Here is a 144,179-nt window from a genome sequence, read left to right on the forward strand (position 1 = left end):
GGTTTCATGGGCTAGTAAAAAACAATATTTAGTGTCCTTATCTACTGTTGAAGCTGAGTACATTGCTACTACTAGTAAATGCACTCAGGTAGTCTGGATGAAGCAAATATTGAAGGATATTAGAGTTATTTATGATGAGCCTACTGTCATATACTGTGATAATTCTAGTCCTATTAACATGTCAAAGAATCTGGTGCAAAATTCAAAGACTAAGCATGTGTCAATCAAATATCATTACTTGATCGTGCAAGTCAGTGAAGAGAAGGCGAGACTGGAGTATGTATCTACAAAGGAACAAATAACTAATATTTCAACTAAGCCTTTGGCTGTAGATACATTTGTCTACTTGAGAGACAAGTTAGGGGTATCCATCCCTCCTGATGAGAACTAGATGCATTGAGTTGCATCAATCCAATGGACTTCATAGTCTTATCCTTTTATCTAGATTGATGAGTCCGTGTTGCTCCTCTGGTGGAGTAGTCTGTGCTTTGGGGGGAGATATTCCTAAGATTCATGTTTCTATTTTGGGGAGTGAGTTTTGGTTTTTTGTTTTGAAATCTTTGGCATTGTTGTAAAAGGGAGAGAGAGATCATGTGAAAATTTGCTTTGTATGTCCTAATCTTATGGGGAGTTTGCTAGAGATATCTTCTTACTTTGCATTGACTATTTTCAACATTCATATGTTGCCATCAATGCCAAGGGGGAGATTGTTGGATAATATTGGTCATTGTTGCTGCTAGGATATGTTGTTGTCATTGATGTCAACATATTAATGTGTTTTGCTTTGGTGATTGCAGATTGGGAAGATCTTATGATTCGGTTTGTAGTGTTGTTTTACTGATCACTGTTTTGCAGAGTTCGGTATATCCTCTAATATATTCTAGTGTGATCATTGATGAATAATGATGAACTACTAAGGTCCTAACTAGTACTGAGAGGGGGGGTGAATCAGTACACACAAAAAACTGCTTCAACACTTTATCATATTAAAACGCAGCTAACTGGTTGTCTTCACTACTGTACTTAACCATAGCAATACCGATTAAACATAAATACTTCAGACAACATTCAATAGATCTCAAACCTTGATAAATACTTCACTGATATAATCATGCATGAGTTGTACCAATGATACCACAACCATTCAACAATGCATGCATATCTAACTTAATCAAAACCACTCAATCATCACATGAAAATCTCACAACCCATAACACACAGATTTTTCACATGGAAACCCAAATGGGAAAAACCACAGTGGGGATGAATACCCACAAGCTTGTTTGTGAACTCTTTTGAAGTCCGCTCTGTTAGGAGCCTAGTCCAGTTAAAGACTTTACAATAAAGGTTCTATTAGGAACCGATCCTATTAAGGATCACCCGGTTAAGGGATGGCTATATACCTTGTTAAAGGTTGAAACCCTGTTAAGAGTTACCTCGCTAGAGGATTTAAATAACTCAATAACCTTGAGCCACTTAGTTAGAGGATTTACAACAAAGTTTGTTAAAGCTACCCAGTCAAGGGATTTACCTTCTGTTGAAATGGTTAGAAGACAACAGGTAAAGCACTGATCTGATAACAACACTTCTTGTGAAGGCAAATCCTTTTCAGCTCCTCTTCTGCAATCACACTCTGCAGATTCCTCACTTTGGTTTGGCAAGTATCGAATCTCCAACACGTGGACATAAACACAACTTTTGCCAACCACTACAATAACAAAACTCATCGACCTTATAAACAACAACTAGGTCAGTAGCATAAACCCTAAACCCTAAATATTTCAAGTTTACACTTACAAGCGGTCCAATCTTGACTATCGATACACATTACATAGAATGAAACGATCTAAAACAGATCTCAAGACATTCTGCATCGTTCAATCTTCACCGCATCTGGAAATCAATAACCCATCACGCGCTCTTCACACACCGCTAAGAAAAATGCTCATTCCTGAGGTAGGCATTCAATGCATTCAATCTTCACGTGCAAGAACCACAAAGAAATCCTTCACATGCACACAACTAACGTGGAATCTCGATCCTTATCCTTATTCCTTAACTAACTGGTCACAAAACATCATTGGTTGCACCGCACAAGCCAAATCGCCAAACCGGTAACCCTAGAGCTGAGACTACCAACAGGTAGTCACACTTAGTGAACCCCTACACCAGTCCACTCCATTCTGGATGACCATAACCGCTTCTGATCTTCATACTGGTTCATACTAGTTCACCTACTTGAGCACTTATTGATATCAATGACAACATACATTATCCTTGCTTCATCACATGCCAACAATCTCCCCCTTTGACATTGATGGCAATACTCAGTGTATCATTGCTCAGTATCTGCACCATGCTCAATAACATTTACCGGTTGACATATACCAGTTCAACTTAAAAAGATCACCACCACCACCTAGACTGGTCAGTGTGCGCTTTGCACAATCACTTCTCACACTTGCATATTATCCTTCAAACATATATCTTCTCCCCCATATATCTTCATCATCAGATATCTTCTCCCCCTTTGATAGCAATGCCAAAGTGGAGGCACAAGCTTCTAGTCTCCACTATGTTACTCCCCCTATGGAGTAGCATCCTTCCACACATGAATCTTGTAAGATCTGACATGGTAGTACCTGATTGGAGCACTCAACTTTAATTTACTTCATGAAGGGGTAGAACCCCTAATTCACCTCTCAAATAGGTAAATGTAGTCTTCGGTAAGGGCTTAGTGAATATGTCTGCTAGCTGCTCCTTATTGGAAACATGTTCTAATACAACCTCTTTATTCTGAACCTTTTCTCTCAAGAAATGATACTTGAGCTCAATATGCTTGGTCCTAGCATGCAATACTGGATTTTTGGAAATATTTATTGCACTAGTATTATCACAGAAAATACTCACCGGTTCAGATATAGTCACTTTGAAGCCATTCAGTACATGCTTCATCCAGATTTCCTGAGTGCAGTTCATAAATGCTGCCACATACTCCACTTCAGTTGTAGACTGGGAAATATAGCTCTTCTTCTTTCTCATCCACGAAACTAATCTTCCACCAAGGAAGAACGCTCCACCAGTTGTGCTCTTCTGGTCATCCACATTACCTACCCAATCTGCATCGATAAACATTTTGAGATAAAATTCATCATTGTATGGATACCACAATCCATAATCAATTGTCCCTTTCAGGTATCTAAGAATCCTCTTTACCGCAACCAAGTGGGATTCTCTTCGACTCTTCTGAAAATGGGCCACTATGCCCACTGCATGAACAATATCCAGTATGTTGTGCACCACATAGTGCAACTTACCGATCATTGACCGGTACTCCTTCTCATCCACCAATCCTGTATCATCCTCCTTTGTTAGTTTGCAGCCGGTCACCATCAGTGTTCCAACTGGTTTGCTCTCCTCCAAGCCAAAGGTCTTCAACACCTCTTTGATATACTTGGACTGGGTAATAAAGATACCCTCTTTCATCTACTAAATCTATAGACCAATGAAAAACTTTATCTCTCCAATCAAAGACATCTCAAACTCCTTTTTCATCTCATCTCCAAATGCATGACTCATATCATCATCTCCACCAAAGATTATATCATCTACAAATACTTCACATATTAGAATCTAACAACCTTCAGATTTCATGTAGATGTTGTTGTCCTCACTTGTTCTCTCAAAAAGATAGGAGTGTAACCATTTGTACCATGCCCTTGGTGCCTATTTCAATCCATACAAGGCCTTGTGTAATCTACACACCATGTCACTATCTTATGACAAAGCAAACCCATCTGGTTGCTCAATATACACTTCTTCCTACAGAATTCCATTCAAGAAGGCAAACTTCACATCCATCTGGTATACCTTAAATCCCTTGAATGCTGCAAATGCAAGTAGCATTCAGATACCTTCCCGTCTAGCCACTGGGGCAAAGGTTTCTCCATAGTCTTCTCCTTCTTCCTGAGCATATCCCTTGCATACAAGTCTTGCCTTGTTCCTTAGCATTGTACCTTCTTCATTCAACTTATTCCTAAAGACCCATTTGGTACCTATGACATTCTTGTGTCCTAGTCTGGGTACCAAGGACCATGTTGCATTCTTCTCTATCTAGTCCAACTCCTCTTCCATTGCCTTTATCCAGTCTTCATCTGTAAGTGCCTCTCTAGCGGTCTTAGGCTCAAATTCTGAAATCATACAAGAATTTTCTTTCACCTTTCTCCTTGTAAGTATTCCTGCATCTTTATCCCCTATGATCTGCTTTAGATCATGATGCAATCTTGCATACCTAGGAATGACCGTAGCAGGTTCATCTTGCTTTTCCTCTTCTTTTTCTGCTTCATCTTCTTCTTCACCCACTGAAGCTTCTACCGGTACATAACCACTGAGGTCTTTGCAGTGTTTTTCACTTGTTTCTTTCTTAACCGGTTCCCAGAAGGCTAAACCCGGTTCATCTTTTGTTTGCTTGCTATCGGTTTCCTCAGGCTTCTCAAGGGATTCATCAACCCTGATATCGATACTCTCAACAATCTTCTGAGTCATGTTGTTGTAGCACTTGAGAGCTTTTCTTTTAGTGGAATATCCTAGAAATATTCATTCATCACACTTAGCATCAAACTTACTCAGGTGCTCACCTCTCCTGATATAGCATTTACTCCCAAACACTTTGAAATAACTCACATTGGGAGTTCTCTTGTTCCAGTACTCATAGGGGGTTTTGTCTTTACCTTTCTTAATGAGTACCTGGTTCATTGTATAGACTGCAGTGCTCACCACTTCTCTCCAAAATGTGTGAGCGACATTTCCTTGGATCAACATAGTTCTGGCCGCTTCAACCACAGTCATGTTGTTTCTTTTTGCTATGTTGTTCTGCTGTGGTGTCCTTGGGGTAGACAATTGCCTCTTAATCACGTTCTCCTCGCAGTACTTATTGAATTCATCAGAAGTGAATTTACCTCCCTAACCGCTCCTTAGGCATTTTATCCTTCTACCACTCTCCTTCTCCACCAATGCCCTAAAGGCTTTGAACTTTCCAAATGCCTCATATTTGTCTTTCAAGAATGTGACCCACATTATTCTTGAGCAATCATCGATAAGAATCATGAAGTACCGATCTCCCTAAATGCTTCTAGTTTTCATCAGACCACACAAATCGGTGTGCACTAGATCAAGTAAGTTCTCTGCGGAAAAAGACTTACCTTTGAATGTTGAGAAAGACGTCTTCCCAAGTTGGCATTCTCTGCACAAGGCATTCTCTGGTTTGTTCAGCAAAGGCAATCCTCTTACTGCCTTGATCTTACTAGCCTTAACAATATTGTCAAAATTTATATGACAAAGTCTCCTATGCCATATCCAACTGTCATCAAATTTCGCCATCAAGCACTAACTAATCTTGGCATTCAGCTGAAACAGGTTTCCTCTGGTCTGCTTACCAGTTGCAATAAGTTCACCACTCTTTCCAATTATTCTACAGACTCCACCTTTGAATTCTAGTATGAGTCCTTTGTCATTCAGTTGAGCAACACTCAAAAGATTATACTTAAGGCCTTCCACCTAGTAGACATCATTTGCACTGCTCTTTCCATTTGGTGAGATGGATCCTTTTCCTTTCACCATGCAAGGTGCATTGTTTCCAAACCGGACAACACCACCATCATATTCTTCAAGAGACGAAAACTTTCTCTGGTCACCGGTCATGTGGTGAGAACACCCACTATCAATGATCCACTCATTAGAGTTTTCAATATGTGAGACAAGGGATTTCTTGTCAGACAACTCTTCCTTGACAGCCACAAACACTATGTCCTCATTCTCTTCATCCTCAAATTCCTCATCGGTAACACCTCCATCCACTGCAACAAGATAATTTCTCCTACCTATTCCTTTATACTTCCTAAACCTCTCTGGTTTATCCTTATTGTCATTGTTAGGATAGTTAACAACTATATGTCCTATCTTATTGCAGGAAAAACACTTCAAAAGAGTCTTACCTTTGTATTTTCTGGTGCCTTTTGGAAGTCTCTTGGCAAGAAGAGATTCAAACTCCATAAGAATCTCCTCATCGTCCATATCTCTGCTTGGCCTAGATTCATAACTGGTACTGACCTCTTTTCCTTTCTTGGTCAGTGCAGAGGAAGCAGATGCTCTAAAGGCTGACTCGGTCTTCTGAACACTACCATCATAGCCATTCAATTCATATGTAGTTAACTTTGCAATAATAGAGTTTAAAGATACCTTGGTTTTGTCGATAGTCCTTAGCTCTTGAATAGTGGCAACCCCGATTGCATAGACCGGTAAAAGTGATCTCATAACTTTACTAACAACAGTGGCATCATCAATTGTTCCACCAGTGCTCTTGATCTCTCCAACTATTATCTTGATTCTTATGCCATACTATTGAATGGTCTCTCCTTCAACCATCCTCATATCTTCAAACTTTCCTCTAAGGCTTTCTTCCTTAGCCTGCTTGACATGTTCATCACCGCCATAAATGGATTCCAGTTTGTCCCATACTTCTTTTAGATTGTCCTTATCTTGTACATCAACGAACTCTACATCAAACAAGCTGCTAATAAGGGCTTCCATGACTTGCCCATTTTCTTGTATCTCTCTTTTCTGATCATCAGTTAGAGTGCCAAAGGGGATTACATAGGCATTCTCAACATATTTCCAGTGTTGTGCACCCAAACTCTTGATATATATCTTCATCTTGTCCTTTCATATTTTAAAGTTGACCCTGTTGAACTTAGGACCTTCCCTCTTCATCATTAAAACAAGATCTTTTGCCTCAAGCGGTTAAGATTATATCACCGAGGACCTGGATGTGCTCTGATACCAATTGATGAATAATGATGAACTAATAAGGTCCTAACCGGTACTGAGAGGGGGGGTGAATCAGTACACACAAAAAATTGCTTCAACACTTTATCATATTAAAACGGAGCTAACCAGTTGTCTTCACTACTGTACTTAACCATAGCAATACCGGTTAAACATAAATACTTCAGACAACATTCAGTAGATCTCAAACCTTGATAAATACTTCATTGATATAATCATGCATGAGTTGTACCAATGATACCACAACCATTCAACAATGCATGCATATCTAACTTAATCAAAACCACTCAATCATCACATGAAAATCTCACAACCCATAACACACAGATTTTTCACATGGAAACCCAAATGGGAAAAACCACGGTGGGGATGAATACCCACAAGCTTGTTTGTGAACTCTTTTGAAGTCCGCTCTGTTAGGAGCCTAGTCTAGTTAAAGACTTTACAATAAATGTTCTATTAGGAACCGATCCTATTAAGGATCACCCGATTAAGGGATGGCTATATACCTTGTTAAAGGTTGAAACCCTGTTAAGAGTTACCTCGCTAGAGGATTTAAATAACTCAATAACCTTGAGCCACCTGGTTAGAGGATTTACAACAAAGCATGTTAAAGCTACCCGGTCAAGGGATTTACCTTCTATTGAAATGGTTAGAAGACAACAAGTAAAGCACCGAATTGATAACAACACTTCTTGCTAAGGTAGATCCTTTTCAGTTCCTCTTCTGCAATCACACTCTATAGATTCCTCACTCTGGTTTGGCAAGTATCGAATCTCCAACACGTGGACATAAACACAACTTTTGCCAACCACTGCAATAACAAAACTCATCGACCTTATAGACAACAACTAGGTCGGTAGCATAAACCCTAAACTGTAAATATTTCAAGTTTACACTTACAAGCGGTCCAATCCTAACTGTCCAAACACATTACATAGAATGAAACGATCTAAAACAGATCTCAAGACATTCTACATCATCCAATCTTCACCGCATCTGGAAATCAATAACCCATCACGCGCTCTTCACACACTGCTAAGAAAAACGCTCATTCCCGAGGTAGGCATTCAATGCATTCAATCATGAAGCACAAGAACCACAAAGAAATCCTTCACGTGCACACAGCTTACGTGGAATCTCGATCCTTATCCTTATTCCTTAACTAACTGGTCACAAAACATCATCAGTTGTACCGCACAAGCCAAATCGCCAAACTGGTAACCCTAGAGCTGAGACTACCAACCAATAGTCACACTTAATGAACCCCAACACTGGTCCACTCCATTCTGGTTGACCATAACCGCTTCTGATCTTCATACTAGTTCATGTCAGTTCACCTGCTTGAGCACTTATTGACATCAATGACAACATATATTATCACCACTTCATCATATGCCAACAATCATATCTTGTGTTGAGATTTTGGGATACTACTTGGGATTGTCTTGTGTATCTTTAGTTCAGATGGATCATGATTTGGTGCTCCGAAATTCATCTTTCTTCATGATAGTTGCCGATTGGTTGTGTTCTTGAGCTTTCAGATGTTGACAGATGAAGATTTGATAAGTGGTATTGGTGCGATTGTTCCTGATGATTCTAATGTTCTTGTTGGTGTTTCCTAGTTGTGTCCTATTTGTTTTGGTGATCCATATTGATTGTTGTGCGAGTTTTTGATGGTTTATGTCAACCGATGATGATTTTCATGTTATGTCATTTTCCTGGTGGTGTAGCGTGTTGTGGTAGAGAGAGGTTTATGTGCAAACAAGATATTTATCCTTCGGTGTTGCGATTGAGGAGAGATTGGTGTTGCATAGAAGATATATGTGCTTAACCAAAACTGTAATCAGGCATTTGGAGATGCTATTCTTTCAGTTTAGTTCTTCCGGATTGTAGTCTGAATCTTGTTGTAAGTCGATGAGACTTCCCTGAGGGTTGTAGCCTTCCAGACCATTATCTTTTGAGCAGTGAGCTCTAGGCAGTGTGCCTGAATGTATGTGCATTCCCCATTGTAATATTTTTGCATACTACTACAGAGTATCATCTTACTGTGGGTAGGTTCCCACCGTGGTTTTTCCCTTAACTGGGTTTTCCACGTCAAAATCTTGGTGTTGTGTGTTGTGCTTTCAATTTTCTTATTTGATTTATTACTGCAGTTTATCAGATCTATCGTTGTAGTTAAATTTGTGAATTCGGTAAAGACTGATTCACCCCCCCCTGCGCCCCTCGCCTCCCCCTCTCTCTCTTCCCTCTTGGCTGTTGCTAACATACATGTTATTGTGTATATTTCTACTAAGTTTATGTAAGTGTTGTAATGATCTGTAAAATTTTTTGCATTATCCTCCTCCCAATATTAGTGAAGGAAGTTGTTCTGCTACTTAACTTCCTTACAAGTGGTATACGAGCTTGATCACCTTTGGTTTCAGTTGTGGGTTGTTGGGTTTTTTGAACTAATCCAGATTTGAGTGGGAGCTTGTGCAAAAGATACTTTTTGATTTTGTTGCAGGAATTTTTCAGATGGTAAGTTCATCAGGGAGAATAGAGGCAGAGAAATTTAATGGTAGTAATTTTGAGATGTGGAAGCTAAAGATGGAAGATTTGCTAATAGATCAAGATCTATGGGATGTTGTTGATGTGAATGTCTCAAGACCTGCAGATCCTACTATGGCTGCTCAGTATGATGTTATGGACTGAAAGCTAAGGGTCTAATTAGATTGTGCGTGGCAAACTCTGTTTTGATCAATGTCCACGAAGAAAACACTACAAAGAAGTTATCGACTAAGCTTGATGAGATGTATCAAACCAAATCTTTATTAAATAAGATTTTCTCGGGGAAGAAATTATATTCCTTGAAGATGGAAGAGGGTGGACGAATTGGAGATCACTTGGAAGAATTTCATATGTTGGTGGCTCAATTGATATCTATTGATGTTAAGATGGATGAAGAGGAGAAATGCCAGATCTTGCTTTGTTCTTTACTTGATTCGTGGGATTCTCTTGTTATGGCTATCAAAAGTACTTCTGTTGTTTTGAAGTCTGAAGATGTGGTGGGTTCCCTACTTGGTGAAGAGATGCAAAGGAAGGTATCTATTAGTTCAAAGGAAGCCCTAACTATTCGTGAAAGGCCTACGGAAAAAGGCAAGAAGAATGAGAAGTGCAATAAATCCAAATCCAAAGGGAGATCCAAATCTCCTGGAAAGTCCAAAGTCATCTGCTAGAATTGTGGTAAACCAAGACACATCCGCAAGGAATGCAAAGAAGAAAAGAATAAGAAAAAGAAGAAGTCGATTCTAAATCTGAGTCCGAGAAGGGAGATGGTGATGCATTCATTGCAATTTTGGTTACTCATGCAGGTAATGATGCATGGTTAATTGACTCAGGTGCATCTTTTCATATGACTTCCAATAAAGGTTGGTTTTATGAATATGAATAATTTAATGGAGTCAAGGTGTACTTGGGTGATGATCCACCTTTAGACATTGTTGGTTGAGGTAAGCTAGGATCTGGTTTACTGGTGGTAGAATAAAAAGGATTAGTGGTGTGCTGCATATCCTTGGTTTAAAATTAAATTTATTATTTGTGAGCAAACAGATAGATGCGGGTGTGTAGGTAGTGTAGCGTCGTAAATTGTACGCACTTGCTAGGGTGGTACAATTTCACACCTAGTTTAGCACCCGCCTTGGCGCATTTTGCATTTTGCATTACATTTCCCCTTTAGCACTTAATTAATTAAATTAATTAGGTCTAAGGTTCTATTTTATCATCTCCCATATCATAAAGTTGGGCCCTTTCATTAAAGTGTGCCTTTTTCATTTTATTCCTCCTATACATCATTTAATCAAAAACCCTAATTAGGTCCTATTTTGAACTTGGGGGCTTGATTTCGGGGGTCAAAACATCTCGAAATCACCTGTAACTTCGGGATTCTCTCTAAAATCATCATATCCGACGGCCCTAAAAATTTGGTGAAAAGTTGTCGGGACCATGGCGCCCGGAGAGGACCATGGCGCCCGGAGTGCACATGGTCCCAGACATTTTTCCTGAAATTTTAGGAGCGCGATCCAATCATAAAATAAAGCTTAACCCCAAGAAATTGGCAGGAGATTCAATCTCTAGGTCGGCCAAAAGTTGAAATTAAGACCTAGGGTTTCATATATAAGAGCTCTCTTTCTTCATTTGAAAGGATGGGATTTTTGGCTTTGAGGGACCTTCTATGCAGCGAAAGAGCAGATCTTTGAAGACTTCAACAACATTCAACATCCTTCTATCAAGCATTTATCAATTTCATTCATCCATTTAGGGCTTGGAAGACATTGAAGAACAATAGGAGATTACCGACTGAAGATTGGCTTGTCCTCCTCCCTTGAGGGTTGGGTATGATTTCATGTTGTTTTCATGTCTTTGCATAAGCTTCAATATATCCTTTATTCATGCTTTAGATTACTTTGCATCTTGATTTAGAGCATTTACATTATCATTTACAAGCAATTAGGGTTTACTTTCTAGGTTGCTCTAGTTTGCTTTCTTGCATTTAAGGACCTTGCACACACAATACATTTTACAATACAACTTGGCTATTCATGGAGGTGGAAATCACTGAAGTGGGGGTTTGACTAAGGCAAAACCCTATATAGCCGCCCAAACACCTTTTCAGATATAAGTGCAGGTTTCAGGACTCGGACGACGCCGCAAGTTACAGATCTGGAAGAAGCAGACGGAGACCAAACAACACACCAAATCTCAAAGCAAAAGACCAGGACAGGGGCGTGGGGCACCCTAGTCCTGCCAGGACAGGGGCGCTAGGCGCCCTGGTCCCTGGGACAGGGGCGCTGAGCGCCCTGCTCCTCCTGACAGACAACATTTCTGACAGTTTTCCAGAGTGCAAAACAACAGTTTCTGGAGCAGTTTCAGGGGCAGAATCAGGACAGTGGCGCCCGCGCCCCCGTCCCGAACATTTTCAGTCAGATTTTAACTTCGGGTACGCATTTGCATTCTTGTCTTGTCCTTGTGTTTACAGCTTTCCATAGTTTAAGTTCAATTCTGCAATCTTGTTATTAGTTCATACTTGCACTTTGGGGTTAGGAATTGAACTTGCATCATTTTATCTTTCAATTACAACAAAGGAATAGAAATCCTAATAGGTAGCCCGTGGCTCTCTCTCTTCCACAAAAAGAAGTAGCCAATTGTGTGATACCTCTAGGCTCTTTCGTATTCCACAAATGTGTGATTGAAAGTGAGATTAGGGCATGTTTGCTTAGTGTCACTTTTTCCCCCACATAGGTAGTCTTTTCTGATGTAGGATGTAAGATGATTAAGGGTGCTATCGTGATTGCTAGAGGTATCAAATTCGACACTCTGTATAAGCTATAGGCATACATTATTCAGTGTAATAGCACTACTATAAAAAGTAAATCTGTGGATACTTCGTCAGAAGATTTGAGGGTTTCACCTTTAGCAGATGGACATGGCTTTTGGGTACCTAAGGGTGCTCTTTCTTCTGAAGCAAATTTACCTATAGAGAAGACTATGTTATGGCACTAGAGACTTGGCCACATTAGATAAAAGGGTCTGAGGACCTTGAAAAATAAAAACCTTGTTGAAGGTTTGAATGATTGTAATATTGACTTTGATTTTTGTGAGCATTGCATTTATGGTAAATAAAACCGCGTTCAGTTTTACTCGAGTTCTCATAAATCTTGTGGTGTTTTGGATCTTATTCATTCTGATGTGTTTGGTCCCGTAGATGTTCCTTCCCTTGGAAAATCCACATATTATGTTTCATTTATTGAGGGTTTTAGTAGAAGGACATGGGTATACTTTCTAAAGAGTAAATTTGAAGTTTTTAGTCATTTTAAATAATTTAAATCAATGGTTGAGTTGTAGATTGGAAAGAAAAATAAATATTTGAGGACTGATAATGGCAGTAAATTTTTCTCTAATGATTTTGATAGATTCTATAAATATCGTGGTATTAACAGACAAAATACAACTCTGTATTATCCACAACAGAATAGAGTTGTAGAAAGAATGAACAGGACACTGATGGAGAAGGCTAGGAGTATGCTGAGTTGAGCTGGTCTAGAACAAAAGTTTTGGGCTGAAGTTGTTTCCACTGCTTGCTACCTGATTAACATGTCTCCTACATAAACTCTTGTTGATAAAACACCTATGGAAGCATGGTCAGGTCACAAGCCTTCATTGAGAGATCTGAGAGTGTTTGGTTGCGAGGCATATTCATATGTTCCAAAGGAGAGGCGAACAAAGTTGGAGAACAGGGTTGTGAAATGTATCTTCATTAGTTACAGTCATGGTGTGAAAGGATACAAGCTTAGGGACCCTGTTGCACAAAAGGTAATTCATAGTAGAAGTGTTATTTTTAGAGAAATTAAGTTTCCTTATGTTAAATTGCAACCATAACAGACTAAATAGAAAGATGTGATTTGATTTCCTTCTACACCTGAAAGAGTTGAATCGAGACCACTTGATAGGCAAGAACTTGAGGAGAGCTCACCCAACTCTGAATCTTCAAAAGAGGAGGAAGAACCTCCAACTCAACTTGTTCGAAGGTCTACAAGAGATAGACAACTACCTGAAAGGTATTCACCTAATGATTGGAGATGTATTTTTGTTTTGAATACTAATATGGATGAACCTAGATCTGTAGAAGAGGCATTAAGTGTGAATGACACAAAATCCTAGAAGATTGTTATGGAATGACAACTTTGAAAAAGAATAATACATGGGATCTTGTACCATTTCCTAAAGGACGGAAGCCTATTGGTTGAAAATGGGTGTTCAAGAAAAAGATTGGTTCAGATGGAAGAATTGAGAAGTATAAAGCAAGGTTGATTACAAAAGGCTACTCTCAGGTTGAGGGTGTTGATTATGGTGAAATATTTTCTCCTGTTGCAAAAAATGACATCCATTAGATTTTTGCTTTCTATTGTTGTTGCTTATGATTTAGAGGTTGAGCAAATGGATATGAAAATTGCTTTCCTTCATGGTGATTTGGAGGAGCATATTTATATGACACAGTCAGAGCACTATGTGGTGAAAGGGAAATGTATGATTTCAGAACTAAAGTCTCAGTTAGCTATTAAATTTGAAATGAAAGATCTTAGTGCAAGAAAGCACATTCTTGGGATGGAAATTAGAAGAGATAGAGTGAACAAAAAGCTATGGCTAGGCCAGAGTAAGTATGTGAATTCAATTTTATGGAGGTTTAACATGCAATATTGTAGACCATTATGTGTTCCTTTTGCATTTGGAATGAAATTATCTACTTCAGATTGTCCTACATCCCCATCAGGGAAGACACGAGCAGAGTGCCTTACCAGAGTGCAGTTTGAAGTTTGATGTATGTTATGGTCTATACCAGACCAGATATTTCCCAAGCAGTGGGAGTTCTTTCCAAATATATGTCTAATCCTAGTAGAGTTGATTGGGATGCAGTCAAAAGAGTCTTCAAATATTTGAGGGGTACCTCATAGTATTCTTTGTGTTATCATGGTAATTTGGTTGGAGACATGACTTACCTTGATATTCATGGTTATGTGGATTCAGACTAGGCAGGTGATATTGATAGCAGAAGATCCACCAGTGCATATGTTTACTTTATTTGGTGGCAATTAGTTGGATGAGTAAGCGACGGGTTGTGGTTGCTTTGTCCACTACTGAAGAAGAGCATATGACAGCTACTCATGCTTGTAAAGAAGCCATTTGGCTTAAGAGACTATGTTCAGATATTGGAATAAAATAAGGAACAATGACAATTTATTGCTACAGTCAGAGTACGATCTGCCTGTCTAAGAACCCAACATTTCATGCCCAGACCAAACATATTGATGTTCAGTATCATTTTGTCAGAGATATGGTTGAAGATGGAAAGGTGAAGTTGGTTAAGGTAAAAACTTTGATGAATATTGCAAATTCTTTAACTAAGGCAGTGAGAACAAAGAAGTTCAGATGGTGTTCATAGTCTATGGGCCTCATGACCCAAGCAATTGATTTATTGTGTTGACACTCCCTTTGCTCTTGCAAGGTGTTCGGAAAGCTGGAGAATGTTGGGAAAAAATGTGTCTCAACCTTGCATTTAAATGAGGTTACTATTTATAGTAAGTTTTTGTTTGAGTACGAAATGGTGTGAGATTATTCCTGAAGCTTCTAGTTGGCTAGATATGCATTCTGGTAAAGTTACGTTGCAAGATCACAACTAGTTTTGAAGATATTAATTTTTTTTTTAGGGGTCTAATGAAAGATTTAAATTTGATTTTGAGGACTTTAGAGACCCTGAAACGCCTTGAAAAGTGGGCATAAGTGGAATAGCATCTTATGAGGCAATAGAGCATTTCGCGAGCTTTTTGACGCTTCAAACAGTTCGTCAATAGGACACACGGTTCTCAAGTTATGGCCTCCTGAAGTTTGTACTCCTGAAATAGAAAATATAAAATGTATCAGACACATAAATGAGCTGTAAAGGGGAGGGACACGTGTTGATGCATTTTTTAACATGTCATAGGGAATCTAAAAGGGAGATAAGGTCGGCTACACCTTATTGGGTGGTTTTAGCCCATGGTTTTGTAATATCGTTTGACGATTTCTTGTATTGTATCTCCTATATATGAGGCGCGTGAGATAGAGGTTGTGAGTAGAGTCTTATGGTGATTGTATTACCTCTGAGTCTTTGATTAGTGATACTCCTACGAAGAGCTTGCTTTGCAAGTATATTTTAATCTATTATTGATTGTTGAATAATATATTGAGCTGCTTTTGGAGTGTGGGGTTTTTCTCTCGAAAGGGTTTTCCCCACGTAAATAATTGTGTTATGGTATGCATGTTATTGTGTTTATTTCTGTTAAGCTTCTGTAAGTGTTGTAATGATCTGTAAAAGTTTTTGCATTATCCTCCTCTCAAGATTAGTGTAGGAATTTGTTCTGCTACTTAACTTCCTTACACGCAATTGTAACTATAGGGGTAATCTTCAAACACAAAGACGAAAAAACCCTTTTCCACGATCAAAAATTTTAGAGGACCAAGAGGGGGGCGTCTTGGTCCCTGCACTTGGTCCTTGCTATTTTTGGTAGTTTTTGTAGGGCAGTTCTGAATCAACTCATATTACTTAGATCTAGGTGCATGACACAATCTCAAATTTACAACTCACTATGTTCTCAGATATGTCTTAATTTCTAGCATCTAGTCTTAATTCAACTAGTCAACTTACAAAAGAGGGTCAAACACATTCCATTTCAATCAATCTACTTAGTATTCAGTCCTAATTTGATTAGTGACTGAATCTAGTGGATTTCCCCCCCTCTTTTGAATGTAAAGACATCTCCCCATCTAAGCGAAAATAGGAGATTTGAGGATTTCTCCTTCTATGTTGCAAATTGCCAAGTCACCTAATTTTCCCCTTTACACTGGTAGGACATATGTATCTAGGAATTCAATATAATGCATTGAATGATTATCTTGCAATGATGCTTCAACTAAATAATCTTTTATTGCTTGGCTCTTGATGGCTCTTCTATCCATATATTGAATGTCAAACTCACTCAATATCATTACCCACTTTGCTAGTCTGCCTGTTAGAGTGGCCTTATTGAGTAGATATTTTAATGGATATATCTTTGCTATTAGCCTGATTGTTTGGGTTAACATATAGTATCACAACTTTTGAGATGCAAACACTACAACCAAACAAGCCCTTTCAATGAATGTGTAGTTAAGTTCATAACCACTCAATGTTCTGCTGATGTAGTAAATAACCCTTTCTTTGCATGTTGAATCTTTTTATGCTAGCAAAGCTCCCAAGGGTACCTCTGTTGCTGAGATGTATAAAAGAAGTGATTTTTTTGTTATTGGTAGCACCAATATAGGTGGATTCATCAAATATTGCTTTAACTGATCAAAGGCTTATTCACATTTTCCCTCCCATTTGAAAGGAACATTCTTGTGTATTAAATGAGTGAAAGGCAAACATTTGTCGCCCAGCTGTGCGATGAATCTTCTGATGGATTGTAGCCTTCCTTTTAGAAATTTTAATTGGCTAATGTTTCTAGGAGGTGGCGTCTCCATGATTTCTTGTAGTTTTGTTGGATCTACCTCAATGCCTTTTTCTAGTACTATATACCCTAGGAGTTTTGGATATAACCCCGAATACACACTTCTTTGGATTTAGTCGTACATTGAATTTTTCCAATCGCTGAAAGATTTTATTCTGGATCTTTAAATGTCCTTCCCTTGTTAATGATTTGGCTAGAAAGTCATCTACATAGTCCTCCATGAATGTGTGCATCATGTCATGGAAGATTATGGTCATGGCATGTTGATAGGTCGCTCCTACATTCTTCAAATCTGAAAGGCATGACATTCCACCAATAGGTACCCCATGGGCATGTAAAATCTATTTTGTCCTGGTTTTCAGGTGTTATTTTGATTTGATTGTAACTTGAGAAACCATCCATGAGTGATAACATGGCATATCCTATTGTTAAGTCCACAATTGTGTCTATCCTAGGTAAAGGAAAGTCATCCTTTGGACAAGATTTATTAAGGTCTCTAAAATCCATGCATATCTAAATGCTCTTGTCCAGTTTTAATACAGGTACAATGTTGGAAATCCATTTTGCATAGTCGATCGACTGAATGAATCCTACATCTAGTAGTATTTTCAATTCTTCTTTGACTAGAAGTGCTACATGTGGATGCATCTTTCTTAGCTTCTGCTTTATTGGCTTAGCTCTAGGAGCTATTGATAGGTGGTGCATGATTACATCTAGATCTATCCCTAGCATATCAACATATGACCAATCAAAATTTATTTGTTTCTCTTCGAAGAACTTTGTGAAGTTTGGTCTCTCCTAATCTGTTAATGATGTAGCTAGATGTATAGTCTTTGTTGTTTCTGCAGTGCTGATGTTTATTGATTGTGTTGGCTCAATAAATATTGATGATCTTTTTTGATAATGCTTAGGAAGAGTGTCATGTCTTTCATCCATCAATGCCTAAGAGAGATTTTCACCGTTGCATTTACTTTTTTATGATCTAACACTACCATTGTATGGTTTTCACCATTAGATCAATTTTTTGCTTGATTTGTTTTGCAGCTAAAAGACTTGGCACTCCCCTAGTTAAAAAGCTTCATTATGAAATCTGATGGTGGAACATGTTTCTGGATTCACTGAATAGAGGTGATGGACAATAGCATTGCCATCTTGGAAGGTGGGTATATTAAGCAGTCTTGTTTGTTCCCAGTTGATGAGTTCAAGATGTACCAATGGTAAGGAATCATCTGGTGAGTTAAAGTCTAAGGTAGTAAGGGTCATGATGGAAATATTGTCAAGGTTTGCGATAGCAAAATCAAGGTGTATGATATTACTCTCCTCGGGATCATCTATCTTGTTTTGAATCTGATCATCCTCACTAGAGTCATCGATGATTTGTGGTCCAAATTCAAATGGTCTAGACCCTAAGCTTTTTCCTTCATAGGGTATTGGTGCATTTGATTGTACCACAAAAACATCATTCTCTTCAAAAGATTCTTTAGATGATGAATACCATTCCCATTCATTGGAATCTGTTTCAAAACTAGCTTGTAATTTAAGAATTTGTTCATAAACCTTCTGAGTGGCTTCTTTAATGATCTCTTCTTTGTACCCTAGTCCTGGTTTGTCTCTTGTGTTGGATAAGGTAGGTTGTATTAGTTGTACAATACCTTCTTTTCATTTGTTAATAGGACCTTTTCCTTCACATCCCATCCTTTGCATGATCTTAAACCCATTTCCACATTGTTCTGTTGGTATCTTGATGCTTAAAGTTTCTTCTTTTGATTCCTCTTCATCCTTGTAGAGCTAGTGTAGGATGTCTTTATCATCGAATTCATCAACTAGAGTTCACACTTTAACAAATGCACCATCAAATAGTTTGATGGGATTTGAAGATTGTTGTTTAGATGTTGATGGTTGTCCATGGGATCTCAGTGAAATTGGTAGTTTTGATAGACATAAAGAATGTTCAAAAGAATATTCTCCTATACCCTTATCTTTTAGCTGAATATTTTTCTCAAAATCTATTGATGAAGAATTGAGTTGGGTTTCACTTCTCGATGAAGTAGAAGTGAGAGCTTCCTTGTTGTGTGGTACGAAGACATCTTGAACTGCCTTGAGATTATCGCAATACTGGAAGGGATTAGAATATGCCGAGATTGAGATTTCTTGTCCATTGTAGGGGAATTTCAAACATTGGTGGTAGGTAGATGGAACTGCTTACATTTCATGGATCCAAGGTCGACCCAAGAGTATGTTATAGGACAAGTCTATGTCCAAGACTTGGTAGATTGCATCTTTCTGAATTGGTCCCAATCTGATCGGCAATACCACTAATCCTTCTGAATATCTCTCTTCATCATCATAAGATTTGATGGTTATCTTTCTCTTAGGATCTATATTATTTTTTGAGAAACGTACTGCACAAATAATATTTAAAGTATATATATTTAGACCAACTCCTCCATCTATTAATACACGTTTGACCTGATGTTTACAGATTAAAACCTCAATATGGAGGGGAGTGCCATGCAGATGACTCAAGGAGATGTCATCGTTCTTGAAAAATGATAATCTGTGAGGCGCGATTAAATGACCCACCATGGCTTGGAATCGATCGACATCTGAATTGTTTGGTATTGTGGTGTCCACTAGAGCTATTTCTAGAATATCCTTATGCACAGGTGAGATTTTAAGAAGTTCAAGTATGGATATTTGTGCTGGCGTCTTTTGTAATTGGTCTACTAGGTTATATTGATTTGGAGGAATAGTAGATGTTTTAGATGTGTTTCATTTCAATAAAAACTTAGACTGCCCTCGTGTTGTTACATTTATCGATCTATATTCTTGTTTATCCTTGATTTTGATGACATTTACTTGGTTGTTAGATGTTGAAATGTGATTCATGATATTGTCATAAATGTAGTTCACTTTGCTTCCTTTGTTGTGCGATGAAGAGGGTTCTCCCTTTTCATAATTAGGAAGAGGATCTTTCAATGCTCCATGATCATCATTTGTTTTGTGTCCTTCCACCATTATGTCACCTCCGTCTATTAAGTCTTGAACTAGATGTTTTAATCGTTGGCATTAATTTGTTTTATGACCTTTGCTTCTATGAAAGTCACAATGATGTGCGTCATTCCACAATGTTCGATTGAATTTCGGTTCAAAATCTCATGTATTTGGAAACGTTATGAGTTTGTTTGCAAGGAGCTCTTTGAATGCTGATTCAAGTGACTACCCCAAAGGTGTAAATTTTCTTCAATATGGTGCAAGTGTTGGTTTAGATCTGTTGTTAGCTTGATTGATTTTGGGTGTAGTACCCAATAAGTTTAAGATTGATTATTGCGATTTTACGTTACGTGCATCAACTACACCATCATTAACAATGTTCTTGTTTCTTGTCCAAAATTTTGATTTATCATTGTTATTGTTGTTGTTGTAATTATTATAAAAGTTTGTTCCATCTTTAGAGAATTTCAATACTCCTCTTTTAACCAAGGCTTCCTCAATCTTGAGACCATTTTTTATTAAATTTTTGAAACTTGGCGTACATTGTAGTTGGAGTCTATATCTCATCTCGCTATTTAGATTATCGATAAAAATATCCATATTTTCTCTCTCAGGTACCGAACGAGAATATCTAGCAAATAATCGTCTCCATCTTTGTAAGAATGTAAGGAATGATTCGTGCCATTTTTTTGTTTTGTGTTACATAAGTTGAGCATAGTTATCTCATGTTGGATGTTGTATGAATATTGAGATACAAATTTGTATACCAGCTCTTTAAATGTTCTAATACCTAGTGTAAGTTTTGATAGCCATTCCATGGTTTGTCCGCCCAAACTTCTTGGAAACAACCTCATTAAATACGTCTCATTGTTTGCAAATTCCAAACTCATGGAGCAAAATTACCTTACATGGTCTTGTAGGTCAGTTTTGCCATTGTATTTGTCATATTTTGGAATTTCACAATTTGGTGGAAATGGTATCATGTTCAAATTCTGATCAAATGGATAGGGGAAAATGTCTTCCATGGAATATCTTTTGGTTGTTCCCCTTTGCATGTCTTGAATTTGTTGTTGAAGGATATGAATTTGTTGGGTTAAAGTGCTTAAGGGATTATTGTCATTAGTTCTTGCCTCAACTTTTGCTTTCTTAGGATCTTCTATTAGTTTGTTTATGTCGAAATTAGTAGATAGTTTAGCACCTTGACTTGCCAACATCATAAAGTATTTTTCTTAGTTAGTTTCTAGAACCTTTTCCATAAATTTATGGAATTTGGGGTCTTGTTAAGCCTCTTGAATTAGTTCATTAGTTATCTGCTCTAAATCCGTATCTTGATACTTGTGAAAAGGATTTTCCTCTCTTTTTGCCATGATAGGTGGAGTTTCTACCTCCTTTCCTTAAGTTTTAGTTTCTGAGATCTTGTCAAAATGGGCATGCAAGTGATTGAAATTGTTTTAAACTTTTGATCTTTGTTGTGAGTTCCAATTTAATATGAGATACCTAAGTAAAATAGGAAAGATCCTTCCTATTAATAAGACTAGGGTAATCTAATTTGCAGCTTTGTTTTGTGATAAACGATGACATATATTAATAAATGAAACCTTTCTAAAAATAAGAGCAATAATTGCACTTAATTTGTTTGATCTAAGTTCATATGAAATAATTGTACTTGCAATAACCTGATTTTTCCAAGTTTAAATTGATGTTTTGATGACAGATAAGCTCAACTTTGAAAAGGGTGTTTGAAAATGATTATGGTTTTCTAAGAAAATTTAAAATTTTCTCTTTGTCTAAGATGTTTTATAGTTAATAGGTTGATGCACTAAAAGAGATAGTTAATGCGCTAAAATATATGATCAATGTGTTGCTCTGTTCTACTTATGCGCTAGAATGTTCCCTGAATGCGCTAAACTGTCCTACAGATGCATTAAATTGGGACTAAATTTGACTATTCTAATTGTGTTGAAGGTTGAAAATTATGTTTGTCTAATGCGCTACTGTTGACATTGTATGCGCTATTGTATTACTCTGATGCATTAATATGTTTCCTCTATGCGCTAAAAAAAGTCTTGGATGTGCTATTAGATTGTGTGTATGTGCTATTGTTTTCTGTCAATGGTTTTATTGCTTTGTGACTAATTTTTTTGATAATTTGATTGTGTTTTTAGTGAAAAATCCAAGTGTTTAATGGACAATCTTCTAAAAAATGACTGAAAATACAATAACAAGTAATAAGACAACAATTTTGATTTGTTTCACCCTATGATCTAAACAATGAGTGTGTGTTCTAGGATCTTTTCAAATCCCCTTTGTTTTCATTGGTTTGAACAATAAAGACACATTAGTCAGATTCTTCTATTCTCAAGGGTCATTAATAATACCATAGCCCACATCTTGATACTCCTTTAGCTCAAACAACCATGCCACACCTAAGGGTGCGCCTGTTTTTTTTTTGTCTTTTTCCAGAAGTTGAACTGAAGAGAATTTCTTCTCAATTGGATCGTTTTCTTGGGAGCCATATGTGACAATTGATAAACAATAGTGTAAATAACACACCAATGAAACATTATATCAAATGATGTAATTAATAAGCAAATTAAGCAAACAATCCTTTAAAGAAGTTCCATTGTTCTCTATCTCTATGGATTCTTCAAGTCATGGTTTTGCTCTCAGATCATTGAGCACTTGATTTTCATAATGACAACCTAAAGAATGAGTGCTATGATAAAATGATCTATATGAGCTATGCAATTAAGATCTATATGAGAGTAATAATGCTAATACAATTGATGTGTGTGTGAGAGAGAGCTCTGATAATGAAGGAATGAGCCCTATTTATAGAGGAAAGGGGAAAATGAAGGATTGAGATTCAATTAATTTGAGGAAGGGTTAGGATTGCCTAAGGAAGTGGTGATCCTCCATCCATGTGCTCCCCTTCAAGCCAATCACATGTTGACAAGTGTCAACATGGGAAGGTTTGAGAGCAGAGGGACACATAATTAAATTCTTGAAGAGACATGATGGTTACCATGGATGGTTGGGTTAATGGATAAGTCTCTAACCGGGGGTCAAAGGTGGGTTAGGTTGGTGAAAGACCCATGTGGGTTAACTTGTGGAAGAGAAAAGGCTTTGAAGCCTTTGTAAGAGCCTTAAATGTTTTGAGAAGTAACTCTTCTCTAATCTCTTAGTTTAGGAATGTGCAAACACTTAGAGGGTTATTAGGCTAATGATAGGGGTTTAGTCATGATTAGGAGAAGGATTAGTGTGCAACTTTTATTTTCTAGAAAGTGCAAGTGGGTGAGGGATTTAGGAATTTTAAATAAATAAATATTTATTTAAATGTGAAGGGAATTTAATTAAACAAATATGATTTATTTATTTAATTAATTGTTTGAATTTGGTTAAGTGAATAAAATAAAATAAATTGAATAATTTATTTAATTAATAGAAGAAGAGGGTTGGGGTGAATTGATTAAATATTAATTTAATTAATAGTTGAAAAAGGAGAAATGATTAATTACATGTGATTTTAATTAATAGTTGAAAAAGGAGAAATGATTAATTAAATGCGAATTTAATTAATAGTTGGATGACTGATAATTAAACAAATATAAAATTCATTTAATCAAGTGGACATAAATAGGTGTCTACAGTACACCTCTCCAAAAGTATACAAAAGTAAAAGAAGCTATTGTTGGTACTTGAATGGAAATATATGTTGGAAAAAATATAAAAACGTCTAGAGAGGAGACCCCTAAAATAACAAAAAAGTATCTATTAATACATTCAAATCCATGTGTTGGTGAAAGTGAACTAGAGTTCAACATTATTGAACACGATTTAAGAACAATTAAATAAGTGTTTAAATGCCATAAAAATAGTGATGGAGACATACAAAAAACTTTAATTTATAGAATTACATGTCTTACAAGAAATATAATTACTAGGGCAATTTCAAAATCACTTGAGTATTCTGGAATCACCTAGCCAACTTTAATCAACATAGTTGACACTTGAAGGTCAAAAATGTAAGTTTTGGAGGGCGATAAAGCATGATGGTAACAACAAGAGTTCAATGAGTATGAAACAAAAGGCAAACATGTGCCTTACGAGCTAACTAGACATTGTCATCAATTAAGAGAAAATTACTCTTACACCATGTGGGTTGTGTTTTGGGCTATGGGCTCATCATTGGATTTGTTGTGTATGCATGCCTATTTTTAAGCACTCATAGGAAGAGGCACATGATTGGAGGAGGCCTCAAAAGAAGACACTCCCCCTATATATATTATTAGTCCATTTGCTTCACAATGTTTGGATATGGTGACAAATTTACAATCACCTTAATGTAAACATGATGTCTTGGACAAGACGTCGAGGACTCCTAGGCCAAGATGCTTCCCACCTCAAATTTGCAAACTCTCCTAGCCAAATCAAGTGCTAAATGAATACAGCCAAGTGACTCTTTACCAAGGCTTAGCTTTAACCATTAGAATACCGTAACCTACCAAATTTTACATCATCTAAGTTAAAATTTTAAATTAATATTCAAAACCTTAGAACTCTTATAATTAGATTACAATATTAATAATTTATTGATGTTGATACAAATGGTTAACAAGAATTTAGTGATAATATGGCTTTCATATTTAAGTTTTCTTTCTCTTTTGAAACATTGTATCACATATTCAACTATTGTCACAATCTTAACTCTTTTATTTTTAAACTAAATGATAAAAAATATAATTGAAAATATGGTGGTTGAATACAATTGGCCATCAATGGCCAATGCCATTTTTGAAGTCAATATCAAGGAGTTATCTGGTGTTCTTGCATGCTATTTCTATTAGAAGGATCAAGGAATGGAGGGGATTATGAAGGACGCTTGGGCAAAGTTTAAGGAGGGTGTCGTAGTAGAGATTTTGTAGGTTTGTTTAGAATTATGGAGGAAAACCCCTCTCTCTTCTCGAGTATTGGTGCCCGTAGATTAGTAGATATGGGTACGAGGATTAGTTATCTTTGCTACCACCTTCCTAAAGGAAACATGTAACTATTGTGTTTTTGTTTTTGAGGGAAGGGACTTAGAGGTTCAAGCTCTGTATCTTTGTTTTTGGGATCTACCCCTTAAAGATAGAATATATATATATACATACACACACATTCAAGATCATTAACTTTATAGCATGTTTCCTTAGATAAATGATTGTTGAGGCTCACTTTCTATAGCCTTTCTAATAAGACTTTATAAGAAAGGCAATATCTATATAACACTTAACACTTTAAGATGTTTGATAAGAAGGATTCCTTTTCATTTCTTAAGAAGAAATAATTTTAATGTCCAAGACTTAACAAAGTCTAAGTAAGTCATGGAGAGAGTGTTTACAAGGCAGACAAATAGGACGCACTAAAGGAATTCCACTATCTGGCTTATGGGATCGTTGCTCTCTTGGTACACCAGCACTACCCAAGCACTCGACTATTGGAGGTAAGGCAGGGATGGGTATTCAGCCCACTTGAATGGAAATCGATAGGAATTCTACCATATTGTTTGTTCCCCTGCACCATCTCCGGCTGTTGGGAATCGACTTCCTCATCAATGATTGGATGGAGAATTCAAACGATCTACTCATAGTCGAGGGAGGAACCATGCCCCAGAGAGCAGAATACCCAATTGCGGCGTGTTGAAATTCTAATTTAGAAAATTGAAATTAAATGGAATCGTTTCAATTACATCCACAAGATTAAAATTGGAAAGAGAAACTGCGTAGGCATTTTATATCTTCACGAAACTGGAAAGTTCCAAGGGTAGACCGGTCTCGAGATACTGTTCATTGCTTTTGCTATTGATTTTATTAGAAACTTCGCGGGCTTTTTTTAGTGTTTATATAGTCAATGTCTAATGATTTGGCAGACCTGGCTTGGATAAAACTGTAAGGTAAGCATTCCACGGTGAAATTCTCGTCTTTCCCACAGTGAATATACTTAAGAAGAGAGACAAAACTTAGATAATTGACAGGTCTTTGTTCATCCCGGAGATACATGGGGATGCGTCCCCATTCATACCCTCATCTCCAGGACATGGAGATGGCAAACGACATTGCGTGCCAACAAATCCTCTCACACCTCTATTGAAACCCTAAACATTGTTTATTTGTACCTTTTTAATTTATTTACATTGCCACCTACAAATACTACAATCGTCTTTACACTTGCAGCTGTGAACCCGACGAGGAAGGAAAGAGGAGGTAGGGAGTGGAAAGAGAAGGTGCAGAAGCAGGACCACGAGCAGGAATATGTTCAGCCTAAAAATATATACAGCAGAAGAGGAGCTTGTTTCTAGAGGCAGCACAGACACGATGACGGAATCGACGAGTAATAATGCAATTGAGGACATTCTTGGAGGGCTGAACGTGAATCGCAGGGAAGAATTGAAAGCGTCAGGGGCAACTAGGGCGTTGAATTTTTCATCAGGAAACCCTAGGGTTGAAGAAATCAGAGGAGTCATGCATCTCTTTCGGAACGTCTGCGAACCTCCCGGTGCGCTCGAAAGCCTTCCGGTACACATTTCACCTCTGCTTTTTCCCTTTCTACTTGATGGCTTCATTTATTTGTAGTCGTCTTGTCTGAGACAACCGTGGACAATAATTTTTCCTGTTCCCTGGAACTTGCACCACACATGTCTTTCTAGTCAGTGGCATGCCGTATTTGCCAATTTTTGATACCATCTAGTTTAAGTTTTAAAATTGGCTTTTAAAGCCTTAAACTCTTAGGGTTAAATTACAATATCGGTGATTTGTTGGTTTTGGCATCAGGGTTAAACGAGAATTTAGTGATAATATGGCATTCATATTTAATTTATTCTATTTTTTTTAGAGTCAGTCATTGGGTGACATAACTGGTATCACATATTGAGCTGTCATTCGCAATCTTAACTCTTTTATTTTTATGATGGAGAAATGCATTTCAAAACGTTGATATTTAAAATCTCTGGCGAAATTCTCAAAATCTTATTGCAGTAGGCTGTTTCAGCTTAGGTGGACTTGCAGAAATTGCTTTTACAACCTCATGGAATCTTTTCTAGATCGAAGTTTGAGTTTAGAAAATTGAAATAAAATGAAATTGTTTTAATTACACCTACAACCATCTTTGCATTTGCGGCCGTGAACTTGAAGGAGGAGGAAAGAGGAAGAAGGGGGCATGTATAGTTAATGGCAACTCACCCTCGAATATTTACATTGCTCACACAAATGAAACTCATGGCTTGACAACAGAAAATTTAAAACACCCTGCTTGATGCCAAATATAATGGTTTTCCACAAAATCTATAATTACTGTAATGTCCCTGTCTGGAATATTCCTTGTAATATCCCCACTTTGAAGTACAATTTAATGGTAAATAATAATAATAAAATTAAAATTAAAAAAAACTAAAAATTAAATATAATTAAATTTTAATTAAGTTAATGAATGGTCAAAGACATGAAATGAAAAGTTATGACTCCCTCAAACATGAGATATAAAAAGGAGAAGAGAGTCTCATTTGAGGAGGATAATTTTGGGGAATTAGAAGTGCAGATCTGATTTAAATAAGAAGTGCAGGTCTGATAATGAAAGGTTGTGTCCCTTTCAAAGGGCAGATATAATAAAGAGTTGCACTCTTTCAAAGGGTGCTAATGGTGGAAAGGGTGTGTCTCTTGCCAAAAGGCATACATGATGAAGAGGCATACATGATGAAGAGGTGTGACAATGTGAGATATAAATAAAGGAAAGGAATCAAAAGCATCCAGGGACATCACCATCGATCAGATCAGATCAGAACTGTTTTTAAGTTACAGGCAGTGGTTATCAGAGCAGAGAATAGCAAGACATAATCTATCATATGCAGCAATAATAATAATAAATACATGATAATAATAGTCAGCAAATGGTAGACTAAAGTTTGACCATGATATTACAATTATAATACAAAACCGTAACTTAACGATGATAATCAAGAAAGGTTGTCAACCATAATCTGATTTGATAACCAACAAGTGATTAGTTAAGGCAGAAGACTTGGTGAAGGGTCGCTACCCTTGGAAAGGGTGGACCCATTGGGAAGGAACATAACTTTCCACCTAGGTCGAAGTATATATATGTGCAACACTTCAAACATTCCAAGGAGGAAAAAAAGTAGATCAACGAAGGCCTGAATCTGATATAAGGAGATCAGATTTGATATTGATAATAAATTAATGTATACAACAGATTGATCATATACTCTGATTTTGGTTTCCCTTTTAAGGAGATAAAGGTTATGCGCCTCTAACCCTCCCTTATTGTTATTAGCTGAGAATTGTAATCTAGGGAAAGCTAGGGCATTTTACAAAAAGGGAACATTACAAGTGGTATCAGAGCATGATCGTGCAAGCCTGTAGGGTAAGGATAAATCGATTATGCATTCTAATCAATGAGAAGTGATATATTAACTCCATCCAAAAATATGGCAACAACTAAATGACAATGGCAAGACAATATGAGAGATTGTTAAACATACGTGTATTGTGCGAAGAAGACAATCAAGTATATAATACATACACTAGATTAAGAGAGAATATTATGGCAATCTAAGATGAAGTATATGGAGAATTTGTAACAGACTTTTGAGAAGAGATTGTGGATACTTATGACAATCTTATGATCAGATTATGGAAGACTTTATAGCAGATTTGTGAAGATTTATTGTGAATTATGGAATAATGATTACCCCAAGAGATGGTTCTGGTCCTGATTGGACGGTCCTGCCCCTTGTGAGTAAAGTGAATTGGCCCAAGAGATGGTTTTGGTCCTGATTGGATGCTCTTGGCTCTTGTGAGTAAAGTGAATTGGCCCAAGAGATGGTTCTGGGCCTGGTTGGACGCTCTTTCTTCTTGTGGATTGGTTACTCTGAGAGATGGTTTTGGTCTTGATTGGATGCTCTTACCTCTTGTGAGTAAAGTGAATTGGACCAAGAGATGATTTTGGCCCTGGTTGGACGCTCTTGCCTCTTGTGGATTGGTTACTTCGAGAGATGGTTCTGGTCCTGGTTGGATGCTCTTGCCTCTTGTGGATTGGTTACTCCGAGAGATGGTTTTGGCCCTGGCTGGACGCTCCTGCCCTTGTGGGTAAAATGATAGATTGATTGGCCCAAGGGATGGATCCGGTCTTGGTTGGACGTTCTTGCTTCTTGTGGACTAAGTAAACTATATCTACATGTGTATGATCGTATCTAAATATATTGATGTGTCTACTTTGTGTATATTTCGTGTTTTCATGTGTATGCTCTATGTTTTATGAATATTTATGATTACTGATTTCTATCATTGTGAATTCTATTTTTTTGCTGAGCTAGGAAGATGAGTTTATTTAGGAAAGAATATTGCAATTAAGGTCTTACATGTGTGTCATGCTTCTAATCCTCTTCTTGATGAATGAGGATTTCACCTTTGTTTGTCTCAAGGAAACAACCAAACATAGTTCTTACGATTACGATTGATGAGGGAGAACTTGTCTTCAGATTACAAATCTTCAGGGGTTAGTTAGGAATCCTTGCATTGGGAAAATTTAGTTAAATTGATTATTGCTTGAGGACAAGCAATCTTGATTGGGGCGGGCTGTAATGTCACCACTTTGAAATGCAATTTAATGGTAAATAATAATAAGAAAATTAAAATTAAAATATAAAATAATATAATTAAATATAAATAAATTTTAATTAAGTTAATGAATGGTCAAAGACATGAAATGAAAAGTTGACTCCCTCAAACATGAGATATAAAAGGGAGAAGAGAACCTCATTTGACGAGGATAATTTTTGGGAATCAGAAGTGCAGATCTGATTTAAATAATAAGTGCAGGTTTGATCATGAAAGGTTATGTCCCTTTCAAAGAGCAGATGTTGATCATGAAAGGTTGTGTCCCTTTCAAAGGGCAGATATAATGAAGAGGTGCACTCTTTCAAAGTGTGCTAATGGTGGAAAGGGTGTGTCTCTTGCCAAAAGGCATACATGATGAAGAGGTGTGACCTCTCCCTCACATTGAGAGATATAAAGGAAAGGAATCAAAAGCACCCAGGGACATCACCATCGATCATATCAGATCAGAACTGTTATTAAGTTACAGGCAGCGATTATCAGAGCATAGAATAGCAAGACATAATCTATCATATGCAGCAATAATAATAATAAATACATGATAATAATAGTCAGCAAATGGTAGACTAAAGGCTGCGACCCTGATACTACAATTATAATACAAAACCATAAGTTAATGATGATAATCAAGAAAGTTTGTCAACCATAATCTGATTCGATAACCAACAAGTGATTAGTTAAGGCAGAAGACTTGGTGAGGGGTTGCTACTCTTTGAAATGGGGGACCCGTTGGGAAGGAACATAACCTTCCACCCAAGCCGAAGGATATATATGTCCAACACTTCAAACATTCCAAGGAGGAAAAAAAGAAGATCAACGAAGGCCTGAATCTGATATAAGGAGATCAGATTTGATACTGATAATAAATTAATGCATACTGTAGAATGTAGATTGATCATATACTGTTATTTTGGTTTCCCTTTTAAGGAGATAAAGGTACTCCCCCTCTAACCCTCCCTTATTGTTATTGGCTGAGAATTGTAATCTAGGGCAAACTAGGACATTTTACAAAAAGGGGACTTTGCATTCCTGTTTTTAGACCTGCAATATTAATCACTAAAAAACTGATATTATAAATATTAAGTATCAAGAAATTATAATAATACCTAATCAATATATCTATCCAAGCATCATTAGTATTCAAAGCAATACATCATAGAATCATTAACATTCAGATCATGGCATATTCTTCATGTCCAATCGCATTTTGAATTTTTTGAAATACTTGCAATTAGCAATTCTAAGGGTGGTCATCCTCACTATTGCCGAGAGTATATAAGGGGGGCCATCCTTACAACTTTTAGTCCACCTTGGAAGGAGCGCACCCTCCTTGATCAAGCTTAAGACCATCCTTCCAACTTCTGGTCAACTTGTAAGAGTATGAGAGCGGGGTCATACTGTCATCTCTTGTGGACTTGGGAGGGGGTCATCCTTCCTATCTGCAAGACACTTCCTTAAGTTAAAATTGCTGGGGAATTCACTATATCATTGCTAACAAAATAAATCTTGATGGTTTTACAACTAATCCTTTGAATCATCTTATTTAACAACTCTTGACCAACTTGCTAGAATTAATAATGAATATATATTGCTGGTTATATTTCAGACTTTTCTGATTTAAATTTTTAATGAACTATCCACTCGATTGATCCTTATAATTGATCTGAATTGCTGATCTGCTCATTCCATCTATGTTCTGCCTTCCTATATTTTTTTTATCCAGTTCTTTCTTTATATCTCCTCATAGGAGGGGTCACACCTTTTCCTTACTTTCTCTTTCCAAAGAGTCACACTCCTCCATAATGGAGTGCTGCCTTTTATCTAATTTCATGCTATTTGTTAAGCGCTGGCTAAATATTAATTTCATTTACCTCCTCGTTTAATTCCATGAATCTTGGCCGGCCTTTTATAATAAAATGTTATAACCTTGAATCTTTGTCGGCCTCTTAACAATGAAATGTTAGTATATTTTATTTTATCTAGTCAGCCTCCTTTATTAAATCAGTGATCTGGAATCATTTTTATTTTTATTTTATCCTTTTCGGCCTCTTAATGTCTTCTATTCAATCATCTAGGGACTATTATTCATTGAGGCTGCATTTTGTCTTGTAAGAGCAATGTTTTCATGGTGGGGGTGTGCCAGACTGCCCTTCCCAAGATTGCTTGTCCTCAAGCAATTTTAGATCATGGAATGATCATGGAGGGAGTGTTTAAGATGATCCCCAATAGGAAAATGCTTGGTCTGTTCAACTTTTAATTTTACTTTCTTGAGGATCTATTTCAGAATTCACTTCCGCTGTGCCACTTTGATATTATCTCAAGCTGCAAATTTGAACCAGGATATGTTTTTGTCAATAACTTTTAACAACATAAAAAAGATTTGGAAATTGGCAAGGTTTGTAATTCTAAGACAAGGTTTCTCTCATCTTCTGAGAGAAGGAACAAGGTTATTATTTGTAACGGCATCAATTATATTTGCAAGAAACTGATTGGTTGGCCCTATGTTTGCATAATGTGGTGGGTATTTCTTTGAGTGAACTTCCACATGTTAAGATGAGGATTAGAAGCATGACACACATCTATGGCCTTAAATACAAAGGTTTAGAGATCATTTTGGGAACAATCTTCTTTGTTTCATAACCTTGCCTTATTTGTAGTAAGGACTGTGTTGAGTGACTAAGTTGGTTTGACAATGGGTATTTTGATAAATGATTTACATTTGGGATAGATCTTGTATTATGGTAGCTTAGACAAGTTACTATGTTATGGTATTCTCCTCTATACCTTTCTTTCTCCGCAACCTCTTTGTCTAACCTTGCATCAATTGCCTTGAGGTTTTCACCAACCTCATGAAATTCCTGCTTTCTGGATGTACGACCAAGGGCAACTGAAGTGATCTGGAAATCCATAGGAGTAGCCATGTCCGCTGTCACGCTTGCAATAGGAGTAGCAATCTGCGCAATCCGCATTCCTATCTCATCTCTAGCTATGTGCGACAAAATCTCCGCTCTTTTGGGCTCCTTCTCCTTAGCACTCCTAGCTAGGTAGTCATCAATTTCGTCAATAGGCTGTACCTCTATCATTTGTTTACTTTTCTCCATACTTCTCATCAGCCATTTAGGAATAGCGGCCATCTCCATACCATCATCGAGACATATTTCTCGATCAAGTCCTCTCAATGCCGAGATAACATCATCATTATCATCAAGACTACTCTTGGTCCAATCATATACCTCATTTCCCAAACTAACTTCCAAAAGGACAGTAGGGGATTCTAGCTGATCATTATTCTCATCAAGAGGTGCAGACGTTGCTGTGGAATGGAACTCCTGAATATTCTCTGGTAGTATCACTGTGTTGGAACACTGCTGAGTCTCCTTGTTCTGTTCCGTTACTTCAATCACTTCGATTGATGAGACACTGGGAGGGGGTGAAGGAATGATAAGTGGAGGAATGATAGTCTTTTGTTTCTTCTTCATCTCATCAATCTTCTTCCCTCTGGCCTTGACTTCTCCTGTTGCGTTCTTCCTTCTCTTGGGAGCTTGACTCTCTTCATCTGCATGAATCCTGACATCACTGACTGTCCTCTGATCATCCTTGGAAGTAGACTCTTCGGGCTTCATCCTTCCATAAGTGAAGGGAACACCCATGTCAACTAACTTATTCATCTGTATATCCACCCATAGGCGGGAGAAATTCAAGACCTCTCTCATCAATATATTCAAGTCAATCTCCTTTGACTCTGACCAATTACGCAATAAGATTGCCTTCTTCATTTCACTCTCATACTGTGGATGTGTATGATCTCTATCATCTAATACCTGATCAGGAATGAGGAAAAGTCCACACTTCCTCATAAAATCCACTGACATTCTAGACCACATTCTTCTCTTTATTGCTTGCTCGTCCATCAGGTTAGCTCAATAATCTTCTATGTCAATTTTGTGAATGAACTTCTCTCCCCTGATACTTCCGACCTTCTTGTCTGGATTGAATCTTTCTCTTTTCTTGTATGTAGCAAATCGGTAGAATGCAAGCTCCTCACTCGTAGTGCTGGCGGCTATGGTGGATTGGCAAACCTCTGATGTCTTCCCAACTGAAATAGGGAATGTCATGCCCATCCTGTGCTTCTCTCTCTGGATAACATCGAACTCTAGAAGCTGTCTTACCACTTCCAACAATATCATTCTGTCGGTAGGATACCTAGGAAGTCTGTAGGGTTCAGATTGAAACCCATGAATCCTGAGGTGTGTGAAAGTGGGAAACTGTATATACCACGATCCATATTTTTGTATCAACTTTGTTGCCTCCTTGGACAATCTTTTGTGGATTCCGCCTTGCAGCATCCGTGTGATGTATGTAGTGAATGCATCATTCACTCTCTTATAATCTTCAATTCTATACATACTCAGTTGGGGGTAGCATTCATGACTCTTGAACTGTCCTTGCCCATTCCTGACTTCACCTTTGCATATTAATCCTCTGTATGAAACAAACCATGCAAGCAGGTACACCAGGTAGGAAGTCATGGTGAATGACTTGGACCGCTCTACATTCCTCAGCTGAAAATCCAGGTTGTCACTTATAATCTTGGACCAATTTACTAGTGTTCCTCTAAGACAATCCTGGATGAAGTAGAACATCCATCCATCAAATATTGTTCCCTGCAACATCCCCATCACTCTGTTGAGTAGGAATATCAAATCACTATATTTCTCCTTAAAATCTATGCACATGAGGGTCTTGGGAGCCTTGTAATGATGAGACCTAGGCTCAATCATCCACTCTTTGTTAATTAAATTATTGCATACACCCATCTTCTTCGTGTATCTTTTTGCATATTCATCCTTGGTCACATCCTTCATGTCCGTTCCGCGTGGAATTCCGAACACCTCTGCAATAGCATCCTCAGCAAGGTATGCGATGACAACGCCCTTAGGAGTCTTGATCATTCTTGTGAGCGGATCGTAACATCGTGCACACTCCAGGATAAGCTCACTGCACTGTATGGACTATGGAAATCTAGCGGCATGGAAAATGCCACTCTTCATAATGTTCACATAGGCTGGGGAAGGAACTTGATCTCCGACTCCGAACATTCGACGCTGCATCTGGTCGAAGTCTAGGAAATAATGCATGTTTATATCTGTGATCTCCTTCCATCTCGATGAAATCTTAAGCTCTGGATAAAATCCAGTCTCCAACATCTTCAATAGTTCTTTCCTTTCCTTATATCCAGACTTTGACATCGCACCTGTACGAAGCTTGAAGTTAGACTTAGGAAAATAAATAATGCTCTTTTAACAAAATTTCTTACTTTTTAAAGATTTAGCTAATTGGAGCATGGACTCAGGAAAATAATCCATACACCTGGTAAATTTTAACAATTAAGTTCAAAGTGTGACAACACTAAGGCATGAAAGCCTTCCATAAAATTCATGAATACCTCCTTATGCTTAGAAAATATGTAAGTTAAAATGCAAAGGAGTATACCGGACAAATGATGACTAAGGAAAGGTGTGAAAGATTGTGTTTTCACACAATGTATGTTTGAAGACACCTTCCGTAGTCACAACAATTCTAAAGACAACTTGAAAATCAGACTTTTAAAACATGTTGCAATCTTAAAAAATGTGCATAAACTTGATAAAAATCAGTTCTAATGATGAAAATAGTCATATTCAGGAATGTAAGTGTGGCTGGTAAAAATTTAATTTCTGAGGACAAGTCTGAAAATTGATTAGTTCAGACTTACCAGCACCTTGCAAAGTAGTTAAAAATCCCTGAAAATGATGAAAAATGGCTAAGGAATCAGCTCCAAGCAAAATCGCCAAAGTGGTTAGGTGGTTGGAAATGAAAATTTATGAAGACAACCGCCTAACAATGGAGTTTTCAGACCTGCAACAGCGATAAGATGGTTCTGAAAATGCATAGAAAACTCCACAAAATACCTCCAAATGCAAATCGCCTAAGTTGGAATTGGCTGGGCAATAAAAACTTAAGTCTGAAAATTAATGGCAGCCATTAATGGAGGTCAAATCTGAAGCAAACTTCAGGTCTGAAGCGAATCAGCAGACTGGAAATGATGGCAGCCACCAAGCATGAATAAAAATCCACCAAAATGTGGCACCAAACCACTCTCCAAGCAAAATCGATTTTTTCCCAGCTATGGCGCCAAAGTGAAATTCTGAAAATGTTATTAATGGCAGCCTAGATCTGCAACAATGGAGGTTTGGAACAACAAGCAAAAAATGGAGGAAAATATCGCCCAAGTCTCCAAAGACAAAATCACCACTTTTCACCAAAAAATTGCCAAACCTAGCAAAAATCGAAATTCTAGAACTGGTCTTTAATAGCAGCAAAGGGGAATAGATCAGTAAGATAGAAAAAATAGAGGAAGAAAGAATCCTCAACCCAACACTTCACTTCAATCACTTGCTAAAATTCACCCAACTTGGAGAAAAATTGCCTTTCATGGAGACACCTGGCAGATTTTAATAATAAAATAAAGCTAAGGCTCCTCTCTTATACTTGCTTTTACCTCTCACTTTCACCACACAAGCAATGTGGGATAAAACACTTGCTTGGTGAAAACCTAACTTGCTTCTAGAAGGTTAAAATATTAAATGATTATTGCAAGTTATTTCATTTTGCTTTTAAATATTAAATAATCGCTAATCATTATTTAAAAGCAATTAAATGGGGCTTATTTATTAAAATATTGCGATTTAAGTCCAAATTAAGCCTCTAGGCGAAAATCGACTTGGGTTGGGATTGAAAAATCCCTTTAAAAATCATTAAAATTGCCAAAAATTCCCCATAAGGGAAAATCGATCCTAGCTTGGATAAAAATCCATCTCTAAATTCACCAAAATGCACATAAAACTCCCTAGGGGAAAATCGATGGCAGTCTGGATTGAAAAATCTACACTCCAAACTCACTTAACTTGGAAAAATCCTCCTCGGTGGAATTTCGACCTCAGTCTGGATGAAAATCCAGACTCAAAACTCTTCAAAATACTCCTAGTGGAAAATCGATCTTTGTCTAGATGAAAATCCAGACAAAAATCCTTACAAAAATGCTCTTAGGGGAAAATCGACCCAGGCATGGAATCATCCTCAACGTTGTCCGCACTTTAGTCCGCACTCCAGTCCGCACTCCTGGTGGAAAATCGATGGCAGTCTGGATAAATCCTGACATTGAGCCAAATTTTAGCACTACCAAGAGAAAATCGATTTGGGTATGGATAAACAGTGGGGGAAAATAGTAGCCAGTATGGATTCCAGGGGAAACCCATGTGTAGTATGGATTTTGAGTGGGGGAATGGGTTGGGTAGTTTGGAATGTGAGGGGAAAAGCACCTCTAGCATAGAATTTGACCCTTTAACCCTTGTAATATGAATTTCCCTTAGGATTTTATCATTTTAACCACTCAAAATCACTTAGAAACTTCAAATTTAAACTGGACTTAGGCAAATTTTCCAAAAATATGAGCAAAATGCTAGGAAAATATTGGATTAAAGTGCGAAATCAACTTAAATAATACCTTAGGAGCGAGAAAACAACTCCAAAAGGTTTGGCAATACCTTGGCACTTTAAAATCACTGATGCGCGTGTTTAAAAACACGTTAACGCTCAATAGGTCAAACACGTAGACAAAACTTAGGATCATTAAAATATCAATGTTTGCAACGTGATCCTATAACTTCAAAAACCCTAGACGGCACTAGTCATGATCAAAAACTCCGAGACTCGGGCATGGGAAACGCAAAATTGCCCACTAAGCAGCCAAAACCCTAACCAACAACGCAGAAAGCCTGGCAAAGAGGGGGTCCCCGTTAGCAATGGGGCAATGTGTGAAAAGGTCACAACAGGACCCCAGAATATAATGGCAGGCCCTCAACGTATATTCTCTGTGTCTTGAATTGTTTGCAGATCAGATCGCTGAATTGGATGAATGCATAAGTGGTATATAGAATGGATTACATCGCCTTGTTTATATGGGAGATACAAGTAACTTATTTGCCTTAGTCGGCTATAATAAACTTGGCGCCAAAATACAATAAATTCGAATTTTGTTTACAAGTTACATGAATAGGTCTTGACCTATCATGTCATCACAAGTTACATGTTGCCTTAGCATGTTACACCCAAATAGGATCAGTCTCATATGATTACAAGTTACATTATTGTAATCGCAATAAGTTATTAAATTTTAATTGCCACTAGGCAATATTAAAATTTAGTCAAGTATAATACGAACTGGCTATTTATTTTCAACATTATACACGCCTAGATACAGAAGAAAACCTGCCTGTGTTAGATAAAAGGAAAGTTAGCATGTAAAAGAAGACAACAGCATGCTTAAAGCAGCTAAAGAAAGCATTGCCAAGAAAAGAAAGAAAAGCAGATAAGGTTTAAAGCAAAGTTAAGATTAAAAATCAGAGTTACCTGCCTAGAATGGAAAGATAAGTTTCATGTTGGGCGCCAAGGTGGAGAAGATTTAGATAAAACAAAATCAGTTTTTACAGTTGCCAAGAAAGGAAAGCAAATCACATAAATCTGGCTACCACTTTTAGAATGAAACAAGAAAAGAATGTTTGAGGATATGATAGGATAAATAGGATAAATCGAATCTGATTTGTGTCATAAAAATAAAGATTTAATGCAGATTTGATAAGGTTTTATGATCAGATTTGGGCACCTAAGATATTTCAGAAATCTTCCATTTTGAGAATCCAAGCAGCAGCACCATCTTTAGTAGGTTTTATTATTGAAGAAATTTATGGATATTAATGAAACAAAAAAAAACTTATAAAGCATTGATGCCTTATGAATGGAGTGTTTTTTGGTTGTTGAGAGAAGCATTTAAAAAAACAAAACAGAAAAAGAGAATGCACAACTGCATGCAGAAGTTGATTTTGACTAAGAGATAGAGGGTGATGAGTAGAGAAGGAAGTACAGATTTATGAAGATTGAGCAGAGTACAGAGAAGTTTTTCAAGCAGAGTTTATTTGAAGATTTGAAATAAGTGATAAAATTCGTACTAATACTGATTCAGCCCTCCCTTCCCCCCTCCCCCCCTCAGTATTAGCATGGGCTCTTTAGTGTTTGGGTACATCCTATGTTATCAGTTTGGAGATGGATTTGACTATGTTTTATTTGTCTTACAAGCTCATATTCTTTATGGATTTTCACAAGATTTAAGTGATTGAGTCAAGAAGTCTACATGTGTCTTCTTGATAGGTCCAAAAAGCTCAGTATTTTCTAGAGTTTGTGATTGTTGTGACCTTTCATGATTTGTGATTCAGAAATATGGTGTTTCTTACAACATTTGGGCTCTTTTGATTTGGTTGTTGACAATGGTGATATAATCATGACTACTCTATAAGTATGATGTCATCGTATAAAAAATGAAGTCATTTATTTTAGTAGTGTAAAAAGTGAATGTTTACTCAACAACTATACATAACTTTAGCAGAATATCTGGCTGTAACTTGGAAAAATTTGTAGTGGTTAAACTATCGCAGTGAGTTCATGGGATTATTCATGTTGGTTGCTTTCATAATATAGTAATGTTTGTTAGATGATTGGAGAGTGTATCTGACTTCTCCAATGTATAGCTATGATGGGATATTTGGATCCCATGTCGTTATCTGGGACATGATTGGATTACCATCTGACTTAGAGACTGAGATGTCTTGCTAGGAAGAAGAGGTCCAGATTGCATCAGGAACCTTGTGCTGCAAGAGTTTGGTAATGCCTAACATTTTCCCTATAGATGCTTGTAGTCAATGCATGATGCGTTATATAACAGCAAATTCTCTTTGGGTGTAACCTTGCAAAACTATGTATTCGAACTTGCAGTAAGGATTCAATAAGGTAGATTTTCATGTATTAGTACTATAATTCATATGCATGTTGAGGATCAGGCTGAGTTGTCATAAAGAAGACCACTAGCTTGTGATGGTAGTATGGTCAAGAATAACAGTAAAGATGATACCTTCCAGTGTTTAAGGGATGCCTGTCTTAAAACAAAATGGTGAAACTCATCATTATTCTTGAGAGGGAATAGTTCCTAAATACTGTGTGTACATTTGATACTGAAGCACATATGGAGCATATAGCCATTCAAGAATGATAAGGATCTCTTTGATATTTCAGCAAATTCTCTGTAACGAGATTTTGTTACCATGGGTCCTACACTTAAACTGGGGTTTGAGCAGTTGTTATTTCCGTTATTCTTGGACTAAGGTATTGTGGATTGGTTTCCACCCACTAATCACAAAGTTTTCATTAAGTTCTAGTCCTCTGTTGTAAACTTGTCATAATGGTAATAAAATGATCTTTACATGGTAATTATACAAGCCAATCTTGTAAGCGAGCAGTCACTGTATCCTTAATGTGTGTGGTCTTCTAAGCAGTGATGGATCTCTTCAATGGTTGTTTTAGGAAGAGATTTATCAGTAGTAATCACAACTTGTTTATGCATGACTATGGTCTGTATTGTTTTAAACTTTATGCACTTCAGCGAGGAAGGTTGTGTGGGCAAAGGACAAACTTTTGTGGTTGTCCTAAGTTGAATTGTATGCTGATGGTGGAACTTATAGTTTGAATCATGCTTTTGATTCAGAATTGGAGTATATCAACATTTGTAATAATGATGCATGTTGGCATCTTTTGGTAATTGTCAATAATTTTTGGGGGCTTCAAGAATGTGGATCTATGTCCTCTTGTCACAGGGGTGCCCTAGAGGATTGTACTGTCATTATAGACTTCTCCTTGCACGATTTTATGACTATTGTCCTATTAGTAGTGCCTTGCTATTGTTTGTCATGAATATATTGTGAATGACTTTTATTTTCTCTGTTTGACAACATTCTCAACATATTTCCATTCACATTTAATGACAATTTGTAGGCATACTTAGCATACTCATCAAAAGATCATATATTGTCACTTCATGTTGTTTGAGCAGTGTTACTCGAGGACACATTTCCTAAGTAAAACTAGGCGTCCTGGAAATGGAAACGTCCTGGGGACGGTATGGGACGTCCACTCATGTATTAACTATTAAGTTACATCACAGATATGAATTTATGAATTTCAGCTCTGATTTCAACTCTCAATTCAACTCTCAATTCAACTCAATTGCTATGTATAATGTATATGATGAATGATTTATCAATATTATCATATGAATATTTGAAATTTTACTATATATTTAAAAATTTCCCTTTTTATATATCCATCCCCTGCCGTCCCCAAAAATGGCCAAAAGAAAAACCGTTCCAGAAACCCGTTCCGTAGTTCCCCCATCCTGGAAACTTGGGGTAACATAGTGTTTGAGCATTTGCATCCTCACACATTCTTCCTTCCTATCCTTTGTCATGTACCCTATAGAATTTCCATGGCATTGTCATGTTCTTATTGTCTATTCTCTATGGAAGTTTGTATTATGATGTATGATGACTGTCATAAGCTTAATGTTTATAGGCTACATGACTGTCCTTTTGTGAGGGTTGTGCTTTTAATGATGATTGTGCTTGACAATGATGACTGTGAGTGTATAGAAACACTTTCTATTCACTTCCTTTCATGGTGCTTGCTACTGTAGAAAATGTTTGGTATTGTCATGTTCAATAACCTCCTATATTGCCTTTACTAGTGTCTTGGTACTGTCATTTTTGGTGAATCACAGCCTTATCATATGTTATTCATCTGCACCTTCATAAGTTTGTCACTACATTTTGATACTATCCACTATTCCTTGACATGTATAGGGTCTGTGAGGTGTATTCATATCTCATATTTTTCACAGTTATTCATAAGGGAACACATCCTATACTTCTCTGCATACCCATTGCCATTGCCCTAACAGGGTTTTGAACAACACTCTATCCTCTTTTCATGTAAAGACCCTAAGATCTATATGATCTGAATCTCCTGCTCTTTTTAAGCTTTTAAATTCAAAAACAGACTTGCCAACACAATATAGATATAAGGAAAGAAACTGAACTCCAAAATTATTTATAGATCATTCAAACATTTAATTGTGCTATATAGATTTACTTAGAAAACTGCAAATTCTGAAATTCTGATTTATTCATAGAAAACTGGTGTATACTTGAAATGTGGTTAAGATCAATAAAGAGCAGAATAACAAGCATACCAATGAAACGTTATATGTAAGGATCTAACAAATAACACAAGTTAAATAAACAATCCTTGCAAGACGTCCCACTGTTCTCTATCTCATAGGATTCTTCAAGTCATGGTTGCTCTCAGATCATTGAGCAACTGACCTTTTGAATGACAACTTCAAGAACGAGTGATATGTGATGAAAATGATCTATATGCAATGCATTCTAGATCTACAAGATTGTAACAAAGCTAGCTATGATGAAGATTATGCTATGATAATGAAACTAAACATGTTATGATATTGATATTATGCTATACTAATTGATAAAAACCTTCTAAATGCTTATGCTTATGATGGAGACAAAGAGAGGCAAAATCTGGATTCTAAGATTAAGACTTGGTGATCCCTCACAATGAAGAAGTGAGTCCTATTTATAGAAGAAATAGGGAATTGGATGCTTAAGATTGAATTATCTTAACAAGGGTTGGGATTGCAGGATCCTCAATCCATGTGATACTTTCAACCCAATCCCATGTTGACAAGTGTCACCATGAGGAGGCTTGAGAGGAGAGAGAAGAGTCATTAAATGCCTGAAGAGACATGAGGGTTAAAGGGGTAGTTAAATTGGAGAGAAAGTTTGTAACCAAGCGTCACAAGTGGGTTAGTTAGTTTTAAGCTTTTAATGGTTTATGAAGATTTTGAGGGTTAATTTGTTGAAGAAATAAAGCCTTTAATGCTTTGAGAAGTGACTCCTTCCTAATTTCTTTGTTTATGAATGTGCAAATGTTTAGGAGAGGATTAGGCCAATTTAGAAGCGATTAGAAGAATCTAGAAGGAGGGTTAGTGTGAAGTGGGTTTTGTAGGAGAATGCAAGTGGGTGAGGATAAATAAGATTTAAAGAAATGTTTATTTATTTAAATGTGCATGTGAATTTTGGATTTTATTTAAATAATTCTTAATTTATTTAAATGAAAAAGGGGGAAAAAACATTAAATGCTTGAAGACTTGAAGGGAGTCATTAAAGGCTTAAGAGGACTCTAGAAGGAAGCCATTAAAGGCTTGAAGGCTTTGAGGGAAACCATTAAAGGCTTGAGAAGTCTCTAGAATGAAACCATTAAAGGTTTGAAGACTTTAAGAGAAGCCATTAAAGGCTTGAAGACTTTAAAGAAAGCCATTAAAGGTTTGAGTTGATGGGTTTTGGGTTAACCTTTGGTTTAGGAATGTGCAAACCATTAAAGGGTAATTAGGCTAATAATAGGGGTTTAGACATAATTAGGAGGAAGGTTATTTTGCAACTTGCATTTTCTAGAAAGGGGATTTTAGGAATTTAAATAAATATTAATTTATTTAAAGGTGAGAAAGGGGATTTTAGAGATTTAAATAAAAATTAATTCATTTAAATGTGAGAGATGGGATTTGGGGATTTTAAATAAATATTAATTTATTTAAATGTGAAGGAGGATTTAATTAAACAAATATGATTTATTTATTTAATTAAATGGTCTTTGGTTAAGTGAATTAAATTAAATTAAATTAATGGAATAATTTATTTAATTAATAGGAGAAGAGGGTTGGGATGAATAATCAAATATTAATTTAATTAATAGTTGGAAAAGGAGAAAGGATTAATTAAATGCGAATTTAATTAATAGTTGGATGAATGATAATTAAACAAATATAAAATTCATTTAATCAAGTGGACAGAAATAGGTGTCTACAACTGGAACAAAACTCTTAACAACAGTAGGTTGCTTAGAGAACACTGAATCCTCTAACAACAAACTTTCAGCTATAGATACTGCAGACCCAAAATGGAGTTTGAGCAATACACAACAGAGTAGAGGTGATTCGTGGGGGTTTCGTCCCTTCACCCAGGCGTGCACAACAACATACAAATTATCCAGCATACCCTGAAATCAAACTGAGACTACAATATATAATAACATAGCGCGGTTTAGGTAACCTCCTTCACAAGAAACCCTAGGGTGGCTAGATGCTAAAGACAAAACAGATCTAATTTTCCTTCTAAGATACAACTATCACTACAAGACAAAATGGATACAGCTGTCACTACAAAACAAAACTAGGCTTCTTCAAGAAGTTGATGGTTCTAACTAGAAGATTCCAGACCAAATCTGATTCTTTTTTCCTACAAGATAAGACTAATAGCTGGCAGGAATTTGATTTCTTCATCTGATTTTTTTGGAAGGAGACAAACTTATAGTTGGCAGATAATACTGCCATCCAGGCTAGGTGGCCTAATCTTTCACGGGTTCACCACATTTCATTACTTCGTACATTCCCTATTAGACTTGGAGATCGCCGTCCTTTTCAATAGTGAACATTACTGCCATGTCATGAATCATTTGGCTCTCTTGGTTTTTTAACCTTTTGTCACTTCAAATCGTAATACTATCATTTATTGGCCTATATTGACCCCTCCCTAATAGCTTGTCATTGTTACTTGGTCACTGTCCTATACTTATAAGCACTAGTATATCATATAATCATTATAGACTTTTAACTATATTTTTGGACCGAGTTTATAGATCCCTCCTTGGATCTTCAAATCTCTTTGATTAGAATGCATCCATTCTTTGAATGTAATGTCCCTTCTTGGGGTTCTCCTGTTTTTAGGCGCACAACAATATTAATCACTAATTAGCTGATATTAGATATATCAAATATCAAGAAATTATGATAATTCCCTAAGTTGCTGATTCAGGTATAGCTGCGGGTACAACGGTACAACATTTTTTTCCTTGGGGTATAGGTATGGGAACGGGAATGAATATATATATATTATAAGAACAATGATATTGATAATTGCCAACAAATAGAATATTTAAATACCTCATAGTTTGCAAAAATGAAAATACTCAAGTCTCAAATTATAAATATAGATAAAATATGAAACATATATTTAAAAAATTGTAGATAAATATTGAATAAATAGTAAATATAAATACAAATATAACATTATTGTTCACTAACCACCTTGTTGAGGCTGTAGCCGCCTATCATGGGTTATTGTTGGCCAAAAAAATTAATGCTAAGTCAGTATGGCTGGAAGGGGACTCTAATAATATTATCCAATGTCTATTGGGTAAGCATAAACCCTCATGGAATATAAAATGTTGGATTGAGAAAGCTAGGGATTTATTAAAAACTTTGCAAAATCATAACGTTTCTCATGCCTATCGAGAAGCCAATGGTTTGGCTGACCACTTTGCTAACCTTGGAGTTAATAGCAATGATGAAAAAGAATGGGGGGCTAGGGGATAATTTATATCGGCTGAAATAAAGGCCTTAATGTTATATGATTTTGCCCAGGGGAGACAAGTTTTAAATGATCACATAATGCCTTATTCTGATGGCTTGCATTGCAATCATTAATTGTGTCATCTTTGCGCTACTTCTAGTTGGGTCACATGTTTTCTGGGTATTTTGTGGCTTGCTCTGGAATTATCCAACCCTGCTCAATATCGCCATTGCTGATTCCATGGAGGAGAAAGGAAGAGGGTGGAGCCCTTGAACTGTGAAGAGCTCAAGAAGAACAAAACAATTTGACGCATCCTGGATCGAGGAGGGCTCACTCCCTTCATTGAAAGATTACGTGGTGCCCAAGCAAATGTCACGAAGAAATTTGGTGAGCGTTGGAAGGACGGAAAAATTAAAATTGAGGGCAGAACGATGGAAATTGATGAGAAACTCATTGCTGAGGTCACGGGCCTATCAATGGAAGGGGCGAAGTTATACAGGGACAGGAAAATGGTTGATGCTGCAGTCAAGAAATTTCCCAGAAATAAGGAGAGAGCAAAGCTCGTGAAAGTCGTCAAAAGCAGCTACGACACGAGTAATATTAAATCTATCTGGGGCTCTGTTCTTGTGGTTTTGATGAATATTGTTACCCTTGACGACAAATTTACTAGGGCCTACGGGCATCATTTTGTTTTGCTAAATCATTTTAGGCACAAAGAGAAAATTTCTTTCCCCTTCTTGATGGCATCCATTAATGCTAGTATTAAGGATCACAGAAAAAATAATTCCCGTCCTGCATGGTGGATTGCTCTTACTCATCCATGAACACATTAAAACCTTACCCTCTCCCTCGACTAGGGTTCCTGAGGCTTCTAGCGATTCTGAGGAAGGGGACCATGTTAGTCTTTCCTCGGATGAAGAAGACTGGAACACTGATTTGGAAGACTTTGGTTCTGATTTAGGGTCTTCCTCGAAGAGTGGCCACCAAGCCAAATGTGGCGGAACATCCCCTATTGCCACTTCAAATTCTGATTCTCATCCTTATCACCAGTCACTTCCGGATTAATTTGTTCAAGCCCCGAACCAAAATGATAGTCCCCCCTTCTCGAAAGAGCTCAATGCCAATTCTCCTTTCCTCAACATGGAAAGGGAGAATCCTTGATAATGTTCTGTCCTTAGCCCGTGATGCAGCTGTTGACAACTTTAGGATGTTTAAATAGATCTTTCATGAAATTAAAGATATCAATGTGAAAATTCGGGCAATTAGCAGTAAACAAGATTCTCAAGCTACAAAACAATGGACGGTTGATCAGAGAAAGGCAATTGTGGATTCAATGTAGAAGATTGGGAACAGTTAGTGATATGAAGAAAGACTGACTGCAAGATTTCTCAGCTGGAGGAAAAACTCAAGAAAGACTCTGAAGGTAGACTGAGTAAGATGGAGAATAAATACCAAAATATTAATGAAAATCTGATATCTTTGGTAACCTTCAGTCACAAAGTGGTTAAGAACTCGGTTGAGAATTTAAATACCATGGTTGGAAAGCTAGAAGCCATCCATCAGGAAGGATCTACAGTGGACATGGAGGCGCTAGAGGATACAGTGGGACCTTGCAAGAGAACCAGAGCTAATCTGAAGAAGAAAACTGCTAATTAGGATATTCAGGAGCTGAAGAAGATTGCGTTAAATATGACTCAACTGGAAACTGAGGCTGCTAAGGCCCTTAAAAACTTGTACTAGTTTCTTCCTTTTTGCTGTCTCTTTCCTTGTATTTGGCTTAGTGCTGGTTTTTTGCTTTCTTTGGGCTGCAGTGGAATTGGCATATCTTAATGCAGCTTTTTGATGTTGTTCTCTGTTAAAGGGTTTCGGGTCCCTTCAAAATCTGTTTATTCCGTAATCAAAAAACATTATATATATAATAATTATATTAAATGTCTTATTTTAATAAATACATTTTATTATATATATATGTATGTATGTATAATGTTATATTTCTATTTAATAATGTAGGATATATCTGTCACCGATGGAGTATTGTATAGCCGATCAAAGTTTGGGTTGGAGAGAGTTTGCAAAGAATTATAAAGGCGGTGCACAAATTGTCAAGCAAAGTGGATACACAGTTTCCTACCCCCTGCTGTAACCACTGAAATGTCTATTGCTACTTCCCAAGCAATAGAAAAGTCATCATAACCACCTTTCTACCAGACAGGGTTCTTCGTGGTAAACTGAAGCTGTACATGTATGCGGGCCCGTATTGGACTGGGACTTGTACCAAACCCAAACAGATATGGTGGGCATACTTGCTGAACCTGGAAACATTCAAGTCATGGCATATTCCTCATAGCCAATCACATTGTGAATTTCTTTGAAATACTTGCAAATAACAATATTAAGGGGGGTCATCCTCAATATTGCCGAGAACATGTAAGGGGGGGCCATCCTTATAACTAGCTGTCCTCCTTGGAGGGGGTGAAAAAAATAATCAGGCAATACTGAGAGGGGGAGGGGGTGAATCAGTATTACAAAAACTTTAGAATTTTTAAACATATAGCATACAATAGACAACCATTACATAAGTGCACAAGATATCCCGTGGAAAACCCTTTTGGGTAAAAAACCACGTCATTTCAACAACTTTCAAAAACCACGTCATTTCAACAACTTTCATTATTAAGAACGGGCACCAACCCGATGAACAACAACTCAGCATACAAAAGTGGGCTCCAACCCACAAAGAGCACCAACTCCTATAAACTGAGGCTCCAACCTCTGATATACATCAGTGAACTTAAATTTCAGAATTTTACAAAATAGCCAGAATGCCTTTGAATACAAACCCAAACGTATAATCTTCTGGCAAGCTGCACTTTAATGAAATTAAAAATAAACTTCAACCTACAGAAAACTCCTATTTCCAACAGCTGTACTCTTACTCAGCATCACAAAACTTCCAGACAGCCTTTGAAGAGAAACAAAAAAGTCTTGCATCTTATACTTTCTGAATCATACAACATTCATTACACAGAATACTCACACAAAATATCAGTCCTCAACTTTATACTCCAGATATGTCAATACATACTTTTCTCTCACACAAACCAGTCACCTCATCTCAAAAAAAACTTATCCACACTATGCGTCATACACCAAAAACTAGTCACTTGCAAATTGTAATTCTTTTTACCCATATCTACTAACTCATACTAGCTGGCAATTTCAGTATTGAAAAAACTTGACCCGATAAACCTTATTAATCGATGCTTGTCAAAAAGCAGCGACACACACTACACAAATTGAATTGGTTTTTTTAAAAAAAAACATACCACTCATTTAGCTGACTCGTCTCATAGTGTCTTTAACGCATCCGTTTCAAGAACATCCAAACCACGTCATAATAGAAGCGCTGCCAAAACGACCACACACGTCCAGAAAGAACTGTGCCGTAAAAATGAGGAATCAAATTAAGAAACTCCACATACTCGAAACAAACTTCTATTGCATATGTTTCAAACATTTTCCAGAAGGAGGCGAGACTGAAAAAAACGACTCTTCCAGAAAACGCTGCAGAGCAAATCAGAAAGAAAAGATTGAACTCATAACGTATTTGAGTTCAGACTGCATGTGCCATTCACCATACATCTGTCAACCGCAAAAATAATGGACTACAGAGACACAAGCCTCCAAATCGAATACAAGAGAGAAAACCCAACCTTCGTCTGAAGCTGTTATATTCACACAAAATAATTCTTTTTGCAGCCCGATATTCTCAACTGTACAGGAACAACACAGCCCCCTTTCAACACGCAACACCCTGTCAAAACCGTTTTCAGAATGAAGCTTTCCGAATTCATTTAAAAAAAAAACATTTCAAATTCCAGCAAGGTCTGACAACACAGTTCTGTGGATGCAAATAAAGTCTTATAAAATGAAAACTTCTGCCAAGTGTGAATCAAAACTTCTCAGCCCACAACTTAAACAAAAAGATAGAATCGAACACGTGTAGAGTTAAGTATTTAGAAAAGACATCTTCAGCAACTACAGCAATAGACAAACATATGGATTCAAACAAACATTCTGATACAATGTGTCAACATATGAACTAGAAACGCATGGCAAGCTCAGAGACATTAAACCCTGATACAAATCAAAAACACTTGACATCAATGACAAACAAATCCAACAGAGGGGCCATCCTCCTTGATCAAGCTCAAGAGCATGGAAGGTGGGCCATCCTTCCAACTCTTGGCCAACTTGATAAGAGCATGAGAGGGGGGCCATGCTCTCATCTCTTGTGGACTTGGAGGGGGGGGTGCGGGGGGGGCGCATCTTTCCTATTTGCAAGACACTTCCTTAAATTTAAAACTGATTGCTAGGGAATTTTTTATGTCATTGCTAACAAAATACCTCTCGATGGATTTGCAACTAATCCTTTGAATAATCTTATCTAACAATTCTTGAGCAACTTGCTAGGATTATAGATGAATACACATTGCTGGTTTTATTTTAGACTTTGCTGATTCAATGAACAATCCACTCGATTGATCGAAAGCAGGTTAAAAAAGGAAAAAAGCAAGAGAATATTTGAATAGAGCCTACTAGCAAAGATTTCAAAGAAATTCTTTATGTCAAAGCATAAGGGAGCTGTATTATACACTCCTAGTTTTTTCTTTTTTGAAAATATTATTAACCAAAATAGAGATGCAAATCAACTTCCCTTCCACTTTTTGATCACCCAGATCCTTGAATGGGTAAGGTGAGGGCATACAGTGTTCAAGATTACAATTAAACTGAAAGCAGCAACTGAAGGGAAAGCATAAGGTGGGTCAATACTACTTCTTCAGTGGGGTGCATATGCAGTACTGAAAGAAGTGAACATCCACTTATTCAGTGGGAATTGCAAGGGCACTTCAACTTATTGAGTAGAACAGCTGATATGATTCTGAAAATGAAAAACAACTTCTTCCACTTATCCAGTGGTGGGTGAGAACAAACATGAACAACAACTCTTCCACTTATTAGTAGTGAGTGATAACAATAATGCCACTTATTCAGTGGGGTAAGTACATCAGCAATAATTAAGAGCAACTCACTACCAATACTACCATCTAGTGTTACAATTCAGAATGCAAGAAAATAATAGCTTTCGGTGATATGACCATCTGAAGCATTCTAATGTTAGCACATATGCATCGAAAACATCTTATAAGAAGCTTAGCTGCTGAATATAAGTGCTGGTGTAAATGGAACTGCTGAAACATTCCAAAATAATACCAAGTGTCATGAACAAGCTCCTAAATATGAAACACCAGTCATATACCTTATATTAAGGATGAAGGACAAGCTACATGTGCAAACTTAACCAGATCACTCTGAAATAAAAGTATATCAGATTTGTTAACTTTAATCAAACTGCAAGTCTGAACACATTCTCATCTGCTTCTAACAATCCAGAGCAGGTCTGAAAACATCTGGAGCATACTAGAAAATGCAAATACAGTGCTTGGAAAACACCCAATTACCAACTACACTGACGAACCACTCCAACACTGTTTAACACACACCCAAACATGTCGAGATGAGTCCTGGCAAGACTGAATGATAAGAATATCAAGTACAGGTCTGTAAACTGTTAGTATTTGCTACTAGTGTTACTAGGACAGAAAAGATATATTGCATAGAAATCCACATGACCTCTTTTGTCCACCATAATAAGAAACATCTTTTATGAGCAAAGCACCTCCAAATGCTTATGAATAAGCCCTCAAACCTTAGCATTTTTCTCCTTGGTTCCCACACCATACAATTTGATGGTATGGCCAATCATGTCCATGGTACGGCCCTTGGGATGTCATCAACACTTTTTCCAGCGCCACATCAACCAGCAAGGGCTCAGTGAAATCCAACGACTGAAGAATAGTTTATTGCTCCCTATAAAAAATGCCAAAATCATCAAATTAGGCAGCTAGGCAACCCGTACGACCAATAGGGAAAATCCTCCTGAAGCGCCTTAAAAACCTTCAATAACTTCTGAAAATGTTGATCATCACAACAACATTAGCAAACCCAAAAATATATATCAACTCAAAGACATCAAAATCTCCATACATGCAAACCTAAAATCGAAATTTATCTCTTCAACTCACTGCTGATCTCTTTATGAAACCACTCCAATCAGCTAGGGGAGCTTTCATCCTCAAAAGTTCAAAACCAATAACTCCATGAGGGTTTTTGTCCTCAATAAGTTTTGGAAGAACTCAGGTTCATTCCAGCAGCACAACAATATCATTCTCCAGTCTAACTCAAAATGAGCTTCTCAACCTCCTTATATAGTTTTTTGGAAGGAAATATCCAATTTAAAATTATAAGAATTCCTTTATCACTCAAAATGACATTTTTAAAATATTAAAAGCATTTCATGTGCAAAGGCCCTAGGTGTCCAATTTGAGTTTACTTTTCTTTTTTTACCAAGATATTACACGTAAGTTGTTACTTTAAATATATAAACATTATTAACTTAAGTGAACATTCAAATTATATTACCTGAGTGCAGAAAACATTGAAATGGAATTAGAGTTAAACTTTGTTCATGACCATCATGATTCTGAAGACTTGGGATGATGATCGGAGCTAATCGAGCGACTCACTAGAAATAGACAGCTTCTCCAAGAAGTTTGGAGAATACACCAAAAGTTGGAAATCACTTCTGAAAGTGACATGATGATCCACACTGCCAAGCTCATTGCCATGAATAAAAAACCTGCAACATTGAACTTGCACACTCTAAGAACTTTGGAGTTCTCCTAAGCACAGAACTTGGAAACTAGGCTAATTGTGCACAAATCACTTTTGTTAAAAATGGAGACATTACAAGAGCAAAGTGTAAGTGGACATTTGAAAATGGCAAAACTGAGTACAAATTAAATTTTTGAAAAGATTTCTTGAAAAACAGTTTGAATTGCTGGATTAGGCTGTTTTAACTTTTTACTGTATCTGGATCATGAAAGAGATGCTTTACAAATTTGAAAGATTGGACCTAAATATTTTCCTGGTCACAATGTTGGTTTAGTTTAAATTTAGTGTTCTAACTGATAAAGGTAATTTTTAATCATTTTTCAAAGCTGCTGTAAAAATATGTATGAAGTTTGGATTCTAATTTTTTAATAATGTTTGTAAACAGGCTGGCCGGAGCATCCTTGTTTGTGTGCTTGCTGTCCCAAATTACATGACTTATGCAGATTTTTGTCAATTCACTGGTTCATTTATTCAGAATATATTAGAAATGCGTGTTGTCAGGTAAGTCATGTTTCCTATTGTGTAAATAATGTTGACTTTTTGAGTTATATGAACCTTAATGAAAAGGACATCCAGCTGAGACTCAAATTTGTGATTTCCAGGAATGACGGACTCACTGATCGCTATAGCATCCTAATGAGATTTGACAATCAAAAGTCAGCAGACGATTTCTATCGCCATCATAATCGAAGACCTTTTTCATCTTTGGAGGTCAAATAAAGGATATTATCCATTTTCCAAGTAGATGGAAATTAGAAACTGAGAAACATTCAACTTTGTCGACATTTGAATGCCTATTTTCATAGACATGTTGAATAAGAGTGTTCACTCTGATTTCTTTTTCCTTGATGGATACAGTTTCATACGCTTGTATTATGTTTTAGATTGCAGGCAGCATTAGTTTCAATTCTGTTGCTCTACTGATATGTGCTTATTTCATTGTTGTTTAGGCAGAAATATGTCATGTTCTGTTTACTGCTGATGTACAATATATTGGATCAATTGAACATGCAGCCACTCCACCAACTGGATTAACTGAACTCCCTACATGCCCAGTATGCCTCGGTGAGATTCATTGCTAATCTATAGTTTTGCACTTATTCTTAACTGCTGTGTTGTGCATTTGTGAGGCAAGAATTGATAATGTGTTGTATACTTAACATTTTTAACACCAGAATCTTTTTTGGCCCTTCAATGAGATGGTTTTTTGGCCCATGGATTTATGCCCATTGTATTATAATACCACAGTGGCTTTTTATGGTGATGTGCCTACAAGTAATTGAACATGGATTAGGGTTATGATGAGAGTGAGAAATATCTTTTTGTATGTGAACAGCTGAGTTAATACGGTAAGTGAATACTATTTTGCTGTTTTTTTTTTCCCATAACTTAACGATTTGCAAGGTATATCTGGTGTTTCATGTGTGAATGCTTTGCTCTATTCTTGAGTAATGTGTATTGCCAATTTGTTGTGCATCTGAATTTTTTTAAAGGTTCTGTAACCTAAATTGAAATATTTTCCTCATTAGATTAATGCAATTTCCTTTCAAGAATCAGTTTTCTTCATATATTGAAAATCTTGTCTATAGTTCAAACTTCAAATAAGAAATTTCAGTTAGAAAAGTAACATATATAATTTGATTGTGAAACTCCTATTTTCAGGAAAAAAGACACCGAGATTGATGCCATTGTTACTAGTATAGGTGGCATATATAGCCCTGGACAGACCTTGAATGTAAAAATCAAGTCTTAAATACTCTTTAGTTTCTGTTTGAGTGCCAGCTATGTACAAACTAGGGGTGCTATATGACAGTTTTATGGTTTTCCTGCCCTTGTCACAAGTTTTCCATTTGCATACAGCGGTCATCTTGCTTACCAGATGCTTTGGGGCTACACCTGTAATATCTGTATCTATGTATCTGCTCCAGAGAAATGGACACAAATGATTAATGGATATGTATTTGACAAATTAGCCGGATACTCCTCTGCCCCTCCCTCGGTGCACGTATCTCTGTATCTGAAACTGATACATATCCAATATGGCCCGGATACACATCGGATACTGTACCCACGCGTGCCCGAAAACCTTGATTTTCCAACCATGCCAAATACAATGTGATTTGATTTTTTTAAAATTTGATGTAAATCTTCCTAAATTTAATTTAAAAAAACTTCATTCATGCAATTCAAAAAAAAATTGGTATAAACAAAACCTACACCAAATGAGAGACAAATGAAATGTTTTTCTATTTCAGCGGCCCATTTTTTTTGGTTATCTTCCAATGCAACCTACACCAAATGAGAGACAAATGAAATGTTTTTCTATTTCAGCGACCCATTTTTTTGGGTTATCTTCCAATGCAACTCTACTATTTTTGCATATTGTAAATTGCTAAATCAACTTATAATTATTTATGTAGCAATTATGTGTCTATATTGCTTTTGAAGTAATGAAAATCTCCTCCAATAACTTAGAAAATTGTGTTAAAAATGTTGTATCCAGCAGTATCCATATTGTGGGTGTTAAAGAATGGCCGTATCCGTATCCAATACTGTATCCATATTTGTATACGTAACGGTATCCATGTCCATGCAACTTTGGTATTTAATACACCAAAAATATATTTTTCTATCTGAACAGGCACAGGCGTATATTGTATACTATCGAAAGTAACAGTTATCTCATCATGTGTAATCGCTAGTTTATTTTCTATTTAAAGTGGATGAAAATGTGGCCAATTTTTTGTTTCAGCCAAGACATTTATATCTTTGGAAGAATTTCTCATTTCAAGCATGATTGAGCTTGAAGTTCTGTAGAGTCTAAAATAGTGGAAACATCATTCTTTCCATTTAAAATACTAGAAACATTAATACTAAACTGGACCTTAAGCCATTTAAAATTGACAGTATATTTTCTTAATTGTTGCTCCTACCACCCTTTATTTGTAACCTTAATCTTGGGTCATGTTCTTTCCCAATGTTCATAAAACTTTTCATGGACCAGCCAAGAGTTGAACCTAGGACCTCCCGTATGCTGCTGGGGTGCTCTACCACTGAGCTACCAGCCCTCTCGGTGACCAGTCCATTTTTGGTTTGGGTGTGGCTCATTTTTCAACACTGCCCCTTGAGCCACACTACAGATGGTTGGGGATCCTAGCTTGGCCTGGCCCTGCTGACCTTGGCTCTGATACTATGTTGAAAAACACAGAAAAGCTATTGTAAAATAAGCTAACCCATAATGTGCATAGAAAATCTATATAAATATAATTATTAATCATTTGGTAAATATAAAGTCTGGTGCAAATGCTTCTATATAAGCATTGCATTCTTGTACCTTCCCCAAATGACCCCAAACTACCGAGAGGAAACTTTACTAAATAAATATTTTATACTAACATAAATCACTAAATGACTTTTAAACAAATGTAAGCCTTACATTTTCCAACATCCTCCTTTAAGGTTTACATTACACACAACAAAACATGCTAATTAAAAAAATAAAATACATATACTTTAGAGGCACTTTTGAAAAAAATGCCTAATGAACCAATTGGGACTCCATCAAGCTGCCTTGTAACCCTTAGACGGGTGTAGCTCTTAAGCTGAATTCTCGAGTTCTTAGATTACCACTTCTGTGGACTCTTGAATCATAGATCTCTTGAATTCAAGATTCACAAACTCCTAAACTATCTGTGGGCTATAATCTATATCGAGTTTACACCAAATCCCTACCTATCTTTGAAAAGAAAACATCACAATTAGTGCATTGTTCAATATTGTCAGCATCAATAAAGAAAACAAAAACATATGCATCTAATACAAAGCACCATTTCTGAGCAAGAAACTGGCTTGAGATGATGAAAATCCTTCAACCTGACACTTATTATTCCTTACCCTTAAAGGTAGCACCGGAGGTAGTGTACTACAATCTCCAAAAGGCCAATCAACACAACTGAAGTTCTTAGACTCTTTGTGACCAGTGCATCTTTGGTTCGGTTGTGGCTCATTTTCCAACATGTGGAACATCCCCCCAAATCATTGATTGTTTCATTTTCCTAGTAGGATGCCCCCTTGCTGTTCCTACTTGACCAAAAATACCAGGAAACATCCCTAGCCATTTGGGGATGTATGCTGCTAGGAATGATTCCAGGCTTACAAAAACAAAAAAAAATAGTTTTTAAAATTTTTTTTCTTTGCTTCTATTGTTTTGTGGGAGCTCCAGAAGGACTTCGAAACCACAAAGGAACCCTAAAATGGCATAAGGAGGTAAACCAAACAAAACACTAACCCAACAACCAAGACTGGTTGGGCTACAATTGGATGATCCACTTCTGCTAGAGGGTGATAGTGATTCAGATGGTTCTAAGTCTTTGCATATTGATAGCTCGAATGAGGCTTAGTTTCATAGATTGTTATATTTTGATGTTTGATACTTCTGGATACATGTTTGAGACATTTGGATATTGATAGACCATGGTTTTTTGATGTTTGAGACTGCTGTTATAATGCTTTATTGAAATTTATTATGCTGTTGTACTACTACTACTCAAGATTTATTTACAAATGATATTGTTGTTATCAGGTATTGACATATGTATCTCTCTCTCCCTCTCTCTCTCTATAATATATTAATATATTTTGAAAAATTCATATATATATATTAAAAAAATTGTATATCGTCGTACCCTGCCGTCCCCTAAAAATGGCCCTCTAGGGGACGTCCTGGAAATGCGTCCCCTGAAGTCCCTTGTCCCTGTCAGCAAAACACCGTGGAACATAGGTTTAGAACACCGTGGAACATAGGTTTAGAATAGAGCAAAGGAAGCTTCTTCTTAGTTAAAGAGAATCCACAGATTTGAATGATATGTTATGACAAAAGTTGCAAGATAATTATTTGAGTCTCTTCAGCTGTATATGGCATAATGGGTATCTTGTGGGCTTTAGGAATCAGCTTTCTTCAAGCTAGTTATGTATTAATATTCTGTCATTTGTTGCTAACCAGTGAAATTAGGGATTCGGGAGTCTTCCTATGCAAGGATTTGAATATGATTTTTCTTGGATGGATGGTTTTCTAAGCATTGATACTTGACCAACACGGGTGTCTTTCTTTTTTTGAGTTATCCTTTTTTCTTGAAAGCTTCTAAATCACCAGTTTGGAAACAGGATTGCTCCAATTACCTATATCTGAGTGGGGTTTGCAGGATTTAATGGGTAGTTTGATCTTTCTTAGCCTTTTTTAATCTAAGTTACCGAATTGGAATCGGGTACGTGGGTATGGTACGTCGGTACGGCAAATTTTTTTGAGGGGGTTGGGTACGTCTGTATAAAAAACATATAAAATTCATAAATATGTATATTAAAATTTAAATATATTAATTCTAAATTAAAAAATATATATACATATTGAACATTTCATATATTAATTATATATTAATATTAAATATATACCTTATAAATTTTATATTATTTTAAACTTCTAATTTTATTATGTGACTATTAAGATATAGTTTTACGAACAATATATTAAAATAATGTATAATAATTTTAAAATAAACTATTTTATATATAATATATCTCATTATTAAAAATTAAATATATGAATTATAAATTAAATATTAATTATATATCTTATTAATTCCATATTATTTTAAATTTGTAGTCTTATTATATAACTATTAATATATAGTTTACCGGACAATTTATTAATATAATGTACAATACCTTAAAAAATCTATCTTATATATTTCATTATTAACTGTGAAGCTTCGCGACGCATCTTGGATTTCGTCATGGTCATAATTTCGGTCTGAAACGTTATCGTTCGGGCAGACTATATTCGTCTAAAACATTTCCGTTCAGGCAGAGAATATAGTTTGGACGCAGCTATCTGGAATCAGCTATGAATTATAAGCTCTGCAACCTGGAATTCATGGCTTCCATGACTGTTATTATGGCCTTGGTGAAGAATCCCATCGATGAGGAATATGATCTTAGTCGCTTGCAGCTTAAAGCTATCATGACAGCCGCTGGTCTTCTCACCCCCGACCTACAAAGAGCTTTCCACGAAAAATTCCCTGGCGTTGAGCTGAGCCAGCATATGGAAATAGCCGTCATGCCCTTGGACTCGAGTTTGGGAAACGCATTTATTATTTATGGGAGTAAAAAATTTCTGTTTAGGGTTTTCAGAGGTCGCAAAGTGGGCAAAACTGAATCAATGAATTCTGGTCGTATTTTCACCGATTCCAAGCCGCCTCCGATTCTGAGACGTTTCGTACCTGGAATCGGCCTTATTTTCCCACGATTTGGTAACTTAGTTTTTAATACATCTAAGTCTTCTTGGCCCTGGCAAATCGAAAGACATCTTTAAGAGGGCCAAAACTTCTGTAGCCACTACATCAAAAACTATGGCTCACTTTTGATGGAGATAAAAAATCTGCTTCCTGGATAATTGGATTTGGGGTGAATTGGGTGACGATAAATCTTTCTAGGTCCAAGTCTTCCAGGCAATAATCGATATTGAGAATTCTGTGGCAAGGCTGATTACCATTTTAGTATATTCTTCTCACAAGTTTCACTTTAAGTGTAAAGTTCACTCTTCCCTCATTTCTAAGGCTTAATCCACCTGTAAAAACTCTTCTGAATATTTGACAGCAGATCATCAGAAAGATTTTCTTAGTGTTGTTCACACCAATGAAGCAATAGTCTGCAAAAAATCGCGATTATATCCAATTAATCCTGAATCCTGGAGCTAGCCGATTTATTCCCTGAAAAAATCTGGATTCATGAAAATTGTTGACCAAGCGTTGACCCAATTTTCAAATATTTTTTGCATTTAAATCATGTTAAAATCATGTTAAAAACCCCCAAAATGGCAAAAAAGTGAAAAAATCATTGTAATAACTTGCAAAACCCTAGAAAAACGTGTGGAATTACTGAATTGCTTAGAAATAGGGTTGGTCTGAGACAAAATCAGAGTCAATGTGGAATCAACGTTGAAAAAGTGTGTTATTTTGTCCATTTTCGGGGGGTTCATCATTCCCCAGAATCCCCACACTTCTCTTGTTCAAACCCACGAGCTCAACGACCCAACAAAGGTAGAAAGCCCACAAGCTCAATGGCCCAGTAGGGGTTTGAACCTTGTTGGCTACCTCACCAATGGAGTTTTTCTACCACAACACTAAACATTCAAAGACATATTTAATATATGTAGATATAGATATATGATTTTTAATTTATAATTGATATAGTTAATTTTGCTCAAACAAAGACATACAATTCATTATGTGAGCAATATATCTAAATTGCTCCATGAAATAAATCTGAATGACAACAAACAAGCTTACATGGTTGTAATAAAAGAGCCTCCAACACACAATCATTAAAATTTATCTCTACCTAAAATAGTAATTGCAAGCTAGGTATTGCCAAAACTAGTGGCTTGCTAATCTTTTACTTCAGCTAAACAAATGCCTTTTGTTGAATTCTACCCCATGTAAAAGACTTACCAATTGCCTATAAAGCATTGCAACTAGGAATATGATTTGATAAGCTTTCTCAAATATTGAACTACCCCTAGAAAACTCCTTGCCTCAATCACAATGAAAGTCTTGGATCACTTCAAAATGGCTTCCACTTTTACTAAATTTTTAACGATTGTTGGATCTTTGTCTGATAAATTTTGATCTCAACTACTTCATAGAATTAGCTAATCTTTGATCTCAGACTTAGACAACTATTTGGTGTATTTGGTGACTACCCTTTTAAAAAGTTAAATGAATATTTGCCTATGTAATCAGCAATATGAATATAAACAACAAAAATCTATTTTCTACAATTCATGGGTTAAACTCCTTGTCTCAATCACAATGAAAGTCTTGGATCACTTCAAAATGGCTTCCACTTTTACTAAATTCCTAACAATAGTTGGATCTCTGTCTGATAAACAGCTACTTCATAGACTTAGCTAATACCCCTAGAAAACTCCTTGCCTCAATCACAATGTCTTGGATCACTTCAAAATGGCTTCCACTTTTATTAAATTCCTAACAATAGTTGGATCTCAGTCTGATAAATTTTGATCTTAGCTACTTCATAGACTTAGCTAATATTTGATCTCAGACTTAGACAACTATTTGGTGTATTTGGTGACTGCCCTTTTAAAAACTTAAATGAATATTTGCCTATGTAATCAACAACATGAATATAAACAACAAAATCTATTTTCTACAATTCATGGGTTAAACTCTATTTTATTTACTCTTTATATTTCTATGCTATGGAAATGCCCTTTAAGTTTAAAAAAAAAAGTAGTTTGTGTCTATTTTTCTACAAATTTTTATGATTTTTTAAAATCTAATTTCTTACCCATTTTTTCAAAAAATCTTATACTTTTGGTTTGCCGATTTTTTCCCCAAATGATTTTTGTTACTATGATATAAAGCATTGCAATTGTGGAATATGATTTGATAAGCTTTCTAAAATATTGAATTAACCTTACAAAACTCCTTGCCTCAATCACAATGAAATTCTTGGATCACTTCAAAATGGCTTTCACTTTAACTATTTGTCTGTTAACTTTTGATCTCAGTTACTTCATAGACTTCGTTAATATTTGATCTGACTTAAAAAAAACTACTTGGTTTATTTGGTAACTGCCCTCTTAAAAACTTAACTGATTGTTTGCCTATGTAATCAGTAATATGAATTTAAACAATAAAAAATTATTTTCTGCAATTCACAGTTTTAACTCTATTTTAATTTTCTCTTTATATCTCTATGCTATGGAAATGCCCTGAAGTTATTTAAAAAAATAGTTTTCGTCTCTTTTTTTACAATTTTTAATGTTTTTTTTTAAATCAGATTTTTTGCCGATTTTTTCAAAAAATCGTATACTTTTGGTTTGCCGATTTTTTCCCTAAACGATTTTTGCTACTATAGTTCACACCTTCTCCGAGGGTTTTTGGATGCTCTAAAATTTTTAGAAGCCTTTTTCAACTTATATCAGCAACCCTTGCTTTAGTCATGCAGTAAGTGGATGAAGCACTAATCAATAATTAATGTGTCGTGAGCTATTGCTTTTTGTTATTTTAAGTAAGATGAAAAATATAACAAGCTTCCAAGCTATTGCAATTTGAAATTGAGATTTATTATCCCTCAAGATGGCCAAGTTTTGATAAATTCCAACACTTATTTTAATTGTGAAATTTTCTGGAGAAATATTTTGGCATTTCTTTTGGATAGAAAAGTCATTTCATTGCCATAAAGATGATCCGGCTTTTTGCTTCTTTCTTATTGCAAATTCAATGAGTATTTTTGTTGTCTTTATGTATGAGTCGAACATGTTGAGTAAAAAAGTGCTTCACCCATGTTGGCACTGTTTTTTTCTTCTGTCTGGTTTTCATTGTTTGCCATGGAGGAAAATGCATATGTTGAGTAAAAACTAAAAATGTAGATCCTTCACATTGGCACTGTGTTTGTTTTGGTCTGGTTTTAATTGTTTGCCATGGAGGAAAAATCATTAACCTGGTTTTAATACCTTAGCCTTGATTATGCTCACAGAGAGACTTGACCAACACATCAGTGGGATTCTGACCACAGTCTGCAATCATTCTTTCCACTCTACCTGTATGTCGAAATGGACAGATTCGTCCTGCCCGGTAAGCAGGATTAAAATATGCTTTGTTGTTTACTATTATCTCCTAGATTTTTGGGGACAAAACATGAAACATCATGAAACATGTCTGAAGTAGAGGAAAAAAACAGTTGGTGCATGGTTCGAAGAATCTTTAAATAAACTTGTTTCAACCCAATAACTACTGATTTTCTCTGACGTTTGCAGGTCTGTAGATATTGTCAACAGCAGCTTGAGAAATCAACATGTTCTGTTTGTTCAACGTCAGAAAACCTATGGATCTGTGTTATCTGTGGATTTGTGGGATGTGGAAGGTAGCCTTCTTCCCTTTGAAACACCAGATTATGATTTCTATTTCCTTAGCTGAGATATTGATTTAATAGCGGTTTACAGGTACAAATCAGCCCATGCAATTAATCATTGGAAAGAAACCCAGCACTGCTATTCACTTGAGTTGGAGACTCAACGTGTCTGGGATTATGTTGGGGATAACTATGTTCATCGGCTTATTCAGTCAAAGACCGATGGAAAACTGGTTGAACTAAATACTCATTGTAGAGATGTTGGTGATGAATGTGGAAGGTGTGAATGTAGTCACGATTCTGGTTTTGAGAGTGTCCTGTATGAGAGCAAAATGGAAGCGGTGAGCTAGCTTTTGCAGAATGTCAATAATATAATTGAAATGTTCATTTTTGATAGTTAGTGAACTAGCTTTACTAGTAGGAAATCATGTTGAGGTACCTGGATAAGTGCTCCTTGTTTGGATATCAACTGCTAATTGAATGTTAATGCTAAGTGCCTACATAGGGGCATTGCTTGTGTGGAAACAATTTGTTTTGTAAAATAACCACCATGTTTATGGAAACAGATAGCTGATGAGTACAATAAGCTTTTGACAAGCCAGCTAGAGAATCAACGTCAGGTAGAATTTGTACTGACCCAAAATAAGTTTTTCTTTTCAATTGGTAGTTTGTCATTCAACGATACAAGTAAAATTATTTTCCTGATATATGGGGCATGAGCATTTGCCCTGTAACATTAACAGTTATGAAAATTTGTTAGCTATCAGCATTTTTTTTAATTGTTCTTAGTATTGGTGAAAATCCCTCGGCAATTCAGGTTTTATTGCACAATGGAAGAAATCATTTTCTTTGGAATTCACAGCCAACTTTTGCTCTTAATTTTGTCAGTATTATGATTCACTACTTGCTGAGGCCAAGCAGCAGAGGGATGCTGCCATCTCTGAAGCTATAGAGAAGACTACAAATATGAAAGTACAGAAATTGCAAGCCAAGCTTGAAAAATGCACCAAGGAAAATGAATTCCTTAGTGAGGTATTTATGATCGATTAATTACAGCTTATCTCGTAGTCCAGCAATGCAGGACAGCAAACGACAGCAAAAATATTTGTTTTGTGGGAATTTTCTTTTCCATATTATTGGCATGACAGGTTACTCATTTTCTGAGAGTTTGCACCCAGGTGAACAAGAACTTGATTGCCAACCAGGAATTATGGAAGAAAAAAGTTGCAGAGCTCGAGAAAAGGTATGTACTGTGATCCTGTTTTAAACATTTTTCAAATTAAAAGAATGCTGATAGAGCAAGACAATAGACTACCAAAAATCTGCTTAATGCTATTCTGTAGAATCAAGAGGTGAATTTGGGCACTTGTAAAAGGTTTTGGTACCTCCATGGTGTATGTGCTAAGCAAATGAGGAGAGAAATTTACCATATCTCTTTACTTATCTCTACACCTTCAAATTTACCATGGTTTAAATGCATTTTCTTCTTTTATAGGGATGAAATGGCAACAAAAGTGCGAGATGAAAAAATTGCAGATCTGGAGGAACAGGTAAATTCTTGGTACTGTGCAATTCCTGTAAACTTTTTTGTCTGTGAACTTCTGCTCTCTAACATTTGGTATTTTCAATGACAGGTGAGAGATCTTATGGTATATATCGAAGGAAAGAAGACTCTGGAGAATTGTTCAAATTCAGATGAAATTAAGGACGGCACCATTTTGCCCATGAATTCTGAAGCAACTTCAAAGATAAACAGACGCTTAGGAAAGTCGACCAGGAAGAAACGTTAGGGATGCATGCACACACTTTTTCAACATGCAGAATATCAACCCTCTGCTATACCTCACACTTTGAAGCCAAATATTTAGGGGCTAGATATGTCTTCATAGGTGTAATAAGTCTTGAGAATGATAATTATGAGGATGCCAGCTTCACATGATTCATGCTTATTATATTTGTGGTTTTCTAAAAAATAAATTTTTGGGTTTAGATAAAATATATATATGCTCAAGAGATGTGAATAGGGAGGTAGGAGTTGATATTTGTAACTAATTTTTCTAGGCTTGCTTTAGAAACTATACTAGTGATGTATTTTAAATTTTAAAGATAATGTTATACTCTCCCAAGAATTTTATCGTTTCCACTGAAATGTCTAGTCTTGCAAGCGCCTTGCATATGGGGACAATTTTTTATCATTTGCTCTATTTATCCCTTGTTTATCATTATTGTGTAGTAACAATATGTAATTGGTTTTAGAATTATGCTGAATCTCTTTAGAGGCAAGATTTCCTTCTTTTTTTAATCCATAAATGGTTATTTTTGTCAACATGACCGACAAATTCTCTTTGCAGCTCAAAACCTAACCACATAGGGATTACACCTTTTGTGATACTTTGTTTTAATGTGAAAAGAAAAAAATAGTTAACACCTTATGTGAGTCGTTGATTCATGATTACACGCAAAATATTATTTTCTATTTAGTCTGTTTTAATATGAGGTATTTGGGACATAGGATTGTTCGAGATAGGTCTGATTTTCTCACCCATTTGAAGTGAAATGTAGAATAGATGTTACAAAAGACTAATACATGCATGACAAACCAATTAATGAAAATTATATATCATCATCAAAAAGGTTTGTGTGGAAGGGAAGCAAACAAACTATGGTGTTGGTAATGATGGCTTCAACATGCATTTATACTCACATGCACACCGAAATCCCCATGTTGGAATATAATTATTTGATTTCTTTGATGATCAGTGTAGCTGTACAAGTCTGTTGGGACCCAATTTGAAAATTACAAAATCCAAGTCCTTTGTCCATTTTGTGCATTTGCATTGTGTTGCCCATAAATTATATCAGATTTGAGAGATCTTTAATGGGGTCCTATGTGAAAAATGCCCAAAATCCACAAAAACTTAAGCTTGGATGTTAACCTTACAGAAATTGGTTGGAGTGTTGGTTTCAGAACTTCTTGAACCTTTGACATGGTTGAAAAAATTGCAAAATCTCCAACAAGGGAAAAGAGAAGACAAGAATGAAAAAATGGCTATGGCTAAGGAGTTGTCAAAGAGTTTTAAGATTTCTTGAACTCCCCAACATGGTTCGAAATTGGCCAAAAATCCTAACATGAAGAAAGGAAAGGTAAAGGAAGAATTAAAAAAGAAATGTCGATTAGTTCTTGAACTTCTCAGCATGGTTCAAAAGTCATCAAACTTGTCGACATCGATGAAAATTGAGGAGAACGGGTGACAAAGGAGTGATGTTGGTGAGTTTTCGATTAGGGGAAAAACAGGTTTTGAGGGGACCCGAAACCCCATACAACAGGTTTTGGAGGGACCCGAAACCCAATAGATTTTATCGGGATCTAGAACCCAACAAAGTAGACTACTAAAAGAAATAAACAATGAAAAACCGCAGTCAAAATCCAGCAAAGATAACTAAAACCAACAACAACCAGCATAGTCATGCCACACCCAACAAAGCTACAGTTCCAAACTATAGCATGGAACAGTAATAATCGAGGGTATAACAAGCACCCTCAGCCAACTATCAGGGTTTTGAAAGGTACCCCTAACCTTCAATAACAACACCAGATTACAACAGATATTCATACAATTTGAGTCTGGCCAGTAGGGGTTTTGAAAGGCTCCCTCAACCTTCAAACTGGGTTTTAAAATGGAACCCAAAACCAGCAAGCAAGGGTTTTGCTAGGAACCCTCAACCTTAAATGATGAACTCAGAACTCCAAACATAGGATTTTCCCCAAACCAAAGACAACAGAAAAACGGACTATGCGCTTAAAACTATTAGCAACCGGCCTGCCTATGGGATAAACCAGGAGCCCACAACTAGAAAAAGGGGGAACAAAGACCCCAAAAACCAGAAGGAAGGAGGCCAAACCAAGAAGCAACAAAAAGGAACCAATCCAGGAGACAAGTTGGGAGTCTGGAAAAAAGAACTTCCAGACCCACCCAAGGAGACTCCCATGAGAGAAGAAATAGGCATCCATAGCCAGCAGCAAGATGAGCACCAAAAGTCGAAAATCCCCAACATTCCATCTCTCCACCTCAATAGGAAAGAGATCCACCTCTACAGGACGAAGAATGAAGCAGAAAGACAACAACCAGCACTCTCCAACAACAAGCAGAAACCAGCCCTTTCCCTTCCACCAAATGTCCACCTCCATAGGAAAAATGGTCACCTCTAACAGACAAGGAGGGGAAAAGAGCAAGAGCCAAGAAACCCCTCTCAAAGGTTCACGCCAAAGACAATTGTCCACCTCCATAGGAGAGTAGCCTAACAAAGAAGAACCGAAAAAGGAAACTCCTTCGAAGAACCAGAGTGCCAAAGGTCAGAACAACAACAAATCCTCAGCACAAAGGAAATGAGAGAACACATAGAGCCTCTCCACAAGAGATCCGCCAGGGTCTCAGATCTGCCCAAACACCATCCCAGACACAGGCAGGAGAACACCCACCACCAAAGAAAGAACAGAAAAAAGGCCATTGACAAGAACCGCCGCACACCCTTGATGACCAAAAACAGAGGCCACAAAAAACCCATGCCGAAACGCCTCCATCGCTGTTGCAACCTCCACTCCTTTCTCTCTACCAAACTCCTCCACCCACCAATCCAACAAAGAAGAGCCACGAAGAGCCCCATCAGACGACATGGAAGGTGAAAGGATGAGAGGGAGAAAATCATCCTCATCCGCAACACCATCTTCCCCATCTTCTGCAACTCCTTCGCAGGAAACCCCTCTCGCTCCCGCTCTCCCGCTCTCCATAAGATGATTTCTGTCGTGATGTTGGTGAGTTCACAATTCATGAACTCGTTAATTTACCTGAGTTCACAAGAGGCTTAGTTTGTTAACGAGTAAGAGGCAAGTTTAACATGTTCTAAATGTAATGGGAAAGGCACCAATGATATGTAGAGGCTGATTTTTATGAGTTGTGTACATGGGAAGGCTCGAAGCCAACAAGTTTAAATGCCATAACTAAACTCTTGTATGCCACATCCACTTCACTAAACATCATGACAATTGTAGATACCCAATTGTACTTTTCAATTTGTGGAATCCATTTTTGGAGAGATTCACTCTATGGTAGTGGATCTCCTTCCAAACGTTGCTTGCATTCATTCCTTAGTGGCTAGGATGTCCTTTAGTCTCTTGTCGTTGCTTGGGCATTTGCCTTGTTGGGTCTTATATATTGTAGATACTTCATTAATTGAAGTGTGGTCATTTGTTGGTACTAGAGATCTTTAAGATTACAAATTTTGTTAGTACAATCCACTAGAGATCTTTAAGGTTACAAATTTTGTTAGTGCAATCCATTTTGAGTGGTATGTTAGTGCATGTCTCCATGTGTAGTTGTAGATCTTCAAGAAACTATTGGATTAGTTGGGGTTTCTCTTGTTCTATTTTGTTGGTATGACTATACTGCATACTTGAAGAATGAAACCATTTTAATTCATTACAAGGCTCGTGATACTCCATATGGTTTTTTGTAGTGTGATTGTTAATGAAAGGAAATATAAGAGCAAGGAAAGAAAAACAAAATCCAAGTAAGTTCATTGATGAAGTAAATGTTACCAAGAGAAATGTAGAATCCTTGGATCAATCACCCAAATGTGAAGGAGGCACAAAAACTTTTGAAAGGGGAAAAACAAAGAAAAACCCCTTGTGTTATTATGAATGAGGCAATGCCTAAAATGTGTGTGTGTGTGAGAGAGAGAGAGAGAGAGAGAGAGAGAGAGAGAGAGAGAGAGAGTCTTTACAATAATGTCATTAAGAAGAACTAAAAGATGAGACATCTCTTAAATAGAGATGAAGAGAGGAGTTACAAAGTAACTCCCAAATCTATGAATGCCACCATTCATAAAATGTGTGCGTCATGTGTCCACATCCTCTTAAGGAGGAAATCTAATATTCCTTAATAAAAGAAAATAAAAGAAATTACTTGTCCTCACACATGTGCTAAAGGACAAATTACATGTAGGGATTTTTAAGGAATATCATAAACTAAATACAAATAAACCTAAGCCAAGTAAAAATTAAATATTCTAACACCCCCCCTTAAGCTTTACTTGGAGAGTTTACATCAAACCCTTCAATGGGTTGCAAACCAAGGTTTTTAAAATGAAATTGGAACTTCTCTTTACAAAGTGGCTTGGTCAAAATATCTGCAACTTGGTCTTCCCCCTTGCAATAGAGGAGTGAAACTTGCTTGTCTTCAATTTGTTCTCTAATAAAGTGGTGTTGGAGAGCAATGTGTTTTGTCCTTGCATGGAAAATTGATTTTTTAGCCAATGCAATGGCACTTTGGTTGTCACAATACAATGGAGTTGGTTCGTGTTGAGGTAGACCCAAATCTTAAAGTAGTCTTCTAAGCCACAAGGCTTCTTTGGAAGCATTAGTGCATCCTTTGTACTCAACTTTAGTGGATCTAAGAGAGGTAGATTGTTGCTTTTACTATTCCAAGAAATTGCTCCTGAACCAACAAAAAAACAATAACCACAACTAGGTTTTCCAATTGTTAATGTTATGTAGCTTTAGTCAGATAATTCTGATCGTCGAAATCAAATGCTTAAGTGGCCAATTGGCCTTAAGCATTTGATAGTTGCTTTATCCTTGCAAGTTATGTTAAATTAGCTTATATGCATTGTCACCGAAGTATTTGTAATTGATGATTAGATTTAATACTCATATACTAATATATATTACAAATGTATATATGTATCTGTCGTGCTCTGTGAAGTGTGCCTGTACCTGCAACCACAATGCACTCAATAAATCATTACAAGCATGGTTAGAAGATTTAAATCAAAGAAAGACAAAACCATAGCTAATCGACTTATTGCCTCCTAGTAAATGCGAGTATGAAAAATACTCTCAGATCTGATTATGCATAATTCAGTGACTTGACTACACTTAGATGGAGGATTTGAATGATAAAAATGCATGATCTAGCAAGAATAGCATGACTAAGCTATATGATTTCATGATTGATCTAGCATGATTAAGCTAAGATTTAAGCTAAAATGAGCATGATAACATTGCTAAGAATGATAAACTAGAAGCTAGATGCCTATAGTAACAATGTATAAGATGAGAATGAGATGGGATCAAATGATATGCAAGAATGATATGAATTTGGGACCCTTTGAGCTCCAAAATGAGGTCTATTTATAGGATTTCCCAAGGCTAGGGGTGATGTGGCAAGAATCAACGGTCAAGATTGATCTGAAGATATCAATGGTTAAATTGGAGGAAGTTGGCAAAAGGGGTTGGATTAAAGGGAACATCTGTCATCTCTATGGTGACAAGTGTCAAGAGGCTTCTAGAAGGAGTAGGATGAAAGGGAACACTTAGTGACAAGTGTCACAAGGTTCTAGAAGATGTTGGATGAAAGGGGACATGGTGGTAGGTAGAATGGGTTAGGTTTAGGAATGGTTAGGTTTAAGAGTGGTAGAAGTTAGGAGAATTTGAATTTAAAAATTCAAATAATATGGAAAAGGATAATCAATCTCAACAACTCATGAATTTGATTTGTTTTAATTAATTAAAGGATTTTTAGAAGAAATGAATTTGATGGGGGGAATTAATTAATTAAAGGGGTGAAATGAACCTATTAAATTTATCCTTAGATTTATTAATAAGTAGATGAAAAGATAAATTTAATCAAATTGCTTAGTGAATCAAATTAAATTGGGAAGGAGGATTAATTAAATAATTGCTTATTTAATTAATTATCTTCACACCATTTTTAGGTGTATACATTTTGCCCCTCTTTGAAGCGAGGTGTGATGACGCGTTGATTCAAAGAATAATCTCATTTTGATGATGCTAATGATTTGATAGGATGCCCCAACTCTTGATTGCTAAATTTCAGTACGATGATGCCCCCTCGGGAGATCAATTGAGATAATTGATCTTTGGATTTTTTGTGAAATTGATATCTTGATAGATTTGATTTAATTTCTGCAACTGTGGTTTGATGAAAATGCGAGGTCTTCGATTAGCTTGATTGCTTAGATTGATAAGATTGAAAAATCTTGATTGATTAGATTCAGTCTGGTTTCAGGAAGGATTCATCCTGTATAAGACAACGATGATCAAAGCGTCTGGTTTCAGGAAGGATTCATCCTGTATAAGACAACGATGATCAAAGCGTCTGGTTTCAGGAAGGATTCATCCTGTATAAGACATGATCAAATCGTCTGGTTTCAGGAAGGATACATCCTGTATGAGACATGAATCAGAATAAGATCGTCTGGTTTCAGGAAGGATTCATTCTGTATAAGACGTGATAGAATTGATTAGGTTTGATTTGATAAGGTTGATTAGATAAAAAACTGACATTTTGTTGATATCAAGTTACAATTTTTTTTGGATATGATGATGTTGATTCTGTTGAGGGAGATAGCATAAGATTTGGCTGGGTTGATAATATCATGAAAGAGATGAGTCATCATTCTGATCGCGTATACACTTGTAATGATACTTTGATGATTTCTGCGATAGATTTAACCTTGGATAAAAGGAGCTTGTAGGATCCCATGCAAGAATGAAATGCAAGCTAAAATGCAAATGAAATGCAAACCATGACCGGACCAGTCACTGGATTATTTTGCATTTTTGTCATCATTGAGCTTTTTGAAATGTGGGAAGTGAGTGCAAACATCGATGGTATAATTAAACCATGATGACCTGAGCACTTCTTTCCTAGATATTGATATAGCAAGTTAGCACAAGCATCGAGGTATAATTGAACCGAGATGACATGTGTTGCTTGCATAAAATAGGCAGTATTAATCATTTCAATACGCAAATCAGAAATGTCTTCAATGATATTCTGATGATCATGTCCCGAGACAAATTTGCACATATTAATGATTAATTTTCAAACAACAGACAAGAAAAATATCATGTTTCTTCCTTGTTCCTCTAGTCAATGACAACCTGGAGTCACTCAGAAATCATGATAGCGAAAATCAATATAAAAAAGTTGAACAATCATGTTAAAATCATTATCCAAAAAGATATTATCCACTAAAAAGTGTGTGATGTGCTTAGATTGATTTTTTGATAGCTTGATAGTTGATAGTTTGATCTTGTGTTCAATGTTGGATGTGTCTTAGTTTTCGCTTTGATAAGAGTTGTCTAACTGTTTGTTCTACTTGTTTGATTAAGCTCAAAATGGTCAAGAGTTTGCCCCCAACTAAGTGCAGGATTTTGCCCCAAGCCTAGAAACAAAGTTGTTATGATATATCCAATGATCCAAACCATGACAAGAAGCCACCTGGGATGTCTGCGTATGTATAAAGGCTTATGATGCACATGAACTAATAGATGGAAGAGCTAGCTGACAGATAGCGCCTGTTTGCTAGGTTTTCACCATCTATTTTTATTGTACTTTTTCTGATATTTGATTTTTTTGGATTTTTCTGCTTTTTCACTTTTTTTCATTGTTTTTGATTTTATCTGATTTTTCATTGTTTTTCATTGTTTTTGATTTTTTTCTGTTTTTTCAAACATAAAACTTTTTCAGATGCATGCTATTGATAGGTTCCTCGAGTTGATCGCCGTCTTGTGTTGATAACCGATATGCTTCTGACCCAAATACTGCTGTGACCACAAATGGACCCAACCAGTTTGGTTCAAACTTTCCTTTCTTTTCTCGATCTGCCTGGTTGCGTGGATTTTCCTTTAGCACTAGTTCTCCAACTTGAAAGACTCGTGGTTTGACTTTGTGATTATAGCTCCAACACATTCTTTGCTGATATACCTTTAGATGATCAAAGACATTTTTTCTTCGTTCATGGATCAGTTCTAACTCTTGTAGTCTAGATACTCTTTGTTCTTCATCTGGGATGAGACCTTTTAGTGATACACGTAGAGAAGGTATCTCTACTTCGATTGGCAATATGGCTTTTGATCCATATACAAGAGAGAAAGGTGTGGCACCTGTCGGTGTGCGGATACTGGTGCGGTAAGCCCATGGAGCAGGGTTTAGTTGGATATGCCAATCTTTCTCGGCATCGCTCACTGTCTTTTTAAGGATTTTCAGAATAGTTTTGTTAGATGCTTCTGCCTGCCCATTTCCCTGTGGATAACATGGTGTGGAGAATCTGTGCTGGATTTTGAACTTCTCACATATCTCTTATACATCTTGATTTTTGAATGGTTGCCCATTATCAGTGATAATGGTCATTGATATTCCATAGCGACAGATGATATAGTTCAAGATAAATGCATTAATTTGTTTTCTTGTTATGTTTATGAGAGGTACAGCTTCAATCCATTTTGTGAAATATTCAGTAGCTACAAGAATGAATTTGAGTCCATTAGATGAGGAAGGATTTATCTTTCCTACTAGATCAAGTCCCCATTGACAAAAAGGCCAAGATGTTGCTAAAGCATGTAGTTCTTATGCTAGTGCATGGATCAAGTTCCCATGGATTTGACATTGTTTGCATATTCTTGCTATTTTAAAAGAATCTCATTTCATAGTCGGCCAATAATAGCCCAAGCGTATGAGTTTTTTCGAAAGGGTAAGACCACTTGAATGAGTGCCACAAATGCCGTTATGGACTTCATGTAAAGCCTTCTCAGGTTCTTCTTGTTCGAGACATCTTAAGAGAGTACCGTCTAGACCTCGTTTAAATAGGGTATCTACGACGAGAGTAAAATGGGAGGATTGGCAAATAAAGTTTCTCTTTTGGTTCTTCGATAAGTCTGGAGGTAAGATGTTATCTCTCAGGTATGTGTAAGTTTGGCCATAGCAGGAGGAATCGTGTCCAATAAGTTGACAGATGGTTTGGGAATCAGCACAATTAAAGGTGGGATGAAACAACTCTTCAACTAGGAATTCATAACGCTGTTGATTTTCCTGTGTCTGCAATAGAGAAGCAAGTGTAGCCATGGCGTCTGCTGCTTTGTTGTCATTTCTTGGAATCTGTTCAAAAGTTATTTCTACAAAGCACTTCTTGAAATCATCCACCATCTTTTTGTAAGGCATTAGTTTGTCATCTTTTGTTTGATAGTCATCATTGATTTGATTGATGACAAGCTGAGAGTTTCCAAAGACCTGAAGTTGTTTAATTTTCCATTATACAACCATTTTGATACCTGTAACTATTGCTTCATACTCTGCTATATTGTTTGTACACGGAAAACTTAATTTGTATGCTTTTGTGATTGTATGACCTTGTGGTGTGATGAATAGAATTCTTGCTCCTGATCCGTCTTATGTTCCTTTATCGATGCTTGCTCCTGGACTGATATTTGGGTGATGTACTGTAAGATACGGATCGAACCCTGGAATGTCTGTATATGAACAGGTAAAATTGACTTGCCATCTTTTGAATGGTTTCAAGTATTTTTGTCTTGCTAGTTCTGATAGAGAAGTTGTTGGATGTAGATCAGTTGTGCCAATGATAGCTGCCTCTGCTGGTTCTATTATGATAGATAACTTCTCTTGATAACATTTAGGTAAGGTGTCAAATCTCCCATCTTCCGGCGCCTCGAGGAGGTTTTCATCGTTAGATGCGTCGTTTGTTTTTACTTTTTCTCGGTCTAATGTTGCCAATAAATGGGTTTCAGCATTAGACTTGATATTGTTTTCTTGATTTTCACTTTTGCGACTAGGAGATTTAACACCCACTTGACCTGAAGATACGTTAGTGAAATCCCTAGTGAAATTTGTTGCGGGTTTGATTTCATTAAGATATAAGAATATGGCATGGTCATTAGGAAAGGTCTCAATAGTGGCATGTCCTTCATTTTCCCAGTCCATAGGTTCAGGATAGCTTAAGGATAAAGGATCTTCAGGTTGAATAGTTTCAAAGATATTAGGGGTCATGATAGAGATATCAGAGCTTTCAGTATGTATGTCGATGTCTAGAATGATACTCTCATCAAAATAACCTCATATAAGAAAATCCTGACCGTCCTCGGTTAAGTCCATGTCAGTCACATGTGATTCTGATTCAAGTAGGCTAGTTCCTAACGTTTGTTCTGCATACGTGTGAACTACATCAACTACTATATCTACTTCTTCATCCCTCTCAATTTGAAGCTGCTCTTGTTTGTTTTTACCTGATAGCAAATGTTCTTCATTCTCTTGATCTCTTTGCTGCTTTTGTTTTTCCATGTTTGACATAATTGATTCAAATGATTGTTCCTTGGATTGTGTGCTTGAAGGTGTTTCCTCTTTGTTATGTGAAATTATGATCTCTTGAGCTGATTTCAGATTATTACAACATTGCAATGGATTTGAGTCTGCTGATATTGTGATTTCCTGTCCATTGTAGGGAAATTTTAAGCACTGATGACCTGTTGATGGTATAGCCTGTATATCCAAAATCCATGGTCTCCCCAAGAGTATATTGTATGGTAGGTCCAAGTCTAAAACTTGGCATGCTGTATCTTTTTGCAAGGGTCCCACTTTGAGGGGTAATACCACAATTCCTTTAGAGTAATGTTCTTCTTCACCATATGCTTTGAATGTGATCTTTTTCAGGGGATCAACTGCATCTTCTGAATAACCCAAAGCACAGACAAGACTCAAAGAGCATATGTTCAAGCCAACTCCCCCATCTATCAGGACACGTTTAACAAGTGTTCTATGAATAAGGACTTCAATTTGTAAGGAAGTGCTGTGGGGATGTTGCAATGAATCAATGCTTGGATATGAAGGAGATGAGCTTTGAATAGGATCCTCTGAAATAGGTTTGATGGGTGATGATGCTATGGAAGGTTCTTGCAAGCTTTCAGGAGGTGTAGAAATAGATGCCTTTGGAGAGTCAATTTTCTTATGGATGAATGGATCATTGTTAGACATGGGTGCGCGATCTTGATCTTTCTCAGCCAATTCTTTTAGAGATCTCTTTAAGAGTTGCATAAAAGAGCCACTTTTCTTTTGAGATGTATTTAAATCCTTGAGGTTTTAGCACAGTTGGATTTTGATTTTGAACTTGTTTGATTGCTCTGATATGTTGGTTTTTCATGTTTTCTTCTTGTGTTTTGCTTTGGTATGTCATGTTGATATGATTTTCAGCTATTTCAAATGTTTCCGTTTTTGTTTCAGGGGTTTGATTGTCCAAAAGTTGTTTTGATAAGTGATCAATAGTCAATTTCAAGGTGATAAAGTGATATGACACTAAAAGAGAATTCAAGTGTTTAAAGGTTTGCAAGTTTTTCGATCTTCGGTTTAGGAGTGCAATGATGGTGATTTGATAAGAACCAGGTCCAGTAGAAACGATATATCCTACGATGTGGGATAAGGTTATCCTGACCAAACGTTTCAGTTTCGTGATAAAGGATGATTGATCCTAATGAGAAACTATGTTTGAGTGATCAGTTTATCAAAGAGGGTGATAATGCACTTTGAGATGTTTAGATCTTGAACTTGTTGGGGGTAAGCACTTGAAAATCTTGAGGTGTATAATTTCTAAAGTCTGATTTTGACGGATGATACTTGACCAAGTGAAACCAAGCAGATAATCTAAGCACAGATTGACAGATAACAGGTGTTTATGCTTACTGCAAATTGATCAGGCAGAAATGATAAATCTGAAATAGGCATGCAGGACACAACTTTGGACCGACAGGTGCAGAGTTTCGTACGACATAAGATTCAGCTTAGGATGACACAAGATACAGAGCCATACGACAGAACAAAGTTTTTCATATAAACAACAACAATTCGTACGACTTGGGATTATAGACCATACGACAAAACAGATGACTCATACGACACAGGATAGCAGATAGTACGACAAATGATTTTATGCAAGTTAACTTGTCTGATAGAGATTATGACTCGTGCTACAAAGAATTAAATCTCGTACGACAGGTTGCAGAGAATGCTGATTTTGATCTTTGAATTCTGATGATGTTTTGCTTTGATTTTCTCATTTAGGGATGAATACACAACAAACACATGATGTGATAAATGACTCCAATCAAGCTAAACCCTAAGGAAGTTGGCTGAGAATGAAAACCTTTGCTTGTTGACTTAGGTACACACCCAATAGCTAATCAGAATACGGCCGCTGAGTCTCACGCAATGGATTCTCAACGCCGTATTATCCGACTCCAAACGCTAATGGGGGCACGATATGGCAAGTGTCTTGGGAGAGTTACTATCTCTCTTGCACAAAAATTATCACCCTTTCAGAGGTGAATCGGGTAGCTTCTATTTTAACTGGCACTAGTAAGGGATCCGTTCGATGCGTCGGGGTATAAACTCAATTAAGAGGTCTCCCAGCCTTGAAAACCAAGGTTTGATATACTCGAAGGTATGGAGGAGAGCTATTCCCGAGCACTGCCGTTGCTTTGATTTTCATCAAAAACACATTTATTTTATAGTGGGTTGGATTACTTGGCGTTAGCCGTTCCCACTTAGGTGATTCCCCTCTCACTAGCCTTAAGGGCTAAGAGTTATTAACTCCTCAGGAGGGCAGGCCTACTAAAGAGATGCACTAATGAAAGTAAAAGGATGAGTCTAGCTTTCTGACCACCTAAGAAATGTGAGAGCATACTCGCTTATCATCAAAGACATGAAATACATGGTTGTTCATTTTTAGCCCAAAATCAAGTGTGCCTAGAAATTTAAATGAATACACCAAGTTTAGTTGGATTCATAGGCAACTTGCAAAATAGATCCATTAGTAGTCATGATTGTGTTTTTTTTTGAATTATATCTTTGACAAGCGTATCTTCGTAAATTGTCCTGTAGAAAAGAGTTAGGCTGCCAAAAATCTAGCAGATAGAACAAGATTAGCATTAGTGATCCGAACTATGAAATTTTCAAAAAAACTATATGAAATTTTATCCTAACTTCAAATAGGCATAACTTTCTGCTCGGGACTCGAAATTACGAGCCATTTAACTCGTTGGAAAGGTCTCCAAGAGTTGTAGATGAGATTTTGAAAGATCACTTTCAAGGGCTAAAAATGACCGGAAGGCTTTCAAAAATGCAAATTACCAACGTATAGACAAAGTTGAAAATTCTAACTTGCAATTTGTGGAAAAACGCAGAGACAGAAAGTCGTACGACACATATTTCCAGTTAGTACGACAAAACTTTAGATTTCTCACAGAGACCAAAATGAACTCGTACGACATAGGATTTTGCAGCCAGAAATTCGTACGACACAAATTTATCTCTCGTATGACAATGAAATGAAGCTCATACGAGTCAGGATGAGCTAGTACGAGTAAAGAATTTTCAACATAGAAATTCGTGCGATGTGCATTTAGCTCTAGTACGACAAGGAAAAGGGGCTCGTATGAGTCAGGATGAAGTTTCGTAGCAAACTAAAAGTTAGTTTGTACGAGTTGGAAAATCAACTCGTACGACATTCTGATTCAGGTCCGACAGAGATAGATGTTTGTTGAAGCTTGAGAAGCTGAAAATGATGATTTCGGCCCCACGGTGGGCGCCAAAATGTCGTGCTCTGTGAAGTGTACCTGTACCTGCAACCACAATGCACTCAATAAATCATTACAAGCATGGTTAGAAGATTTAAATCAAAGAAAGACAAAACCATAACTAATTGACTTATTGCCTCCTAGTAAATGCTAGTATGAAAAATGCTCTCAGATCTGATTATGCATAATCCAGTGACTTGACTACACTTAGATGGAGGATTTGAATGATAAAAATGCATGATCTAGCAAGAATAGCATGATTAAGCTATATGATTTCATGATTGATCTAGCATGATTAAGCTAAGATTTAAGCTAAAATGAGCATGATAACATTGCTAAGAATGATAAACTAGAAGCTAGATGCCTATAGTAACAATGCATAAGATGAGAATGAGATGGGATCAAATGATATGCAAGAATGATATGAAATTGGGACCCTTTGAGCTCCAAAATGAGGTCTATTTATAGGATTTCCCAAGTCTAGGGGTGATGTGGCAAGAATCAATGGTTAAATTCGTGGAAGTTGGCAAAGGGGGTTGGATTAAAGGGAACATCTGTCATCTCTATGGTGACAAGTGTCAAGAGGCTTCTAGAAGGATTAGGATGAAAGGGAACACTTAGTGACAAGTGTCACAAGGTTCTAGAAGATGTTGGATGAAAGGGGACATGGTGGTAGGTAGAATGGGTTAGGTTTAGGAATGGTTAGGTTTAGGAGTGGTAGAAGTTAGGAGCATTTGAATTTAAAAATTCAAATAATATGGAAAAGGATAATTAATCTCAACAACTCATGAATTTGATTTGTTTTAATTAATTAAAGGATTTTTAGAAGAAATGAATTTGATGGGGGGAATTAATTAATTAAAGGGGTGAAATGAACCTATTAAATAAATCCTTAGATTTATTAATAAGTAGATGAAAAGGGAAATTTAATCAAATTGCTTAGTGAATCTAATTAAATTGGGAAGGAGGATTAATTAAATAATTGATTATTTAATTAATTATCTTCAGACCATTTTAAGGTGTATATAGTATCTATATATCTATATATACAATAATGTTTGTGATTTACATTATTGATATATATGTATATATAATATATACATACATTTTTGTAATAAAGAAAAAACTAATTATTAAATATGTTTATTAAAACCAATAGTCGATATAATCAACTTATTACATTTAATCGCTTGACAAACATTAGTCGACTTAAAGTCGAATTGGTTAATTATACCATCTTGCATTTTAGCGTATTGTCTTTACGAAGACATGTCTCTACGTGGATGCTATTCCACATAGAGGCACGCCTCTACGTAGGCATGCCTCCACACCATTGTATATATGGTGTATAGCCGCGCTTAAGGGATAACATAGAAATCGGAAATATTGAACCAACCGACCTGGACAAAAAAAACCGAACATTGCTGTTACATATTCATTGAAATACAAATCATAAATTTTGATTGCTGTTTCTTACTTGCTTATATTCAAAAGAGATCAAATCAATATATGATAAAAGTACTTTGATAAATAAAATAACCCTTAGCATTCTCAAATCTGATAAAATTAACATGGTATCAGAGCCAGTCTAAGGAAGATCATATCAGATTTAAATCAAGAATTGAAATTATATTGAAATTACATATAAACTCCCCTATCTCTTACTTACCTCAAAATGGCAAATGGTGTTAGATTTGAGGACCGCCTTAAAGGGGCATCAAATTTCGTTGCATGGAAATTTAGAATCATGACTATACTAAGAGAACATGAATTAGAAACCCTCGTGCACAAAGATTCATCCATGCCAGAAGGTAAAGATGAGCAAAGACTATGGATTAAAAACAATAACAAAACTATGAAGATATTGCTAGATGCAGTGAAAGATCACATAGTGCCTATCATCTCCAAATTGTATACAACAAGCAAAATGTTTTCAACATTGGAAAACATGTATGAAATTAACAACAACAGTAGGGTACTATCCTTAAAACAAAAACTTCATCATATAAAGATACATAAGGGTGAATCTATCACCTCACATTTCATGAGAATTACGGAATTAAAAGATCAACTCTCTACAATTGGTCATACCGCAGATAGTAAGGAGCTAACCCTGTTAGAACTAAATGGACTACCAGGATCATGGGAAGGATTCATACAAGGAATCAGTGCTCGTGCCAAACTACCTGATTTTGATAGATTAAAGACTGATTGCATCCAAGAGGAATCATGACTTATTGTAAGGGGAGATAATAAAACCACTTCAAATGAATACATTTGTGTTCTAAATTCTTCCTCACACAAAAAGGGAAAGAAAATAAATTTTAAAGGGAAGAAAGACAAAGAACCTAAAGGAAACAAAGGAAAATACACTCAAAAAAGGAAACGAGATATGACCAAAGTACAATGTTTTAGATGTGATGAATATGGACACTGTTGGTGCCCAAAACCACAGATTGGAAAACCAAAAGACTTGCCAAATCCTCAAGTAGTCCAATCAGCCTTGGCCAACGAACAGGGATGGTCAAAGACCAAATCCCTCTGTACTTTAGGCTCCACTGAACCAATGTGGGTGTGCCTCTTCCTCTCAAGCACAAAAGAGGTTGTTTATAGTGGATTTAAACCTTTTAGCAAGTTTACACAACTAGCAAATTATTGTTTTGCAACTATGCTTTATTATGTGCTTTAAGTGAATGCTTTGAAAATAAATGATTATGAATGTATATTGAAAATGAGATTGCTTTGAGGAATTAAATAAAATATGCATAGATCAGTTCATATAGGATTTAGGAAGACTGTTTCTCTATCAAGAACCTTGAAACCTTAAAAGATCAATAACAGACCAGTGCCTCTATCCGGGGATATATATGACACTCTGTGGATAAAATATCTTATCAACTCAAGAGACAATTTCTCATCAACTATGAAGGTTTAGTATGCATTACACAAACAATAAGAACTCAATCTTTCACTTAATGCAATGACATGTGATTCACATCATAGAAAATCTATAAACAAATTTATCAAGAGGACAAAGATAACTCATCAACACCAAAGTGTACACAATATTTGGAAAAAAAAACTGCGAACCTTGTATATTAATCTTCAGGAAATGATTGCATACATAAGTTGCACTTGTAAATATTTCATTACAGATTGCTTGCACAAAAATGATAATTCTTCTTCCTATAGATTTCTCTGATACAAAATAATATTAAATCCCTACAGCCTTATGTTGTTCTTATGACCCTCTTTTTTTAACATAAAAAATGACTCCCTATAAGTATGTGAATCAAAAGACATATATGAAAGGACACACCCTTTCATACAAACGGGAGTTACAAACAGTTTCCCTCCAAAGGACACACCCTTTGGTTTAATAAAAAATTACAAATGAAAACCCTTAAAATACTAAATGATGCTTTAATAATGTGTCTTCTATTCTCCGCCTTGATAAAATTCCTCAGCAAGTATTCATCATCTTCTCATTATTTTCTGCACACAAAATGAGCCAATAAAATTCCTTGATTTAAAAATTGGATTTTGAAAAGTCAATCATCTTTGTATAAATACTTGTTTAAAATAGTCCAATAAAACCAAAGTATTTCCCTTCAATATTTTGCAAACATAGCATCCATCCATATGAAATAATACCTTACCCTCAAATATATATATTCAAGGCATTCATTCAAATATAAATGAATTTTATCTTTAATGCTCTTTCAAATACCGTAAAGCAGAGAATATACTTCCTTTTTATTATTTTCTGGAATTTTCCCCTTTGCTGTGCATCCATTCGTGCCACGTATCTTCTTCTGGTTCGTTCGAGGGTCACCCTTTATCTTTTCGGCCAAACTTCCTTATTGGCAAGCTATTCACAGGTCTTATTGATTCTTCAGTTTCATGGATACATTTTGTTTTTCGATGGGGCTGCGTCTGATTTATTCGATGAACCTCATGTTGATGAAACTGTTGCTTTCGGTGAGTCTGTTTTGAGATCCATAGCAGCCTAAGTTTGTTCGATAAGCTCTGCACCCCTGGACTGTTTCACTTCAACCATTTTCCTTAACCACCTCAGTCTACTGCCTACCACTAGCTGTTAGTTGCCAAGTCACGATGAATACACATTGAGCACCTTTCGATCGCGGTATAGCGACCACCATTGGATCAATTTGTCCGACCGCCCGATCGTCCTTATCTACTCGGCCTTTAACCCTGCCTGAGCGGCTCTCTCTTTTTTTTGTCTGTCCGTACTGCATGTCGCTTTTTGGTTTGCCCGTGGATCCACCTCGACTGCCACTGGACACCATCTGACTTGCCATTTCATCCACCACTGGACCTGGGTTCTTCTTCTGCACTCCACCACATGGCACATCCTGATTCGCTTGCAGATCTACTAGGACGACACCTCATCTACCACCTTGGCAGTCGCTATGTCGCGGGGGATATAGGTCGTGCAACTCCATCTTGTAGTATAGCGACAGCCGTTGATCCACTTCGAACTTGCGTGTTCGTTAACCTCCCTTTTTCCGCATGTGCTTAGTTGCCAAGTCGTGGGTTTAAACCAGCGTGCATCTCTATCTTCTGACATAGCAACGACCATCAGATCCTCCATGATCACCATCCGATCTGTCAAACTCGCTCGAGCTTTAGCCTCCATCCTCGCTAGCCTGTTGTAAAACTTTGGTTTCCTCGGGATACACGCATGCGTGGGGTCCACCAGCTTCAACCTTCTTCACACCAAAAGCCTTTTGTCTTTCGAAAGTTATCATACAGGCTATTTTGGACTTAAACATTAAATGAGCTTATCCCACAAACAATGTGGGATAAAGGCTTTCCCTCTGCTAGTGCAACACACTTGAAATTTTACAAAGCCTTTTCCACCATTCTATATGCGCAGGTTTGGGGGTCTTGGCGATGCTAGTTAATCTTTGGACAACTCCATTTTATTAAGTATGCTCCTGCATATAAAACACCCATAGTAAATGCTCGAATGATAAGAAAAAAGACATCTATATATAGCACAAAGTATTTTGTAAAAATATGTGCTAACAGTGGCTCTATCTGGGGATGTATGTTCTCTTTAAGGACATAGCAAGATCCTAGTTATCTCTGGAAAGCAGACCAAAATAAAAATTGAAAACATATAACAGAAAATCAGAGAAAAAACTATATTATTATAATACAAGAAATACTCCCTGATCATCAAGAGAAGAAATGTTTGAGATATTGAGCATGAACTGGAAATTCCAGCAATTCTCCATCAGTATCCTACAAGTAATATGATTTTTCTCCACTTTTTGCAAAGACGATATAAGGTCCTAGCCAGAGTGCATCAAATTTTCCATGTTTTCTTTTGTCTTGGTCTTTGGCATTCCATTTTAGTACCCATTCTCCCTCCTCAAAAGTTCTGTCACAAGCCCTTTTATCATGTAAAGGCTTAACCATTTGTTGCCTTTGAATATTTCTTTCCTGAGCCTCTTTTCTACATTCATCCAACTTAGCCAAAGCCATCAATATATCCCCCATAAAGTTTAATTCTTTAGAAAATGCCTCTATAACAAATTTATAAACTGGGAGCAAATTACTCAAAGGTAATCTTGCTTCTTTGCCATACACAAGCTCATATGGAGCAAATCCTGTGGAATTCTTGACTGTCACTCTATCAGCCCATACTGTTGATATCAATTTTGAATCTCAAGCTCTAATTGCACATATCCACCTACCAAGTTTGACCACTGTCTGGATAGCAACATTCCATAGTTCACAGGCACTTGTACAACTGTTACATCTATTTTATAAGTAGTGTCTAGACAAGCTGGAAACCTGAACTAAATATCCTTCATGATCCCGACCATTGGGACTGACCTATTATCCATTGCATAACATTTTCCATAAGGGGTATCTACCTTCATTCCCATCTCTCTCATGACATCCTCTGGCATAATATTTACTACTGCTCCTGAGTCTATCATGCAGTTTTTTACCATCTTATTGTTTATAAGCAGTGTTAAATAAAAAGGATACGCTTATGCGAAGTTTTTGGTAATAGACGTGCCTAAATATACCACAGGAGGATCTTCTTTTGATTTTGGATTTTCTTTATTGGCATCACCCACATTTGATATGATTTTCAAAGTCTCATTCTTGTAATTTGAAAATTTCATCACTTCAAGCAAAGGCATATAAATTTTTACCCGAGACAACGCTTGATACATAAAAGATCCACAATTTGAAAGAGGCTTACTGATTTGTTTTTTCTCCATAGGCTTGACCAACTTCGGAGCATCAATCTTCTTTGCTGGTTTACTTGGATCCTCTTTTATTTTCTTGTCATTTGCATCCTTGTTCACACTTTCTTTTGAGACTTTTACGAAAATTCCTGTAGGCCTCCCTTGTTCAGGAGTCACTGTTCTGTTTCTCAGCTGGTAATTACTCTTGGGCTGAGCAACAACAACCACTGTGAATGCTCTCTTCTCCTCTTTAGTCAAGTTTCTCAAAGAAGGCACTGCATCCTCTTGAAACAATTTTCTCAAGGCATGGGTATCTTCATCATCATCAGAAAAAACCTACTGTATGCTATACTACTGATGGTTTCTCATCCTTTGCATATCTGAATGTTTCTCTTCCTGAGATGAATCCTCATCTCTATCCCACATAGGATCTGATGAAAGAACATTAACTATAGGCTCACATTCCTCTTCTTGATGCCAATCCTCCGTCAGACTCTGTGCAATCATGCATTGATTTTCATCATGGGGAAGGTTGCAGACCTCACACCATGGAAAATCTCCCACAAAGTTATTTGCTCTCTTCAGTGGATCTGGAGTTTCTTTACTCGGATTTGGTTTTACTAGCTTCCCATCCTTCCAGTTGGTGTTATAAGGCATTTCATGGAGTCTGGGCCTATTGAAATTCATTTTGTTATTATTTCTGTATGGTGGCTTTTCATTAAGATTTTGTTTACCTTTTATGTCCTTAAGCATGTCCATGATCTGAGTAAGGTCATCTTTCTTGGGAATCCTAGTATTGTATAACTTTGGATCATCTCTTTTAGCAATTTTCCCAGCAACCTTCCTATTGTTCTCAATAATAGCAACAATCTTGAATGCTTGTTGTAGAGTATCAGAAGTATGAGACAAAATCTCATAATGAGTTTTTCTTTCAAAAGCACTCAAATAAAAGTTAATCAGAAAAGAATCAACATGTCTGACATCTCAGGGTATTCTATTTAATATTTTATTAAATATTTTATTAAACTCAACAACTGATTCATTGTGACTTTTCTTTATACTTGTTAATTAATGGGATGCAGATGAAGGATCATTGTGATCTCCAAATTCTTCCAAGAACAACGCTACAAAATCATCCCAACTGTCGATACATCCATCAGGAAGATTCCTATACCATTCCCCTGCATCTTCTGTCAAAGATTGAACAAACAACTTCATGAATATATCCTCATGAGGAAACTCAAATTCTTCAATGATATTTTTTACATTAACTACATGTTGTTCTGTTGAACCAGTTCCATTCCCTGAGAATTTGGGTATTGCTGATCTTAAATCACTAGTGATCTGATTTGGATAACCAACAATGCCAGTGAAATCCAACTGTCTGTGTCTTTCAATGATCATAGGCCATCTGCCGACATGATGGTTGCCTTGATTGTTCATACTTCCTCTATTGAATCCACCATTGTTGCCATAGTTACCATTGTTCCGACTGTTTCCACCACCTTTATTATTGCCATTGTTTTCATTATTACCTCCATTGCCATTATTGTTGTTCCTATCTCCACCACTGTAATTTCCATGGTTGCCATTGTTACCTCTATTATGTCCTTTATTTTGATTGCTACCATACCCATTACCTCCTGCATGGTTACCCCTATTTGTGTTATTCCAGTTCCCATCATTTCCCCCATTTCCGTTCCTTTTCCATCCTCATGCCTTTCTTCACTTTGATCCCTATGTACATCCATCCATCTTCTAGTTCCATTTAATAACGGGTAATCATAATTTACAAAAGGCTGTTCTATTCTTCTCATATGAGGGGGACAATATTTAGGAATTTCTGGCCTATTTCCTTCACCTTTACTTTTGTCTTCAATTTCTTTTGGCCTAGGGCTTTGAATTGTATCTTTGTTTATTCCTAGTTTTTGCAACACCCAAGCCGGTTGTCTCTTAAGAGCTTTCGCCATCTTGGATTCATCTCCATTTAAATCGACCATTTTAAGTATGATTTCATCCAGTTGCTTGTCCTCCTCAATCAAGATCTCATCATGACTGTGTCTATTATCTTTTGTACTTATTTCATAGAAAGGATTTTCCTCCCTATTTTCAGATTTTTCAACAGATGAAGAATCTTCCTCCCTACTAAGAAATCTCTTATATCCTTCAAATGCCATGTTTGATTTCTTCTCTTTGTTCCTTTTCTTGGGACTCAACTAAATAAAATCTTCTTGTCCCTTGTGCAGAGACCTCCTCCCCTGCATAAATCTTATGGACAAATTCCTAGGGGTTTCTCTTATTTTCTCAAACATACCAATTATTATTCATGTATTAAAATGTAGAGTCGGCACCTCCTAAGAGGAAATATTACCAACTTAACTGATCTTTTGGGATCTCTCCTCCAGTAGAGTCTGAAATGAACTACCAAAGATTTTGAAAACTTTGTGTGACAACTCCCTAGAAGAGTCGCCAATTTGTTGGTGTCCAAAACCACATATTGGAAAACAAAAAGACTTGCCAAATCCTCAAGTAGTCCAATCAGCCTTGGCCGACGAACATGGATGGTCGAAGACCAAATCCCTTTGCACTTTAGGCTCCACTGAACCAAGGTGGGTGTGCCTCTTCCTCTCAAGCACACAAGAGGTTATTGATGGTGGATTTAAACCTTTTAGCAAGTTTACAGAATTGACGAATTATTGTTTTGCAACTATGCTTTATTATGTGCTTAACTGAATGCTTTGAAAAGAAATGATTAGGAATGTATATTGAAAATGAGATTGCTTTGAGGACTTAAATAAAATCTGCATAGATCAGTTCATATAGGATTTGGGAAGAACGTCTCTCTATCAAGAACCTTGAATGCATACAGATCAAAACCTTAAAAGATCAATAACAGATCAGTGCCTCTATCCGGGGATATATATGACACTCTGTGGACAAAATATCTTATCAACTCAAGAGACAATTTCTCATCAACTATGAAGGTTCAGTATGAGTTACACAAAACAATAAGAACTCAATCTTTCACTTAATGAAACAACATGTGATTCACATCATAGAAAATCTATAAACAAATTTATCAAGAGGACAAAGATAACTCATCAACACAAAAGTGTACACAATATTTGGAAAAATAAACCGTGAACGTGGTATATTAATCTTTAGGAAATGATTGCATACATAAGCTGCACTTGTAAATACTTCATTACAGATTGCTTGCACAAAAAATATACTTCTTCTTCCTATAGACTTCTCTGTTACAAAATGATATTCAATCCCTACAACCTTATGTTGTTCTTATGACCCTCTTTTTTTTACATAAAAAATGACTCTGTATAAGTATGTGAATACAAAGACATATATGAAAGGACACACCCTTTCATACAAATGGGAGTTACAGACAGTTTCCCTCCAAAGGACACACCCTTTGGTTTAATAAAAAAATACAAATGAAAACCCTTAAAATACTAAATGATGCTTTAATAATGTGTCTTCTATTCTCCACCTTGATAAAATTCCTCGACAAGTATTCATTATCTTCTCATTATTTTCTACACAGAAAATGAGCCAATCAAATTCCTTGATTTGAAAATTAAATATACTCCACCTTAGATTTTGAAAAGTCAATCATCTTTGTATAAATACATGTTTAAAATAGTCCAATAAAATCAGAGTATTTCCCTTCAATATTTTGCAAACATAGCATCCGTCCATATAAAATAATACCTTACCCTAAAATATATATTCAAGGCATTTATTCAAATATAAATAAATTTTATCTTTAATGCACTTTCAAATAACTTAAAGCAGAGAATATACTTCCCTTTTATAATTTTCAAGAATTTTCCCCATTGCTGCGCATCCATTCGTGCCACGTATCTTCTTCTGGTTCATTCGAGGGTCACCGTTTATCTTTTCGGCCAAACTTCCTTATCAGCGAGCTATTCACAAGTCTTATCGATTCTTCAATTTCATCGATACCTTTTGTTTTCGATGGGACCGCGTCTGATTTCTTCGATGAACCTCATGTCAATGAAACTGTTGCTTTCGGTGAGTTTGTTTTGAGATCCATCACAACCTAAGTTTGTTCGATAAGTTCTGCACCGCCGGACTGTTTCACTTCAACAATTTGCCTTAACTGCCTCAGTCTACTGCCTGCCGCTAGCGGTTAGTTGCCAAGTCGTGATGAATACACATCGAGCACCTTCCGATCATGGTATAGCGACCACCATTGGATTAATTTGTCCGACCGTCTGATCGTCCTTATCTGCTCGACCTTTAACCCTGCCTAAGCGGCTCTCTCTTTTATGTTTTTGTCCGTGTCGCGTGTCACTTTTTGGTTCACCCATGGATCCACCTTGACTGCTACTGGACACCATCTGTCTTGCCATTTCATCCACCACTGGACCTGGGTTCTTCTTTTGTGCTCCACCATGTGGCACATCTTGATTCGCTTGCAGATCTACCAGGACGACACCTCATCTGCCACCTTGGTAGTCGCTATGTCGCAAGGGATATAGGTCGCGCAAATCCATCTTGCAGTATAGCGATGGCCATTGATCCACTTTGAACTTGCGTGTTCGTTAACCTCCCTTTTCCGCATGTGCTTAGTCGCCAAGTCGCGGGTTTAAACCAGCGTGCATCTCTATCTTGCGACATAGCGACGACCGTCAGATCCTCCGTGATCACCATCTGATCACTCAACCTTACTCAAGATTTAGCCTCCATCCTCGCCAGTCTATTATAAATATTTGGTTTCCTCAGGATACACGCGCGCATGAGGTCCACTGGCTTCAGCCTTCTTCACGCCAAAAGCCTTTTGTCTTTCGACAGTTATCATACGGGTCATTTTGGACTTAAACGTTAAATGAGCATATCCCATAAACAATGTGGGATAAAAGCTTTCCCTCTGCTAGCGCATCACACTTGAAAGTTTCCAAAGCCTTTTCCACCATTCTATATGTGCAGGTTTGGGGGTCTTGGCGATGCCAATTAATCTTTGGACAACTCCATTTTATTCAGTATGCTCCTGCATATAAAACAAATTGCTTAGATTGAGGGTGTGATCAAAGATACTCTTTAAACTTTTGATTGAGTTTAATGAATAATCAACTTGATGAAAAGTGATGAAACTAATTGACGTTAAGAGATTGATTCATATGAAGACGAATATTAGCTTTATTTGAAGCATGTAAGTGCTCGAATGATAAGCAAAAGGGCATCTATATATAGCACAAAATATTTTGTAAAAATATGTTCTAACAATGGCTCTTTCTAGGGATGCATGTTCTCTTTTAGGACATAGCAAGATCCTAGTTATCTTTGGAAAGCAAATCAAAATAAAAATTGAAATCATATAACAGAAAATAATAGAAAAAAACTATATTATTATAATACAAGAAATACTTCCTGATCATCAAGAGAAGAAATGTTTGAGATATTGAGCATGAATTGGAAATTCCAGCACTTCTCCATCAGTATCCTGCAAGTAATATGATTTTTCTCCACTTTTCTCAAAGACGATATAAGGTCCTAGCCAGAGTGCATCAAATTTTCCATGCTCTCCTTTGTCTTGGTCTTTGGCATTCCATTTTAGTACCCATTCTCCCTCCTCAAAAGTTCTGTCACAAGCCCTTTTATCATGTAAAGCCTTAACCATCTGTTGCCTTTGAATATTTCTTTCCTGAGCCTCTTTTCTACATTCATCCAACTCAGCCAAAGCCATCAATATATCCCCCATAAAGTTTAATTCTTTAGAAAATGCCTCTATAACAAATTTATAAACTGGGAGCAAATTACTCAAAGGTAATCTTGCTTCTTTGCCATACACAAGCTCATATGGAGCAAATCCTGTGGAATTCTTGACTGTCACTCTATCAGCCCATACTGTTGATATCAATTTTGAATCTCAAGCTCTAATTGCACATATCCACCTACCAAGTTTGACCACTGTCTGGATAGCAACATTCCATAGTTCACAGGCACTTGTACAACTGTTACATCTATTTTATAAGTAGTGTCTAGACAAGCTGGAAACCTGAACTAAATATCCTTCATGATCCCGACCATTGGGACTGACCTATTATCCATTGCATAACATTTTCCATAAGGGGTATCTACCTTCATTCCCATCTCTCTCATGACATCCTCTGGCATAATATTTACTGCTACACCTAAGTCTATCATGCAGTTTTTTACCATCTTATTGTTTATAAGCAGTGTTAAATAAAAATGATCCACTTGTGTGAAGTTTTTGGTAATGGACGTGCCTAAATATACCACAGGAGGATCTTCTTTTGATTTTGGATTTTCTTTATTGGCATCACCCACATTTGATATGATTTTCAAAGTCTCATTCTTGTAATCTAGAAATTTCATCACTTCAAGCAAAGGCATATAAATTTTTACCTGAGACAACGCTTGATAAATAAAAGTTCCACAGTTTTAAAGAGGCTTATTGATTTTTTTTTTCTCCATAGGCTTGACCAAATTTAGAGCATCAACCTACTTTTCCGGTTCACTTGGATCCTCTTTTCCTTTCTTGCCATTTGCCTGCTTGTTCACACTTTCTTTTGAGACTTTTGTGAATATTCCTGAAGGCCTCCCTATTCATGATTCACTATTCTATTTCTCAGCTGGTAAATACTCTTGGCCTGGGCAACAATAGCCACTGTGAATGATCTATTCTCCTCTTCAGTCAAGTTTCTCAAAGAAGGCACTGCTTCATCTTGAAACATTTTTCTCAAGGCATGGGTATCTTCATCATCATCAGAAAAAACTTGCTAAATGCTATACTGTTGATGGTTTCTCATCCTTTGCATATCTGAATGTTGCTCTTCCTCAGATGAATACTCATCTCTACCCCACATGGGATCTGATGACAGACCATTAAGTGTAGGCTCACATTCCTCTTCTTCATGCCAATCCTCCGTCAGACCTTGTGCAATCATGCATTGATTTTCATCACGGGGAAGGTTGTAGACCTCACACCATGGAAAATCTCCCACAAAGTTATTTGCTCTCTTCGGTGGATCTCGAGTTTCTTTATTCAGATTTGGTTTTACTGGCCTCCCATCCTTCCAGTTGGTGTTATAAGGCATATCATGGAGTCTTGGCCTATTGAAATTCATTTTCTTATTATTTCTGTATGGTGGCTTTTCATTAAGATTTTGTTTACATTTTATGTCCTTAAGCATGTCCATGATCTGAGTAAGGTCATCTTTCTTGGGAATCCTAGTATTGTATAACTTTGGATCATCTCTTTTAGCAATTTCCTAGCAACCTTCCTATTGTTCTCAATAATAGCAGCAATCTTGAATGCTTGTTGTAGAGTATCAGGTCTATGAGACAAAATCTCAGAATGGGTTTTTCTTTCAAAAGCACTCAAATAAAAGTTAATTAGAAAAGAATCAATAGGTCTGACATCTCTGGGTATTCTATTTAATACTTTATTAAATCTTTTATTAAACTCATCATCTAATTCATTCTGACTTTTCTTTATACTTGTTAATTCATGGGATGCAAATGAAGGATCATTGTGATCTCCAAATTCTTCCAAGAACAACGTTACAAACTCATCCCAACTGCCGATACATCCATCAAGAAGATTCCTATACCATTCCCCTGCATCTTCTGTCAAAGATTGAACAAACAACTTCATGAATATATCCTCATGAGGAAACTCAAATTCTTCAATGATATTTTTTACATTAACTACATGTTGTTCTGCTGAATCAATTCCATTCCCTGAGAATTTGGGGATTGTTGATCTTAAATCACTAGTGATCTGATTTGGATAACCAACAATGCCAGTGAAATCCAACTGTCTGTATCTTTCAATGATTATAGGCCGTCTGCCGACATGATGGTTGCCTTGATTGTTCATACTTCCTCTATTGAATCAACCATTGTTGCCATAGTTACCATTGTTCCCACTATTTCCACCACCATTATTATTGCCATTATTTTCATTATTACCTCCATTGCCATTATTGTTGTTCCTATCTCCACCACTGCCATTTCCATAGTTACCATTGTTACCTCTATTATGTCCATTAGTTTGACTACTGCCATACCCTTTACCTCCTATATGGTCACTCCTATTTGTGTTATTCCAGTTCCCATCATTTCCCCCATTTCCGTTCCTTTTCCATCCTCATGCCTTTCTTCACTTTGATCCCTATGTACATCCTTTCGTCTTCTAGTTACATTTAATAACAGGTTATCATAAGTTACAAAAGGTTGTTCTATTCTTCTCATATGAGGGGGACTATATTTAGGAATTTCTGGCCTATATCCTTCACCTTTACTTTTGTCTTCAATTTCTTCTGGCCTAGGGCTTTGAATTGCATCTTTGTTTATTCCTAGTTTTTGCAACACCCAATCTGGTTGTCTCTTAAGAGCTTTCGCCATCTTGGATTTATCTCCATTTAAATCAGCCATTTTAAGTATGATTTCATCCAGTTGCTTGTCCTCCTCATTCAAGATCTCATCATGACTATGTCTATTATCTTTTGTACTTATTTTATAGAAAGGATTTTCCTCCCTATTTTTAGATTTTCCAGTAGATGAAGAATCTTCCTCCCTACTAGGAAATCTCTTATATCCTTCAAACGCCATGTTTGATTTCTTCTCTTTGTTCCTTTTCTTGGGACTCATCTGAACAAAATCTTCTTGTCCCTTGTGCAGAGACCTCCTCCCCTACATAAATGTTATGGACAAATTCCTAGGGGTTTCTCTTATTTTCTTAACATACCAATTATTATTCATGTATTAAAATGTAGAGTCGCCACCTCCTAAGATGAAATATTACCAACTTAACTGATCTTGTGAGATCTCTTGTCTAGTAGAGTTTGAAACAAACTACCAAAGATTCTGAAAACTTCGTGTGACAACTCCCCAGCAGAGTCGCCAATCTGTTGGTGCCCAAAACCAAAGATTGGAAAACCAAAAGTCTTGCCAAATCCTGAAGTAGTCCAATCAGCTTTGGCCAACGAACAGGGATGGTCGAAGACTAAATCCCTCTGCACTTTAGGCTCCACTGAAACAAGGTGGGTGTGCCTCTTCCTCTCAAGCACACAAGAGGTTATTTATAGTGGATTTAAACCTTTCAACGAGTTTAAACAACTGGTGAATTATTGTTCTGTGACTATGCTTTATTATGTGCTCTAACTGAATGCTTTGAAAAGAAATGATTAGGAATGTATATTGAAAATGAGATTGCTTTGAGGACTTAAATAAAATTTGCATAGATCAGTTCATATAGGATTTGGGAAGAATGTCTCTCTATCAAGAACCTTGAATGCATAAAGATCAAAACCTTAAAAGATCAATAACAAATCAATGCCTCTATCCGGGGATATATATGACACTCTGTGGACAAAATATCTTATCAACTCAAGAGACAATTTCTCATCAACTATGAAGGTTCAATATGTGTTACATAAAACAATAACAACCCAATCTTTCACTTAATGCAATGACATGTGATTCACATCATAGCAAATCTATAAACAAATTTATTAAGAGGACAAAGATAACTCATCAACACAAAAGTGTACACAATATTTGGAAAAAGAAACAGTGAACCTTGTATATTAATCTTTAGGAAATGATTGCATACATAAGCTGCACTTGTAAATACTTCATTACAGATTGCTTGCACGAAAATGATACTTCTTCTTCCTATAGACTTCTCTGTTACAAAATGATATTCAATCCCTACAGCCTTATGTTGTTCTTATGACCCTCTTTTTTTTACATAAAAAATGACTCTGTATAAGTATGTGAATACAAAGACATATATGAAAGGACACACCCTTTCATACAAATGGGAGTTACAGACAGTTTCCCTCCAAAGGAAACACCCTTTGGTTTAATAAAAAAATACAAATGAAAACCCTTAAAATACTAAATGATGCTTTAATAATGTGTCTTCTATTCTCTGCCTTGATAAAATTCCTCCACAAGTATTCATTATCTTCTCATTATTTTCTGCACACAAAATGAGCCAATTAAATTCCTTGATTTGAAAATTAAATATACTCCACCTTAGATTTTGAAAAGTCAATCATCTTTGTATAAATACTTATTTAAATAGTCCAATAAAACCAAAGTATTTCCCTTCAATATTTTGCAAACATAGCATCCGTCCATATAAAATAATACCATACCCTAAAATATATATTCGAGGCATTCATTCAAATATAAATAAATTTTATCTTTAATGCACTTTCAAATAACGTAAAGCAGAGAATAGACTTCCCTTTTATAATTTTCAGGAATTTTCCCCTTTGTTGCCCATCCATTCGTGCCACATATCTTCTTCTGGTTCGTTCGAGGGTCACCCTTTATCTTTTCGGCAAAACTTCCTTATCAACGAGCTATTCACAGGTCTTATCAATTCTTCAATTTCAGTGATACCTTTTGTTTTCGATGGGACCGCGTCTGATTTCTTCGATGAACCTCATGTCGATGAAATTGTTGCTTTTGGTGAGTCTGTTTTGAGATCCATCGCAACCTAAGTTTGTTCGATAAGTTTAACACCGTCGAACTGTTTCACTTCAATAGTTTGCCTTAACCACCTCAGTCTACTTCCTGCCATAGCGGTTAGTCGCCAAGTCACGATGAATACACATCGAGCACCTTCCGATCACAATATAGTGACCACCATTGGATCAATTCGTCCGACCACCCGATCGTCTTTATCTGCTTGGCCTATAACCCTGCCTGAGCGACTCTCTCTTTTATTTGTCTATCCATGCCACGTGTCGCTTTTTGGTTCACCCGTGGATCCACCTCGATTGCCACTAGACACCGTCTATCTTGCCATTTCATTTTCCACTGGACCTCAATTCTTGTTTTGCGCTCCACCACGTGGCACATTCTGATTCGCTTGCAGATCTACCAGGACAACACGTCATCTACCACCTTGGCAGTCGCTATGTCGCGGGGGATATAGGTCGTGCAACTCCATCTTGCGGTATAGCGATGACCGTTGATCCACTTCGAACTTGTGTGTTCGTTAACCTCCCTTTTTTCACATGTGCTTAGTCACCAATTCACGGGTTTAAACCAGGGTGCATCTCTATCTTGGGACATAGCGACGACTGTCAGATCCTCCATGATCACCATCTGATTAGTCAAACTTGTTAGAGCTTTAGCCTCCATCCTCGCCAGTTTGTTGTAAACCTTTGGTTTCCTCGGGATACACGCGCGCGTGGGGTCCACCGACTTCAACCTTCTTCATGCCAGAAGCCTTTTATCTTTCGACAGTTATCATACGGGCCTTTTTGGAATGAAACGTTAAACAAGCTTATCCCACAAACAATGTGGGATAAAGGCTTTCCCTCTGCTAGCGCAACACACTTGAAAGTTTCCAAAGCCTTTTCCACCGTTTTATATGCACAAGTTTGGGGGTCTTGGCGATGCCAGTTAATCTTTGGACAACTCCATTTTATTCAGTATGCTCCTGCATATAAAACACCTATAGTAAATGCTTGAATGATAAGAAAAAGGGCATCTATATATAGCACAAAGTATTTTGTAAAAATATGTTCTAACTGTGGTTCTTTCTGGGATGTATGTTCTCTTTAAGGACATAGCAAGATCCTAGTTATCTCTGGAAAGCAAACCAAAATAAAAATTGAAAACATATAACAGAAAATAAGAGAAAAAATATATTATTATAATACAAGAAATACTCCCTGATCATCAAGAGAAGAAATGTTTGAGATATTGTGCATGAATTGGAAATTCCAGCACTTCTCCATCAGTATCCTGCAAGTAATATGATTTTTCTCCACTTTTTGCAAAGACATGATGGTTGCCTTGATTGTTCATACTTCCTCTATTGAATCCACCATTGTTTCCATAGTTACCAATGTTCCCACTGTTTCCACCACCATTATTATTGCCATTGTTTTCATTATTACCTCCATTCCCATTATTGTTGTTCCTATCTCCACCACTACCATTTCCATAGTTACCATTGTTACCTCTATTATGTCCATTATTTTGACTGCTGCCATACCCATTACCTCCTATATGGTTACCCCTATTTCTATTATTCCAGTTCCCATCATTTCCCCCATTTCCGTTCCTTTTCCATCCTCATGCCTTTCTTCACTTTGATCCCTATGTACATCCCTCCATCTTCTAGTTCTATTTAATAACGGGTTATCATAAGTTTCAAAAGGCTGTTCTATTCTTCTCATATGAGGGGGACTATATTTAGGAATTTCTGGCCTATTTCCTTCACCTTTACTTTTGTCTTCAATTTTTTCTGGCCTAGGGCTTTGAATTGTATCTCTGTTTATTCCTAGTTTTTGTAACACCCAATCTAGTTGTCTCTTAAGAGCTTTCGCCATATTGGATTCACCTCCATTTGAATAGGCCATTTTAAGTATGATTTCATCTAGTTGCTTGTCCTCCTTAGTCAAGATGTCATCATGACTATGTCTATTATCTTTTGTACTTATTTTATAGAAAGGATTTTCCTCCCTATTTTTCAGATTTGCCAACAGATGAAGAATCTTCCTCCCTACTAGGAAATCTCTTATATCCTTCAAATGCCATGTTTGATTTCTTCTCTTTGTTCGTTTTCTTGGGACTCGACTGAACAAAATCTTCTTGTCCCTTGTGCAGAGACCTCCTCCCCTGCATAAATCTTATAGACAAATTCCTAGGGGTTTCTCTTATTTTCTCAACATACCAATTATTATTCATGTATTAAAATCTAGAGTCTCCACCTCCTAGGATGAAATATTACCAACTTAACTGATCTTGTGGGATCTCTCCTCCAGTAGAGTCTGAAACAAACTACCAAAGATTCTGAAAACTTCATGTGACAACTCCCCAGTAGAGTCGCCAATCTGTTGGTGCCCAAAACCACAGATTGGAAAACCAAAAGACTTGCAAAATCCTCAAGTAGTCCAATCAGCCTTGGCCAACGAACAAGGATGGTCGAAGACCAAATCCCTCTACACTTTAGGCTCCACTGAACAAAGGTGGGTGTGCCTCTTCCTCTGAAGCACACAAGAGATTTTTTATAGTAGATTTAAACTTTATAGCAAGTTTACACAACTGGCGAATTATTGTTCTGCAACTATGCTTTATTATGTGCTTTAACTGAATGCTTTAAAAATAAATGATTATGAATGTATATTGAAAATGAGATTGCTTTGAGGACTTAAATAAAAGCTGCATAGATCAGTTCATATAGGATTTGGGAAGAACGTCTCTCTATCAAGAACCTTGAATGCATACAAAGCAAAACCTTAAAAGATCAATAACAGACCAGTGCCTATATCCGGGGATATATATGACACTCCGTGGACAAAATATCTTATCAACTCAATGGACAATTTCTCATCAACTATGAAGGTTTAGTATGCGTTACACAAATAGTACGAACTCAATCTTTCACTTAATGCAACGACATTTGATTCACATCATAGCAAATCTATAAATAGATTTATCAAGAGGATAAAGATAACTCATCAACACAAAAGTGTACATAATATTTGGAAAAAGAAACAACGAACCTTGTATATTAAACCAAAGGGTGTGTCCTTTGGAGGGAAACTATCTGTAACTCCCGTTTGTATGAAAGGGTGTGAATAAAAAGGCATATATGAAAGGACACACCCTTTCATACAAACGGGAGTTACAGACAGTTTCCCTCCAAAGGACACACCCTTTGGTTTAATAAAAAATTACAAATGAAAACCCTTAAAATACTAAATGATGCTTTAATAATGTGTCTTCTATTCTTTGCCTTGATAAAATTCCTCGGCAAGTATTCATTATATTCTCATTATTTTCTGCACACAAAATGAGCCAATAAAATTCCTTGATTTGAAAATTAAATATACTCCACCTTAGATTTTGAAAAGTCAATCATCTTTGTATAAATACTTGTTTAAAATAGTCCAATAAAACCAAAGTATTTCCCTTCAATATTTTGAAAACATAGCATCCATCCATATAAAATAATACCTTACCCTAAAATATATTTTCAAGGCATTCATTCAAATATAAGTAACTTTTATCTTTAATGCACTTTCAGATAATGTAAAGCAGAAAATATACTTGCCTTTTATTATTTTTAGGAATTTTCCCCTTTGTTGCGCATCCATCGTGCCATGTATCTTCTTCTGGTTCGTTCGAGGGTCACCGTTTATCTTTTCGACCAAACTTCCTTATCGGCAAGCTATTCACAAGTCTTATCGATTCTTCAATTTCATCGATACCTTTTGTTTTCGATGGGACCACATCTGATTTGTTTGATGAACCTCATGTCGATGAAACTGTTGCTTTCGATGAGTCTGTTTTGAGATCCATCGCAGCCTAAGTTTGTTCGATAAGCTCTGCACCGCTAGACTGTTTCACTTCAACCATTTTCCTTAAACTGCCTTAGTCTGTTACTTGCTGCTAGCTATTAGTCGCCAAGTCACGATGAATACACATCGAGCACCTTCCGATCGCGGTATAGCGACCACCATTGGATCAATTCATTTGATCGTCTGATCGTCCTTATCTGCTCGCCCTTTAACCCTGCCTGAGCGGCTCTCTCTTTTCTTTGTCTGTCCGTGCTGCGTATCACTTTTTGGTTCACCCGCGGATCCACCTCGAGTGCCATTGGACACCATGTATCTTGCCATTTCATCTGCTACTAGACCTGGGTTCTTCTTTTGTGCTCCACCACATGGCACATCCTGATTCGCTTGTAGATTTACCAAGATGACACCTCATCTGTCACCTTGGCAGTCTCTATGTCGTGGGGGATATAGGTCGTGCAACACCATCTTGCGGTATAGTGATGACCATTGATCCACTTCGAACTTGCGTGCTCATAAACCTCCCTTTTTTCGCACGTGCTTAGTCGCCAAGTCACGGGTTTAAACCAACGTGCATCTCTATCTTGCGACATAGCGACGATGGTCAGATCCTCCATGATCATCGTCCGATAAGTCAAACTTGCTCAAGATTTAGCCTCCATCCTCACCAGTCTATTGTAAAACTTTGGTTTCCTTGGGATACACGCACGCATGGGGTCCACCGGCTTCAGCCTTCTTCATGCCAAAAGTCTTTTGTCTTTCGATAGTTATCATACGGGCCGTTTTGGACTTAAACGTTAAACGAGCTTATCCCACAAACAATATGGGATAAAGGCTTTCCCTCTGTTAGCGCAACACACTTGAAAGTTTCCAAAGCCTTTTCCACCGTTCTATATGCGTAGGTTTGAGGCTCTTGGTGATGCCGGTTAATCTTTGGACAACTCCATTTTATTCAGTATGCTCCTGCATATACAATACCCGCAGTAAATGCTCGAATGATAAGAAAAAGGGCATCTATATATAGCACAAAGTATTTTATAAAAATATGTGCTAACAAACACTATGCCATTAAGTTTCCAGACAGATTAAAGATTCAAGTCTCCATTGCAGAAGTTGGAAAATCAGAAAAGCTTGTATTCTACTCTGCTCTTTCAAGTCAAGTCTCAACAAATCTTAATACTTGGGTAATTGACAGTGGAGCATCCATGCATATTACTGGATTCAAAAAACATCTTGATGACTTAAAAGAATATTCAAATGAAGAAGTAACCATTGGGGATGATTCAAGCTACCCTGTGAAAGGGATTGGGACTTGCACCATAAATATGAAATCAAGGATTTCTCATCAACTCTCAAGAGTACTATATGTACCAGGGATAAAAAGAAATCTAGTCTCCATTTCAGCACTTGAAGACAAGGGTTATAGAGTCCCCTTCATGGAAGTAAAAGTCTTGGCTTAGACAAAGAATTCAACCATAAAGAAAGCCTACACAATTAGAGTAAGGAACAGATGCCTTTATAAACTATGCACGTCTCTCTCTCAAGCTTTGTTACATGAATCACGAGACTCAAATGAAATCTGGCACAAGAGGTTAGGGCATCTATATTTCTGAGCTCTTCCCATAATTGAAAAGTTGGTGATTGGTCTACCCAAATTAAAACAAAATCATGAAGGTATGTTCAAAGGATGTGCTCTTGGAAAGAAGACAAAAGGTATGTTTCACTCTAGCACTAGCAAAACTACAAATATATTAGAAATTTTTCATTCTGATTTATGTGGACCAATGTCTGTAACCTCCTTAGGAGGTTTGTTATATTACATAATTTTTGTTGATAACTATTCTAGGAAGACATGGATCTATTTCCTACAATGTAAAGGGTCAAAAGAAATCCTTACGAGATTTAAGGAATTCAAAGCCCTAGTAGAAAATCTATCTTGTAAGAAAATAAAAATCTGAAGGACAGACAATGGGGGGGAATACACTTCAGAAATATTTAAGATTTTTTGTAAAAATGCTGGGATTAAGAGGGAGTACACTGTTCCCCACAACCCCCAACAAAATGGGTTAGCAGAAAGGAAAAATAGGTCTATTGTAGAAGCTGCTAGAGCCATGATGTATGACCAAAATTTAAACACCTTTTGGGTAGAAGCATCTAGCACTGGTGTATACATTTAAAACAAGAGCCCTCACTCTCTCCTAGATAATAAAACCCCAGAAGAAGCCTTCTCTGGAGTTAAGCCTGAAATAAGCCATCTAAGAATCTTTGGTTGTCCTGTATATATTCATATACAAAAGAAAAGAGGACCAAGCTAGATCCCTCGGGGAGAAAAGACATTTTTGTAGGTTATAGTGAAACCTCCAAAGCTTACAAGATTTATATTCCGGGTCAAAAGAAAAGGTTGAGTACTTTCGTAAGAAACTTGGCATGGTTGAAAATGTAAGTTAAATTGAGAATGTAATTTTTGATCTATTGTACTATTTCTTATTTGTCATGCGTGAAACTATATGATTATTTAATCTTTGTGTGACTTTGAAAGATGACGATTTTTCAAAGTTTCACTTATTTTGGTTAATACTGTAGAGCGACGACTTCACAATAGTCTAACCTCACTATCATGAATAGATATCATGAGACTTGATATCTGCAACTTTGTCATGATAGTTTGCATCTGCACAGGCATTATGATTGATATCTTGAGAAATCATAATGATTGAGACGATCATGGTGAATATTATGAGATGTAATATTCATGGATAGGCCATGATTTATATCCCCATGATAGGTATCATGTGACTTGATACTAGTGCACATATCATGGATCTTGGATACTCTTTGAGAACCATGACAAAATATCATGAGATGTGATATTTGTCGTTATTTCATGATTCTTTGATATCACGAGAAGGTGATGCCATTTGTTTGGGATATAATTAATCCTCCCTAGCTAAGAGGGAGTGTTAATGTTGTGTAGCTTTAGTCAGATAATTCTGATCGTCGAAATCAAATGCTTAAGTGGCCAATTGGCCTTAAGCATTTGATAGTTGCTTATCCTTGCAAGTTATGTTAAATTAGCTTATATGCATTGTCACCGACATATTTGTAATTGATGATTGGATTTAATACTCATATATTAATATATATTACAAATGTATATATGTATCTATATATCTATATATACAATAATGTTTGTGATTTACATTATTGATATATATGTATATATAATATATACATACATTTTTGTAATACAGTAAAAACTGATTATTAAATATGTTTATTAAAACCAATAGTCGATATAATCGACTTGTTACATTTAATCGCTTGACAAACATTAGTTGACTTAAAGTCTAATTGGTTAATTATACCATCTTGCATCTTAGCATATTGTCTTTAATGTTTATCGGTCTAACCCTCACGGGTCCGTAGAGACATGTCTCTATGTGGATGCTATTCCACATAGAGGCATGCCTCTACGTAGGCATGCCTCCACACCATTGTATATATGGTGTATAGCTACGATTAAGGGACAACATATAAATCAAAAATATTAAACCAGTCGACCTGCACAAAGAAAACCGAACATTGCTGTTACATATTCATTGAAATACAAATCATAATTTTTGATTGGTGTTTCTTACTTGCTTATATTCAAAAGAGATCAAATCAATATATGATAAAATAAGTACTTTGATAAATAAAATAACCCTTAACATTCTCAAATCTGATAAAATTAACACCAACATTATGATCTCCACCTAGATCGGAATCAGTAAAACCTTTTAAAGTAAAATCAGAATTTGCATCATAAAACAAACCTACATTAATAGTTCCTTTAATATATCTTTAAATTCTCTTAGAAACTTTAAAGTGTGTTTGTTGAGGTTTAGACATGAATCTTGAAACCAAACCAACACTATAAGTAATATCTGGTCTAGTAAGAGTTAAATAATTCAAACTTCCAACTAACTGTCTATACAAAGTTGGATCAACAAGTGGAGTTTGCATATCAAGCATTAACTTAGTGCCTAATTGAATAGGAATTGAAACATGGCTAGCATCAATCATTGTAAACTCATCTAAAATATCTTGAGCATATTTACTTTGAGATAGAAAAATACCATTACTTGTTTGCCAAATTTGCATTCCCAAAAAATAATGTAAAAGTCCTAAATCAATCATTTGAAATTTTTGATTGAGTTGAAACTTAATTTTAGAAATCAAATTATTGGAACTTGAAGTTAGAATTAAATCATTTACATATAAAATAATAATCACAATGTTATCTTCACTATGTTTAATATACAAATTTGGATCATTTTTACTTTTAATGAAACCTTGAGAAAGAAAGAATGCATTTATCTTAGAATACCATTCCCTAGGAGATTGGTTCATTGATTTCTTTAACTTGCAAACTAAATGTTCATTACCTTCCTTAACAAAATCAGAAGGTTGAGACATATAAATTTCCTCATGTAAATCACCATTAAGAAACGCACTTTTAACATCCATGTGGTGAATAGGCCAATTCATTATAGAAGGTAAAACAAGAACAAGTTTTAAAGTAGACATTTTAGCAACGGGAGCAAAAGTTTCACTATAATCTAAGCCTTCAATTTGAGAAAAACCTCTAGCAACTAATCTAGCTTTAAACTTAGTAACTTCATTATTTGCATTCAATTTAGTTTTATACAACCACTTACACGAAACAAGAAATTAAAGTATCATATTCTTCCTTCATTGCTTTTTGCCAATGTGGTTGATTTTTAGCTTGATCAAATGTTTTCGGATCATTAGAATTCATAATAGTAGACATTAAAGCATAATTACAATAATTAACTCTTCTAGCTTGAAGTCTATCCATTCTAGCTAAGTATTCATCACTATCTTGAATTAAAGAATAAACCATTTAGGTCTTCTTTTAGAAGTAATGGATTCATCACTAGAAGAAGAGTCATGAGGAGTAGAGTTATTAGTATCATCATCACTATCACTAGAAGGAATAGAAAGAGATGCATTAGGAGTAGGGTTAAGAGAAGGAGGTTGGTTCTCCACAAGAACAACTTTTCTTTGAGAAAGTTCATCATCCTCCACTTTAGAACAATCATGAATGCCTTTTTTCTGCAAGACAAACATCTCTTGCAACTTTTACCTTGTTAGTAATAGGATTGTAAACTCCATAACCTTTAGTATTTTCATCATAACCAACAAAAATAAAAGGAGAAGATTTAGCATCTAATTTTGTCTTTTCTCCTTAGGTTTGTGAACATAAGCTGTGGAACCAAAAATTCTTAAATTCTGCAAATTGGGCTTTCTACTAGACCAAACTTCTTTAGGAGTTTTATCCTTTAAGGCTTTGGTAGGTGTTCTATTAATTAAAAAAGTTGCATAAGCCATAGCTTCAGCCCAAAACTTGTAATCCATATATTTTGCATGCAATAAACATCTTGCCATTTCCACAATGGTCCTATGCTTTCGTTTTGCCAAACCATTTTGTTGTGGTGTATAAGGAATTGTAAGCCCATGTTTAATTCCAAAATATTTTAAATAAGCATTAAATGGATTATTGACATATTCTCTTCCATTGTCAGTACAAAGAACCTTAATTTTAGAACTAGATTGCCTTTCTACAAACATATGAAATTCAGTAAACACATCAAGCACTTGATCCTTACTATGAAGGAAATATATCCATGTTCTCCTTGAAAAATCATCAACAAAGGTAAGAGCGTACCTTAAACCTTGGAAGGAGGGATTCTCCATGGGACCCAAGAGATCACTATGAACTAGATGCAATTTAGTATATGCCCTCCAAGATTTACCATAAAGAAAGGGTTCCCTATGCATCTTACCACTCATGCAACCATTACAAACAATTTGAGAATGAACAATAGTAGGCAATCCATCAACCATATTTTCTTTTTGCATCAATGAAATATAATCAAAATTGAGATGGCCAAGTCTTTCATGCCATATAGTAAAATCAATAATAGTAAGCAAAGAATACTTTGTAGGAGCAAATTCATAGAACTCGAATAAGTTATTAGTATCCATTTTAGCAGTAGCAATAACATGATTAGTTTTTGAATCAATGATATAACACATGCCCCTATAAAAGTTAATCGTATAATCTTGACAAAGTTTAGGAATTGAAAGCAAATCTGATTTTAATTCAGGAACATAAAGAACATCATGTAATTTCCCATTAGGAACATTCACATCACCAATACCTTCAACTTTGCAACTATGATTATTAGCTAATTGGACAGGAATATTGGAAGTATCAGGATGCAAAGATTCAGAACATTCTTTATGAGAAGTAACATGCTGAGATGCACTTGAATCAATAATCCACTTATAAGTACATGTAAATGCATGATGAGATGAATTGCCATTATTATTACCTTTCTTATAATGAGGTTTATGTTGTTGATTATTTTGATTATTTTGGTTCATGGGCTTTTTACCATTTTGCTTCTTAAAACAATTATTAGTCACATGACCATCCTTACCACAATACATACAATGGGGCCTCTTAGAATAATTATTCTTTTGATTATTATTAGAGTTGTTATTATAGAATTTGGAATGAAATTTATCATTAAAATAATGATTATTATGATTATTATTATTATTGGATTTAAAATGATTATTATGATTTTGATTTTTAGACATAAAAGCATGTTCAGTACTTTTAAGAGTACCAAATTGAATTAATTTAGCTTCCTCTTGACATAATATATTATGAAAAATATCATAAGTTAATTGAGTAGCTAAACTAGGACTAGCAAGCCGAGCATGAATATTAGTAATAAATTGCTGAAATTGACGAGGAAGACTTTTTTAAGAATAAGATGAATTAAACGTATATCAGCTAGAGTAACTCCTAAATCAGTTAATTCACCAGTAATGATCAAACTTTAATAAGAATTCATCCATGGTTTTAAAATCTGTATACCTGAGATCTTCGAGTTGATCTTGAAGCTGAATTTTTCAGGATTCATTTGAACTATCATAAGTTGTTTTAAAAATTTCCCATGATTCATATGCTTTTGTACAATTTCCAATAAGAACATACAATTTATGAACCATCGAAATACCAATTAAACCAAGTGCCTCCTCATTTTGAGCCTTCCACCTATCTTGGTCGGCTTGAGGAGTAGTTGAAGCAGGTTCAAAGGTTTTATCAGTAGCAACATCCAAAATGTGCTTGAAATGAAAAAATAAAAGAAATATGCATTTTCCATGAATGATAATTAGAACTATTTAATTTAATTTCCTGAATTAATGTAGACATAGTTGCAAAATAAAAGATTAGAAAAAATAACCCCCTTTTTTAAATTGAATAATAATTTACTATAAAATAAAGTTAAAAAAAAAGTTAAAAACTTTTTATTAAAAAAAAACTTTATTTTCAATTCTTTTAATAATAAATTTAAATTAAAAAAAACTTTAAATGTAATTAAATAAACTTTATCTTAAAAACTTTAGACCTTTAATAAAATGGAAAACAAGTTATATTAAAAAAAATTATTTAAAAATTACATATATATTAAAAGCTTTATTACTAAAAAATTATAACCTTTTAAGATATGTATGTATAAGAAAAGAATAATTTAAAAAAAAAAACTTTATAAAAAAACTAACTTTTTATTAAAAAAAATAAGTTTTAATTTTATTAAATATTCTTAATATCTATAAGAAAATGTTATTTAGAAAAGTTTCAATAAAGCTTTATTTAAAAGCTTTAAAAAGATTTTATATGAGAAACTTTGAATAGATAAAATTAAAGAAACTTTTTAGATTATCTCATTTAAAGCTTCAAATCTTGCAAAATTAAAAACTTGTCTTATTATTAAAACTTACATATCTATGAAAAATATTTTATACTAAGAAAACTTTGCAGAGGTGTTACAAATTAAAATTACAGAGGTAGAAGAAAACTTTGCAGAGATGTTACATATTATAGAGGCAGAATCCAAGAGTGCAGATACGTTACATATTATAGAGGCAAAATTATTTAAACAATATTGAATCAGAAATAAGTTTCATTTTGATTTAAAATTTAATAAAGGATTGAAACAATATTGAAAAATAAAATGATTAGAGCAAAGAGAAACTAAAATAGTTCTTGAATCTGCAAACAAAAATTGTTAGAAAAAAAAATCAATAATAATCTACAAGTGAAATAAAATGTTAAAATCTACACAAAACAGAAAGATTTAAAATTTAATAAAAATTTGAAACAAGTATTGTAAAATAAAATGTTAGAACCTGCAAATAAACAGAGAATGTCTTGGCGGCAAGCCTTCCAAAACCAAAACTCAAACTAAAAGAAAAAAAATCTTTGGCGGTAAGACTTCCAAAACTAAAAAATAAAATTTAAACTAGAATCAAAATGGATTAATCTTGCATTTAACAAGTTTTGAAAAAATAAAATTTAAACTTAAATAAAAACCTGCACAACAAAACATTAAAGAACAAGCTTTTCTCTTCTCTCAAAATAAGTACCTCCAAGAAAGGTGAGCTCCACAAAATGGTAACGTTCATCAATCTCAACTTGAAACAAGGATTAGAACCTACTCTGATACCATGAAAGGAAATACAAGAGCAAGGAAAGAAAAACAAAATCCAAGTAAGTTTATTGATGAAGTAAATGTTACCAAGAGAAATGCAGAAACCTTGGAGCAATCACCCAAATGTGAAGGAGGCACAACAACTTTTGAAAGGGGAAAAGCAAAGAAAAACCCCTTGTGTTATTATGAATGAGGCAATGCCTAAAATGAGAGAGAAAGAGAGAGCAAGAAGCTCTTTACAATAATGTCATTAAGAAGAAATGAAAGAGGAGACATCTCTTAAATAGAGATGAGGAGAGGAGTTACAAAGTAACTCCCAAATCTATGAATGCTACCATTCATAAAATGTGTGTCATGTGTCCACATCCTCTTAAGGAGGAAATCTAATATTTCTTAATAAAAGAAAATAAAAGAAATCACTTGTCCTCACACATGTACTAGAGGACAGATTACATGTAGGGACTCCAAAGGAATATCCTAAACTAAATACAAATAAACCTAAGCCAAGTAAAGATTAAATATTCTAACAGTTAAGTATGCTTTGTAATTGATGTTCTATATATCTGGTGGATATAAATACTGAGCTTGTCATTTTCTTGTTTTTCCTATTTGTTGCTCATTTTGGTAAATTGTGACTCTATGCCCATTAAATAGGCATTGGTATGAGAATATTTGACCAATCACACTTTTTGAATACAATTTTTTTAGCGTATAAATTATATTTAGTTTATAATACACATGTTCATGATTTTTTGTTACAAACTAGGGACAATCTTAAGCAAGACCAATCAACTAAATTATTAGAGAATAATTACATGCATGTTTAAACTTTGTAGAAATTATCCATGAATATTAAAACACTAAAGTTGTCTATAGGTGCACAAGCAAGGTGTTACATAAGCTATATATGAGGTTTTATGTAGCTAGTTTGTCCTAGTGACAAATATAGGGGTCAACTATACATTGGGCAAGGTGGTTGATTGTTACTATCACGTTGAATTTTAGTTGGTGGAAAACCCTATCCTATTGGGTTTAAGATGAGTCTAAAGTGTAGAAGAGGTTATCCAGTCTCATCAATTGGCCTTCAAACCTTATCAATTTGTTGATAAACCTTTGCTTTACCTTTTTGAAGATGAATCCTTGGCCTTGAAGGTGGAACTAAGTTCCAGGATTGTGAAGCAACATTTTTGGGATCCAACAAAGCATCTAGGAACGTAGTTTGTGCCTCATTAGGCTTTGGAACTTTTGCACTCTCCAACACTTGGTATTATTGTACACCACAACTAATGACTTTGCTTAGCTTTGAATGGGCACCTAGTGTGTGTGTGAAAAAGTAGAACAAGTCTGTAAGCTGCAAGACACACCACTTCAATTAAGTCATTACATGTATGGTTAGACAGATATAAGCATGAATAATAAAACCATAACAAATCAACTAATTGCCTTCTAAAAGATGTGAGTATAAGATTGCTCTCAGATTTGTATAAGCAATACCAGTGACTAGACTACACCAAGACGAAGGATTTAATCTATATGAGCATGATATTAAGCTAAATGGATGCAAGATGGATGAAAGATCCAAGCAATATGAGTTTAAGCAATAATGGATTCAAGCAATATGGGTTCAAGCAATATGAGTAAACTAAATATGCAAAAAGCTAAACTAAGATGCAATAATCTGAAAAAGCAAGCACAATATATTCAATGACTCCAGAGCGAAAAGTGTATAATAATAAATCTCCAGGGTGTTTTGAATGAGAGGTGAAGGCCGAATTTATAGAGAATCACAAGAGAGATCAAGAAAAAACACAATTTAGGATAATTGAGATAATTGAGAAATTAGATTTAGTTAACCTTGAGATAAATTTCAATTATAGTTTAATTGAAATGCATTCAGATTATAAGTTTGAGTTTGCATTAGAGATATAATTTAATTAATTCCATGCTCTTGAGATAAAAATAGGTAATTCTATGCAATTCTTTGATTTATTCAAGAAAAGAGTCTTTTCAATGCAACTGAACTTCTTTTTCTCAAAAGCTTTGAGTTCTAATTTTTGAGAATGATTAAATTCCTTTAATTGCTTTTCTGATTTCAAGTTCTCAATTTAGAAGAAAGAAATAATATCCCAAGTTTGATTTCTCTCAATTCAATTCTTTTATTTTATTTTCAATTTAGCTCCTACTTTGCATATTGATTCCTCTTTTGTGATAAATCAATTCCTTTTTTTATGATTAATGGCAAATTAATTAATTAATTAAATATGCTAGGATATTTAATAAATTAAATAGGATAATTGATCAAAATGATTTTCTTGGAATGATTTAATTAAATAAATAAATAAATTAATATTGAGTAATTGATTTGCCATGTAATATTTTATGATTAAAGAATTAATAAATTGTGTTTTCAAGATTGATTTAATTTCCTTTGGTTAGGACCTTGGTGATGTTGTTGAGATTAGGGGCCCATGGTTTAGGTGACCATTTTTAGGGTATTAGATTTTCCCCTCTTTGAATTAATGTGCGAGTAGCGCGTTGGTTCAAAGAATAGTTGATGTCTAGGAGATACGAGTTCTGAACTTGATTGATCATGAACTAGATGAAGAGCGAGGTGTTTAGCTTGATTTGAAGCGATGAAGCTGAACAGAGTTGATTAAAGCGATACCGATCCCGAACTTGATTGAACTAGGAACGATAGAGAGAAAAGATACCAAACTTAAACTTGATTGATCAAGAAGCGGATCTTACTGATCTAGAACTTGATTGAACTAGACACAGTGAGTGAAGATAAAATCGATCTTTAAATATATGGATCAAGACATGATGAACGAAGATAAACTGTCCAGCTTGATTTGATGCGATGAAACTGAACACCTGCTTAGATTGAGTGTGTGATCAAATATACTCTTTAAACTTTTGATTGAGTTTAAATGAATAATCAACTTGATGAAAAACGATGAAACTGATTAACGTTAAGAGATTGATTTAGATGAAGACAAATATCAGCTTGATTTGAAGTGATGAAACTGATATGCCCCTAGTGATTGATTTGATTCAGATGATCGAGAGATCTCAACTTGATATGAAGTGATGAAGCTGAGATGCCCTTAATAAGAAGAATTTGATTTTCTTTAGTTGAAAAGATTTTTTTTTTCATCTTTTGATGAAGATTTGAAAATTTTCTCAACTTTGAAGATGTAAGGTCATAAGGTCATAAGGTCATCAGTATACACCCTCGGGAGCAAAATCGAAAGATAGCGAGGGTACATGATTATAAGCAATTTTTGGCAATGATTTTGATTTGAGCTTAAATGATTCAAAGGAATATTTGAAAATTTGGCTTGATGAGAAATTGAGTGCAATTTGAAGAAAGAATTGATCTTTTTGATGAAAAGCGCTAAGTAGTCCAAATTTTGAAAATTGACTAGCAAAATGATCTCGAATTTTGATTTCGATCCTGAAAATGGAATCAAGATGGGCAAATTAGCTAAGGGTGCAGTTTTCATGTCCATCGAAGCAAGTTGAAAAATTAGGGTTTTGGCTATATATGGGGTAAAAGTGTCATTTTCAATTCATTTTAACCCTCCAAGTTTGAAAATTCAAAAAGCCTTCTATGAAGAAAAATGGCGGTTCCCACTCAAGTGCATCGATTCGGGCATCAGAGATGACATAATCGACCTCAAAATATGAGCCAGTGGTAAGTGATCGATCTTAAGCCTTTTATTCATTTCAATTTTGAATTTTTTTGTTGAATTTTTCAATTTTTTGGCATGTAGAAGTCGGGCATTCTCGTTTTGTCGTGCGAGACAGGGTCCTATCTCGTACGACAAACTGATTAAGTTTGTTTTATCGTTTAAGGTCATTAGTTTTGTCGTACTGCAACTACCCTTTTGTCATACGAATACCTTCAAAAGAGCCCATTTTGTCATTCTAGGGCTAGTCCTGTGTCGTATCAGACTGTTTTGTCGTACACAACCTATTCCTGACTCGTACGAGTCGCTACCTCTGTGATGTTTTGTCATTTGAAAAATAGTAAGACTTTTTGAAGGTGCAAACTTGAAATTTTGATTTTGCCATTGATGTAGTTGGATTTGCATGATGTTTTACTTCTCAAATATTTCCTAATGTGTCGTTCTTTAATTTTTGCAGGTTTGATTGCTTCATGTGTTATTGAGATGTGTATTTCCACCGACCATGACATTAGTTCGTCAGTTATCTGATGTTGACTGGGCACACATAGATTTGTGTGGACTGACTCATCTTCTTGAGTTGCCTGATATTTGTGTGAATCACAGTATGCTCACTGCATTAGTTGAGAGGTTCCATTCAGAGCATAATACATTTCATTTACCAGTTGGGGAGATGACTATCATTCCTGAGGAAGTATACAAGATTCTCTGTATCCCTTTTGCTAGGGTTAAGGTAGATTATGACGCAACACAACATCTTGGGATACTAGCTATGAGACAGGTATTTAGAGATGCAAACATTTTGGTACATTCTATCACTTGTGACGTGATGATGACCAGGTACAGTGAGAACTTTCCACTAGCTTGTGTCTTGGCAGGATTCATTGGTTGCTTTGTTATGCCGGATAGGGGACAATAGGGGTTTTTATGTATATGGGCTAGGATGTTGGAGAGACTTGTGGAGCAGCCCCAGAGGTTAGGACAGGGTTCATGTATTCTAGCACATATTTATCATGAGATGCATGAGATTGTCTATTGAGAGAGGAAGAGTATGGCTGCAGGAGTTTTGATACTACAGATATGGGCTTGGGAACATCTCCTAGTATGCAGAATGATTGTGGATGATGCTAGAGATCCACAATAGCCTATTATTTATCGATATTTTGGATATATTACGCAGCCCCATCTGGGCAAGACCGATTATTGGAGACGACAGCTGGACGACTTGATAGTCATGATATGGAGACCGTATAGGGGTCTGGAGACTTGGGATGATTGGAGAGCAGTTTGTAGAGACCTGTTTATGATGCAACCTCTCATAGGAAGATCACAGATAGTGGTCGAGCGGTTTGTTGTTACTCGAGTGATGAGGCAGTATGGTAGGCCTCAGGAGATCTCGCAGGAGTTTACTGCATACACACGTTATGCAGATGAGGAAAGGAAGGGATGAAGGCCGAGGCTATCATATGCCTTAGGCATGCAGGAGATGATTGGGTTATAGCGGGTGAGATGGGATTACCTGGATGATATTGTAGATGCGAGGGTGTTGCCCTAGTACAAGGATTGGTTTCAGCAACATCCTTTCTCATGATTTATTGATCCAACAGAGCAAGAACCTCGTATAGAGGAGGTTGAGGATGATGCCCTTGCGTAGGCACAGGGACAAGGACAAAGGTAGGTACCGAGAGTTGAGGCTCCAAGGCAGATAGGTGGTGATCCTAGCACTAGCAGCATCAAGGTGCCAGTTGGTGGTAGGAAGCAGCAGAGAGGAGAGGGTGGATCCCTAGGGATTGTTGGCATGAGACTTAGCAGAGTGAGGGTGATGGAGGGTGGTGGAGGGGAGGATAGAGTAGCTCCGAGGTAGGTCAGACAGAGGAGGGAGGAGCAAGGGGGAGACAAAGGTAGAGATGGAGGAGGTGATGGAGGCAGAGAGACTGCGAGGGATCAGGGGGCCGACACAGTGCGGTTGATGAGAGCACGCTTAGCGGGTTTACAGTCACAACTGATAGTGGCATAGACTCAGCTGGCGAAGTGAGACCAACAACTAGCAGAGATGAGGGTAGAGAGAGATGGTTTGTGGCAGAAGGTTCTTCATCAGACGAGTCAGACAACCTATTATGTTACGGCTTACAACATAGCAGTTCTAGTAGTGCAGCAGGTTGTACCATATTCTTAGTATATGGCTCAATTGGAGGGAGCTCGGGCACCTAGGGAGGATCCAGGTCAGCGGGCTCCACCTCCTTCACCACCTAGCAATGAAGGAGAGGCAGAGAGCTAGATCTTTTTGTGTAACTCTTAGATTTTTTTTAGACACCCATTTTTTGTAGCCCTTACGATTCTTGCTCCGATGGGAGTTTGTATATGCCAGTTGACATTATTTTGTACACTGAGACTTGATCATATATATATGATATCTTGATTTGACTTCATTGTACTTGTGTCGATCGATTTATGAGATGCTTTTCTATACACTTTATTCTATATGTATGCATATCTGTTCAGTATGGATGTATGTAATGCAAATGAATATGGATGTTTGTATTTGTTTCTTTTCATATGCAAATAAAATGAATGAAAATGAGTAATGAGTAGTGCAAATTTTTCATTTTCCTATGCAATAAGATAAATGTAAATGAGTGATAATGAATGTATATAAAATGCTTATGTATGCAGCTAAACATCTCAATACACAAGTACTCAATCAGAGAAGTGATGAAAAAGAGACCACTTAGCTTAGAAATGATGAAACTTCAAACTATCATTAAGAAGATAAAGAGATCATTAACATACTGAAATCACTCTAAATTCACAAAATACATAATGAAATGCAAAATGAGATGCAACCTAAACCTAGTCATTGGATTTGAAATGCTTAAGTTTCATCACTGAGAATTAACAAACATAGCAGGCAGATTAGAGTTCCTTTCTTTTCATGTGCAATATTAATTATCTTGTCCGCAATGACTCTTTTTTCGTTCATATCCTTGGATAGATTTTGCAGGGACCTGTATTGCATGATAAAGAAATTCCCTCAAAATAGACAAAGAAATCATGTGAACCTCCTTGTAGCATACAAATAAGTGGAGTCGAGGTATGTGTGGCGATTTCACCTTGATGTGAAGGCTCTTATCATAGACACCCATCTTATAAGATGTTTCCAAATCATCAGAATCATTCCTACAAGAAGAAAATAAAGAAAATATTATGCCCCCAATCCTTGCTCCTCTTAGTCAAGATAGACTTCCTCGAGTTACTCAGAGGGATAATAATAGAAAACCAATATAAAAGACAACACAAAAATAAAATTTCCATGCATAGCTCAAACTGTTTAGTGATTGTTTTTAGTTATGTTATTTTGCTTGTGTACTCAGTGATAAAACTCTCCAGTAGTCAGGAGACAGGTGACTAACTCGGATTGGGCGATCAGGTTTCACTGACGTAAAGTTGACTTGGTTGATATTGCTTAGGACATGTAATGTTCTCTGTCGATTAACCTAAGACTAGGACATTGATTAGTTTCAAGCCATGAGGGTTCCAACGAACCAGGATGTCACAAAAGTGAATGAAATATATGTACAAATGAAAGCAATTATTCATGAAAATGGGAAATGCCAATGTTGCGTTGATAGATGGAGCGCTTGAGTACAAGAGGTGCTTGTTTGCCAGGTTTTCACCCGCTTAGCAAAGATATATATATTTTTTTACCAAGGTGCCTATTTACCAGGTTTTCACCAGGGCATTTTCTCTCTCTCTCTCTCTCTCTCTCTTTTTTCTTTCTTTTTCTCTCTTTTTTTTCCCCTTTTTTTCAGGATATTTTATAATTTTTAGAATTTTTTCAGGCATTTTTCAGCTGTACAGTTTTCTAGAGCAGAAAATGCTAAGTAAATAATTTCTTCAAATAGATGGTGTTAATTGGTTCATGAAGCTATTCTCCTTCTTATGTTGAGAGCTGATAGGCACCAGAGCCAAAGACTACAGTGGCGATGTAGGGACCCAGCCAGTTGGGTTCAAACTTCCCTTTGTTATCTCAAAACTATTGATTTTTAGGATTTTCTCTCAAAACTAAGTCACCAACCTAAAATTCTCATTGTCAAACCTTCTTGTTATATCCTCTAGACATTCTCTTTTGATACACTCTTAGATGATCAAACTCCACTTGCCGACATTCATCCAACAATTTGAGCTCTTGCAATCTAGCTATTCTGTAGTCTTCATCAGTAACAAGACCTTGCAAAGAAACTCTTAGAGATGGTATTTCCACTTCAATAGGTAATACTGCTTCAGACCCATACACCAAAGAAAAAATTGTAGCCCCAGTAGGTGTTCTGATACTTGTTCTATAAGCCCATAATGCAAGATTGAGCTGCAGATGCCAATCCCTCCCAGATTTGTTCATTGTTCCATGTAAGATAGTCACCAAGTTTTTGTTAGATGCCTCAACTTGTCCATTACCTTGAGGGTAATATACAAATGACCATTGTTGTTTAATTTTGAATTTTTCACAGAGCTTGTCTAGATCTTTATTCTTGAATTGTCCTCCATCGTCAGTCATGATGGATGAAGGTATCCCATACCTATAGATGATATGGTTTAGGATAAACAGAGCTACTTGTTTACCGATTGCTTTAATGAGTGGAACCACTTCTACCCACTTAGTGAAGTACTCAATGACAGTTATGATAAACTTGTGTCCATTGGATGATGTAGGATATATCTGACCAATGAGATCGAAGGCCCATTTCTGAAAAGGCCAATGTGTAATGAAGGGTATGAGATACCTAGCTGGAGCATGTTTGAGATTTCCATGTAGCTGACACTTCTCACAAGTTTTAGAAAACTTTATAGTGTCCTTCTCCATGTTTGGCCAGTAGTAGCCAACCCTTAGTAGTTTTTGAGCTAGAGTAAGACCATTAGAATGAGATCCACAAATACCTTCATGGACTTACGATAATGCACATTTAGACTCTTCAGTTTCTAGACACCTAAGCAATGTAATATCCAAACCTTGGCTAAACAAATCGTTAGCAATGATGACGTATCATGAAGCGTTTTGTGTTAGGTTCCTTTTCTCATTATGAGTAAGATTTTCTGGGATAATTTGGTTACACAAATAAGAGTAGATGTGGCTGTAGCAAGATGAGTCATGTCTAATAATAGAACAGACTATCTAAGACTCAGGAGAATCATAGGCAGGGTGAAGTAACTCTTCCACCAAGAATTCAAAGTGAAAATTAGACTCTTGTAACTCTAGTATAGATGCCAAGGTGGCCATAACATCTGCCGCTCTATTTGCTGATATGGGAATCTGCTGGAATGATACCAAAGTAAAATACTTTTTGAGTTCATCAGCCATTCTATTATAAGGCACCAGTTTCTCATCTCGAGTCTGATATGTATCATTTATTTGATTGATGATTACCTGAGAATCTCCATAGATGTGTAATTCAACAACCTTCCATTCGATAGCTAGCTTGATCCCATTTACCAGAGCTTCATACTCTGCAATGTTGTTTGTACAAGGGAAAATAATCTTATAAGCCTTCAGGATTGAATAATTTTGAGGAGTAATAAAAAGTATTGTAGCACCATAACCATTTTGAGTGAAAGACCCATCAAAGAACATCTTCTAGGATCGTTGAGTAAGGTGCATTATTGATTCATCTAGAAACTCTATATGCATCAGTTTAGTGTCTTCAAGTGGAGCCTCATCAAGTTGATCTGCAATCACCTATCCTTTGATGGCTTTGCATTCCATATATTCAATATCAAACTCTGTAAGAACCGTGACCCATTTAGCCAATCTTCTATTGAGTGTTGCTTTGTTGAGAAGATACTTGAGCGGATCAATCTTAGCTACTAGCTTGATAGAATGTGCTAACATATAGTGTCTTAATTTTTGTGATGCAAAGACCAATGCAAAACATGCTTTTTCTATTATAGTGTAGTTCATTTCATAAGACACCAATGTTCTGCTGATGTAATATATAGCTCTCTATTTTTTATTTTCATACTGTTGCGCTAGAAGTGCCCCCAATGATGAATCAATAGTTGATATGTATAAGATCAATGGTTTACCCTGAATTGGTGGCATCAATATTGGTGGATTGGACAAGTACTCTTTGATCTGCTGAAGGTGTTGTTCACATTATCGATCCCAATTGTATATTACTCCTTTCCTCAATACTTTTGTGAAAGGTTGAGCTTTGTCTGCTAGCTGAGAAATAAAGTGTCTGATTGATTGGAGACATCCTTGTAAACTTCTCATTTGACTGATGTTCTTCGGAGGTGGCATTTCCATTATAGCTTGGACCTTCTCAGGATCAAAGTTGATTCCCTTCTTTGAAATGATGTAGCCAATTAGTTTACCAGATGTCACTCCAAATGCACACTTTTTTGGATTTAGTCGGAGTTTGAATTTTTCCATTCTGTCTAGTATATGGCCTAGCTCTTGAATATGCGTGGATCTCTTCATAGTCTTCACTGAAGTGTCATCAACATAGTGTTCCATATTGTTATGCATCATGTCATGAAAGATAGTAGTTACCACTCTTTGGTAAGTTTCTCCTATGTTCTTTAGCCCAAATGGCATGACATTCCAGCAAAAGGTTCCCGATGCACAGGTGAAAGATGTCTTTTCTTGATCCCTAGGAGCTATTTTGATCTGATTATAGCTGGAGAATCTATCCATTAGTGAGTACATCTCATGCCCAACAGTCATATTGACTCATATCAATGTTTGGCAATGGAAAGTCATCCTTCAGACAAGATTTGTTGAGATCTCTAAAGTATGTGCAAACCCTAATAGATTTGTCTACCTTTGACACATGTACTATGTTTGAAATCCATTCTGCATAGTCTATAGCTCTGATAAATCCATCTTTTAGCAGTTTTTCTCACTCAGCCTTGACTAGTAGTGCCACGTGAGGGTGCATCTTACAGAGTTTTTGCTTGATTGGTTTAACTCCTGGTGTGATGGAAAGATGGTGCATGATAAGATAAGGATCCAGGCCTAGCATATCAGAGTATGTCCATGTAAAATTGATCTTCTTTTCTGAAAAGAGATGAGTGAAATCTTTCAATTCCTCTGCTGATAATGATTGAGATACATGAATGATGTGTGGTGTCTCTTGACTCCCAATGTTCACTGGCTGAGTTGGCTTGATCAATATAGAAGACCTCTCCTGGAAATGACTTGGCAGTATATCAAGTATCTCACCTTCAGGCACCTTAGAGAGGTTTTCACCCTTAGGTACGTCCTTTATTTTCTCTTTTTTAGATTCTGACACCACCACAATGTGGTTTTTTCCATCAGATCATTTACTTTTATTTTTCTGATTTTTGCGACTAAGATACTTCATATCTGTTTCAGTCATGTTTTCACTTTGTTTGCTAGTGGAAGAGTACATGGGTTCAACTGCATTTAGTAATAGGCTAGCTTATAGTCATTGGAAAAAGTAGGTACATTCATGGGTTGGTCTTGTAGACCAGTCAATTAATTCAGGATGTATCAAGGATAGAGCGTGGACAGGTTCGAGGGAGTTCACGGTATTGTCATCATAACTGCGAATCAAACTATCGAGTTCTAGAAGACTACCTTGCATAAATTTCTTGAGACCAAGAAGAGTCAGCACATGATTATTAAAGTGCATGTTAATATTTAGCTGACCTAATCCAATAGACCTACTTGTAGCATCATTCTCTACGCCAGACTGGACTTCATATCGAGGTTCGACAGTAACAAAATCAGTAGACAGATTCTCGCCATTTACATCAAAGGATTTAGAGTTTGATGTTGAGTAGATATTGTCATAAGTAGGACTGTTGTCAGAGTCATCAGACGAACTTTTCGTGTCTTCTTCAAGTGGCTGAGTGAATGTATGTATGGTATCAACACCTATATCTTTAATGCTGCAAGTTCCTTCAAGATTTGGCTCATTTATCATTTGTATTTGACACACCTGTTGACATGATCTTAATGGTTCTGTGACTCCCTGTCATCTATTCCATTCAGTTTCCTCTGGACTAATGACTGGTTCTTCTTCTGTAGCTTCCAATTCTTCTTGTGTAGTCCCATACTTGATTTGTTCTGTCTTTTTAGAGGGGTATATAATAGATGAATTTTTTTTTGGTATTCTTCCTTCCTTCAACCCTTGTTCATAGTCTTGTTGTCTTTTTAGTCTGATTTCCTGTATCTCCTTTTGTAGCTTTAAGCGCATCAGCTCTTGAGTGTCATCTATGATATCACTGGACTCTTCTGGAGTTTTTGTACTGGATGTATCTGAGAGGTGGTCTGGACCCCATTCATACTCATTTGAGTCAGTTTCTGAATTGTCTACTTGCTGCCTACCAGTGTATGTGACTGGAACTTTCAGTGGTGCAAACAATTCTCTGATTCTTTCTACTTCGTCTCTCATATCTTTTGGAACTTCAACTCCCTGTAGTGTTGTAGCTGATACCATTGGAACTTGAGTACTGACTATTTCTTCTCTCTGGATTGGTAGTTCCTCTTGTTCTTTTCTACACTCTGCTTTTGTTTGTTGAGCGTCGACTTCCTATGATGTTGAAGGCGATATCCTTTTCTTCCACTTAGACTTAGAAGCATGTTTTTGGTCTGATGTCTTTTTTGGATTGTATCCCAGTCTAGCCTTATCATTTGTAGATTTTGTTTGCAGCTGAATTGGTTTAGTAATACCCTCTTGATGTTTGCCCAGGGGACCAATTCCTGAATATCCCATGCGTTGGAGCATTTTGTAGCCAGGACCATATTCGGTTGGGGAAATCTCACAATAACGTACTTCCTCGTTTTGACTATCTTCCTTGAAAAGCCACTTAAGAACAACATCCTCTTCTATTTCATCTGCCAGGGAAGTAGAAGACTATACAAAAAGACCATCATATATGATATTCAGAGTTGAAGTCTGTGTTCTCATAGCCTCTAATGGTCTGCCCAGTTGTTTTGGTGATGGAGGAAGAGAGACTAATGAAAGTACTGGTTCTATCTTGTATCCATCCATGCCAGTATTTGTAATCTTCAATTTCTTTTCTAAGTCCTTCATCAGAGCTTTTGGATTTTCATTTGTAGAGGCTGCCCTATTATGAGGCACAAAGGTATGTTGGGTGAATATTTTGTCACCAGGGTACTAATGACAAAATATATAATTCACACAAAGCTATGCTAAGAAATTAATCTCTCCTCTCATCAAGGGGAGGTTCCCTATGAAATTTCTCCTCTAATTAATAAGAAATTAAATTTGTGGGTTGGTGTTGGGCATATAACTCTTTTTTTTCAGAGTTTATGTATTCTCTCCCTTCACCTAGTTACAATTTCTCTATCTCTTTAGATACTTAAAGAAAAGAACTATGAATCTAACAAACTACACCAAGAGTTACTATTAAGCAACACAAAGTCTCCTTGAAAGTAACACTAACTCAAACTGATCATTACAAATTAAACAATTAGAAACTTATCTTATAGCTCAAAGTCTTTAAGTATAAATTTGTAATCCTTTAAACTACAAGTAACCACAACAATACAAAGCTTACCACTAGTTACTTAATTTATCAGTAGATTTCTCAAATATGCTAGGAGCACAAAAGTCTACTTGCAAGATTTAAGAGCTCTTTAACCACATAACAATATCCTCAAGATCAAAGAAGTAAAGAACATATATATTCAATGGACATAGGAACATTAAATTATATAAACAATTTTCTTGATACAATAGAAAGTTTAAAATCAACAAAACTATTTTCTTTATTTGCTTGATAGAATTTTCACCACAAAAGCCCAAAGTCTTAGTTGGGATAAAATTTTTGCAGAGTTTTGCTAAGCATGAAAAAGATAAATATTTACAAATGAGGTCCTCCTTATATAGGAAAAGAAGTTGAGAAAAAGGTGGGCACAGTTGACTTATTCAACTGCACAGTCCCATTTTACTACAACTACAACATAAAGAAACCGCGCAGCTGCATAAAAATTGTCAGCATCTATCGGTGTAACTGCATAAAGAAAAGGTGCCAAAATGGGGCACTTCATTCTTCATTCTCCTTATCATTGGATTTCTGGAAATCTTCAAACTTAGCAAGGATGGATTTCATCTCTGCTTCATTTGGCATCGGGGTAGAACTTGTGATCACTCAGACGTGGGAAATTGCACCTTCAATCTTTACCCGTTTCTTTTTAACATCCTTCAGCATGGATACGAGGACTTCAAAACTGACCTAGATTTCTAACAACTTATCAAATGTATCAAGTGAGAAATATTGTCCCATGCATTAATCCATCAAGGAAAGGAATTCCTATGTGATAACTTCAGTAGTGACAAGATTTTGATCACCATCATATAAATAACAAGGAAGATCACCAACTTTGGCAAAAATGAGATCAACCTCGACATCACCTTCTTTCTTCTCCTGGTCCAGTTCTGCAATCATTAACCTCATTGTCTCTTGCTTATGAGACAATAAAGACAAGATCTAGATGTACTTCTCCCTTGTGGGGATTACCTTATTTTCAACAAGGACATCTATCCTGAAGTCCTCCAGTTTGCTCCACAAGGTAGTACTTTTCACAACTTCCTCAATCTCCTGTGATAAAGAGGTTTTGAGTCCTTGCATCTGACTTTGGATTACTTCATAATATGACAATAGTCCCACTGTTGAACTTAGAAGATGAGAGCCTTCTGACCTTAGCCGTGAAATCCACTTATCCATCACTTGGCCTTTAGCTCCCACCTATTCAATCTTCTTGAGGGCTTCAGTATCTATTGAGGATCCTATGGGTTCAATCAATTGATAAGATTGTGTGACCTTTAGAAGAACGTTGGTCAGTTGTTCACACTTCTACTTCAAGATATTTTTCTCATCCCTCTCCTGATCCAATCTTCTCAACAAAGAATTAAAGGGTGTCTGTGAATCCAATTTCACACTCTCATGTGTTTCCACCCTAAGCTCTACGATTGGCATGGTATAATCCTCAAATCGTATGTTGCCTTTGTCCTTGTCTGACGATGGCACCATAACTTCAACATATTTTCTCTTAGAAGTCAGGTATACTACCACCCAAGATACCGTCTTTGGCTTATTTGTTCCCTTAGGCTTTGGAGGAACCAAAAGCTCAAAGTCAAACTCATCTAGAGAGATCACCTATTTTTTCCACTTAGGGGCCACTACTTCCATCCAAGGGGGTAGTTCTGGATTGGCCAATGGAGTAGTAGCTCCTTGATGATTTTGAGTTGAAGTTTCGGGAGCAGGTTGACTGGAGCCCAGAGCAGTTGTGAGTGTTATTGATGATGCTGATATTGAAGTATCTAGTGGAACATTTGCTTCTGCTGACACCTCTTCAGTTACAGATGGGAGAGTTGAAGGCACCGTGAATGCAACTTCAGCACTTACCAATGGTGGAATTTATGTGGTGGTGGTGGTAGTGACAGGTAAGTCTACTAAAACCTATTCTACAAGTGCCTCTTCCAAGGTTTCATTAAAATCCATCATTGTGGATTCAAAAGTAGATAAAGGGATATCATCTAGATTGGAGAAGTTGGTTATTGTGAAAAACTGATTAGCGGCCTCCAATTGTGCCATACCCATACTTAGATCCCCATCTTCTTGAAAATCCTCATCCTCTTGGTTAGAGTCAGAGTCAATAGAGTGGACGATTACTTTTGAGGTAATCGGGGCATCAACTTCAGCTGGGCATGATGTTTCTTTAGCCTATACTTCCTCTTGTTGAGGAATTTCACCTTCTTCAATTTCCTTGGCAGGTGGCTATTCTAGCTCTTTAGTCACTACTTCCTGTACCGCGGATGATAATTTACCCTTTTTGGACCCTTTCACTATAAATTTAATCTTGGGCCCTTTCCCTTTTGATTGTATTACTAGAGCTAAGGATAGTGCTTGCGGGTCTACCCTGCTCTTCGTTCTTGTCTCGGCTGTAGCTGTCTTGCCGACAAGGCCATCACTATTATCATCATCTCCTAAGCTAGCAAGAAGCTATTTCATTCTGAGGTTCTTTCTTACCAGCCATGCATTGGTGTTTGCTAGGATAGGAGTAATCCTTTGAGTGATTGATTTGCTCTCCTTCTTTGACCATTGTACGGGAGGAAGCAGAGAGTCAATAATTTTCTTCTCATAATAGACCGAGTCTACTATGTCATCCATATCTTCCATGGTCATCGAGATCTTAGCTAAATCCAAGTTTTCAATTTGTTCTAGAGTAAGGTGGCTGAAATCCATCCTTCTTATATCCTCATCATTTTGATAGTCTGCCCAAACATCCTCCAACCTATAAACATGAGTATAACTCCTTTTGAGTTTGTTCTTTATACCATGAAAGTCAAAATTGGTTCGGGCCTTGAATCTTCTCATGGTATTCCACTGTATTTCTTCCTACATATTTTTGGCCTTGGGATTAGTTAGCACTGAGTACCTACCGATTGATTTTGTGAATTTCAGCCCAGTTTTATGTGCTTGTGATTGTTTTTCATGCACATTAATCAGTTGTCTGCACAACTCCATGAGGATGATTTTGTCTGAAGGGAACCTTGGTAGAATAAAGGGCTCACCTGAGAAGCATCCTATTCAGATGTAAGTGAATGTGGGAATTTGCAGGAATACACATCCAAAATGAGATACCCTATTGTAAGAAGCCTCTGATATTCTCTGCTTCTCTAGGTCTTTATAAAAAATGCACTTCCATACAATGAATAAGGCATCATTAACTCTTCTATAATGACTACCTTGATTCTTGATAGTAAGATGATCATAGTACTCCCAAACAGGTACCGACCTCCTATCACCCTTAGTAGATAAGCCTGGATATTGCCTCATTGAAGCAACCGCATAAATCAGGTATGAGGTCATATAAAATTTCAGTGTTACTTTGACCTCCTTCAACTAAGCACAGAGGGCATCGCTGATTTGTTCACCCCAATCAATTCTTGCTGCTCCTTTCCTAATTATTTTCATATAGTAGCACATCCAGCTTTGAAAGTAATGAGAGTCTTTTAACCCCCTCACCCTTCATAATATGGTGACCATGTCATTGTATTCCTCATTGAAATCACTACTGTGAAAGCCCTTAGGCCATCATGAGGTTAGGGAACTTCTTGCAGCAGAGAGGAAAATAGTATTGATTACCTTCTTGTATTTATCCCCATTCTTCTCATAGTACTCTTGAGCACTTTCTTGAGTAATATCAGCCACCTCTTCAACTGGGGAACCTTTGAAGACACTATTGGAGAGTACACTATCTAGGGTCATGATGACATTCTGATCTTCATCTTTGACCTGTCTTGTATTTGGATCAAAGTGATCCGCTACTGCAAGCACAAATTTTGGATCATGAGCTGCAATTGGAAAAGATGCATATTTATGCAACTCGGAGTTGATCAGATTAGTTAGGCAAGCAGAAACCTTATTAACTTGGTCAATGAATTCTTGCATATCTACATGCCCGATTTCAGTGTCTTCGATCTCCTTGATATTCGAGTCTACTGAACTCTCTGGGTACAGATTCAAGTACTTGTCATACTTGTACTTCATCTTTCTTGATGATGCTTTACTTGGAGAAGATTCCAACTGACCTGAGGAAGACTCGAGCATGTTGTGAGGGAGCTTTGACATTCATGATGACTATATTCAACATTGATGATTAGCTATTCATCATTATCAAAATCAATTTTTCTCAAACGAATCAAAAAATGGGACTCAAAACAGGCTTGGGAGTAAAACTGCCAAAAACAACAGGTCGGGGAAAAAAGTCTGACATGCTCTTTTGAAAACAAAAATTGCACATCGGACTTTACAGTCCGAAGTGCAATGAAAAACACCTTGATTAGCACATCGGACTTTAAAGTCCAATGTGTGAGGGTAAATAATGCTGATTAGCACATCGGACTTTAAAGTCCAATGTGAAAACTCGGGGTAGGTTATCATCACATTGGACTTTAAAGTCCGATGTGCATTTCTGGGAAAATCGATTAGCACATCGGACTTTAAAGTCAGATGTGCGAGGGTAAAGCCATTGGAAAAACCAGCACATCGGACTTTAAAGTCCGATGTGCAGACAAAGGGAAAACAATCAGTTGACATGTCGGGTTTTAAAACCTGACATGTCAACCTACTCCTCTTCATATATTGGATTTTAAAGTCCAATATGCAAAGGTTATGATCCTGCATATCGGACTTTAAAATCCAATATGCGAAGATCCTTCCATCCAGCTGCACACCAGATTTTAAAGTCCGGTATGCGACTGGAGAAGGATGACTTTGGAGGGCAATCAGGTTTTGAAGTCTGATTGTCCTCTCGACGCAAGGGAGACAATCAGAGCTTAAAATCCGATTGTCTACGTAATACAAAACCAAACCTGGAAAGAAACAAAAAGGAAAGGAAGAAAGAAAAGCAAACAAAGAAACCCGAAAAGAAAATAAGAAAAACCTAACTTCACGGCAATGATGATTCAAAAATCTGACAATGGAGCGATCCGATCCGAGTCACGGTGAGAAAAATCCGAGTCACGGTGAGCAAGCGGAGGGCGCGCGGAGAAAAAGAAGACAAACAACAATGAAGGAAAGAATCGCAAAAATTAACTAAATAAACCAATAGATTAACAATTAATGCAACATTCATGACAACTCGCAGTGCATGTCGGACTTTAAAGTCCGACATGTAGGCTAGAAATGCTTGCATGTCAGACTTTAAAGTCTAACATGCAATCTTCGGCCAAGCAGCCTGTAGTTCGGACTTCAGGGGAAGACTACTTGCAAACACACATCAGACTTTAAAGTCCGATGTGTATAAAGCAAAAGGAACCCTGCAGTTCAAACTTTAAAGTCTAAATTGCAGATAAAGCTGCAAACTTAAGAAAAATGAGACAGCACTAAAAACGAAAAGAAAGGAGCTAAATGAACTAACCGACGAAGTCGATTAAGCTCTCCCGGAGACCGTAAGGTACGAAACGGACCAGTTTCATAGGGTTTCCTCACTATTTCAGTTAATGTATTGTTTGAGAGAACCAACTAAGATTTAATCCAGTTTCAGGAATGATCTATCCTGTATAAGATGTTTATCTAAGTTGATCCGAGAGAAGTGACTAAAACTCAGTCTGGTTTTAGGAACGATCTATCCTGCATAAGATGTTATCTAAGTGACTTAGGTTTGATAAGTAGTTGATTTAACTAGCTGAAAGATGATCGACCAAATCATGCAACACAAATGGAAGAGGTACACTATCTTGATTTGTTTTATGCTCAGGATGATGATAACCAGTTTAATGCTCGCTGTAGACTATTTTAGGCAAGTTTGACTGTTCAGGACTGATAAAATCAAAGATCCGTACGACAGGTTTTATAGGACTAGATGACAATAGGCTAGCTTCGAGATAATGACAATGGTGTTTTGTACGAGTTGGTGCCTAGTACCGTATGACATATGGGTATTGGCTGGAATGATAGACTGTTCAGTGCAAAAGTTTATCGTACGACACATGATGCAAGGTAAAACAACAATTCTCAGAACCAAATGACAGACAATCAGAGCTCGTACGACACAGGATGAAGGCTCAAACGATAGACTGTTAGGACTGATGGAATATCGTACGACACAGAATATGAACCAGGATGATAAATAAGAAGACTTTTTTTTGGATAGAGGCAAAATTCTGGGTTTTCAATGACTGAGTATGACCAGATTTGAGATGGACTGAGTTTTTGATCGCTGACTGACGATGAGCAGTTTAGGGGTGGATTGAGTTTTTGACAGCTAAGGTATACTAGTTTTGTGACACAGACAAAGTTTTGGATAGAGTTTCGACTTAGGATAGAGTAGTTTTGACACAGACAAAGTTTCAACTAGGATAGACTAGTTTTGGATAGAGTTTCAACTTAGGATAGACTAGTTTTGACACCGATAGAGTTTCAACTAGGATAGACTAGTTTTGGATAGAGTTTCGACTTAGGATAAACTAGTTTTAGAAAGAGTTTCAACTTAGGATAGACTAGTTTTGACACGGATAGAGTTTTTGATCACTGAGTTGTTTCTTGTTTTCTCCAGTTTTAGTTTGAGGGATGAAAAAATAGAAAACACGTAATATGAATAATAACTCCAATCACAACATGCAAACCCTACAGAATTTAGTGAGAGAAGAAAACCTTTTCTTGTAGACTCAGGTACACACCCAATAACTAATCAAAATACGGCCCCTGAGTCTCACACAATGGATTCTCAATGCCGTATTAGCCGACTCCAAATGCTAATGGGGGCACGAAATGACAAGTATCTTGGGAGAGTTACTATCTCTCTTGCACAAAGATTATCCCCCCTTTCGGAGGTGAACCAGGTAGCTTCTAATTTTATTGGAACTAGTAAGGGATCCATTCAGCACGTCAAGGTATAAAATCAATTAAGAGGTCTCCCAACCTTGAAAACAAAGGTTTAATATACCCGAGGGTACAGAGGAGAGATATTCCCGATTACTGTCGTTGACTTGATTTTCATCAAATCACGTTTATTTTATAGTGGGTTGGAGTACTTGGCGTTTAGCCATTCCCACTTGGGTCATTCCCCTCTCACCGACCATAATGGCTATAGAGTTATTAGCTCATTGGGAGGGTAGACCCGCTAAAGATATACAAATCTCAAACCTAAAGAAAATGCCTCAAGGGTTTGGATTTCTGATTGTCTATAAAGACAAGAGCATACTCTCCTATCTCTCAGAATTTTCTTAAAACACAAAATATAGATTTGTTCTTTAACTAGATAGCAAGTTAAGTGCCTAAAAAAATGAATTTAATGAATACACAATGTTTACTCGAATCTCCTCAGGCAACCTGCAAAGACAACAAATCAGTAGTCATATTTTCTTTATGCTACAAGCATAGTCTTCGACAAGCGTTCTGCAAAAACTGATTAGGCTGTGAAAATTCTTCAGATAAATAGATAACCAACTAGAGTCAGCGTCAGTGTAATCAAAATTGAATAGAAAACCTAAAGAATGAAACTTGCTTTTTAACCCAACAAAATACAGAATCGCACGACAATTCTCACCGAATCATATGATAATTCATACAGGATCATACGATAATTGAAGTTTATCATTCTGGCATATAGGAAATGTCATATGATAATCGCAGAAATTGTACGGAAAAAATCCAAAAAGTCAAAAATCTTAAAAAAATAAAAATAAACAGTTAGTCTTGGAGGCCGAAAAAAAAGTAGTCTTCTGCGCCACGGTGGGCGCCAGAAATGTGTGTGTGAAAAAGTGGAATAAGTCTGTAAGATGCAAGACACAACATTTCAATTAAGTCATTACATGTATGGTTAGACAGATATACGCATGAATAATAAAACCATAACAAATCAACTAATTGCCTTCTAAAAGATGTGAGGATAAGATTGCTCTCAGATTTGTATAAGCAATACCAGTGACTAGACTACACCAAGACGAAGGATTTAATCTATATGAGCATGATATTAAGCTAAATGGATGCAAGATGGATGAAAGATTCAAGCAATATGAGTTTAAGCAATAATGGATTCAAGCAATATAGGTTCAAGCAATATGAGTAAACTAAATATGCAAAAAGCTAAACTAAGATGCAATAATCTCAAAAAGCAAGCACAATATATTCAATGACTCCAAAGTGAAAAGTGTATAATAACAAATCTCCAGGGTGTTTTGAATGAGATGTGAAGGCCGAATATATAGAGAATCACAAGAGAGATCAAGAAAAAGCACAATTTAGGATAATTGAGATAATTGAGAAATCAGATTCAGTTAACCTTGAGATAAATTTCAATTATAGTTTAATTGAAATGCATTCAAGTTATAAGTTTGAGTTTGCATTAGAGATATAATTTAATTAATTCCATGCACTTGAGATAAAAATAGGTAATTCTATGCAATTCTTTGATTTATTCAAGAAAAGAGTCTTTTCAATGCAACTGAACTTCTTTTTCTCAAAAGCTTTGAGTTCTAATTTTAGAGAATGGTTAAATTCCTTAAATTGCTTTTCTGATTTCAAGTTCTCAATTTAGAAGAAAGAAATAATATCTCAAGTTTGATTTCTCTGAATTCAATTCTTTTATTTGATTTTCAATTTAACTCTTGCTTTGCATATTGATTCCTCTTTTGTGATAAATCAATTCCTTTTTTTATGATTAATGGAAAATTTATTAATTAATTAAATATGCTAGGATATTTAATAAATTAAATAGGATAATTGATCAAAATGATTTTCTTGGAATGATTTAATTAAATAAATAAATATTTAATTAATATTGAGTAATTGATTTGCCATGTAATATTTTATGATTAAAGAATTAATAAATCGTGTGCTCAAGATTGATTTAATTGCCTTTGGTTAGGACCTTGGTGATGTTGTCGAGATTAGGGGCCCATGGTTTAGGGTACCATTTTTAGGGTATTACACCTAGCAACAATAAATCCGTAAATGTGGACATTTTCAGCCATAGAACAAAATGCCAATGGTAAGTTATCTCAACTATCAATTTCTTGTTAGGTAGTTGTAATGTAATTATACACATTTGTTCATCTTTTCATATTAGCTAGAGGATGGATAAGATAATAGTTGTGAGTAAACTTGTTTGATGTGTTTTTACCCCTTTCTAGTTATAGGTATCTTCATTTCTTGTTCCACCATTTGGAACATATCTTTTACCCTATTCATTTTTTATTTTGAATAAAAGTAACATGCATATTTGCTAATTTTTTATTCGCATATCTAGATTATGTGTTGGTTTACTTATCTTTTGTTTTCCTTTGCATTATTTATAAATCCATATTTTCAACCTTGGGTTGTCCCTAGAGCACTTGGGATCTAGATCATTAGTATTAAAGTAGTGTTTCTTACATGATAGTACAAATGCATGTACAATAACACAAGGTTGTTCACTTGGTTCATATTTTGATTCATCGATTGAACATTAGACAAAGGGAGTGATCAATGAAGCTTTGAAAGAACACCACTAATAACTTTTCAAATAATTTTGTAAGCTCATTATTTTTTTTGGATTGATGCCACAATGCATTGAGCAACTTGTCCTTGTTCAACTCCAAAACCTTTTCAAGGTGCAAGTCACCTTAAACATCTTGATGTTTGAAGGTGAAACTGATGTCAAAATGTTGGACAATTAGGTGTGATAATTGGAAGCTTATTTCATTGTTCATTACATGTGTGCAATGTGGAAAATATCCATTACAATGTCCCATTGGAGGCATATGGTTAGAGCACTATGTGACAATAAATACAATTCAATTTAGACATGAGATTCCTTTGTAAGTTCATTGTAGGAGGAATACCACTCAAATAAGGATTACACCATCAAGTCAATAACTACTCTACGTGCTTTCACACTACCAAGCAACAAAAAGTACTCAAATATATGTGAATTATCACCTTAATACAAAGACGAAAATTTCTACATTTGAGATACTACATTAAGTACTTTGTAATGCATCGAAGATTGAATTAGAAGCATAGCTGAAGCAAAAAAATTCTTTGTGCAAGAATAAACTTGCAAAAGAAACTACTTCCAAGTACTCCATGTAAAAGTATGATTTCCCTATGTCGAAACATGAATAGAACCTAGGTCATTTGTGCAAAACTCTAAAGTCATCACATTGTCCATGGAAGGACAAGGGCAAGAAGAAGAAAGGTCATGTGCAACAATCTTTTAGTATGTAAACCACATCAAAATCCTGTGTAGTTAGGGATATTAATAAGGAGGCATAATGTCTCAACACAAGTGTCATTGCAATTAATACTTTGGAGAAATGCAAACATCTCTTCCTTGTGAAGTTTTGGGTCAGTGGACAATAAGGGCATGTTATGATTGATAGTGGCATCCAAATCATCACACAAGATGCAATCATCTGTCGGGTGTTTCCACTAAAATTTGGGATGATTAAATTAAGATAACAATAATGTACTTTCAAAAATGCAATTAAGCCCTTACATAATAGCCAATTATGACATTGCATTGTTAGAAGTCTACAACATACTACTTGGGAGGCCATATGTGTATGATAGAGGTGGTGTCTATTAAGTGAAGGTATGGTATTGGGTCATTCATGTTGTGATCAATACTTTTCTCCATTAGTCTTCATCAAAGACCAAAGTAGCCTTAGTTTGCCTAACAATGTTATAGGATCATTTCACACATGGACCTCTAGTGGAAATGAACCTCTAGAGAGGGTTGTCTGCACTATAAACTATTACTTTGATGAGAAAACGGTAGAATCTATTGAAAATATAAGCTAAATCTATGAGGTGATGCACCAAACTATCATTAAGACTTATATCATTGTTTTGATACACAAGTTTTTCAATTACTCAACTGGTTTTCTACTCAACTTAAGCATTCCACGTGTTCATACATTAATAGTTTTGCATGAAGGTTTGAATTTACACATTCTTGAGAAGGAAAATATTATTTTGGTACAACTAATGACTAATTTTGTTCACTACACAACTAGCAACCTGCTTGAATATGTATGTTTTTTGTTCTAAGGTGATAGAAATGAGACATCTATTTGAGTATTTAATAAAATAATAGTAAATATATCAATAATCACATTATACACAAAGAAACAAGATTTTGAAGGCAACAATACTAAATTTCATTGATATAAAAGGTGTTCTCACAACAATATATTCTATAAATACTAGATATTCGCTTTAAAAAAATGAAAAATATTACACGTTTTCAATATGAAATGGCTATGACATTTATAAAGGAAGAAATTGAAAGAGCAATGATACTAGCAAAAAGAATGCTATAGTTGAGAAAAAGAAAGACTAGGCATCCTATTTTTTAGATCTCCAACAATAGAGAGAATATAGGATATCATCCATGGAAGGAAATAAATTTCAAGAGACTTATTCCACCTATTTGAGCACCTAGGATGAGTGTTTGTTGAGGTGAATTCAATGGTTTGACTTTCTTTGCAGCATTTCCACATGGTATGTGGTTGACTTGGCTCCTAAATGTTTTAATGATGTTAGAACTACTCCTAGACGCTTAGATGATCTTCAAATTGGGTTAAAATTCTCCCAAATTTCTACTACATCTGCTCATTCAGCCCTTATATTCTCGCTCCACCTTCCCAAACTACTTAACCAACTCTCCAAAGTTATAAAGCATGTACTTTTCATATTTCCTTGAGTTGCAAATGCTTTGGGTCAAATGAAATAGAAATAGGTCATTAAAGAAATCTCCAATTGCTTGAAATTACCCTCTAATGTATTTACTTTCCCTAAGGAATGTTTATCCATGTGAAAATGTTACTCTATGAGATTGAGTATGTAGCTCTTGAAGTCTTCATGACATCTAGAACTGAATATTACCCTTCAATGCTTGCTTTTCTTTGGTATTTTAGGTCCTTGTCCATCTTTTAGCATGCTCAGATTGTCATATTGGCCTTGTCCTTTATTTAAGGTAATTGTGGAATCTCTTTCTTATCTATTTTTGCATTCTCCACTACTCTAACATATTCTGTTTACTGTCACCTTCTAGACCCTTTTTATTCAAGGGATTTAATCTTCAAGACTATCATGATCTTTGTATTGTATCTTTTGTAGGATTTCCATGTCACTCAATTGTGCATCATGTGCCTTTTATTTTCATATGACCATGGCTTCTTTTGCAAGGCTCAATCCTCTCTTGTCAAAGTCTTGCCTAACATCATCTACTACCACTTTCTTTTAGGATCATCATTAATATTTATAAAAACCCTCATGTTATACTTCATGTCCACTTAAAGAATACTATTTTTATGATAGTAACATCCCCTAGTGTCACAATCACAAAAAAACTTCATGTGACAATTACCTTCAACTGATCTAACCATTGCTCCAAATGACTATCTTTTACTCTTTCCTCTTTTAGTGTTGTTGAATGTGCATTTTTTACTTTGAATCTGCATCTTTATAAGGGATATTTACCATTTATAAATTTCAATCCAACCATAGTTAATAATTAATTCTCTTATTATTTATTTCCTTTCAAGCATGCTCAAGACTGCCTCTCTCTGCTTGTCCATGCACACTATCCATGATAGCCATTGTCATGTGTGGATTTTTTAATTTATCAACCACACTATACCATTTTCTCACTTCTCATGTCATCATATTTCATGTCTATGTCTTCTTTCTTTGGTCCTTCAATACCCTATCCAATGTCAAGCATCATACACAAATAACAATGCATTTGTAAGTAGTTTTGGGAGACAATATTGGTGGAAGCTCTACTATGTTTTCCCTTTATCATGACATTTCTATCTCACTAGACTCTATGCACTATTAACTATTATTTATGAATATTTATTGATTTTCTTATTATTTATTTCATTGTCATCAATCTCCATCTTCATAGAATTACCATAATAGATACCAAACCTAAACACACTATTGACTACTCATTAAATTTATTTGTGCCCTTGTGTTTTGGTTTTTTCATTGCCACTTTACTATGAAATGCTTGTTTCTTTACTTATTATCATGTGTGAGACTCACATTCCTTTGGAGCTTGGACGTACCTTACTATCCTACTATCATCATTGTCCATTTCTTTGTCTATTCTTCATATATACTCTATCCATTTTTAGGACTATCATATGCATACCCTTTCTAGTGTCTCTACCTTCAAGAACCCTTCCATGGAATACTAACTTCTGTTATGTGATGGATTTTGATGCTATATCTCGTCTCCCCTTAGTGCCTATGACATAAACCATTTTCACTTGCCAATCCTCATATCTTGCCTACTACTCATAGTGTATTGTCCTTTGATACATGCCTTATGATAGTTCCCTTGAATTGGTTAGGAATAAACTATCCTATATGTTTACTTGAAAAAGTAGTTTCATTTACTCACCAAATGTTTTCTATTTATCACCGTTGAGCATTCTCAATATACCCTAGTGGTTGTCCTTTTGAATATGGACTACAATTTATACAATCACACTCCTTGTTTTGGAATGCCACTTTATTAGTGCTCTTCTAAGCACTATCATTAGGATTAGGGATGTCTAATTAGTCCTTAATGACCACTAACACCAAAACTCTTAGAGTATCTTTTTATGATAATTGTCCTTAATTCATGACAATCATCCTTATCATAGTCCAATATAAACTGCCATTCAAATATGACTATCCACTTGCATTTTATATGCCTTACCATGCACATTTATCACTATCCTTCTCTTACCATGCACTTGACTATCATAAACCTTTGTTGTCCTTTATGCTTCATCTCTAGATTGTCTTCATGAGGATTTTTTCTTGAGATTGTCATCTTGATTTGACCTTTGAATTCATGATCCTTACCTTGTGATGCAGTCAAGGTAGGGAGATCCAATCAAGGACACCCCATCCTTGCAGCCTAACACAAAAACCATGCAAGATATACTGCTAACCGGTAATACAACACCAGATAAAGTAGATAGAACAACCGGTAACATCACAAAATACACAACCGGTAAACAATATGAATAAATATTATAACAATTTGAAAAATTATATATGCCGCATGCTGGACCTCAACCCAGGATTACAAAAAAACTCTTACAATGTAGATCTATGATCTGCAGATCATCCTCTCAACAAATCATCATCTGGTAAAAACTTCCACTATTCTGTAGTTATCCGGACCTCAACAATCCCTACTTCAGACTCCTCGGACTAGAATCTCGCCAGAATCAATATACAAATCTAAGATCCACAGATCTTCTGCTCGACGAATAGGTCTCCGGTAATAGTCTGCACTGTTCTGCACTGATCCACACTTTGGTCTCCTTGGACTAGAATCTCTCCAAAAACTACATCTTGCTCGATCTCGAACTTCAGTCCTCTATCTTATGTTTTCTGTCTTCTCAAATGATTCACAAAATTCTCTTTATACCATCCGAAAATAATAATAACTTGATCAAGTTGGCCTAAAGACCAACCGGTTCATGAAACATGCTAAACAATAACAAGTCGACTCAAATCATTAAGAACAACTACCAATGCACAAAATATCAGGCGGTCCTCCAATAACATCGAAAAAGACTCAAGAAACATAAATCAACGATCCAGAAGTCACGAAGATCAACCACAACCTGATCCAACTTGGCTCAACATATTGCAAGACTAACTAGTAAGAACATATCAACCGAGCCAATACCAAAATCTATATCTCATCCGGATTCAATCCAAATACCATGAAACTTGAACACGACAAAGACCATGAACTCAAGGGAATAAATCCAAATCCACTATGCTAAACTCTCAAACATGAAGGAATGCCATGATCTCCAAGCAATTCCACTGCTAACTACCTCAATCGGTAAGAACTACACCGGTGCTCTTGCATCACCTTGTCATTTCATTCTCCTTTTTGTTGTTTTTTGCATGTTGATAGTCTTCTTACCTTCATTTACATTGGATATCCCTTTAGTCTGTCCTTATTATTTATTTTGCTTTCTTCAATGCTACTCTCATATAACAATTGCCACAAGTACTTAATGTGGGTTTCCATGCTTCTTGGTCAACTTTGACTATCCTCTATGCATGTAGGAATTGTTATATATTTCTCATCAACCCTTCTCAAGGTTGTCATCTTATTATTCTTTCCTAGGTTCTCCCTCCATAACAATGTACACTATCATTTCAAGATCTTTTACTTGTAACCTTCCAAACACAAACATCAAACATGTACCAAAACTCATGAACATGTAAATATCCTCTTAAAAAATCTCACGATGACTGTTCATTGTGTTTTACCAAGAAACCTTGTTTGTGCTATGATAGTCCTCAAGGTCAAGGTGTACTATCATTATTTCTTATTGACTTTTGAGATACCTTCATTAACTGTCATGTCTTATTCATGCACGATTACCTTTTCATTATTGTAAGGATTTTGTTGATAGTATTACCCCCTCATAACTCTATTATTTACTTCTTGCTTTCACTATCTTTCCAATCTTCTTGATTAATGTCTTAATGGGAAAATGCCTCTACAAAGGCTTGAGATGCTTTACATTCACAATGTGACATAACCTTAGAGGCTTTGTTTCCCATATGACTGAGATATCAATCTCTCTATCTTAACAAATCATGAACATCACTCTAGAATATCCATGTTCTTCTCACTATCATTTCAACCATGCTCTTTTTAACCGCTTTCATCCACTATCATCTTTAACCTAGATATTGTTCTTCATACCTTTATGATAGCAACTATCAATCTAGTTGGTGTCACTTATCTTCTTATCATTTGAATTGTCATTTCTTACAGTACCCTACTTATACACAATAGACATTAGTTTAGCCTCTCCTTTTGTTTGCTTGACAATCCTCTCTCACTTTCATATTCATGTTCTTTTCTCAACACTGTTTACTAAAAAATGATCACAAATGGCATCTCTATGTGCTTCTTTTAATCTCTAATTTTGTCTTCATGAGAACATAATATCCTTTAGCATTCCTTAAGGGCAGTCATCTAGTTTATTTTCTATCAATGAGGATTGGTATCTCTTCACTTAGGTTTTTATTTACTATCATTCAAATACAACCTACCCTTTCATTTATACTCTTCTCTTCAAGTGTCGTCATATACCATTTTGTGGCCTTAAAAATATTTCCTTTCATTGATACAATCATGTTATGGTACAATATATTTGCTATCATCATTGTAGAACAACAAGATATGCTTATGTCTTCTCTATGTTTCAACATAATGTAACTCCATCATACACAAAGGAAAAAATGGTTGGATTTAACACTCAAATATTGTTTGAAAGAGTTGACAGTAACAAGATCTTAGGAGGACAATACTTGAATGCAAAGATTGTTAGAGGTTTCATAGTCTTAAGCAACTTTCAATACAATTATCTATTATGTACGAGTTAGAGACTATTTTCCTTGCACAAAATTAGAATAAACCCTTCAAAAAAATTTCTCAAAGACTTCTAGTTTCATTTCTATCACACAAATTTTAGAAAAACCTTCATGCATGCATTTCTTCAACTAATGCAAGAGTTTGATACTTCCACAAAAACTTATTAATGTTTATGAATAACTCTCCATGATAATGAGAGGGTTATTGTAGAAAATACCTATAGACCCATCATCTTATGGGCTTCTTGTGCATGAGGAAATATGGACTAAACAAACACATCCTTGAGACCTTTTCAACCCCTCCTACGAACTCAAAGTTGCTCAACTACTTCATCAAATCCCTGACTGACATTGCAACTTCTTTGAAACTGCTAAGAGATGACATAAAGGTAAAAACCTTAAAGGTTTGATCTAGTCAAAAGGACTTGCCTTTTTCATTTTTACAAAACTTTCCCCCTCTTTTGTCTCACATGTTTTTGATTAAGGTAAAAATAGGTTTTGAAGGGGCCCCGAAACCCTTTACAAATGGAACTTAACAGATATAGCAAAAAGAGACAAAAAGGAACAAACCAATGAAAAGCCAACAAAAAACCATAGAGAACCGGCTAAAGCCCCACAAAGCCAGCAAAACTAGCCAGACCCAAGAGAAGAAACTAATTGATATTTTTCAAGGCATTAGCCAAGGTATTGCTAATCCCATACAATTATTTGATATTTTCCCTAAGATTAGGGATATCCTTAGCAGAAGCAGCCACAAATTTCTTGACACTTGCCCTGGTCCTCTTAGCAACACCAGCTGGAGTAGCTTCACCACTGCCAATCTGGATAGTATCTTCATCCATGTCAAGGTCCACCACCAGTTTAGGAGAACTAGAATTATCAAAGAACTTAGCAATGTCCTCCAAGTTTTTAGTGACAGCTGACAGGATATTTGGGATAATGCCCAACAAATTTTTCATCGCTACACTCCCTTCTTCTAGCGATTTAACCTTCTCCTCCATATCCTTCTTCCATTTTATCTTATCCCTATCATTATCGTTCCTCTTCTCGTCCGTCTGTTTCCCATTTTTTCCAGGTTCTTCAAGAGTTCATAGGTCCATCTGTCATTATCCAGTCTCGCCTCAGTGAGTTTTTAAGGTTATCCAGGAATAACCCTTTACCCGCACTTTCCTTATCCTCACTTAAACTGTCCTTGGTCATATCCTTCTCAGGTTCCTTGTTCTCCTCCCTCTCAGAATTCACATCTTTTTCCTCATTATCCTTGTATTCCACATCCTCCATAGGGTGGATGTTGTCCTTGCCAAGGCAATCATTGTGGATAGGGCTTTCATTGTCAGACTCATTATCACCACCTTCTTCCTCAACACCCACCTCCTCATCTTTCCAGCTGTCTTCACCATTAGAATCATCCGTATCCATTTCATTGCCTTCTTTTCCAGTTTCCTCTATTTTGATCTTTTCTTCATGGTTTTTCATCCCAAAGGCACTCTTACTTTTTTTGCTAGAGGTCGCCTTCTCCTTTCTGGAATCACCTCCCTCCAACTTTCTCTTCCCTGGAGAGGCAGATAACCTCTTATTTTCCAGCATGGTGAGGTTTTATAGTGCTCATAAATGAGTAGCAAAAGCCCGCAATGGAGAACCGGATTTAAGGGATTCTTATTGTGTTTATTGAGGGACGTTGAAAGGGACCTGAAAAGGTAGTAGGGCAGGGAGACCCTTTTGTCATGTCTAAAATGGTTTAAAAGAACAAAGTGGTAAGTGTGGGCCCTAGAAAATCGACCGTCAATAGTGATATATTCCATTATGGTGTTCAAAACCCAACCCTAGATTTTCTTGATATTAGAGGCTTCATAGAAACCCCTTGTGGCTTTGCCAATTTTAGCCCTCTCTTTTTCCTTATGCGGGAACTAATTTACCGCATTATTGGAGACTTTAAGGTCTCTAAAAAAATTAATCCCAGAATGGGGCATACCAATCATAGTAACTATGAGTCCCACGTCCAATTTGAACTTAACCCCATAGATTTTAAAGGACCCATTACACCAATTTTCAGAAATTTTGGAAACGGCGAGATTTACCCTACCTTTGTCATAATCCACCAGCTTCTCCATAAAGCTTGTGAGGGACCTTTTTTCCAGCTTCGCCCACACTTCTGGCATCGCCTTCCATCTTGATGTATTGTTTGGTTCCTCCCTCCTTAAATCTCCTCCCATATTCAAATTCAGATTTTTAGCTCTGTTCCTCTGCAAACTCAACACTTCTTTCCCGTAGTTACTCAGGATTTTGAAAAGGATGACCCACAAAGTGTGCGACATAATATTAAAAATGGTTGGGGTTCTGCAAGCTTTTCCAAGTAATCATTACCTTTCCATCAAAGCATAAATTATTCATATACCCTATCATGATTATGCAGTCCTTCTCTCCCCGTAAATCTATCCTTTCTAAGGAGCTCTTTAATGTTCATATTAATATCTTCCCCATGCCAAATCATTTGAGAATCAGAATTAACTCCTAGGATTTCTAGATAGTCCGCCACCATATTTTTCTCTTTGAAGGCATGTTGAATAATTATTTCTTTAAAACTAGAGATGATTTCCCTAGCTTTCAAGATAATGTTTTCAATTGACCATGATGGCTCCGATTCCCCCTTCAAACACTTAATAATATTAAGTGAATCTCCCTCGAGCCATAATTTATCATGATTAAGATTCTTAGCTATAATTAGGGTATTTAGGGCAGCCAAGGCTTCGAAAAAATGACTAGTTTGACTCCCCAAAGGACCAGCCACCACCACTAAGCAACTTCCAACAAAATTCCTAACAATGCTCCCATATCTAGCTTTACCCAGATTCCCCTTAGAGGCCCCATCAAAGTTAGCCTTAATCCACCCCTGAGGAGGAAAACCCCAAACTAGACCTTCTCTTCCCTTGTCCTTACTAGTTGAAGTAGTAGAGAGGTTCCACCTGTCATTGAAGTCTTCTTTAGCAACTGGTCCATTATTAGTACCATAGATACATTCAAATATGCTCCTGTAAATTTTATCCACCAACACTTTAGGAATAGCACTTTTATCCCTAAAAATCCTATTGTTGAGCTCTTTCCATATATTCCAGATAACATTCGGGAGAGTAAGTTTCCAAGTCTCCATAATATTTGGATTAGAATTAGGGCAGTGCCATTGCTGCCAAGATTCCCCTAGGGAGTTCGGAAAAACCTAGCTCAAATTCCACCTGCTCAAGATGATTTTCCAGATTTCATGACTAAAAGTACACTGATTAAGAATATGGCAAGCAGTCTCTTCTTCCCTGCAACAAAGAGAACACCTGTTAGGAAAAAAAAAACCTCTCGTTTGAAGGTTGTCCAGAGTTAAAACCTTGTTTTGGATGAATATCCAAAAAAAGATATTAACCTTAGGAACTAACTTCTTGTTCCAGACTTTAGCCCAAATAGGAATTTCTTCCATAGATTCATTATGGATAGCCATAGCTGAGGACACAAAATATTTCCCATCTGGGGTTTCCCTCCATATCAATCTGTCATCTTTGTTGTCTCTAGAAACTTTAGCAGAGAGAGCAATCTGAAGGAACATAAGCCCCAGACATTGTTGGCTAAAATCAATCCATTTCCCATTTCTCCAGTAGTCTCTGACCAGCTCCCCAAACCTTCTTTTGAACTAGTCTTTCCATTCATTAAGGATTGGAACTTCCTCCAGAGGTTTGTCCAATATCCACCTATCTTCCCAAAATCTTATTCTCCTACCATCCCCAAGGTTCCAAATTCGACCAGCAGCTGCCCAACTTTTAGTTGATTGGACTGCATTCCATATAGCAGAACCTTCAACAATAAAAGATTCATCTAAAAATTCTTCCTCAGAAGGTTGCATATAAAGATATTTGTTTTTCCAGATTAAATTCCATTCTCTTTCCTCCCCTTTCATTCTCCAAATTTGTTTAGCTAATAAAGCCTTATTCATAGAACTAATAGTCCTTAAACCCAACCCCCTTGAGGCCTTAGGAGAATAGATTTTACTCTAGGCAATAAGGGGAATTCTGTTTTTGACTTCCACCCCCGACCAAAGAAACTTTTTTTGGATTCTTTCAATTGCTTCCGCAAACTTTCTGGGGATTTTGAACAAACTGAGAGCACAAACATGTAAGTTTTGGAGAGTGGCTTTGAGCAGAGTAACTTTTCCCACTTGATAAAGGACTGCCCCTTTCCAACCAGCTAGTTTTGAATTAAATCTATCCACCAACTTATTCCAGAAAATATCCTTAGGCTTAATACACAGAGGAAGCCCTAGAAAAGAAGAGGGAAGCTCAATTATTTTGCAGCCACAAATTCTTTCAATCCTTAATTGCCTTTGAATAGGGGTATTGATGAAGAACAAAGAACTCTTATCCCAATTAATTATTTGACCAGAAGCAGATTCATAAATATTCAGCACATTCTTCATATTTTTAGCTTCTGTAATGGTAGCTTCCCCCATAGTGATAGAATCATCAACAAACTATTCATGAGTACAAGTGGAATTGGATGAAGATGGTTTAAGACCTCTAAGATTGCCTTCTTCCACATTTTTAAAAATAAATCTACCCAGACTTTTAGCTAAAATAGTAAACAAGATAGGGGATATGGGGTCACCCTATCTAAGACCTCTAGAGCTTTTGAAGAAACTTGACGGGGATCCATTGACAATAACAACAGAAGAGGAAGTTTCCATAAGTTGAGAGCAAAGCTAAATAACTTTTGCACCAAAACCAAATGCTCTCATAATCCTTAGGAGAAACTGCTAGTTCACTCTATCATAAGCTTTAGCCATATCTAACTTCAGAAAGAAACCCCGATTATTAGCCACTTTCAGGGAATGGATATTTTCATGAACAGATATAATGGAATCCAGAATCTATCTACCAGGGACAAAACCATTCTGCTAGACAGAGATAATTCTTCGAAGAATTTCCAGTAGCCTGGAAGTCAGAACCTTGGATAAAATCTTGTAAACAGAGTTACAGAGACTAATGGGTCTAAAATTATTGAGAGAATCAACTCCTGGGATCTTCAGAATTAGGACAATGAAGGTAGAATTCAGTTGTTTTAGAAGCCTTCTAGAGCCAAAGAATTTTTTAACACCTTTGTAGATGTCAGTCTCCATAATATGCCAAAAACATTGGAAGAAAAACATTGGAAAACTATCTAGTCCAGGAGATTTATCTCCCTGAAATGAAAACACCACCTTTTTGATTTCCTAATTAGAGGGAATACGGGATACATAGTTATTGTCTTCCACAATCAGGGTAGATGGAATAGCTTGCAACAAGATGTTTTGATTACTGATATCCAGGTTATTCACTTCTCCCAACAGGGTGCCAAAATACTCCAGAGCTTCCTTTCTAATTACATTATCCTCCGTTAAAATCCCTTTATTACAGGATAATCTGGATATCCTGTTAGCCGCCCTATGCTTAAGAGCAGTTAAGTGAAAAAACTAGGTATTTTTATCACCTTCCTTCAAGAACAAGGCTCTAGATCTTTGTCTCCAGAATGTCTCTTCATTAGAAATAATGGTGTGGTATTTAGACAAAAGAACATTTTCCACCACCCTCAATTCATCAAACAACCCATTCTCTTGGATTCTATCCTGAACTTCTTTTCTTTCAGTTTTAATTTGAATTTTACTCTTGAAGATGTCCCCAAAAATCTCTTTATTCCAGATTTTAATTTTAGCCTTTATAATATTGAGCTTTTTAGCTATTCTAAAGAGAGTCGTACCCTCAACCTCAGAATTCCACCAATCAACAACACAAGCTTCCAAGGAAGGATGGGATAACCATACTTTTTCAAATCAAAAAGGGAAGTTTCTCTTAGCTGAAAAAGAGTTGGCAGTAAAAGAGATAGGATAATGGTCTAATCCAATTTTGATAACAGAAGCAAGAGAGCAATTATACTTGGTTAACCACTCAGGAGAAATTAAAGTTCTATCTAACTTCACTTGAATCAGGTCAGCTCCGGTTCTTCTATTAGTCCAGGTATAGTTAATCCCTTGAAGATCCACATCCGTAAGAGCTTGATCATTAATGAACTCCATAAGGTCTTGTTTCCCATCAAGCTACAAGGGGAGACCTCCCATCTTCTCTTCCTCTTTTAGTGGAGTATTGAAATATCCCATTATTACCCAGTTTTGATCAACAAACTTAAGTCTGTCATCAGCAAGGCTTCTCCAATATTTAACTCTCCTAGTTTTGGTATTAGGCGCATAGACATTAGTTAACACCCATATGAAGTTATCCTTAATATGCTCAAGCTGCACAGAGTTCCTATTAAAAGCAGAGATGATTTCCTTACCTTTAATGGTTTTTTGGTTCCAAAAAATCGCAGTTCCTCCAGAAGCTCCCTCGGAGCTAGATCTTATGACACCATTATTTTTAAAAATTCTAATCTTTTCCACTTTATCCTTAGAAATCTTGGTTTCCTGAACAAGGACCGCATCTGGTTTATGATCTCTTATGATGTTTCATAACACATCCTTCTTATGAGGGGCATTCAACCCTCTGATATTCCAAGAGATTATCTTCATACTTTAACCAAAGATAGGGCTAACTCGATGGAACACTGTGTTCCATCAGCACGGTTCTTCCAACTTTCCTATTCCCTTTGATGTTTTAGAGATGGCCTCCCCTGCTTTTTGTTCTGGCTTCCAACATCTGCCTTTTTCTTATTCTCGCTTTTAGTTGAGATACCTCCATTGAGTTCCTCCTTATTCAATTTTCCCTCTTTCGAACCAAGAATCTGGAGATTTCCTTCCAAGATATCCATTACCACACTATGTGATGAGGTTTTACATTGAGGAGGCTTTGGGCTTCCATTAGTTAAAATCAATAAGGGCTCGATATCAGAAGGGTTAAACACTTGAGCTTCATTGAAGTTTTCCTCAATTGATTTTGAGAAAGAAGAAATAGGCACAACTTCATTGGGAATTACCTCTTTCTTCTCCTGACTGACAGATCCAACCTCTGGGTCCTCTGGGTTATTTTTGTTGTTCAACTCTCTACCTTTCTCCCCCTCTTTAGTACTCTCTGTTTGGTTATTAGAGCAGACACAATCCTGTTTTTCATTATTACTATTCTCACCCTTCTTAACCTCATTTACTAGTTCCATTACTTCCTTATTTTGATCACACTCAGCTGATGAGTCTCCTTTTTTATCAATCATTTGCCAAATCATTTTATACTTCACATTGCTATCAGTCTTGCTTTCCTTACTCTTCTTAAGCGGACATGATTTTGCCCAATGCCCCAATTTCTTGCAATGGAAATAGGCAAACGAGAGTGATTCATATTCAATAGCTTGGGTCCATTTCCCTAGTTTAGAAATAATCTCTATAGATTGGGGCATATCCGTCATTTGATTAACATTTACATAGATGCGAGAAAAGACTAACCTTGATTTAGCCACCGTCATTGGATCAATCAAAAGAAGTTCTCCAAAAGAATTCACAATACCCTTAAAGACTTCCTCACTCCAGAATTCCAGCGGGAGACCCAGGAGGCATGTCTAGACTGGCGCCGATACAAAGAAGGATTCATCAAGGGTGAGGTTCAGGACCCATTTCTGAAGAGCCAAAGTTGACTTGCCGAACATCAATGGACCTTCACATAGAGGCTTATTCATATCTTCTTCAGAGTTAAAAGCAAAGGAAAAAAACCCCCGAGGCAGCGCTGCCACATCCACTTGACCTTTTAAAACCCATTTCCTCCTTATGAAATTCCTGACAACATCAATGTTAGGCCTAAAGCCAGTAAATCGTCCAACTAAAGTCATGGTTAAACCAGCGACAGTCAGATCTACCAGTTTATCCGGAACAAAAATAGCAACCAACCCTAAAACTGGATCAAAGATATTTGTAACTTTCGAGAGCCCTGATTTAGCCAACGACTTCACTCCAAAGAGTGAAGACCATTTTTTACCTTTACCTCTATCATGTGGGTCCCTAGTTTTGGAATATTTATCCTCCACTAATTGGACTATTTCCTTGTCCTCTTCTGTACCTTGAGATGTCTGTCCTCTTGCCTGATTTCTAGTTCTGACCCTAGAAAAAATGCCTTCCCCAGGAAATATGCCTTCCCTAGGAAATATGCCTTCCCTAGGAAGTCCGCCATTCCCAGATTTGAAATTTGGGATTCCCGCTCCTTGTCCCACATGTTGTATCTTCTTTGAAAATCTTTTTTCCTTAACCAAGGTGAATTTATTTTACCAAGCCTTTGCAAAGAGGGACATGGACAAGGCAAGAACCTAGCTAAAAATCT

General features: G+C 36.3%; 2 protein-coding genes across 4 annotated transcripts in view; one reads left to right on the forward strand and one right to left on the reverse strand.

Moving 5' to 3' along the window:
* Nucleotides 1–25,260: 25,260 nt before the first annotated feature.
* Nucleotides 25,261–63,844, forward strand: LOC131045375 (BRAP2 RING ZnF UBP domain-containing protein 2). 3 transcript variants are annotated; one of them, XM_057978963.2, is made up of 13 exons: nucleotides 25,261–25,380; nucleotides 26,111–26,452; nucleotides 52,154–52,269; nucleotides 52,371–52,479; nucleotides 52,719–52,833; nucleotides 61,327–61,424; nucleotides 61,607–61,713; nucleotides 61,793–62,042; nucleotides 62,268–62,321; nucleotides 62,590–62,733; nucleotides 62,880–62,944; nucleotides 63,197–63,251; nucleotides 63,336–63,844. In XM_057978963.2, the coding sequence occupies exons 2-13, from the start codon at nucleotides 26,189–26,191 to the stop codon at nucleotides 63,489–63,491; spliced, it is 1,533 nt and encodes a 510-aa protein (XP_057834946.2). In that variant the 5' UTR covers nucleotides 25,261–25,380; nucleotides 26,111–26,188; the 3' UTR covers nucleotides 63,492–63,844. The 3 variants fall into 3 exon arrangements, with proteins under 3 accessions (XP_057834946.2, XP_057834941.2, XP_057834952.2); XM_057978958.2 differs by having other exon boundaries at nucleotides 25,360–25,830; XM_057978969.2 differs by lacking the exons at nucleotides 25,261–25,380; nucleotides 26,111–26,452; nucleotides 52,154–52,269; nucleotides 52,371–52,479; nucleotides 52,719–52,833 and adding an exon at nucleotides 57,557–58,073.
* Nucleotides 63,845–95,088: 31,244 nt separating this feature from the next.
* LOC131045822 (uncharacterized) overlaps nucleotides 95,089–144,179 on the reverse strand; it is a 105,131-nt gene continuing 56,040 nt past the window's right edge. Inside the window, exons 3-4 of the mRNA XM_057979482.2 lie at nucleotides 142,614–143,175; nucleotides 95,089–95,417 (exon numbers count right to left, since the gene is read on the reverse strand). Of these exons, the coding sequence (XP_057835465.2) occupies nucleotides 95,089–95,417; nucleotides 142,614–143,175 (891 nt within the window). The remainder of the gene's footprint in view (nucleotides 95,418–142,613; nucleotides 143,176–144,179) is intronic.

The sequence above is a fragment of the Cryptomeria japonica genome, chromosome 3, assembly GCF_030272615.1.
Source record: "Cryptomeria japonica chromosome 3, Sugi_1.0, whole genome shotgun sequence".
Classification (NCBI taxonomy): Eukaryota; Viridiplantae; Streptophyta; class Pinopsida; order Cupressales; family Cupressaceae; genus Cryptomeria; species Cryptomeria japonica.

Bases quoted from the DNA above. Each gene is read 5' to 3' on its own strand.
- LOC131045375 (XM_057978963.2), top strand. From the start codon at position 26,189: ATGTTCAGCCTAAAAATATATACAGCAGAAGAGGAGCTTGTTTCTAGA. The intron at 26,453-52,153 runs GTACACATTTCA...GTTTGTAAACAG, and splicing joins GTGCGCTCGAAAGCCTTCCG to GCTGGCCGGAGCATCCTTGT. The intron at 62,322-62,589 runs GTAGAATTTGTA...TAATTTTGTCAG, and splicing joins AGCTAGAGAATCAACGTCAG to TATTATGATTCACTACTTGC.